This window comes from Dendrobium catenatum, unplaced genomic scaffold (genome assembly GCF_001605985.2).
Source record: "Dendrobium catenatum unplaced genomic scaffold, ASM160598v2 fragScaff_scaffold_1013, whole genome shotgun sequence".
Lineage (NCBI taxonomy): Eukaryota > Viridiplantae > Streptophyta > Magnoliopsida > Asparagales > Orchidaceae > Dendrobium > Dendrobium catenatum.
This window is the reverse complement of record NW_021319475.1, coordinates 426375-553441: the sequence shown is the minus strand read 5'-3', so window position 1 is coordinate 553441 and position 127067 is coordinate 426375. Positions and strand designations below refer to the sequence as shown.

At 35.2% G+C, this 127067-nt stretch overlaps 3 protein-coding genes and 1 non-coding gene across 5 annotated transcripts; 2 read left to right on the top strand and 2 right to left on the bottom strand.

Annotated features, from left to right (window-relative positions):
* Positions 1-12858: 12858 nt before the first annotated feature.
* On the bottom strand, positions 12859-64649 carry LOC110114751 (regulator of nonsense transcripts 1 homolog). Of its 2 annotated transcripts, none has more exons than XM_020847731.2 (29): positions 63907-64649; positions 56522-56773; positions 56274-56444; positions 56141-56191; positions 55917-56009; positions 55697-55792; positions 55527-55577; positions 55327-55445; positions 54770-54878; positions 51013-51135; positions 50868-50939; positions 50423-50494; positions 50252-50318; positions 47087-47229; positions 46915-46986; positions 46586-46714; positions 36047-36202; positions 35828-35941; positions 35644-35742; positions 35441-35518; positions 17098-17232; positions 15756-15830; positions 15506-15623; positions 14929-15305; positions 14770-14832; positions 14610-14678; positions 13920-14048; positions 13719-13829; positions 12859-13644 (listed from the first exon to the last, which is right to left on the bottom strand). In XM_020847731.2, the coding sequence occupies exons 1-29, from the start codon at positions 64423-64425 to the stop codon at positions 13549-13551; spliced, it is 3759 nt and encodes a 1252-aa protein (XP_020703390.1). In that variant the 5' UTR covers positions 64426-64649; the 3' UTR covers positions 12859-13548. The 2 variants fall into 2 exon arrangements, with proteins under 2 accessions (XP_020703390.1, XP_020703391.1); XM_020847732.2 differs by having other exon boundaries at positions 55700-55792.
* A 7794-nt stretch (positions 64650-72443) lies between these two features.
* On the top strand, positions 72444-80905 carry LOC110114755 (probable purine permease 11). The gene is made up of 2 exons (XM_020847738.2): positions 72444-72711; positions 79536-80905. The coding sequence occupies exons 1-2, from the start codon at positions 72675-72677 to the stop codon at positions 80597-80599; spliced, it is 1101 nt and encodes a 366-aa protein (XP_020703397.1). The 5' UTR covers positions 72444-72674; the 3' UTR covers positions 80600-80905.
* A 7562-nt stretch (positions 80906-88467) lies between these two features.
* Positions 88468-88541, bottom strand: TRNAE-UUC. Its single transcript has one exon. It is a non-coding gene; the product is annotated as a tRNA-Glu (tRNA).
* A 12908-nt stretch (positions 88542-101449) lies between these two features.
* LOC110114747 (BTB/POZ domain-containing protein At3g22104) lies at positions 101450-104771 on the top strand. The gene is made up of 3 exons (XM_028697830.1): positions 101450-102034; positions 102938-104041; positions 104139-104771. The coding sequence occupies exons 1-3, from the start codon at positions 101972-101974 to the stop codon at positions 104568-104570; spliced, it is 1599 nt and encodes a 532-aa protein (XP_028553663.1). The 5' UTR covers positions 101450-101971; the 3' UTR covers positions 104571-104771.
* Positions 104772-127067: the final 22296 nt, after the last annotated feature.

Sequence of the window (127067 nt, the reverse complement as noted above, 5' to 3'; positions counted from 1 at the left end):
AATATAATATATAAATAATTCATTACTGCATAAGTTGTCCTTATATTAACGCAAATCAAAATTTTAAAACTCATTTTTCTCACTCAAATGTTTTTTTTTTAATTATATTATAAATATAGAGGAGAGGGGCACCAAACCTGGAGCAATTATTAGGTCCTTTCACTGGATGTAGAGGAATGTTCGGTTTTAGACAAAAATAGGTCAAAAACTGCAAATACCGAGTTTTTCAAAAAACTCGGTATTTTTTCAAAAAACTCGGTATTTGCACTTTTTTAGGCAAAACCGAACCTTCCTCTAGGTCCTTGCACCGGACCAAATAAAAATCCCCGAACCTGACAGGCTGACAGTAAAGCAAAAAACGTCCGAATATGTTTCCATTTTGTCCCCAACCTGGCTTCAGCAACGATAATTTGCGTGATTTTATAAGTCATTGGCCTTCAGTTATGTATATCCTAATTACGATATTTTAAATTTATTTATTTTTTTTTAATAAAAAGCTTGGCATAGTGTGAACGAGCCTATGGCTTAATAATTAAAAAAAAAATTATTTTTACTTATAAACTTTGAAATCATCCCACCTAAATTAAAATTTGTAATATTACTTATACTTTTATTTGATTTAGAGATTTATATGATATATAAACAGGCATAATGTTTTAGATATTAAATATATAAATGTATTAAAAAAATTTGTATTATGCCCAATAAAAAAATTTGCATTATGCCCAAAAGGGAAATCTAAGCGAATGAAGATAGAAGTACTTTCTACCCCAATATAGGAGTAAAAGGAAAGGAATTGACAGTAAACCTCCCCTCTATATTGCAGCAACAATCAAAAACATTATCATTTGCAATGGAGTTAGAATTGAGAATATAGCATGCAGAAGCTGCAACTTCTGGCAAGCTATTCGTAAATCATAATAATTGATATGTCATCAAAAAAAATTATCTTGATCGGGAACGAATCTTGAGGCAAAATTAATCTGGAAACTTCAAAAATTAAATTTGGAATCGTCTGAACTCCGATTTCAGCAAACTTACAGTCAAACTGAGAGTCTCGGAAATACGAAACCAACGACAACAAATTCAACTCAATCTGAGCCCAAATGAGTCCGAATTGAAGACCCGAAGCGTTTGGCAGGTTCAAACCACAATTTGGATTACCAAACGGTTTCCAAACATGACATGCTTATAGTCGAATCGAGCGGCTCGACGAGACGAATCCAAAGAGCCCAAGATCGCCGAATTCCGATATCATTAAGACTTTCAAATGTCTGATAAATGATCCACAATCAAAGGATAAAATATCGACCGTCCATCTGAACCACTCCACATTCGCCCTTGATCCTCCTGCTATTTACTAGTCATGTCATCCTCAAAAAACTATAAATAACCCCTCATTTCTCTTGAGAGGGGACCCAAGCAAAAAGAGAAGAAGAGAAGATTATGAGGGAAGAAACTCCTCCTTGACCACAACCGTCAGAATTCTGCCCGACTTCCGAACGACAAAGGAATTATGCCTGACTTCCAAGTAACGCCGGAATTTCGCCCGACTTCCAGTGATGTCGGAATTTGACTTTCTTGTGATGTCAGAACTCTGCCCGATCTCCAAGTGACGTCGAAGTTTTGCCCGAATACCATCTAATGCCGGAGTTCTCCCGAGCCACCGACTGAATTTAGATTTCTACCCAACGACAGACCTCCGCTCGTCGCCATATTTCTACCTGACATCTAACTTATGCCCGTTATTGGATTTTCGTCGGATAACTATCCAATGTGGGATTTATATCCATAGATGTACTTCTACCTGACACCCTCCTTCTGATCTCCGTCGTCAGACAACTGTCCTTCAGACCTCCATCGCCCGCCGATTACAATCCTTCCAACTTACGTCACCCACCGACTAACGTCCAAAAAATTTTATGTTCTAGGGTACTAGTTTATCTTAATTCGCCTGAATGTTTTATTGTTTTATAAAAAATAAAAAAGTGACCTGAAATTATATTTAAACCCTTCTCAAAGATTCAAATTGCAATTTGTTCTGCAGTACTCGAGAAGCTTCCTTCTTCCTTTTTTAGTGCCAACGCTTCAAGCTACGGGCTACGGATGATATTATGATTAATAAAGCAGCTCGAGCAGAAGGAGGAGGGAGAAGTCTCCACGCCGACTAGCTACTAAGATAGGTTGCCAAAATGCTGCTATTTTATTATCATTACTCGCATCACTTCGGGTCCACAACGCTCAACCTCGTCCCCTTTATTCTTAAAGCAACGAAATTGGATCCGTCGAAAGAGAATATAGAAAAAAAATTGCGAGTCTTAAATGTTTATAAATTAAATAATTGAAACGTCTATATTCATAATAGTACAATAATTTTAAGGAAAATTTACATACATACCACTTTATTCCATGCTATTTACATAACATTAATATATATTACATGCCTATCACTCATAGAACAAATTTGAGTGCATGGAATGAAATATTAAAGTTTATAGGATGATATGAATGGTAGAAATGAATTATAGGAGTGATATATTTAATACCCAAATTTGTTCTATGAGTGGTAGTTATGTAATATTAATGTTTTGAGAGTTAGATATGTAAATAACATGAAATAAAGTGGTACGTATGTAAAACCCCCTTTTTAAATTATAGAATTAAAGAAGATGGTACTACCCACCGTTGTTTAGCTTGATTAGTGGGCGAGTACGATTGGAAACCCCTCAACCCATGCTTGATTCCTCTCAAGCTGCAACACCTCTTAAGTGAGACCCAATCAAGTGTGAGTCAGGAGGTTTCTGGGTGGTGCCTCTTCTAGGTCAACCGAGGATTAATCATGCCACCAAGCGCCATTTCAGAGGTGACACCGAGTGGATATCCCATTCCAAAAATTAAAGAAGATGAACATGATACTTTTAAAATAAAAAAAATTGTAAAATGGTCAGTTAAATTTTTTTAAATAAAATATTTACTAGCAAACTATATTTACATTATCAAATTTTAATTTAATGGAAAGCTTGGTCCGAATATTCCATACTTTTAAATTTTAATACATTTTTATGTATTAATTACCTATTAAAAACAATTCCACATATATTTATGAGGTCCATAGGGATTAGTTTATTTACGAATAGGTAATATATAAAAAATTTTATATATGCAAAAAAATTGGGCAACTGCCTCCATTTTATTTGTTGATGCAAGATTTGTTTGAGGCATTTTTTTACACTATTGTTTTCAAATGGATGGGCAAAAATATAATGATTTAAAATTAATTATATGGATCTTTTAAATATTAATTTTATTTTGAGATAAATATAATATATGATTAATATGCTCATTTCCAAATAAATTAAAACTTTTTTAAAATATATCCTGATTCTATTCAGATTAAATATTATGATGATTTTTTTTATGCACCCATTATTTATTTTAAAAAAAAATTCAACTATTATTTATTAATTACTACTGTCTTCTGTTGTTTCCTTCCATGCAAATTCTTCTCTATAATTCGATGGAGGCATGGCCGAGAATCTTCCGAACAATTGCTTGTTATTTGCTAAGCAAGCCGGGAAGGAAGGCAAATTCTACGGGTGTTTTTCATGTTTTCTGCTTTGTACAAATACGAGTGAGTCTTCATGTTTTGTACTAATGCAACAAGTTGTTCGATAAACAAAAATATTTTTACTAAATATTATAGTTTAAATCATTGTATCCTTTTCTTTTCTTCTTAATGGTTCCTCGGCTCAACTTGAATTTGTTATAGAATTCTTGAAATTAGGGGTATCAATATTTGACACGACACGAAAATCCTACCCGGACCCGACCCGGAAAATCCGGGTTGAACCCAACCCGATTTCAAAACGGGTCGGGTTCGGGTTGACCCGACAGGTTGCCGGGTCAACCCGCCAACCCGTTTAATTCGAAAAATTTTGAACGACCCGTTTGTCTACCCGGGTCGGGTTAGGATCGACCCGTTTGAACCCGGGTCAATTCCGGGTTCGACCCGAACCCGACCCGTGACCCGAAATTGACACCCCTACTTGAAATCATCTTTGGACAATGAGATTTGGTGAAGATATCTATGATTTGCTCCTGAAAGATAATAAGCTAAAGATGAATAATAAAACCAGATATTTCAGTAGGAATGAAGTGACAATCAATCTGAAAGTTTTTATATCACTTATAGAGTTAGTAGACATTATTTTGAGTAATGTCACTATAAACAATAGAGAGACTATCATGAATTAATTATGCCCATATTATTAATGAATTACTACTGAAGCTAGCCACCCTCACCATGTATAAAGACATGATATTTAGTTCTGATGAAATCATGAAAGAATGAGCAATCACTATTTTCAAATTCATTCATAAATTAAAGAGGTGTTCGATGTGAAAGTTCCTCCCTTTCTGCTGCTCCGCTCTGTGCCTGCTAGGGTTTCGCCCTAGCCGTTTTCTTCCAGGCTTCCTCTGGTTTGTTCGTATCTTGTTTGCATTTTTTATTTGGTGTTCTCCTTTTCTTCCCGTGATTTAAATTCATTCTAGTTTCCTTTTCTTCCCGTGATTTAAACCATGATAGAGGAGCTCATTTAAAGTCTTGAAGAGTTCATCAGGATGGATAATTCGTTTATGGATGCATATAGAATTGTTTTTTAAAATTACAAAAAAATTCTCACTACCACTAATGTGTAACTTAGGTTTCATTTGGGGCGGCTTTTTTATATTTTATAAAGTAGATTTTTAATATAAAAATTTTTAGTTCAAAATTTATTATAATAGAAAGCTGCTTTAAAATCAATAAAAAATCGTTTCAAATAAAATCTTAGAAGTTTATTATGCTCGTGGCTTAAGAATAATAAATATTTTTAATAGTAGTAGTGAGATTTTGATTAATGGTATATGTAGCTATATAAGAGTAGCTTCTCCTCAAACTCATTCATAAATTGAAGATAATATGATCATACTTGCATTAACAAACATGGCTATTTTGAGTAGAAATGTTCGGATAAATATATTGAGTGCGATGATATCATAGAAAAATATAAAATAAAGAGTCCAAAAATTTCACTGTATTGTCAGAATGAAAAAAAAAATTATACGATATAAAAATTATGTATGATTAATTCATGAACGTATATTTAAAGCATAATTAATAAATTTATTCTAATTATTTTTGAAGTGTTAAAACCAAGCAAAATTAAGAACTATAATTAATTTAAGATTTTTTTAAGTTAATCCTCTTACTTTAAGACATATATATATCAATTGTGATTAAGCTCGTCATCATGCCGACAAAGTTTTGTCATTTCCGATGAAGGAGGCCGATTTACTCTTTTTCAAAAGAAGAATGGAAGCACCATCACAGTTCTCCTAGACTTGCAAATCTATATATATAAAAGAAATTATTCATTAATAGAAACATATGAACAGTTTGGTAAAGGAACTTTTCTTTTCATGATATCATAATTCTGGGAGGAAGATTTATGAATACGAGGCTCTTAAAGATGTAAGAGAAGCATGATCAGGCTGCTTTAAAGTTCGTAATACATTAAGATTGATGCAAATTCAGCCAGCTCGCCACATATGAAAAGCATTTGAAGTCAAACCTGTAAATGTTTCCAGCATATATTCAACAGATGGCTAACAAGTTCTGTGCAACAGAGAGCGCCTTTCAGAATGAACCAATGGAATCTAAACACAACTGGAGTACAGAAGGCTTAGAAATGGAGGGCTCTCTTTCTTTCCTGCTACTTTTGTAGACCATTACCTATAAACAAAACTGTGAAAGAAAACTCACACGATTTCTCCCGGGCCGGGGAGAATTCGTGTTCTTCCTGGTCCAGAAGAAATTATTTTGTAAAGAGATCGAATTCCATTCAGAGACTAATTAAAATGAGCCACATCACCTCCTGTTTAGTACCCAGCTTGATACCCTGGCCTGATGAGTGTTTGTGCGTCGCACTCTCCATGAGTAGCACGGCTCCTCTCCCTCACACAAGTTTATGGGTGTGAGTAGAGCTGGCTCGAGCTCAACTAGTTAACGAACTAATGAGTCAAGTTTATGGAACCACCAGTTTGAGCTCAAGTATATACTTAAGCTCTTACTAAACGAGCTTGAGCTCGAGCTCAACTTGGCTTACCTTGTAAGCTTGTTGAACTGATTAACTTAAAATATATTTAAAAATTAATGTAAATTAACATTTTATAATATATTTTAACATTCTAAAATTAATTGAATATTAAAAATAAAAAAAATTATTAAAATTATGAAAATTTTAATAAAAAAACAAGAAATCTAACTCAACAATCGAGTCAAGCTCGATCCTATAAATTTCGAGCTCAGTAAGAACAAAACAAGTTTAGCTCAATTAGGCAAGTACTTGACTCATTTAAACCCGTACACAAATTACTTTCAACTTTGTTCAAATCAAGTTTGAACCTGAGTTGAAAACCAGATTCAAACTAGTGTGAATTAGCTCGAATTCAAATCGATTTTAGAGGACTTCAACAAGTTCAATATTAGTCTGAGAATAATAGATATTATATGTCATTGGGGATATTCTGTCACAAAAAGTAATATGGAGCAGAGTTATCTAAATAAAAAAATAGAAGGTATATTGTCAAAATAAGCTCTTTATAAGAGAGAAATTTAGTTCCTTGACAAATATTTGTAGTTTAAAACACTAATACACAATTATTATAACATAAAATGTTGATTATTTATTTTCTAAAACTTTTATTATTCTATTTTAATTTTTAAGACATAATATTTGTTCAATAGGAAAAAATTACATAATTTTTATGTAATTTTTTCAACAATATTATACTATTTTTCAATAATTTTTATAGGATATTTCTTTGTTATATCTCAACATTTCAGCTGCTATCAAAATTATTGTTAAGGCACATAGGAGAGTTGGATTTAGTCTAAAATTAAATAGTTGAAAAATATATTGATGTTTAAAACACAAGTGTTTGACTATCTCTCATAAACTTAAAATTTTTTAGCTAAAAAGGGATTAGTTTTGGTGTATATAGAAAACTTTAATTCATCTAAGGCTCGGCTATCTAACAAATGATTTTTTGGAATGTTTGGATTAATTAAGGGAAACTCACACACGTCATATAAGCAAGCTTCGAACTCATGACCTCTTAGTTGGTAGCAGGGGCGGAACCAACCATAATTTTCAGGAGAAGCAAACATATAATAACTGTTCGCATATATGTCGGGGGTCCAAGGGGGTAGCGCCCCCTGGCGGGGTTCGACCTACCCGGTCAGGTTGCGGGGTCAAGGGGCAGCGCCCCTGCGGGGGTTTCCGGGGGCAGCGCCCCTAGAACAAATTTTGATTTACTATTTCACTTTGTATTTGGTTCATCATTCCCTAGCAATAACACATCTACACAATATATTTAATTATATTGTGGGCAATTGCCTAAAGATCATAGTAATTTAACATTTTTATTTGGGGGGGGGGCTAGCCATAATGGGGTTCCGCCCCTGTTTGATAGACACTACAAGAAAATCATTTATTATCAGCTATTAATCTGCTAGTATCTCGTGATTTTTCTGTAGTGAGACCATACCCCTAACCAACAGATTAAGATGAGTTGTATACTACGTAACAAATTGTCTTAGAATTAAAATTTTCGTTGGAATTGAGTGGTTCGAATGACTTATACATGAAGTGTAAGGTCTATAAATGAGCTAAAAAATACTGGTCTTCCTTTTTTTTTTATTTAATTACTGGTTCTTCTTGTTGTTGTTGCGATATCCTGTAATCAGTGTTGTTGTGGAATGCGACTGAGGGTATTCCTAGCAAAAGCCAACTTGGAATACAAAATACTAAATAATAGGAAAAAAATACTCAAAATATTCTAAAATAAATTTCGCTCTATAAGAAAGGCAACGCTTTGTAAGTAGGGGTGTAAACGAGTCGAGTCGAGTCAAGTTTAGGTCCTTATCAAGCTCGCCTCGTCACTTGGAAGGCCTGTTCGAACTCGAGCTCGTCTCACTGTAAACGAGCTCTAGCCGGCTCGCGAGCCATTGACGGAAATTTTAAAATTTAGACAGGATTTTTTTAAATTAGGTGGGATTATTAAAACTTAAGCGGGATTTTTAAAACTTATTTAAAATTTAGAAAAAATAGATGAAATGTTTAACATTTAAATAAAACTTAAGTGGTTTTTTTTAATATTTAAATTTAATATATAAAATAAAATTATTTTAAAAATACTAATACTTATTCGAGCTGGCTCGCGATCTCACGAGCCGACTCGTGAGCTCCATAAGCATGGCTCGCGAGCCTATAAACGAGTCGAGCTCAAGCCGGCTCAGCTCACTTGCACCTCTATTCGTAAGCTATTATAATTTTTTTCATTATGAAAATAATATATTTTGTATTGTGTAAAATAATAGTCTTTGTCATTCACTAGCAAAATAAAGAAGAAATGTAGCTTGGAATCTAAAAAAAAAAATGCAACTTGGAATCTACCGAAGTTGACTTGTGGCTTGAGAAATAAATATAAATGAACTATGTTTATGGAGAATTTTTTTTTTTCCAAGAGTGCATTAATTTATAGATATGCTGCATGAAGACAGCCTGATAAAAGCAATTTAAGGGTTGTACTCAGCTCTCCTTGTTGTGTTAGTTGGTAGTTTTAATTATCAACCAAAAGATCTTCGTAGTATCAGATTCAGCTTTAATTTTTAGAGTGAGCATAAAAAATAAAATAAAAAAATAAAAAAATATATAAGCTAAAATTCCCTTATACTCATTGTGTGTATGAAATTGTTAGGATCTTGGAAGATGTTCTTGAGAGAGAGAGGGAATGAGAGGGAGACAACAATTTTGGAGGAAATACAAATTAGCTTTACTAGATTTTTCTCCAACTCTTACATCAACCCAAGGCCTATATTTATAGAGCATTACCAAGGTGTGATAACATGCATGAGCAACATAGCCTAAAACTAAAATAACTCATAACAATCTCCACCTTGATTTAGTTTTACAAAAAACAAAAAACCACTTGTCACAAGAACTCAAACTTATTGCAATCCAACCGATCGCCCTGGACACCCGTGCGCGCTCCTACCTGCGACTTCGCACGATCCACCCGTCCACCTAGCCCTGCGCATTCACCTGCGCTCCGCTCGTCACAATCCCAAGTTTGCGACCATCTTGCCTCCACGAGGTTCTTGATGCTTCAACATGCTCCTATAATTCTCCACCTTGATTGAATTCCACCTGAATATGAATCTCTATCTTCTCCCTCATTTGAGCCTGACCAAACAGCCCAAGGACAACAGGTTCACCTCCACCTATTTCTATTTGCAACCGGAATGATTCAAGTCCCATTGCCTTGCTTCCTCCTATCTTCACCTTCTGCATATTTGATAGCATCCATAGGATTTTGGATATCTGGAACTACATTCAGCTCAATAATTCAAGCTCAGGTCCGCCCACGTGGAAAACCCATGCTCTGCTTCTCAGCCACCTTTACTTGTTCAAGATTTGCTTCTCAGCAACCTTTGAATGTTCAAGATCCTGCACATCCGTGTCCTGCCGCGTGCCCATGTGCCTCGCGCACCCGCACCACCTGTGCCTACCCGTAGCGCCCGCCCTGCGCTGCCCCACGCACACCGCCGTACACCGCGAGGCTTCCCGTCTCGTGGCCAAACCAGCCCAACCGTCTCCGCTTGCCAAGAATGTCCACTGTTCCTCCCTATCAAGAATCCCACAACAGTACCTTGCGGAGCTTCCTTCTGGCGCAGCTTTACAATCAACTGAAGCTGCCTCTTCCGCTTGCTTGCCTCCGCCCAGTGACCAGCTCGCGCAATCTCCCTTGCCAACTTAAGATCGCGGCACCAGGCCGCTGCGCCTTTCCTGCACGAGTCCGCCCGCGTCTGCTCCTGCCTCCACCTCAGTAAGCCAACCCGACGCCCGTTCGACTGCGTCCTAGCTGCGGTCTGCGCCTCCTTCCTTTTTCTTGAATGCAAGAACTCCCTCCATCTCCCTAGCTCTGATACCATTTGTTGAGATATTGGAAGATGTTCTTGAGAGAAAGAGAGGGAAGGAGAGGGAGACAGAAATTTGGGAGGTAATACAAATTAGGTTTATAGATTTTTTCCCAAATCTTACATCAACCCAAGGCCTCTATTTATAGAGCATTACCAAGGTGTGATAACATGCACAGGCAACATAGCCTAAAACTAAAACAACTCATAACAGAAATATATAAGCTAAAGTTTTCAAAACACTCAATAGCTAAGTCAATAATGGGTTACAAAGATAATATTTTGAGGTCTACTACTCAGATGTTATGAGTCCTTGATTCAAATATGCTTAGAGTTGCACAATTTTGGATTATGAGTTCTTTGGCCATAAGGCCTTATTAATAGATGTTATTTAAATGAATGCTGCAAAAAATTATTAATCTTCATAATTAATGGCGACAATCACTAGGGACAACAACCGCCATTCAACAACTGATCACCAAACTATCATTACATAACTATGATCAATCGACCAATTACCCAACTATTGTTGCCCAACAATTATCACACAATTACTATTAATGGGGCTGCTATCACATAATCACTGTCACTTGATCTTAGTCATCTTACTATCTTTGCCCAATTGTCAAACAAGAATGATGCATGTCATCACTATCACTTATCATATCGCTGACACCAACAATGATATATGTGACTGGCAACAAGGTCAATTTATGTCATCAGCACTTATGTCGATGCATGTTAATTACCAACAACAAGTCTAATGCATGCCATCGGTACGAATGTTAACACACGTCTTTACTTATAAAATTGATGCACACTGTCAACATCAGCATCAATACATGACATTGCCATCAAGGCTAATGCACACAGTTAACATCGACCCTAATGCTCATTGACATCAACAAAGTTAAAAAAAAATGGAAAATCAAGGAGTCTGACCAAATTAAAATGATTTAACTAGTGTGTATCATATATTACAAATGATGTCCTTCCTCACATTAGAGAAGTTATCGATACTACAATTTACAGGAAACTTATGATTTTTAACGTTAAAATTCAAAAAAGGAAAATCACGGAGCCTGGCCTATTTGAAATAATTTAAGCAGTGTGTGTCATAGATTATAAATAATATTATTATTCACAGTTAGAGAATTCATTAATACAATGTAGTAGATATTAATGGTCATGATGCAAGTTGGAGGAGACTTGAGGCATTGGCTATCTTGAATAAATTAATGATGTTTTGTTTGATCATTCTCCCTATAGAAGGGGAGATCAAAATCCAACAAATCAAGTATAATGTTGATGTTGGGCATTGAGGATTTTAATGCCTATGAATTGCTTTCAACTCATCTTATTTACATTCAAGAAGACACTTCATATAATCCTAAAAGATTAAAAAAACTGTCTGATACTGTGAATTTCTAGAAGGCAACGCTTGCCATTTTATTTTCTTGCCCAATTAAATTTTCATATAATCGTTTGTAATCAAGATGATCAAAATCTCTCTCTACTCTTTCAACTTGGAAAATGAAAAATTTCTTATTCCCATTGAGCCAACTAGTTTTTAGATAGTGACTGAGAAAAGAATGGCAAAAAATTCTTGTTGACTGCAATATTATTAAACCTCTAATAAGTGAAAATTGAAAAAATTTAGAAAGAGAGAACAAAATATAATTACTGCATCAAATGTTACCGTCCACTTCATGAACAATTATTAGATCAGGTGAGCTGACGTAGCTCTACGTTCGGACGCCAATAACATGTCGCCACGTGGTCTTACTCAATACCACGCGGCCCAACAACTTGACCCGGGATTGCTATGTTCGCGTATTGCTTGACAATAATGAAAAATATCGCTCTGTGAAAACCAATACTAAGAAATACCGAGCAATACCGAGAAAAACTCAGTATTACTTAGTATTGCTCAATATTGATCTTCACATAATGGTATTTCTCATTATTGCCGAGCAAAATTGATCAATACCAAGCAATACCTAGCAACACGCGAACATAGCAATCTCGTCTCCGTTCCAGGTCGGGGTTATCGGGCCGCGCAATAAATAGTGAGAATACGTGGCACTATTTTACTGGCGTCCGAACGTAGAACTACGACAGGTGACCGGACCAAATAAAAGTTCCCACTTCACATACAAGAGGGAAAAAAGGACAAAGTCTTCCTACACGGAAGTGCTACAGTTGGCATAACTATTTGAAGGAAATAAATCATATTAAGTAAATAAATTATTGCTAGATCATATGCTTTTCAAAAGAATTAAACCATAGAAGGGAATCTTCAAAGGAATTGAAGAATTCCAAGTGACGACAAAAGAGGAGTTCACCAAACCTCAATGGATTAAGAGGAATTTAGATGTTTAAACAAAAAAAAAAGGAGAAAAAAAAAATGTAGTAACAGGAATTGATCGCAAACATGCACTCTCTATTTACAACGACCGACAAAATCATTATCAAACGGAATTAGATTTGAGAATAATCTTTTTTTCTGTATTGTTGAACCTATATCGAACTATTTTATATTGACATCCTGCGGATGGCTTCAATGAGCAAGACTTTTTTTGGAAAGTTTTTGGCCATTATTTATTATTATTATTATTTTTTAATTCTATTAAAAATTATTTTTTTAAAACAATAAAAAAATTATCGCAAAAAAAACTAGATTTCTCCCCCTCTACCATCCTCTTCAACTAAAAAAAGCAAAAGGAGGTTGTTCCCGGCAACTATGCCCCACAAATTAAACCCTAAATCTAAAGGGATATCCATATTGATGCTAAAAAAACTATATATTTGAAAGAGAAATTTAACCAAACAAATCATTCAACAAAAAAATGTCCATATATTATAAAAATTCTATCAAAATATAAGCAACAATGTACACCAAAACAGGCATCCCAAGCAAAGAATTAACCTTACTCAAAGAAAGCAAAAGGCATCTAAATATGACTTTACATAACGCACTGAGTCTGGAGCAAGGGGTCAAGTTTTAGACAATCACCAACTACAGAACAACCCAACTAACTTAAGGAAACATACCTACTGTAGCATCGTCCAAGTATTTAAACAAGGAGTAAGACTATTATGTACAAAAAATGTGAATTCATTGAGACTTTCAAGACCAAGGGGATGGAAACAAGGCCATCCTAAAATAAGGATCAAATTCAACTCCGAGACTGCTTGCTGGTATAGGCTGATAGAATCCGAAGATTGCCTCAAAGACATGCGACAGGCTAGTTGTTCCCTGACAAGTATCATAAACCAACAAGATGGAAGGGATGGACACCATTTTACCTCAGGCTGGTAGAAGATTGGGTCCGCAATCCGAGCTATATGGACACAAATCCAATCTCCATCTACTTGGGGGAAAAGCAAGCTACCCCAGCTTTCTATAACTTTCCATGAGCCACTAAAGGCAAATACTGGCAAAATCATATTTCTCATTGAGAGAATTTGGTCCCCATATGAACCATAAGATTAAGCAGCTCAGCCAATGTAAAGATGCTTTTGCTTCACTTAGTTCTGTTCAGCTGATGTGGAGGATGCAAATTTAAAGGCTGGGTATTGTATTGGGTGAATGGTTGGGAATATACAGGATTTATGAGGCCCTGCACGTGTTTAATGAGTAAGGCTCTGTGATGCTCTTTAGCTAAAAGGAGTTTGAGCTCAGTAAGGTAACTACCTGTGACTGAAGAGGACCTGGTCCACCAAAATGGCTCTGAGAAGACTCTTGTGAAGAATCATTGAATCCTGCCTGCGTGAATAACCCTGGTGATCCATGCGTCATATAATCCTGAATAAAAGGAGATTCTTTAGTCCAAATGAAGGGATACAATGTTAAGGCAACGGCCTAATAAATGAAGTAATATAGTTGCAAAGTTACCTGAGAGATGAAGTCGTTCCCAGTGCCCAGGTGGGTATATCCTGGTTGGGTATTCTGATTTAGGTAGCTTGGGAATCCACCCTGAGGTCCTTGGGCAACATAATCAACAGCATATCCACTTTGGGAAGCCTGCAAACACGAACAATACTTGATGCCATATGGAAAGAAAAAGATACACAGAAGATGAAGGATTTCTAACATATAAGGCAAAGTCAATTACTGAATCCTCACATTTTGAGGAATCATTCAAACAAACTCTGATTGGACAAAAAGAAATGAAGAGAAGAATCCATGAATATGTGAGGGGGAAAAAAAACAGCAGATACTCAGGCCGCCTCAAAAAAAAAAAAAAAAATGTTCACCAAAACATCAAAACTGCCCATCCGTGATTTCACAACCTTTTGTTACAACTCTCCATAAAACACATGCACAGAAAAACTTCCATGTTATGAAGTAGTAACTACGTTGCAACTATTTTTCACCGCATTACTATTATTTTATTTAAAAATGTTCAACTACACTAATCATATAAGACTGAAACAGTCTGCGAAATCACAATTAAGATCAGCTAACCAACTTTACAACTTCACAAGGAAAAGTTATTGCTTTAGCATATGTACAGGCACATGGCATAATAACCTAACACCTAGTCATAAAATGGCAAAAAAAAAAGTGAGAAAATAAGCATGCCTGCGAAGAAAAGTCTGCCACATTATAAGCAACATGTGATCCTTGGCTTTTGAAGTCGTCGCCATAATCCTAATATAATCAAAAACTTTGTAATAGGTAAAATGTTCAGGTGAAAAAAGTTAAGCACACAAATGGTTACCAAGTAAACAACATTAATTACCTGAGACATGCCACCAATGGAAAATCCATCATTAAAAGTCTGGCTGAGACCTTGAACAGGTGGCTGAGCAATTGAAAGAATGAAGGAAAATATGAAATGATCAGATCAGAGATTTTAGATGGACGTACAAAACTTTTGAAAACAAACAGAAAAACTAACCTGTGTCATTAGTCCACTTTGGGATAATGGACCACCAAGGGAGGGCTGGCTGTTTGGATTGTCCATTGAAGGAAAACTAAATCCAGGACCAAAGCTGCCCACAGCCTGCTGTGAGTTATGTTGATGACTTAGATGACCTCCAATAGGACCGCCAGCATTGCCTCGACCAGCACCGAAGGCCCTGTTCCCGGGCTGCGGAACCTGAGGCATAGCTCCAATTGGTCCATGGACAGCTCCACGAGTTGGAATAGCATATGGCTGAGAGTGGGGGCCAGCAGGAAAAGGTGGAAGGGGGATTCGGGACAATGGATAGCCTGCCGGGTGCACCACTGGTTTATGAGTACCATTTGGTGTTGAAAATGGCATGTAAGAGTGGCCTGGTTTGATCAATTGTAAATATTAGCATTACAACTATTCAAAGCCTACATGCAGGTAGAAATATGTGAAATTCTGGGTTTATAAATGGAGGAACATAAAATGCTAGAGCAATGATTGATTAAAACAAATCAAAATTGTTACGATCGCAAAAGTGATTAAGAAAAATCAGATATATATATAAAATGTTTAATAAAAAAACCTTTCATCCGTCCAACTCTCTTGTCAGCATTTGGGCTTGGCAAATTAACAGGACCAAAATTATCACCAGACACAATACCAGGGCCAGCACCAATGAAAAGCCTACGGTCATTATAAATCTGTTGGACATAAATCAATGGCACAAGATATTACTGCCAACTCAAGGAGGCACATTTTAATGAAGCCTATTGATTAAAAAGACCAAAAAAGAGGAGTAAAAATGGGAAAACTTAATTTATGCTGCAACTAACCTTCTTTGGCTTCTGAAATTGTACCATGCTCTGTTTGAGATTATTCAGAGGTCCTTCTACAAGACACTCACGTTCCTGATTTAAAGAAAAAAAAAAAACAGATATATTTAGCTACATTTAGTTTAGAGTAACGACAAGTTGCATGAACAGTTAACAGAACTATTCAGCAAATAATTTAGCATTGATAAGAAAAGATCATTGCTTGTTTGCACATAATAGCTTCTAGATAACCAAGCAAGCACTTATGCAAACTTAGCTCCAGAAATAAACAAGGGATGCAATTTAAAATTTATCAGTCGATTGGTTGGTAAAAAAATCACATTTTTTAAGAGCGTATACCACTTGGAGAAACTAAATCTCCCCCAAAAGTCCAAATAGGTAAACTTCCATAACATCCAAACCATGCTTTGCTAGGCCAGATAAGAAAAGGCTACTCATGATCTTTGTTACGGGAAATGCTAGATTTAAACACAATTATATGAACTCTGTGTTAGCTGTTAAGCTTTGTACTTTCTTGCCACGTGGCAAATCTGCCACATAAGCTCTTGTACTCTATATATTACTCTCCTATTTACCTTTATGAAATAATCTGAGAAATTAGTTTGCTTTAATTTCATCTTCTCTCTGTTCTTTCTTTCTCAAGAACTCAGCACTCTGCAGCAAACTGTATAACGGTTTTATATAAGATTGCCATATTAGAATCTTTCAGGGGCCAAAGGGCTACCACAAAAGCTCCTTATGAGAGTTATTTCCATGAAAATATAAATAACACGAAATAGGCCATTCTGTGACATTAAAGAGAGAATTTGCAGAAAGGTTAAGTACAGAAATGGCACCAGTAAACGTATGCTGTGCCATTAATCATTATCCATCTTACTGGTACATAGCAATACATGGAAATGTGTCTTCTGTTTATAAAAATTAAAAAAACAAAAACAAAACTAGAAAATCTTTATCCATTTAATAGTAACACAGATTAATAAAAATTAAAAGACAAACCATTTTAAAAGAAAACTACAGTTGGAAAATTAGCCATCGAACACAAAGGGTAAAAAACAATATATGTTGCGTCTAAAAGGAATTTCACATAAAACTCTGATTTTATGAAGACAAGAAAGCTCATCTTGAAACCAGTGAACCATAGAGTATAAGATAACACCAAACTTATAAAAATTAAAATAAACTTAGATTAAATTAAATAAAAAAACAAAAAAACTAAGGCACACTAGGCATTGCGAGAATGCAATAAAATAAAGGATAGCACCAAGCCAGGACCCCAACTTGCGCAATCATCAGAGAACAAATAAAAACCAACTACGCAAGTAATATGTTCAACAAGTACCTTGTAATGCGTCAGTAAACCATTCCATAGTGGCTGTTTGCTCAGAACCTTCGGATTCCCCAAAATAACAATGCCATAGCGAGCTCGTGTTAGAGCCACGTTCAACCTACGAGGGTCATTAAGAAATCCAATACCCTGACAAAGTAAAGTATTTGAGGAACAATACATCTCAAGTTGTATGAAGAAATATTAGCGAAACTGTTCATTTTGGTACTCTACAGACGAGAAGCTGGAAGAAATACATGAAACAAGGGGAAAAAATCCAATATAAAAAAGGGATCTGCTAGAACGGACAAATTACAAGATCCACGAAATTAGAAAAATAAGTTCAAGGAAAAACCATATCACACAGACCATCCAACGTATTGTATTACTGTCATTCACTTTCCATTTACATGTCTCAATATGCAAGATTCAACTAGAAAATAGAAGAGCAGCTGCCCAGGTGACTGTTAATGATGTCCCACTAGGGGAGTAAGTGAGTCAAGCCGGCTCGAGCTCGACTCGTTTATGGGCTCACGAGCCAAGCTTATCGAGCTCGGCTCGGTTCGTGAGCTCGCGAGCCGGCTCGAATAATTATTAAATATAAATATTAAAAAAAATAATACTAAATGTTACGTAAATCTTGGTGTAATTTTAAAGTTACCGCCCAAAATTTTTGTGATTTTTCAAATCCCTCGTGTGTATTTCAAAGTTCTCTCTCTCTTCTCTCTGGCAGACTACAGCATAACAATGGTGAGCAGTCCAATAAATGATGATGTAAAGTGTGTTCATTTATTACAGACAGATGAATAATAAATGCCTAATATTCATTCTGCTCTCTCTCTCTCTCTCTCTCTCTCTCTCTCTCTCTCTCTCTCTCTCACACACACACACACACATTTTAAAAGGCCGCACAAGGCTCGACGAGTTCGAAAGGTGAACCAGAAGGCGAACTAGAAGGCCAATCGGACTGCGCTGGAGGCTCGACGAGCGGCTCAAACTTTACAATGGAACGAGTCGAGCTCGACTTCGAGCTCGCTATTTGATAGTTGAGTTCAACTCGAACACCCCCTGACTCAAGTTTGACTCGACTCGTTGCACACCTATGTCCCAAACTGGTAAATTAACTAATTAAGCCGTAAGTTGGAATAGCATTCATATTCCAAAAAAAAAAATTCTGAGAGAGCATGTTGCACATCTAACAGCTTTTGAATACTTAACAGTAGTCAGATTCACACATAATTGCTTTTGAGAGGAAACCGGCAGGATTGTGATCAGCTTCAACCGAAAATTATAGGAACGTTTGAAGTTTTGCAATGTCGATAGAGACCTTAAATCTTAGTTCCCATCCACTTCTAAAGAATAGCCCTGCCGCATCATGGGTCTTAATTAGGAAGATCCATAGTGTCGTATGGTCTATTAGCAGGCAAGGTACGATCAACAAACATCATTTGATTAATGAGATCACCTCTACCTCAGAACAAATTTTGCAAAACATAATTTTGTAATGTAAGAAGCATCGTTAGTTTTAAAGCACGTTTGAAAACATTCGATGTTTAGAAAATATGCCATATTTTCAAAACCTATCTACCAAGAAAATATACCACGTCCTAGGAAAACCTAAAATAAAATCAATGGGAAAATAAAATCAATGGGAAAGGTCTTCCCAACGTCTGTAAAGTATATAGAAATGGCAGTATAGATTCCAAATCTTTTGATGATCATAGCTAACCTACAAGTAAAACATTATGAACATCAAAACGTCCCTTTTGATTGAGGGATGTTAAATTCAAAGAGTTGGAGGAGAAAAATGCTTAATTTTATTATACAAAATTATATTTACTTATAGATCTATACAAGATGTCTTAATAAAGAAACAAATAACTACATAATCATGCATAATTGCCTTAATATAATCCTTCCTAAATCAGCCACCCAAATATAGAAAGAAATCAACATGATCCAAGTGAGCCTCCCACGAATTCCTATCCTGGCCGTGGGATAGAGTGTTAAGAGACGGCTGGGATTTAACATTGATCGACATGATCCAAGTGACCCTCCCATTCCCATCCTAACCATGAGATCAAGTGTCAAGGGTCACTCAAGCTGGGGAATACAAATTTGTCACGCCCAACTTGGTAATTAGTCGTAGAAAAATAGAGTTATTAAGTCCCTTGGTACACCATAGCCCTTCATTTGGTCAAAACTTTGGGTCGAATTAGCTTCACACATTGCGACAACGCAAATGACAGCGATGACGGCTACATCAATCAAGCATGAAAGGTGCGGGGCAACAATGAAGGCTGTGTTGAACAGTAGCCCTCAAGACATCGAAAATGGCATTATAAACTGATGGTGGGACAGCAAGGAAAGTGGATTAATTATCCTTCGGGTCCATCTTCCCCCTAGTTCTTAAGGGAAATCCAACAATGAAGGCACAACAATAAAAAAATGAAAAGAAATTATATTTTACGATTGCAACAAGCTTCAAGGACAGAAGCAGAAACACACGTCTAAAGCGACTCAGCACTCAACACGCAGATATCCTCCTTCCCAGGTCATCCGACACCACCTGAAAAGACTCATGTTCGATAGCCAGTACAAGTGCACGCAAAAGCCCTGATCCCTTTGGTATGATCGTAAGAGAGAGTGCAAGTCTTGCACACTTGCTTGTCTCTGTCCCTGCATTAGAGAGAGCTCTCGACTCTTTCCAGACACACACAGAAGGTCATGTGCCCTCGGTTGTCTCTAGGTATCGCATGCAAGAGGAACCCTCCCGCTCAATCTCTCCTTGGTCTTGGATGCATGAAGGTCCTCAGAATTCCAATAATGAAGGCGGGTGGTGGGAATCATTATTCCTGAAAATTTGGGCAATTAAGGCTGGTAGTGGGAACATGTATTCTTCAAAATTCTGACAATGAAGGCTGATGGTTAGACCAATATTCCTCAAAATTCCGGTAATGAAGGCAGATAGCGGTAATCTAGATTCCTCAAAATTTCAGCAATGAAGGTCGGTCGCGGAAACCTGCATCCCTCAGAATTATGACCATGAAGGCCGATGGTGGGAACCTGGAGAACCAGCATGTGGTTCCTGCTCGCCCCCTCTCCTGATCCCCTTTTCACTCAGTTCGGCCCCCAGATAGGCAAGCACGAGAGGGGTCTCATGTGCCTTCTTTAGACGCATGCAAAAGACCAAAAGAGGAAGCCCTCTCACTTGCTCGGCTGCTCTAGATGTACACGAGTAGGAAGTGTAATGAAAGAACCAGCTCATCCTTGATCACACGAACATTAAGCGCAATCCAGCTCAATCAGGTCCAAGGCACACGCGCGGAATCCTCGAGACAAATGCCTCTCTTGTCCCGTTCAATTGCACGCATGCGAGAGAGGCTTACAAGACGTTTCTCTCTCTCGATCAAACACAAAAACCGCAGGGTTCTTGCTCGACTCCTCCAGACGAGATGCACTAGATGTTCGTCTCTCTTGATCAAATGAAGGACTGTGGGATGAGACACTCTTCCTCTCTCAGTTGAACATACACAGGAACGAACAAGCCGGAATACGCTCCCTTTCATTTATGAAGGTAATGCCCCTCAGAAAGTCCGGTAGTAAAAATTTTCAACATTCCAACCAAGACAATAAAGACTCTGATATCATGTTAAATTCAGAGAATTGGAGGGGGAAAAGGCTTAATTTTATTATGCAAAATTATCTCTATTTATATATCTATACAATATGTCTTAATAAAAAAACAAATAACTACAAAATCATGTATAATTGCCTTAATATAATCCTCATAAACCACCCATCCAAATATAGAAAGAGATCGACATAATCCAAGTGAGCCTCCCATGAATTATTATCCTGGCCATGGGATCAAATGTCAAGGGACGGCTGGGATTTAACATATAGATCAACATGATCCAGGTGAGCCTCCCACGGATTCCCATCCTAGCCGTGAGATCAAGCGCCAAGGGACGGCTAGAATTTTAACAAGGGATAATAAAACCAATTTTTCATCAGATAGTTTTTTTTTTCCTTAAAATATCTAGCAATGCCACGAAAATGCAATTTAGAAATAAAAAAAAAATTCTCACAATAAACATCTAGGAATACACTATTATTTTCCCCAAGAAAATTAATCATAAATCAACGTAAGTTCATAAAAATTCTCATCACTGAAAATGTTTTTTCTATATTCGCATAAAACATACTATGAAAATCAAGGCAAATGCAAACTGAATAATCCTCCTTAAAATCTTTCCTATTCTAAAGAAGATATCAATAAAGCAACCCCAAACAGTGCATCATCAACAAGCTAATTTTCAACTCCAACCCTATGTTTAAATTATAAAAGCAAAATTTTGCAATTCAACATATTTTGTTTCTAATTCACAACTTACTTATTTATGAATTTAATAATATGTTTGAAAGAATTAAAAATAATTTATTTGTGCATTTGATAGTCTCCAATGTTTCAATGATCAAATTATAGCATAAGAATCTAGCATAGTTAGAATAGCTTTTTGAAGGACTGCGGGACTCATAAGTCAAATCTTGATAGGCATTCTTAAACATACGGATTAAGGATTCTAGCCATTGGATAAATCCTATTATGGCCCTTAGATTGTAATATGTATCTCTCTCTTTGTATTTTAACCATCCACCCCTCCTAGGGACGCTTTTTTTTTTAAATAACTTTGATTTATTTTCATTGCATGCCTTTTGGAGAAGTCAATAAATACTTACACGATAAAGTAATTTTAAGTAATAAAATTCAAAGTAATTTTTTCTATTTTCTACTTTTCTTTTTTTTCTTTAAACCTTTTTGTCGAGATTCTTCATTCCATTAATTATGGCCTATTTCTTTAACTTCTCTTCCAATGAGCCAACCAATCATCATAAAGGATGAAAACCAGACTAGAGGAACTTCAGGGCAACAATCGCCACATCACCTAAATGACAAAAAGTATCTGAATGGTCCCAAATTGTGAAAACATTTATAAAAGAAAATGGAAAGATCCATCATTTTATGAATCGTCCTTTATAGTCGAAAGACGCAAATTTTATACTTTGGGATGAAGCAAATCCTATAACTAAGACATGATTATGAAATACTATGATGCCTGAAATCAATGGTACATATATGTTTTACTCTATCACAAAATAAGTTTGAGGAGCCGTCAAAAAAATATACTCAAAAGTGAAAATGTTGCTCTCATCTACAAGATGAAAACTAAGATCAACTAAGTAAGGGAGTCTTCTTGTTATCAAGTTTTTAGTGCAATAAGGTTTATTGGATTGAATTAGATTATTATAAAGATCTCAAGATAATATGATGTGATGATATGATAATTCTTAAGCAATTTATAGAAAGAGAAATGGTGTTTGAGTTCATTATAGGACACAATAATCACTTCAATCAAGTTCACATCCAAATCTTAAGTAGATAAACTATACCATCATTAAATAAGATTTTTCTTCTTTCATAAGAGCCAAAAAAGGAAGAAGGATGATAATGTTCAACGCTCCGATCTCCAAAACATATGTTATTATAACCACCGAACCTCGAGATAATTATTACCATATACTATTTCCTTAAGACGAGCAAAAGCCTTATTTCAAAAGCAATATATTGTGCAACTATTACAAGAAAACAAAACTAATAAAAATTTTGAAAACTCTGAAAAAAGCCCATTGGCTAAGATGAAAATAAAGAATGTCACCAAAAAGGGCAAACCTACTTTGTAAATAAAACAACTTAATTCAAAAGAAATTGACATCAAAAACTTCCTCAAGTATTTGAAAAAATCATCCGAATCAAGCTCTCTAGCTTAAAATAGTACGACTTCATAATCTTAAGTTTTTAGCATACATGTCAGCAGCGAATAATGCAACCCAGTGCAAAGTCCCCAATGCAACCATAAGGCATAGCGCACGACACAACGCCAGCCATTTTAAACATGGAGCAAAATGGAAAATAATTAAAATATATATTTTTATTAATGTTAAATACCATTAAATAACAAACAATAGGTTGATTAGAGAAAAATTTAAGCGTAAATATCCGGTCAAACAAAAAAAAATGATAATTTTAAATCCTACAAAAACTTATATCAATAAATTTGAGCAGGATTTAAGTATAATCTAGCCTAAATCCAACCAAATAGCAAAAATGATAGCTTTAAATCCTACAAAAAAAGTTAAATCCTTTAATTTTTTGATATTTTATTAATTTGATGTTTAATTAATTAATAATTAATTGTGACATTAAAATAGAAACATTAAAAAATTTAATTATAATTTATAATTTGAAATTTATAACATGTTAAAAAATAGTGATCGCCATTGCCCATGCATTGTGCAAATAGCACACGTTATTTTGATGTGTGGCGCCGTCCCAAGCAAATAGCATTAGCATTATAGGTGTGCCATGGCGCGTGCCATTTGCACCATTGACATGTATGATTTTGTGATAATGCTTCTTAGTTCTTACACATAGATCATAGATTCATGAGCCACTAAACATGAGACCAACCTTGCCAACTTTTTTCAAACTTACAATTCCTCCCACAACAACAACAAAAATAAAAGTGATTGATGGTTCTCAAATAACTTTTGCAAGTCATTGACTCAATTTTCTTCACACTTTACTAGGGGTGTCAATTTTTGACACGACACGAAACACGACCCGAACCCGACCAGGAAAAATCCGGGTTCGGGTCAACCCAAACCCGAAACGGGTCGGGTTCGGGTTCATGAAATCAACCCGTTTTAAAAATCGGGTCGGGTTCGGGTTGACCCGCCAACCCGAAATTGACCCGAAAGTGACACGAAAAATCATTTTTGACCCGAAAACCCGAGATTGACCCGTTTTTTACCCGATTTTGACCCGAAAACCCGAGATTGACCCGATTTTTGACCCGAAAATTAGCATTTTTGGGTCAATCCCGGGTCATTCGTGTCGGGTCGGGTTGACCCGGACCCGAATCGGGTCGGGTTCGGGTCCAGAAACCTGACCCGTTTTTAAAAACGGGTCGGGTTCGGGTTGACCCGAACAGTGCCGGGTCAGTTCCGGGTTCGACCCGAACCCGACCCGTTGACCCGAATTGACACCCCTAACATTTACTCTCACTACTATATTGCATGTTTCTCACCTTGCAACAATTCTCATATCAATCCATAAAATTATTAAATCATTGTGTATTCCATGGCCTCACTATGGATAAGAGACAACTTAGAGAAAATGATGGGCTATATCTTCTTAAAAATATAAACCAGTTGTCATGTTCATTCATTTCCACCCTCAATATAGAAACTTTAAAATGTATATTTATCTCTTTTTTTTAAATTAAAGCCATACAATTTAATAAACTTGCCAAATATCATCATTGATTTTTCTTAAAGTGATTATAGATCTTCTACCTATTTTCTAATTATTCCTCTTAAATTTAGGGACCTTTAAACCTGCTCATTTTCTAATTTCACTTTAGAATTTAAGGATCTTCCTAAAGCTACAACATATGTTATCTTCATTGATGATTGCACTCAAAAGATATTAGGAATATCTTATCAAACAAAAAAATTGATATCAATATTATTTTCACATTTTTACTGTTATAAAACAAAAATAATTTAATGCTAATATCAAATATATAAACTGATAATACTCGTGATTACTTTTAATCACACATTATCATATATCTTCAAGAAAAATGCATCATCCACCAACAATTTTGTTCTGAAACTTCCTAATAAAATATAGTGGCAGAAAAAAAAAATTCCTCGTCTTTTGAAAGTCGTCAGAACTCTTCTCTTTCTTGAAAGTCGTCAGAACTCTTCTCTTTCAAAATCAAGTGCCAAAATAGTAGTGAAAAGCAATTATAACTGCCACTTACCTAATAAATAAAAACACCTTGAGGATGGTTGGCTTCAAAAGTCCTATAAACGTAGCTAATTTCTTCAACACAAATAACTTTCTTTCAAACAATTGAGATCAATATTATTCTTCACATATTTACTGTTATAAAACAAAAATAATTCAATGTTAATATCAAAATATTTTAAACTGATAATACTCATGATTACTTGTGATCACACATTATCATATTTCTTCAAGAAAAATGCATCATCCACAAACCTTTTATTCTGAAACTCCCTAATAAAATGAAGTGGCAGAAAAAAAAATCATATTTTGAAAGTCATCAAAGCTCTTCTCTTTCAAAATCAAGTGCCAAAATAATAGCGAGGAGAAGCAATTATGATTGCCACTTACCTAATCAATAAAAACACCACAAGGATGGTTGGCTTCAAAAGTCCTATAAACGTAGCTAATTTCATCCCCACAATAACTTTCCTTTGAAAATTCAACCAAAAATCATTGGTTGCATTGCCAATGTCCACACCTACAAACAATCCATGCGTAAAGTTGATCCTAAAGCTCCCAAATATGTCTTTATTAAGTATTCTTCCACTCATAAAGGGTATAAGCATTATGATCCTACCACCAAATAAAATCTTATTTCAAAAGATGTCACCTTTGATAGGAAGCGTAGTTTTTTCAATCAAATTCATCTATCGTGGGAGACTTACTAGAAGATAAGTATGATGAAACATTTATATTTCATCTGGACATTCCTATGTCATAAACTCTATTTAAGGCTTGTAAACAATAATTGGAAGGATGCTATAAGAGAAGAAATGAATGCTCTAAAAAAAAACCACTAGGGAGATCGTTGGACTGCCAAAAGAGAATAAAACGATAGGATGCAAATTGATTTTTTCGATAAATATAAAACACATGGAAGCCTAGAACAATAGAAAGCAAGATTGGTAGCCAAAGGTGTGGGCTCTGAAAAATTCCATTTTTAGGATGTGTGATCCCGGCCTCTCCACGTCATCAGTAAATTTTTCTTTTAAGTATTTGTATGACGACGACGATAGAGATTTTTAACTAGATTAGGTTCCGAGGGAATTTTCAGAAGGCAGATTGGGTTTTAGATAAGACACTACCCAGAGATTTCGCCCTCATTTTGTGAGGACTTTTTGATCTGAGTTCTGGTTTCCTATAGGTGCAAGCCCCTATAGTTAATTACCCCTCCCAATAATAGGAGAGAACTTTCGATTAAGGTTAGTCATAAAAGAGGTCAAATAGGTTATAAGCGGTTGTATTGTTTGGGGCTTAAGTCGGTGGGTTTTGGTCGGTGGTTTTGCCGTTACAGTCAACAAAAGGATATACTCAATCCTATGGAATTGAATAAAAAGAAACTTTTCCTCCTGTTACGAAAATGAATACAATACTCATATTGATTTCTTTTGCAGTCAATTGTGGATGGCCCATGCAAAAGTATGATGAGGATGTAAAAGAAGAAGTATAGACCAACTTGAAATTTATCATTCTTTTACAAAGAATAAAATATGCAGATTAAAAAAAGGCTTTGTATGACTTTACACAATCTCCAAGAGCCTAGTTTGTCAGATTCACAAAAGTTTTGAATGAATCTGGATATAAATAAAGCCAATAAGATCATACTCACATCATAGAATACTTCACTAACGATAAAATCACAATTCTCATTTCATATGTTGATGATATAATTACCATAAATTATAGCAAAACAGAGAATGAATCTCTCAAGAAAAAAGCTTGTTACATAATTTAATATCAAAAAGTTGGGCAACCCAAAAGCTTCTTGAAGATAGAAGTTGTCAATAAAGACAAGGAATATTTCTCTCTCAATAAAATCTGCATAAATCTACTGAAAGAAACAAAAATAATTTATTGAAAATCTTGTTAACCCCAACTAAACCAAAAAAAAAAAATGGACACAAATAAAGAAGAAAAAGAAGTAAATATGGAACAATATCAAAAAATAAGTTTCTCGACCAGACATCGCATTTGCAATGAATCTCATCAATCAATTCATACGCAAACACAAATAATCTAACCGTCAAGCTACTTAAAGAATCCTCATATATCTTATATCAAGTATTTGTAAATGAATCCTCCATAAAAGTAGAATATTTTATAAACTGAATAATATACTAATACAAACTATGCACAATCACCAATGGATAAAAGATCGACAAATGGATATTGTATATTCTTATAACATTGAGGGCCAAGAAACAACCTAATATTTCAAGATCTAAAGTTGAATTTGAATTTAGAGTCATTGCCCAAAAAATTTGTGATCTTCTATAAATCAAAATTATCTGGAAAATTTTAAAAATCAAATAGGAATGGCTAATGAAGATACAATGTCACAATAAATCTGCAATTAGCATTTCTCGTAATTCAATCAAACATGATTGTTCCAAGCATATAAAGGGTGAAGGACATTTCAAAAAAGATATATTAGACAATGGCTTGATATCTATGATGCACCGACACTTCTCCTAAAAGAGACATATAGTGTCCGACACGTATCCGACACGACACGCGTCCGACACTCCTCCGACACATGTTGGACACGCCGAAAATGTGTCTGATTAAAAAAATATTAAATACAAATTAGACACGCATGTCACGCGTATCTTAAATATTTTATGAATTTTTTTTAAAATATAATTTCTTGTATTTAAAATTTCTACTTATTTAAAATATAAAAACTAAATTTCTTATTTCCTATCAACTTAATATCCATTTCATCGAATATTCTTATTTTCATTTCTCTTTGGCAGTGAAGGTATTTTCATATTTACTCTCGATAATTGATAAACAACATCGACGCCCGACTCTCGGCATCCTAATATTAATCATTTTAAGTACAAATTCTAGTTAAATGACTTATTTTTTCTAAATTATTTTTAAAGTAATACTTATTTAATTTTTATACACTTTTTTTAAAATATTAAAATTATAATACCATGTCCAACCCGTGTCTGTGTCCTATATTTTTAATAATTGATGTGTCGCATGTCCGTGTTTGTGTCGTATCCATGTTTGTGCATCATAGCATGATATAAACCCTATATGTCAACAATAAATCACTTACAGATATTCTCACTAAAAAACTCTACAATCCCTTATTTAAAAACATTGTAAGTCAACTTAAAATGCAAGATTTATACCATTCAATCTGAAGGGGATTGATAAAGGAATGTGGGACCCACAAGTCAAACAATCTTGATATAGATCCTTAATTATATAGATAAGGGTTCAAAATTGATTCTATTATAATTCTTATATTGCAATCTGTTTGCCGCCTGTTATTATTCCAGCTGCCAACCTCTTTAGTTGAGTTTATCCTTTTTTTTTTTTTTTTTAAATAGCTTTGATTTATTTTCATTGTAAGTTTTTTGTAGAAGTTTATAAATACTTTCACATGTTGCTTAATGAAATTCAAAGAAATTGCATATGTATTGCATCATTGAGTCTTCACGGAAAAAATACCATAGATAATTTTCTCAGCCAAACGCACCACTAATCTCAATCTCAGATGCATCACAAATCACTTAAAAAACTTTAGTATTTCAAGCTATCTCAAAGTATATGAATAAGATACTAGAATGTTAATTTATGAAAAGGTTTTATCAATTTTAATGGTCCATCAAAATTTATCCTTCTTTAAAATATCTATTGATCGCCATTATATTGCTAAAGTTTTTTATGAATCTCCTATAAACTGTAGCAAGTTCTTGCAAAATCCTGACATACAAAAAACTTATAGGAGATGGAGGCCATGAGATAAAAAAAATCCCCAAAAAATCACTTCTTTGTACTAGAAAAAACACTTTTGTAAGGTTGACATTTAATTTCCTTGCTTAACTTTATCAAGATACCTTTAAATATTTCAACTATTTTTTCTTAACAGAATTGAAAATCAAAATGTCAACAAAATATATCACAAAAAATTTCCCAAAAATCTAAGTATTATATTTATGAATTTCATAGATGTGTTGGTGTATTAGATAAATCAAAGGGTACTGCCAATGATTCATACTATCCATTTGGAGTTTTATATTTGGTCTTTCATTCATCTTCAAGTATAATTCTAATTTGATGATAATAATTTTTCAAATCAATCTTGGAGAAATAATTTGAGCTAGAAAATAGGTCAAGCATTTCATTTATTTTATCTATTTTGTTAATGGTTTTGTTGTCCACATGTATTCTCTCAAATGCAATTTTCTGAAGGGTCAGTGCGACAGGGACAACATATGGGTTTAAGAACTAAAGGTCCATTTGAGGCATTTTTTTCAAAGCTTTGCTTTCCAAAAAATGTAATTTATTTTTCTCTGGCTACTGCTTTTCAAAAATTTTGTGGTTAAAAGTAGTTTTATAACTAGATCTGCTTGAGTGGGTGGCTATAAGAAAGTTGTCTCACTTTTTCATAAAGAAAAAAATCTATAATACTCACAACTTACAAGAATTTTATTTCTCACTAATTCTTTCAAAGGTAGTTGTAAACGCACCAAATGGATCCTAAAGTCATTCTTGAATAAATCATTTCCCAAGTGAGTCATCTACTTATTTTTTTAACTCAACACTGATGCAAGCAAAAATAAGAAAAACTCTAATTTTTGCAAGCATATTACAAGATTTCCTAGAAAGTAAGAAAATACTCAAAAATACACCGTTTATAGTATAAAAGGATGCTTACAACTTTAAATCGAAAGACACATCATAACTTCGACAACTTGAAATGACACTTACAAACTTATATAATAAAAACCTAAACTTGCACTTCATTCGTCGAGAAGAAAAATAAAAGTGGCGTTGAACTTGCAGAGAGAAGGAGATAAGAAGCCAAGACGAAAGGGAGGAAAAGCTTGCAAGCTTTCCTAGAGGAAGAGAAGGGGATACATAGCTCGCAAGCTATTAAAGAAAACCCTCAGGTTTCTTTCCAAATATTTTCTCACCAAAATCACCTTATAAAACAACCCAAACAATCCTATATATAGGAGGGAAAAAAAAGCCCAAAAACCCACAAAACAACCCTCATAAATTGGAAAAGAGGAATCCCAAAAGTCACCATAAATTAGGAATTCCAAAAGTCACCATTAATAAAAAATCCCAAAAGTCACCATAAATTAGGAATCCCAAAAGTCACCATTAATAAAAAATCCCAAAAGTCACCATAAATTAAGAATCCCAAAAGTCACCATAAATTAGGAATCCCAAAAGTCATCATAAATTAGGAATTTCAAAAGCCAAATCAGCCGTCCACTCAAACCAATCAGAAAAGAGGAGACAAAAAGTGATGCAATCAAAAAATATAGGGTCCCCTATATTTTTTTTATCACAAAAAGAAAAATGACTTCTACCGACAAAAATGACTAAAGACGAGAAAAGAAACGAACAAACTCTTACATTTCAAATAAAACTAAAAAGAAGAAATTAAAAGACTACAAACGACGATCTAACAAACTCGAATCGAAAATCAAAGACACCCTAAAGTTGCTTCACTTAGAGAAGAAGGATACAGGTGGAGTGGCACTTGCGAAGAGACGAAAGAGGTTAGAAGCCCGAGAAGAAAGGTTGGAAAGAGCCGCAGGATTTCCGGAGGGGATGAGAAAGAAGGGTGGAAAGAGCCCGCAGGATTTCCGAAGCAAACCCGCAGGTTATAGCTTCTCCAAAATTAACATTTCATTCACTTTTTTTAAACATTGCAAATCCTCCCATATTTATAGGTATGAAAGAGGAATACCAAGAGACACCTAATAAATTCCCATAAGAATTCTAAATATCACATAGCATTAAAATACCTAAAAAACATCCCAAGCCAAGGAACCGAAGAGGCATCCACGGGAACCAAGGAGACCGCCCGGAACCAAGGGGCCCGGTCACGGGAAAGAGCCCAGGCACATGAAAACTAGCAGCCGGCCGGAATTCAAGAGGGCAAATGCACAAAATACTAAAGGCCATGGAGGAAGCCAAGGAGCCACCTCATGGGAAAAGTAAATCTTGGAATTTCAAAGGCCGGTTTGGAATTTCAAGAGACATCATAACTTAAAACATAAAAATACATTTAATAAAAAGATAACTATGAGCTAAAATCATAGCTAATAATGAGCTAACCCTTAGTTCAATAAGTGAACTAAAGACCAGCACATAAATGAGCTAAAATTTCAGCTCAATTTTGATTGAGCTAGTAGACTCAAGGAAAGCCAAAAATCTAATTATTTTTTACATGAGTTGACCCCCCCTTTGTCTACATCAGACTCCCCTTCTTGCGAACTCAGTTCTTGATGAGTTGGTTGTTGATTCCCTTGAGAAGGTGCATACGGTTCATCCAGCTCTTTGAGTTTCTCACCAAATCTCTTCAAAATTTCTTCATATTCCTTTTCGAACTGTTGTTGTAGATACCTTTTGTACTTCTCGAATTTTTTATCACATAGGAACATGTGATACTGAAGTTTGTATAGACGATCTTGAAGTGGATCCGTTGAGTCACCTTCTGTAGGAATCCATCTGCCTAATGGAAGTGGGACATCAGGATTATTTTGATCGTTTTCTTTCTTGAATGTAGCCATATTTTTGGTATTTTTCATTTTTTGACATACTCAAAAAAGACTAAAGAAAATCAACCTAAGCTTAGACTCACAATAAAACACTTTCACAAACTCGATCAAATCTGACTTGAAAACAAAACTTTGCAACCAAAATAAATATTGACAAACTACAACTTGACAAATTACAAACCTAGGATTTTCTAACTTGCTCTGATACCAAATGATGCAATCAAAAAAATAGGGGACCCTATATTTTTTTATCACAAAAGAGAGGTGGACTTCTACCAACGAAAATGAGAAAATGAACGAATAAAAAACGAACCGAAGAGGCAGCCACAGGAGACGAGGAAGCCGCACGGAACCAAGGAGCACGTTCACGGGAAAGAGCCCAGGCACGGAAAACCAGCAGCCGGCCGGAATCCAAGGGGGCAAGGTTGGGAAAACGGCAGCCCAAGGGAGGAAGCCAAGAAGCCACCGCATGGGAAAAGACATTTCTTGGAATTCCAAAGGCCGATTTGGAATTCCAAGAGACAACAATAATTAAAACATAAAAAGCATAAAAATACATTTAATAAAAAGATAACTATGAGCTAAAATCATAGCTAATAATGAGCTAACCCTTAGTTCAATAAGTGAACTAAAGACCAGCTCATAAATGAGCTAAAATTTCAGCTCAATTTTGATTGAGCTAGTAGACTCAAGGGAAGCCAAAAATCTAATTATTTTTAACATGAGTTGACCCCCCTTTGTCTACATCAGACTCCCCTTCTTGCGAACTTAGCTCCTAATGAGTTGGTTGTTGATTCCCTTGAGGAGATGCATACTATTCATCCAGCTCTTTGAGTTTCTCACCAAATCCCTTCAAAATTTCTTCCTGTCCCTTTTCGAACTGTTATTGTAGATACCTTTTGTACTTCTCAAATTTTTGATCACATAAGGAACATGTGATACTGAAGTTTGTATAGACGATCTTGAAGTGGATCCGTTGAGTCACCTTCTGTAGGAATCCATCTGTCCAATGGAAGTGGGACATCAAGATTATTTTGCTCGCTTTCTTCCTTGAATGTAGCCATATTTTTTGTATTTTTCATTTTTTTGACTGACTCAAAAAAGACTCAAAATTTATAAGACTCACAATAAAACGCTTTGACAAACTCGACAAACTCTGACTTGACAACAAAACTTGATAACCAAAATAAATTTTGACAAACTACAACTTGACAAACCACAAACCGAGGAAATGATGCAATAAAAAAAATATGGGACCCTATATTTTTTATCACAGAAAGAAAGATGGACTTCTACCGACGAAAATGACTAAGGACGAGAAAAAGAAGAACAAACTCTTACATTTCAAATAAAACTAAAAAGAAGAAATAAAAAGACTACAAACGACGATCTAACAAACTCGAATCGAAAATCAAAGACACCCTAAAGTTACTTCACTTAGAGAAGTAGGATACAGGTGGAGTGACACTTGCGGAGAGACGAAAGAGGTTAGAAGCCCGAGAAGAAAGGTTGGAAAGAGCCCGCAGGATTTCCGGAGGGGATGAGAAAGAAGGGTGGAAAGAGCCCGCAGGATTTCCGAAGCAAACCCGCAGGTTATAGCTTTTCCAAAAATAATATTTCATTCACTTTTAAAACATTACAATACCCCCATATATATAGGTATGAAAGGGGAAGACCAAAAGACACATAACATAAATTATCACAATAACCTAAGCATTAAACCTAAATGCTTTTCACGAAAAAACAGCCCAAACCAAGGAACCGAAGTAGCCACCGCGGGAGATAAGGAGGCCGCAAGGAAACGAGGAGCCACAGCCACGGGAAAGAGCCCAGGCGCGGAAAACCAGCAGCCGGTCGGAGATCCAAGAGGCACGGCACGGAAAACGGCAGCCCAAGGGAGGAAGCCAAGGAGCCACCGCATGGGAAAAGACATTTCTTGGAATTCCAAAGGCCGGTTTGGAATTCCAAGAGACAACAATAATTAAAACATAAAAAGCATAAAAATACATTTAATAAAAAGATAACTATGAGCTAAAATCATAGCTAATAATGAGCTAACCCTTAGTTCAATAAGTGAACTAAAGACCAGCTCATAAATGAGCTAAAATTTCAGCTCAATTTTGATTGAGCTAGTAGACTCAAGGGAAGCCAAAAATCTAATTATTTTTTACATGAGTTGACCCCCCCTTTGTCTACATCAAAAAGCCAACAGGCAGCCATCCGAACAGCCAAACAGGCAGGGAACCGAACAACCAACCCAAGCAATCAAAAACCAGCCGGCTCTTCCCATTTTGATTGCATCAATTCTCCCCTGGTGGAAGAACCTCATCTCCTGATGAGTTCGATTCAGAATTTCTTTGTTTGACCGCTCCAATTCTTCAATCTTTGTCTCTTGTACATTTCATTTTGAATCTGATCTGTTGAATCTCCAATGGGAGAGAGACTGATGTCTGTTGGAATGCCAACTTCATGAGTACTGGGCAATGGTGTTTGACTTTCAACATTGGCAGGATCGTATTCATCTTGAAATTCTGTCGGCTCTTGACTTGAGATTCCCATAGAACGATGGTTTGGACTGCTCATTATTATAAATATTTTTTTTTTTCTAAAGACTTGCACACAACCTAAATTTTTGCAACCAAAGAAAAGACTTCCTAAATACATAAGAAAATACGCATAAACTAGGACACCTTCCAAAATGCCACAAAATACAACAATTAAATCAAAGCAACTTCACTTTTATAATAAAAGACACTTACAACATAATATGACATTACAAATTTATGACATAAAAACGACGCCTGTAGAAGCTCGCCATTTATCGAGAAGAAAGATACAGGTGGGGTGGTCACTTGCGGAGAGAAGAAAGAGACAAGAAGTCGAGACGAAGAGAGGACAAGCTCGCAAGCTTTCCTAGAAGAAGAGAAAGACAAAAGGCATAGCTCGCAAGCTATCCTAAAAAAAACCTTCAGGTTTCTTCCAAAAATTGGCACATAACACACCTTTTAAATTAGGGTCTCCCTATATTTTTACTTGCATCAAACATGTTCTAAGAGGTTCAACATTTAGTGTGATAGATTTTGGAGTGATGAACATTGCATCATTTCGATTGCAAGTTGTATGTCCCTCATTGCAAGTAACTCATCAATTGATATATCAGAAGTAATATCAATAAACTAAGCCAAAAAATCTAAAACCACAATAGGTACAAGAATTGTCAAAATTTTTTCAATAAGTTATAATAACAACAAAAGCCTTCAAAAAATTTATTTTTTCTACAATAGTTCTGCAACCTATTTTTACAAATAGTTGTGCCAACCCCAAACGAATCCAAAATCTAATCATCTATCGAACTCTAGATGGACAATATAGTCTATTGAAGCCTAAGGTTTAGAACAAGGAATTGAAGCTATGATGGATGGAGCGGCAATTGCAATCAATTGTCAAGTTGAAATTTTCTTATTACTGGTATGTATTTAGTTTCAGAACTATGTTTTTGGGTTTGTGTGGCAGTAGTTGGGAACATTTTTCAAGTGGCTTAAAAAGAAATAATTTATAATATTTTCTTTGTATTTGAAAACAGTAAAACACAAGTACTATCATGGTCATAACTTCTGCATTCCTGTCATAAAGCTGAGGTCACCTTAACATAATGTGAGCTATGTCCATGGGTAATAGTTCACATCATATTTGATCTCATAACTACTCATTACAATTGAACAAGATCACTCATGAGTTGCATTAAGATATATGGCATCATATGTACAAGATTGTTAATAAAACAAATCCTTTTTTATAGATATTTTCAATTAAAAACACTTATAAAAAAGATGAAAGTTATTGTTCAGGCCAGATGAACAATTAATTGAATTCAACTAAATAAATAGTTCCACCATACCTGATGTTCATTGCTCCTAACACAAGATAAAATGATATAATCCTTTTCTCTACCTTGGAAAGAGTCAACACTTGCAACCTGTATAGATAGACAACAGCATTATGGTTAAGAAATCTATTAAAAGCATAGCAGTAAGGAAATGCTACAAATCATACAGTGGCATGCAGTTTAACAGATAAGACATCAGCAAAAATTTAACCAACCTCAATTTCCTTATAAAGTTGTTGCCTGAGAGAACCATTTCTTGACATATAGTTTACAATATATGCTCTCTGACCTTCGTATGGTGTTATAACTCCAATCTTCAGTGTTTCATAGAAGATAATCACATGTTTAAGTGAACTTAAAATATACGCAACTCACTCAAGAAATCAGGACAAAATTTACCTGACTAGGCACCACACCACTTCTTAAAAATGTAGTTACAATTTTTTCCACATTTGCAGCTTCAGTTCTGTTTAGATATGATGTTCCACTTGCACTTATCTCCTCTTGCCCCATCTAGCAATGCAAGAAATTATGCTCCAAGACACCAAATTAATAGATACAACAGGACTCGAAATAATAACAGTTGCAATACAATAACTGAGAGGTAGAAAATGATACCTGGACGTAAAAGAACATAGGACGGTTAGGAGCAGGCCATGGAAAATCAATGCCTGATGATTGCCTTTCATTTATTGTTACTCCATTTTGAAGGGTACCCTCATAAAAGCTATTAGAGGGAAATTCTGAAAGAGAAGGATGCATTCGGTACTGGACCTAAAATTTCAAACATTACATGAACATGTGACAAGATGAAATGCTTTCCAGCACGAATGATAGCATTTGCAACATTTTTATCATGCACCTAATCTGAGAAAGATGATCAAACCCACAAATGTCACAAACATGATCATTGGCATACTTCGACATGTCAAAACAAAATTAAATAGATGATTGAATAGGAGAATATGAAACAATCTTTTTCTCAATAATTATTAAAACATCCTAAGTTATAAAATTCTTTGGTAACGCATACAATTGTTCTTAAAGCACGTTGTAAATTAGAGAAGCTTCCAGAATTCAGATAAAACACATTTCAACCACAATCTAGAATATAGTTGATGAGGACATCGCCCAGAGATTCAGACACGTGTGCCGGCGACGGAATCGTAAATCGACGGCTACGATTCAGCGTCTTTACTTTTGACGCATTATGTTTTATCTGTTGTTGTTTGCATGATGTTTTATTTAGTTTTTGTTGTTTTCCATTTTTACCCTTATGGGAAGTATTTTGTCATTGTAGCCCGGAGGGCATGTTTGTACTTTTCTTTTCATGTGAAGTGACCTATATAGTGGCCCATTGTGTTGTAAAAGGATTTGATGAATGTTTAATGAAAATTTCTTGTGTGATCACTAGAGGGAAGGGAGAGAGCTCGAGGTGAGCAAGTGCAAGGCCCACCAGTCGTCGGAAGAGTCCCCGGCTCGTGGTATTTTCTTCTTTCTATTCTCGCCGGATTTCTCCTCTTATCTTCCTCCACCTACCTGCCGGCCTCCTTCCCACCCCACCCCCCTTCTATTTCCCAAAACTGAACCCCCCATGCCAGCACTCCTTGGACGCCCACCCGCCGGCCAGCAACCACGCCACCAGCCTCCCCTCCACCCCGCCTCCCCTCCGGTCCCCACACCAACCCGCCAGCCAACCTGCTCCAATAATTTCAAATTCACTTTCAATTGCATTAAGTTCCTTTTCTAATTCACATCCTAAGCAATTAAGAAAGTTTCTTTTTTTTTAAATCCATTAACTGATTGGATTCCAACGTTCCTCAAGTTTTTCAATCATTTAGGGAGAGTGCTTCATCTCACAGTCTCTTCGTTTGATTAAGAGAGACAAACGTCTAGTGCTTCTCATTCAGAGGAGTCAAATAAGAACCCCATGGTTTTTGCATTCGATCAAGAGAGACGAACGTCTTGTAAACCCCTCTCACATGCGTGCGACTAAACAGAACGGGGCGTGCGGCCAGAAGATTCTGCACGTGCCTAGGATCTGATTGAGCGGGATTGCGCTCAATGTTGTGTGCGATCAAGGCCGAGCCTGTTCTTGCATTCTGCTTCATACTCGTGTATGTCCAAAGCAAGTGAGAAGGCTTCCCCTTTCGATCTTCTGCATGCAGCTAAATAAGGCACACAAGACCCCTCTCGCGTGCCTACCTAGGGTCGAACTTAGTGAAAAAGATGATCAAGAGAGGGAGCGAGCAGGAAGTGCATATATGTGTGCCTAAGAAGGAACGATCAACCCTCGTGTGTGTGCTGGAGTCGAACCGAGCAAGAAACAAGCAGTTGAAGAGATGTTGTACATTCCATCAAATCATCCACTCAAAGAACCCTCCTTGCCCCAAATACCGACCGCTTATGCATGTTCTTGATCCGCTACTCTCAGATCTGGGATATTACAAGAAGGTCGAAGCCTCTTTCTGAATAGCAAAAGAAGTCAACCTCTTTCAAGATCTACACCACTGGGATCAAACCCTCAAATCGAACGAACGCCACTTCATAACCCACGTTCTCGCCTTCTTCATTGTCATTGACGGAATCGTCATTGAGAAACATGCCAGTCGGATTTGGACAGAAGTCAATTTGAAGGATTCGAAGCTTTTTGATGGAACGGTCCTGATAAATGGCATTACCTAAACGATGCACGTAGTGGGGAAGAAAATGGCTTTCTTGGTGGTAAAGCAGTTCACTGTTATGGTCAAGTGCATGCTTACAGTGACTGAGGAGTTGATCTGCACGTAGATAGTGAAGTACACTACTTCCCTAATTAGGGAGTCGAACATGGATATCGAGGGTGAGGCTACAGAGAGATTAAGGCTTCGTTTGGGACGGCTGCAGTTGTCGTTAAAGCAGGTTGTGAAGTTGTTGTCCAGAAAGCTACTTCATAAAGTTGTTGTACAAAAATCAATAAAATTTGTTTGGGTAGTATAACTGTCAAGCCGCTATGTTGCTGCTGTGTAACAATAAATTACCTTGATACCCTTTTTTGCAATTTATTATAGAAATTCATTACTTTCTGGTTTTGTTAGTGTTTGCTGAATAAGTGGTACGTGATTTTTCTTTATCGGCCAAAAGCAAAGCAAATTGTTAATGGCTCTGGTTTCTGGTAATTGAAAAGGTACAACTGCTTGAAAGAAGCTTTGAAACAGAGAACAAGCTGGAGCCGGAGAGGAAGAGTGACATGGCGAAGAAGCTGGGCCTGCAGCCCCGGCAGGTGGCGGTATGGTTCCAGAACCGCCGGGCACGATGGAAGACAAAGCAGCTCGAGCGCGACTTTGATCGGCTCAAATCCTCCTACGACGCTCTGCTCGCTGACCACGATTCCATTCTCAAAGACAACGACCGCCTCTGCTCGCAGGTACGGTCCCTTTCCCTAACCGGTGACTTCACTGCTGCACCTCCGTTTTTCGAAGCAGTAGGTGTGAAGGGGAAGGTGGTTGGAGATGGGAATGTCGGGTAGTCTTGACCGGAAAAATTCTGCCCTTCGTTCACCGTTCTCTCCAGCGCCGAACTTCACGAGGAAGAAGAAGAAGTTACGGTGCATTTGCGTCTTTCTCTTACCCTCAAACAGCGGAAAGCAGCGAAAAGCAGGAGTATACTTCAAGACCGAAAAAGTAGCAGCAGGACGCAAAAAGTTTGAGAACGGAGCACGACCGCGTGTCTCCAAACCCCATCTCGGTTGTGTTTCCTACCGTACAGCAGCAAAAACGGCGTCCCAAACGCACCCTAAGCATTTTATCCTACCCTAAAGGGGCAGGCGCTTGCTGGTTCTCCAGGTTCCCACCAGCAGCCTTCATTGCCGAAACTTTGAGGAATACATGTTCCCACCACCAGCCTTCATTACCGGAATTATTAGGAATCCATATTCCCACTACTGACCTTCATTGCTGGAATTTTGAGGAATATTGATCTTTCCACCGGCCTTCATTACCATAATTTTGAGGAATACAATGTTCTCACTACCGGCCTTCTTTGTAAAAATTTAGAGGAATACTGGTTCCGACGAATGGCCTTCAGTGTTCGAATTCTAAGGACCTTCATGCATCCAAGACCAAGGAAAGATCGAGCGGAAGGGCTCCTCTTGCGTGTGATGTCTAGATTCGACCAAACAGAAGTGAGTACAGGATCTCCTCCTGTGTGCATTTGGAAAGAGCCGAGAATTCCCTCTCATGCGGGGGCGAGGACAAGCAAGAGTACAAGACCTGTATGATCAAACAAGAGGGATCAGAGGCTTTGCCTGCACCTGTAAGGGTTTATCAAACAGGAGTCTGTCCAGGTGGAGTCGAATGACCTGGGAAGGAGGAGATCGATGTGTTGAGTCGCTTGAGACGTATGTTTCTTCTCCTATCCTTGAAGCTTGTCGCAACCCTAAAATTATATTTTTTCCTTTTTTAGTTGTTCCTTCCCTGTCGGCCTTCTCTTGAGAACCAAGACAGATGAATTTGAATGATAATTAATCCACTTTTCCAGTTGTCCCACCACTAGCCTTTGTTTCCATTTCCAGTATCTTGAGGGCTACTGTTCAACACAGCCTTCGTCTCTATTATTTGCCGCTGTTATAATGTTTGAAGCTAATTTCTCCCAAAGTTTTAACCAAATGGAGGACTCTATGGTGCACCAAGGGACTTGATAATAACTCTACTTTTCTGCGACTAATTACCAAGCTGGGAATGACAGATTTGTATTCCCCAGCTTCAAGGGATGTGTTAAAATCTCATCCGTCCCTTAACACTTGATCCCACGGCCAGGATGGGAATCTATGGGAGGCTCACCTAGATCATGTCGATCTCTGTTAAATCCCAAGTCGTCCCTTAACACTTGCTCCCACGGCCAAGATGGGAATCCATGGGAGGCTCACTCGGATCACGTCGATGTCCTATATTTGGGTGGTTGATTTAGGAATTATTATATTAAGGCAATTATGCATGATTATGTAGTTATTTGTTTCTTTAATAAGACATTTTGTATATATCTAAAAATAGGCATAATTTTGTATAATAAAATGAAGCCTTTTTCCTCTATAATTCTCTGAATTTAACCTATATCATAAACCATCAACAAATAATTAAAATTAAAATTGAAAATCTAAACACCAAAAGCAAACTAATTAAAACAAGTAAAAGAAAAGTCGGTTAAAAAGACTTAAAAAATAGTTAAAATGAAAAAAAAACATTAAAGAAAACTCATAAAACAAATTAAGAAAAATAAAAACAAAATCTATTAAAAAATTTTAAAAAACATTTAAAAGAAAAGTAAAATAAAAGGAAAAGAAAAATCAATTTAAAATGAAAAAAAAAACAGCAATCTACAACTCTTGGCGTCAAAGTTGAAGCCAACTTGCAAACGCTCACTCCTAGCAACATTCAATCACCATCTAGCATGCAACGCCCTCAACTCCCACTCATAGACACTCGCTAGCCCTTGGCTCATGCTAACATATAACTACCAGCTAGCATGCGACTACTGCCACTCGCTCTTATCTTGAATCATAGCCCTTTATCTACAAATTAATCTAAACTCTAAACCTAAAATTTTAGCTCTCTTATATGTAACTTAAATGTGTATTATTTTTTAAGAAACTATTAATTTTAGGCATTTTTCATACATCTTCAATCACATAATCTTGTGGAACAAGCCTCACTCAAGATAAAATTATAAACTTTGAGATGTCCATTGAACCTCATGATAAGGTGTGCTTTTACACCTTTTTAAACAATGCTAGCAATAATGATACAAGTTGGTGTCCAAGATGGAGCCACTAACTTCAAATAAAGCATCAAATCTACACAGTTCATAATGTAGAATAGTGATACAAAGTAGCTGTCCAAGATGAAGCCACTATCTTCAAATAGAGCATCAAATCTACACGGTTCATAATGGAAAATGGTAGTGCCCATGGTGCATGCCATTTTTTCGTTAATTATTTAAAGTTGTTTGGTTGCAACTATTATGAGTGTAAAATAAATGAAACACAAGTGTTTTGATTTTTTGTGTGTTTGATTTGAAGTAAAAATATCAAGCACTTGTGTAGGGGATTTGGAACACCTCAAAGTGTTTATGTTGAAAAAAGTTAAATTAGTTCAAAACAGGCAAATTCTAAATGCAAGGAAATCCAAAATTTGCGATCACCTACCACTGTGATCAGTTGCCCATTATGATCCATCAGATGTCCATGCATTCGAAATGTATCATAAGAAACAAAAAATTCAATGCATTTGAATTGCATCGAACAAAACAATTCATGCATTTCCAAAAATGTATCATAAGAAACAAAAAATTCAATGCATTTGAATTGCATCGAACAAAACAATTGATGCATTTCCAAAATACAAATATTTCCAAAATAAATGCATTTCCAAAAATGTATCATAAGAAACAAAAAATTCAATGCATTTGAATTGCATCTTTATTGTTGCCTATTGGAACTAATGGCACGTAAATGTAAGGCATTTTAAATTTAGGGTCTAGAACCTGATATGGAGGGGAAAAATAACATGCAATACTAATAGCACAAAATGTAATGACTGCATTAATGAAATATGAAAAAAACGCAATGTAAATCAATAAGAAAGACTGAAAGTGACTTTTTACTAGAAATTAATGGGTTTTATGAGGATGAGAAATTGATAGGAAAAACAGAACAGTTGGCTGAAATTGAATTTCAGCAAAAAGACAAACAGAGATTGGGGAGAATGACGTGGAAAACATAGGAAACCTTTATAATTGATGAACTGGGGAAGAAAAGAACAAGATACAATGGATCTTCAATTCGAGAGGAAGATCCATGATGGGGACATTGGAGCATGGAAAGTTTATGAGAGGCGTGGTCGCGGATCTACGGCCACGATCGCGCCGATATATTTTTAAGTCTTCATATGTATTTATTTTATTTATTTGTGTTTGTATTTGCTTTAGTTATTTTTCCTTTTTTACCCATTACTTAAAGGTGGTCGGTCATGTGTAAGCCCAAAGGGCGAAGTCGTCTTTTATTTTTCGTCCATTGTATGAGGCTATATATAGCCCTTATATTCTTTTTTGAAGGTTAATGATTGAATGATAAAAAAATTTCTGCATTGTGGGTTCTTGTGAGAGCTTGAGAGGAGTTAGAGAGAGATCCCTGGAGAGGAAAGCGGATCACCCACCAAACTTGGAAGAGTCCGGGTTCGTGGCTAGTTTTATGTTTTCTTTTCTTTTTAATATCCCCCCCTCCTTTTTCCTCCAACCCACGGCCCACCCCCCACCTCAACCCGCCGGCCACCTCCACCAAGTTCCACCACCAGCCAACCACAAGCCCTCCTCCCCGTAGACTTTGGGCTAGCACCCCTAGCTCTCCACCCCACCCGACCCCCACCTCCCTTCACCCAAGACCGACGGTCAAGCCACCCAAGCCGCCGCCCCCACTTAAAACAAAAAAATAGAAAATATAACTAATATTGTTCATAACAAAAAATTAATGCAAAAATCTAAATGCATCACTTTCCCTCTTTAAGTCTTTCCAAAGTTAAGAATTAATTAGAAAAAATAAATCCCCAAAATTCCCTCCATCCAACCTCCCAAAATCTGAACCTATTTTCTTCCCCAAGCCTCCTTCATTGAGCCAGCCACCTCCCTCCCTCTTCTCCACTTAAACCCTTCTTTCTCTCAAGAGGAGTTCTTAAGAAAAGCAAATACCTTCGTCGCCAACACTTTACCCCTGCAGAATCGATGAATGACCGATCCCAATTTTGACTCCGACTTCGTCTACAACGAGCAAGGACACGTCGATATTCTCTGATCAACATTCTTCAACGTCAACCCAGAAATAGACACCACTGCCAAAGAATACCTGGATCTCATCATTTTCACTTTGTCCGAAGCAATCTAAGAGTAACTTGCAAACGTTCAGTGGCAAATTACTTCCGGTCCTCGACAAGGGTGAACTTTCTTCCATGTTCAAATTATTTTCTAATCCTCTGCTCTTGTAGGTGGTGATTCAAGCACGAGGACTCGTGCCAAGCTCTCTGCCTTCACTTAGTAAACATGCGATTTGCGTTTTACTTTCTATGTTTCTAATATCAATGTTAACTTAGAGATTTTATTGGATAACTACATAATTTGCATTCTATTCAAATTCTAAATTACATTGGCAATTCTAGTTCCTATCATGTGATTTGGCCTAAGCGTAGCCACCCCTCTTTAGTTTTTCTATTTTCGTTTAATGGCTAACGTTCAAAATAATTAACTGCTCTTATTCAAAACGTGCAAATTCTTATCGCATTTATCTAAACATACTTGGTCCTACATCAATCCAGCTCTCTTGGTCTATAGTCGCAAGCTAAAGCCCAAACAAACTTTAGAATAAACTAATTTCAGCCAAAAATCAGAGATAACCTAACCGAAATATATCACACTTAAAGCATACAAAAAATAAAGGAAATCCCTAAACAGACCCTCATTTGAATTTTCCCTCCTAAATAACATTAATTCCTTCTAAATTGATAGCTGCTACACCTCACGCAGAAGGGAACGAAACCTATGGGGCGGAACTTTTGTTCTGCTTCCGATAAAACAGAGCCAATCCAGTGACTGATCTAACAGAAAGCCAAGCAAGCGGTTGACATTTGCACACATGATAGAATCCTATTTTGCAACAATCTTGACAAAACATAATTTAACTTCCAAACCGATAACCAAAAAAAGCATAAAATAAATAAATAAATAAAATTATATCTGATTCGAGTACTCGAGCATTATGAATTTAATGAAAATTTTATCTCACTGAATTTAATGAAAAATTTATCTCACTATCTAAAACATCTGTTAGGATATTACTTCTGTATCCTTGATGCATGATAAATGATCTTCAACTTTTCAGTGACAGTGAATGGCTAAAATTTTCCAATTGCATAATTTACTATTTAAAAATAAGCCAAAAGAAAATTGTGTGAAACAAATATCTCTTTTATGTATGTCTGCGTGTTTATAAGCACATGTCTTCTAATTACTCTTAATCTGCTCCTACAAAATCTCATAGAACCTTATTTACTGTCAAATTTCTTTACAAGCTTCTTCATTGATGCGGGCAAAAAATATAGGGGTGACTATACCCTTCGCCCACAATCTCGAAGACTTAAAAAAGAAAGACTACTCCTCGAACTGGAAAATGACTAAAGAGAGAAAAGGAAGAACAAACTCTTACATTTCAAATAAACTAAAAAAACTAGAAATCAAAAGACTTACAACAATGACTCTTGCAAAATTTAACCAACTTACAAACTTGACTCAATCACTTGACGACACCCTAAAGTTGCTTTACTTTGAGAAGAATGATACAGGTGGAGTGGCACTTGCGGAGAGACGAAAGAGGTTAGAAGCCAAGAAGAAGGGTGGAAAGAGCCCGCAGGATTTCTGGAGGGGATGAGAAAGAAGGGTGGAAAGAGCCCGCAGAATTTCCGAAGCAAACCTGCAGGTTATAGCTTTTCCAAAAATAACATATCATTCACTTTTTTTTAAACATTACAAATCCTCCCATATTTATAGGTATGAAAGAGGAATACCAAGAGACACCTAATAAATTCCCATAGAAATTCTAAACAACACATAGCATTAAAATACCTAAAAAACATTCCAAGCCAAGGAACCGAAGAGACATCCACGGGAACCAAGGAGACCGCCCGAAACCAAGGGGCACGGTAACGGGAAAGAGCCCATGCACGGGAAAACCAGCAGCCGGCCGGAATTCCAAGGGGCAAAAGGCACAAAAAGCCATGGTGAAATTCAAGGAGCCACACATGGGAAAATAAAACATCAATCTTGGGATTCCAAAAGCCTTTTTGGAACCCAAGAGACGCCATAACTTAAAACATTAAAAATTATAATAAAAGTGCATTAAATAGAAGATAAATATGAGCTAAAACTTAGCTAATAATGAGCTAACCTCTAGTCCAATAAATGAACTAAAAATCAGCTCATAAATGAGCTAAATTCCAGCTCAAAATTCTGTGAGCTTGAAGACTCGGGAGAGGCCAAAATTGATTTAATTTGGGCCTAAGTTGACCCCCCCCCCCCCTTGCCTACATCATTCATGCAGTTAGCCATTTGATCCTATAGTAATACTTAACTCATTATTTGTATTCCAACACTGTCGTTGCCAGGTCCCAAGTCCTGGATGAGAAAAGTGGAGAGTTGCGTTAGGTAGTCGACAGCCAGCATAAAACTTGTCGAATAATCATGACATGAATCATTTAGACTAGAGAGGGAGTTGAAGGTAAACTTGAATTATGGAGGTCAACTTCAGAGTCTAAAGGTTTTCACTTGAGGAGATCTAAAATTGAATATATTGAGTGTAATTTTAGTAGCAATAGACCTAGTGAGGGGATTGTGACTTTAGGCAATCAAGTCATTAATAAGAGTACACATTTTAGATATCTTGCATCTATTGTTCAGAGTGATGGTGAAATTGATGGGGATATTATCAGCGGAATTCAAGTTGGATGTTTGAAGTGGAGGAATGCATCGAGCTTATTGTGCGATAGAAAAGTCCCCCTCAAACTTAAGGGAAAATTCTATAAGATGGTGGTGAGACCTGCAATGCTTTATGGTGTCGAATATTGGCCAAAGGATTCATGTAGCCGACCCCACGTAGTGGGACAAAGGCTTGATGTTGTTGTTGTCATTATGTGTATTCCAATTTTCCTCTTCATTTAAGTTTAATGATGTTTGAACGCAAATGATTATTTTCTTATTCAATTTTAAGATATCTACCCAACAGTATCCCCATATGTTTGTTTGGCTATGCTTTTTGCATTCTTCAAGTAAATTTTAATTCTTTCTTTAAAAGTGCAAATATATTTGTGATCAAGTAGAACTACTTTCAAGAATAATCAAATGTTGAACTATTTTATCTAAGTAGGTAACATGATACACCAAAAACAAATAAAAAGGTATCCAATAAGCCTTGAAACAAATGGTAATACAAAGTCATATCAAAATAGCAGTGTTATAGTGCACAATGGAACAAAACTAAATAACTTAGTAACCATGAAAACAAACTGCAACGTCCAAATCATGAGATAAGTTAAGCCTCAAGGAAAAAAATTATGGGAAAAAAAAAAAGATAAAAGCCAGTACCTGTAATCTGAAAGGCTTATGCCCAAGAAGCACAAGACGCTCAAAGAGAGATTGTGCTAATCCAGCGCGAGCTGCTTTCTTACACATAATGACAGGGCCTAGTTGGCAATGGTCTCCAACAAGAACAACCTAATTTAATAAAATTTCATTTATATATCAAGAAAACTTAAAGGGAATCCCCACCACCATAAAAAAAAAAAAAATAAAAAAAAAAAAAAAAAAAAAAAAAAAAAAAAAAACATAAGACACAAACATAAAAAATAAAAAAATAACAATAATCATATTAAATTGCAAGTCTAATAACAACAATGATTTCTTCCGTAGTCCACCTGCTTTACTCCGAGAACTAAAGGAATGAGACATTCTGGTTCTGTTGCCTGGGTGGATTCATCAATAAGAACCTAAAATAGCAAAATGAAACAACAAAAGATAATGCAAAAGAATAACTAAATGATGCATAAAGGTCTTGCATACGAGTAAAAGAGCCTTTATTCAACCTACCTGGCGAAACCGGAAGTTTCCCAACCGAGGATCACCTGCACCAACACAAGTGCAACAAATGACATCTGCACTCTGAAGTATCTCCCGCTCTGTGGCTCGTTTCAATGCCTTAAACTTCTTTTCATCGCTACTCGATAACTCACCTAAATCAAAATTTAATCAGTCAAACATAAGGCATGTGTGGTAGATCTTAAATGGGAGGAATTGACACCTCTCAACTTTCTTGCGATATGAAAGCTGGGAAAGATATATATATATATATATATATATACATATATATATATATATATAATATATATATATACATTACAATAGACCATATAATAATTTATGCAACGAATTTATGTAGGTAGCTATGAGTGAGCATGTAAATAAATAAGTTACTCAGGTAGATAGAGAGTACCACATTTATTCATTTTCATATGATTTAGCAGCATACAAAAAAAAGTTGTGAATGAAAATCGAAAGTCATGAAGGAAGATGCTTAAAAAAGTAATTGACTAAGTGGAAAACTAAAGCTCAAAATCATTAAACCAGCTAATCTTAAGCAGCACGTTTCCCCTGATAAATTTGAAAATTCAAATATAACAAGATCCCGTTGCTGCATGATTAAAAAAGAAAAGCAAGCCATATATGGCATCAAGTTGTCATTGTTGTGTTTCTTTTCCTTTTTTTTTCATTTTCAAATAAAATAGAAACATGTTTATATTTTAAGTAAAAACAAAAATATGGACCACTACTTTGCTAGGTTGCACATTAAAATTAGTAAGCTAATGATCAGAGTTATAATATCTAAGCTAGTTGAAAAATGGTTTATCGAAAGTTTTAGATCAAGGAAAAAAAATAACTCCAAGGTTGAATTTTTTTGAAAACAAGATCATTTATTCATTAAAGTAGGAAACAGTTGAGGTTGCTCAACATGCTTCATGAACTTTTTAAAAGAAGAAAACAAAAATATCACCAAACTCTTTGAGTAATATTGTGCTAAGTTGTATGAATATGGACACTATCATACTAGCGAAGGAAAAATATACAGGTATGTTCTCAATGGTTCTGAAGCCAATAAGGGGTGTGTTGACGGTCTCCATCCTTTCTTTATGAATGTATGAATATTAGAAGGATAAATGTATAATGAGCAATGGTGATGGAAAGGATCAAGGCTGCAAACGAACCAATCCAAGCCGAGCTTCACCCTGTTCGAGTTCAAGCTCGTTTGTCAAAACAGTGTTCAAGCTTGGTTCAAAGCTCGTCGAGCTTCTTGAACAGCCATTCGAGCTCGAGCTCGAGCTCATTTAAAACTTCCCTGTTCGAGTTCAGCTCATGTTCGGTTTGAGCTCGTTTAGCTTCAAGCTTATCGAGCGGCTCGTTAAGGAGCCGAGCCTACTTCAAACACAAAATAATTTTTTTTTATTAAAAACAAGTCGAGCAGCTCATTACCGACCCGACCAGGAAAACTCGCCCGCCAGCTCGTTCGTCCGATGTCCAGCAAATGGTCTCCACATGAATATGTTTTTATATAGCAAAAACACTTTACACAAGGCGGTGTGGGACTAAACCTCACATCTTTTTTTTTTAGTTTTTTTAGTGTTGATGCCACGGAGGAGAGAGAGAGGGGGCAGGCGGGAGAATGAAAAAAATGTGAAACTTTAGATATAGAGAGAGAGGGCGGGCGGGAATATAGAGAGGGAGAGAGAGAGGTTATTTAAAAAAAATTGTTAAAAAAGTTACTTAAGTTTCATTTTAAAACAAACAATAAATTTATATATATTTAAAATTTGTTAAATAACATAAGATTTAATCATCTTATTAGTTAAATAAGATATAATATTTATTTTTAATTAAATTTGAAATAATGAGCTTCTTTATGGAGCTTCTTAACGAGCATGTTCACGAGCTCTAAACGATATTGTTCGTGAACATAAACGAGCCGAACGCAAGGTTGTTCAAGCTTGTTTATTTACCTATCGAGTATCTATCAAAGGTGTTCAAACTTGTTTGTTTAACTTATCAAACGAACATAAATGAACTCTTATCGAACTGAGCCACGAGTAGCTCATCGAACGCTCAGTTCATTTGCAGCCCTAGAAAGGATGGTGTTTTAGCAGTAAGAACTTTAAGCTATAAAAACTGAGTGGACTCTCTAGTTGGCAGACAGGTCTGAACAAATATCATATTTGTTGTTGTAAATAATTGAAGGGAAAAAGCCTTTTAACACGGAAATCAACACAACATGTCAAGGGTCGTTAAACTTTGACATACCTCATAGAATGCAACTTGAAGAAATAAAACATGTTATGGTATGAATGTCATGTATATACATGAAAGCATATCCATGGTTTCCTTAAAAATTGTCACCTATGTTTACAGCAACTTCTCACCATAGTGATCCATTCGAGACAAATAAAGCCTTTCATAAGAGCACATTAAGCTATTATTGTTAATACAATTTTTAATGCACAAAGAATTCTTCCACTAAGTTTATCTCACAGTTTTTACTCTCGATCATGTGTTGTCACAAGAGGAGAACATGTCTGAGGGAGGCTCCCGTCAAGTTTAGCTCAGCAGATGCTCATAAGTCAAACACTTAAATGAATATAGTATTCAAGGGCTCTAATGAAACTTATACCCATTCACGTGTCTTCAGAATGGCCGAGCTGCCTCATCATTTTTAGGAAATGAATTTATTCAGCTTTGTACCCTATATAAAGACAATATTTTAATGTTTATTTAGCTTCCTTGCATTTGTTTCCAATTTTTGTTGGTTTTGTACCCAATATAAAAGACAATTTTTTAATGTTTATCTAGTTTCCTTGCATTTCTTTCCATTTATTGTAGATTTGGATGTGTCAATCAAATCCTTTTTTGCGTTGATGGTGAAGTACTCTTGACCATTGCCAACCAGTATTCACTTCAGGCATATCATACAACTGAAAGTTCCTAAAAAACCTGAACCAATCAAATGGTCTCGAACAAATAAAACCGAATAGCTTTTCCAGACGTTAAAAGGATTCTCTTCTCCCCTCCACGGACTAAGGCCTACTCATTGGCCGGCTAGATTTGTGAAGCAATGTATGCACTAGGCACTAGGTTTTCCAGTTTACCACAAAAATAAATTTTATAGTTGAGTATTAGACTGCCTATAAACTCAGAATTGTCAAAGAATACCTTGTTCATCTTTCAGTTGTTGAAGCTTATGAAGTTCACTCTTTTCAGATGTATCCAGATGACGCACCTGAAAAAACACACTTATGACCAGATCAGCACAATGTGCCAATGAAATTAGTATGGCATATCCAGAAGAAATGAATGTACCAGAACAAATCAAATTAATGTTACCTGATAATGAAGGGTAAGGTGCTCAACGGGAGAACTTACAGCCTCTCTTGATTTAGCACAGAGCCTAACAACCTAATTAACATGCAATGAACTAAAATTTTAGTATTTCAATAACATTCTATCAATTGAATAACATGCTATCAACATAAGATCTTGCATATTCTCATCTGCAACATTTTTACCTAAAATTTTGAATAAAACTTTGGCTACTTTGAACAGTTCCAATTTATTTGAAAAAAGAATCAAAACGTGATCTACTTATGTTATGGCATGTCATAATAGAGGAAAATAAACTTTACATCAACCTATCTATGTATTAAATGCATCAGAACTATGAAATATACCAAGGTCAACTATCCCTGATACTTTACATTATACATCATCCACTGCTAGAAAGTTTTCTACATCAAAGTAGAATTACTACTCATAAAAATAATCATAATACCTTTAATCCGGTTGAACTAATCTTCTCAGCCAGTTGGTCAACGGCCACATTACTTGGGGCACACACGAGGACCTGCATAAAAATAAAAAGACAGCATGCCAATAAATGATGGATATGCCACTGTAAACCACGTGCCCATACGTACTTGTCCTTGGCCTTGTTTAGCCATATGGTACACAAGTGCTGCAGACGTGACTGTTTTTCCAGTTCCAGGAGGACCTTGTATTAAACTAATTGGCTTCTGAAGAACACTCTTAACAGCAAAAACCTGTTTTGAAAATAAAAATGTGAGCACAACAATTACACGGCCATAACAAATAACAAAATCTTGTGTACGATTTTAATTATTAGCAAACAACACGACAGGACAATACTCTCAAATACAGCCTCCAAATGTGATTTAAATTCAGAAAATTGTAATATTTAACTTAAAAAAACACCAGATGATACAAATTAAATGATAGAGATGATAATCAATGACAATGTCCATGACGAAATTTGAAGTTTGACATTAGACCAGCAACAATGGATAGGTCAATATACACGTTACTCTTGACACTATAGTTTTTCAGTAAGCCATAGAAAAACATAATAGCTAAAACAGTCCCAATCTTTATGAGACACGTTTATAATGGAAAGTTTGCAACGTTCCATTTTATAATATTAAGCTAAGAGCAGTCAAAATATATATTTGCATATTGATTTCCAGTCGCTTGAAACATTTAGAGTACAATTGATATCGGATGCTAGGATGTTTTAGGTTCTAATTCATTAATGCATAACTAGAATGGAATGCAAAAATAATTACAATTTATAGATTCTCCACTATTTTTGATAGAAAATTAATCTCAATTGATGCAAAATGAAAGAACACGTCTAATTTGCTCCAAACAATAATTTAAAAGACACCAAAATCTAAAATTTTGTAAGAAATTTGAGAATTAATTAAAACAACACAATGATCTAGACTTGCACCGAAAGGGAAAATAATTTGTTTGCAAATTTGATAAATCCTCAATCACAAGTGTAAACCAACAAGAGATTATGCGGATAGCAAAAGAAATGATAGTAATTGTTCGCCTCCATTTGGGAGTCACTCAATATTAGTCTACTTTGTTCAAGGCCATTCGAGTGATTCAAGTCTGTCTGACATCATTAAATAAAAGCTTTCTAATATAAGCACCTACTTTTAACAATCAACTTCTTGTGAGAAACTTCCTTGTATGCGGCTCCATGGTTGACAACCTTTGCCTCTCTGCACATTGCACTTGCTAACGCTCATCTCATTACTTCGCCCTCTATCTTGTCAACATATTTCCAATGACTATCTCATCACCCTATCGACTACACCTCGCCCCTTGGCCAACTTCCATTCTAGGATGAATAGAACAGACACGGCAATACAAACACGTCATGATATTGACATGGGATATATCAATAATTGAAAATATATAACATGATTATGGCATGGACAATGGACATGGCATTATAATTTTTATATCTTAATAATAGTGCGTAGGACTAAATTTTCAATAAAAATATCATATTGGTAGAAATGCCCCCAACACTATTTTAAATATGAAAACAAAAACAAGAAGTTCCTCATATGAGTAGAAATGTCTCTTGCCATTGATGCACTGCAGATTTTGAGAGCAAGGTGTCCTTAATTCGAAATCATAATTGCAAACTTTAGCGTCAAGAGGGAAAACAACAGCGATGTCGATAGGGTGTCGTCCATCTAAGTTGAGACAGCGATGGAACGACGACGATGGTGAAGCGGGGAGTGATTGTTCAAGCCATGTCGAACAAAGTCTTCGAGCAGCCTTCAAACATCATCAGATATATATGAGACGCCATCATATGTTGTCGTCAAGCATTCAAAGTAAAACTCTAGACACACTTAATTTATGACGTCAAGCATTCAAAGTAAAACTCTAGACACACTTAATAAAATGTTAAAGGAATGCGGCATGCGAGCCGACTGCAACATAAGAAATTTTTTAAGAAAATATTATTATATTTTTAAATATTTTTAACGAAATATTCATACATGCATGTTGGACATGCGTGTTCAGTGTCTTTAAATTAACACGTCATTGTTGTGTCCAAAATATGCCCAAGCCCAGTATAATATATGTTGGACACTACATACGTCCTTCGGAAGGAGTGTTGATGCATCATGGCTTCCTTTTGAAATCTCCCATTTGTTGATTCACACTCCCCAAGTCCTCTCCATGAATTCAAATTATCAGCATCTCAGCAAGTTGTCCCAATTTCGAGATGCCCTCTCCAAGTAGTCAACTTCAAGTTTCCATTCCAAAATTCAACATCACTCAAAGTCGCCTCCTACTCTGGCCATCTTCATTCTTAAGTCGCCTTTCTTATAGGTTGATTACTTCATCAACTCCTCAACGATCTGGATTTCATCAATGGCTATATAAGTAATCCTAGGTCATCCTCTCGACAGCTCTCAGCATCCTTTGAGCGCCCTAGGCTTACTTCTTGGAGCCTATCCATTTATCCAATCAATGGTGTGGTAATCAAGGTTCACCTACCTCCACTCTCTCTCCTCCAGCTCACCATCTCATGCAACCTTTACCTATACAGATTGCCCAAATGGACCTCCAGAAAATCTAAATTTTCAAATCCTCATGGTCACATTTTCAAGATCGCTCTCCTAATGTTTGAAGTTTATAAATTCTCCATAGAGGTTTGAATCTTGAATTTTCTCTCCCGAAGGTCGGGTTTTGTCATTGGGCACCCTCAAAGTTGGAATTTTTGGAACTCTACTCAACAATCCTTAGCGCAAAGCCACCGTACCCTCTACTCGAACCACTTATTAGTAGCCCACAACAACCAATTCAAACAAGTTTCCATCGCTAGACATTGTTGGTTCTTCTCCCTCTTAGTTTACTTAGTTTTGTGCTTCTAACAAGGCCATCAGAGTTCTCGGTTCCCTACAATTGTAGCCCCATTGGAGGTAAAATTTTTTTCACCCTCCCACCATCTTTTCATGTAAGGATTTTTTATTGTCTCATAGTCGTCGCCAGATCCTCCACCTAGCAATCATTCCTTGATCATCATCAGCAAGGAAGGACCGGTAACCCCATATAAAGACCATAGGATTTCTAGCAGGGACCCATAAAACCTTGGAGATGGGCCCTAATGCCAAGCTTAGGAGATTACAAAGGGCTTATTAATAGATCCTAGTCGTCACTTAACTCACTGAACACAACAATATATGCACACAAGGCAACATCTGCACCAATAAGCAGGGATATAGCACTTGAACCACAAGACAGTAGCAACAAACTTCAGAAAAAATGGCAAACAACTACATTTAAGGCCAAAACAACAACAAATGTCTACAATATACCAAAACAATCACCGGTAGGAACAAAAAACAATAATAAAAGGATTAGAATAACTAATTAAGAAAATCAATTATAATTGAATCAAACAATTGGTGGACATGAAAAAACCCACCAAACTAACCAAAACACTAGAGAGCACCTCTACGCAAGAGATCACCTCTAGGCAACAATTCGAGAATGTTTTTCTTTGGGGGGGAATCAGAAAAATATATGGGCGTGACCTTACATCCAAAAACATTAGAAACTAAAAAATAAGATAATTGGAATACCACCAATACTTAAAAGAATAGCAAACTCATCTCAATGCCCATTTCTTGCACTTTCAATGAGTATAAATACTCAAATTTTCATCAGCAGTCAATGGCACATTAAAAAAGATTTGTTTAACATTTCATTTTTATAATACATATAGATATATATATATGCTCTCTCTACTTGTGTAAATATCTTTAGACTAATCGCTCTCAATCCACCAACATGAATCTTTTTTTTTTACCCCAACAAAAAAAAATCCAAGTAAAACAATACCTGAGATGCATTCAACTCCGGGAGCCCTGGAGCACCAAAACGTCGAGGAAGTGAATTTCGAACTACTTGAAGTTCAACTTCATGGCCAAGAAGATGATGGTACAGGTATCTGCATACAAGAAATCAATGGACGTGATCAAGGAGCTACAAATGCACATTAGCCCCTACTCCATATGCTATCTTCACAATAAACAGCATTCACAAGCTAAAAGAGAAAACAGTGCCAATGAAAGAATAAAATAAAATGGCTGCCATGCCCATGCATGTTACCTGCTATGGCAGGCATCAACATAATACTTGTCAAATAAAGATCAAGTGGACAAAAGCCACTATTTATCAAAAAAAGAATTATGGAATATGTTGTTTACATGTCCAATCTGCATCATTGGGGAATGTTTTTTTGGAAGAATTTGGCATTAGGACACTTACAATTTGCATGGAAACAATATCATAATAGCTTAATTCATTAAAACTTTGTGCTCATAGTACACTCCCTGAAGAATATTACAAAGCTCGTACACTAACTGAACAACAGGATCAAGAAGCCACTTGCTTACCCACTAACACTCGTTTCATCCACAGCAAATGTTTTCATTGCTCCCTGCATTCTATCGAAGCTAGTACTCTTCCAAACAAAATCTACACTGAATCCATGGTTCAAATCTGTAGGAACTCCCTGGTTTGAAAGCAGAAAATTGTCATTTACTTGTTATGCCAATTAAGGCATGATGATAATTTACTAAAATCATGTTCCTACCTGACTAGCACGGAGCTCAAGTGCAACCTCCTCTTGAGCAGTAAGCTTAATCTATTTTTTTAAAAAAATGTATTAAAATCCAAAAGATATATAAAATGAAATTATGCAAAATTTGGAGATCAATGTAAGTTTATAGTTTCAAAACATCATCTTAATCAAGAGTTGAATACCACATGTCCAACAGACTGCCATGCAGGATGAGCTGCATCACCAGAATATCGCAGCCTTAACTCATCTCCCGGAACAAGCCTTAGTTCATTATCTTCCTACAGAATTCTTTAAATTTTGAATTTATTGAAAAGAAAAAGCATGATAAACAAAATGAAGTATGAACAAAAACGGAAAATTATGCACTAATTGTTTAACAAAACAAAAAAGACACCAAACAACCTTGGGAAAGACAAAATAGGCTATTCGCTTCTTGTTGAGGCCAATATCCCATCTGATAGTTACATTATCTTTACTCTGAGATTCCTTCATCATCTAATAGCATAAGCCAAGCAGAAGGATCAACCAGTTATTAACAAATATAAACACTACAAAATGATCATAAAATGTCATATCAAATAAAGCACGCCACAATTTAACAACACTAGAGTGTCATTCCTTGGTACCTTATCATAATCTGCTTCAAGCTTAATTAGTGGGGCGAATACATTTTGATACTGCCCACAAGTGCAGAAAAATATCAGATTTCTACAGAAAGAAAAAACTGCAACAGAAAGCAATCTAAGTGAGATTCAGAACCTGATATGCATCTTCATACTTCAAAGCCACAGGCTGAGGCTCATCATCAACCCCAGGCTTCTCAAGATCTTCCAATGAAGCTTCGGGATTTGTCTTCCAGAGCTCTTCCACTTTGTTAATTTGCTGAGCAGTAATCTGTCGTGCCCTCAGCTGCTCCGGTTCAGAAGGAACCTGGAAATATGAAATAATTAAGCTAGTTACCTCAAGCAACCAGGGAATGAAAAGAATGTCATACAAAAATAACAAACCTTGACAAGCCATGGAAGGAAACACCTATCATCAATCAGAGGACACCACTGGCTGAGATCCCAATTCATGTCTTTCAGTGCATTGACACTCAAACAAGGTTCTCTGCACAGCAGAACAACAACACTCTCTGTTTTTGCAGAAATAAATCCAAGTAGGAAAACATTACGGCATCCACAATTATAGCACTCAAGTATCGTTTCCCCCAGTGGGCTGTCCTTGTGGAGGCAAACTTCCTTGTGCTTTGCTCGAACCTGTGGAGGATAATTACAAATAGATAAGCCAATTCTCAAAAGAAACTGAAGAAGACAAGCAAATGAACCACTCAATTGCTGGATAAGATCTCCACCTTCTAGACATAATTACCAGGAATTTTCTCTCAAAAAACCCAAAAAAAGTGTTGTTGTCTTTATAATAAGTATCACTTCTTATTTCTTTGAATATTTGTATATTTTAAACAAAATTTTCATTCTAAGATTTTGTAAGAAATGGCTAGATTTAAGGAGAAATCTACATGTCACAAAAAATACCTAGCATGGAGGCATAGCATGCAACTTGACATTAGAGGAAATGACAAACTTGTAATTATTTAAAGTGCAAGTATTGTGAGAATTTCGTGAAAGGAGATGTTACCAAAATGAAAGAGCAACTTTCTGGCTCTCACAAGAATGTTGCATCGTGCGCCAATATGTAGGTGGCGATGAAAAAGGAGATTCATATATAAAGGCAACAATGTCAAAGTATTAAGCACAAAAATAATTTGATGATAGAATAAATGTTCTTTCGTATTATGGAAATGGGACTTATTGGTAAATATTCCTCATCTTCTTGACCACCCATATCATGTAGAGGTGCAAGGGGGCCAATGGATTGATACATGATTAATGTTGGGGCCTGTCAAAGATGAGGAAAGGGTGCCTCAGAAGATGTCTCTTGAAAATGCTAGAGATGCGTAAGCATGTATGTATGAACACTGTAAGGTTTTTTTATAAGAATTAATGTGGCAACATCCACTTAATTTCAATATAATTCGTTCCAAAGGTGCTTATGGTTGAGGCCTAAAACAGTCACTAGTGAGTGATTTGAGAAATTGGGTGTTAAGGTGATGAGGACATCGTCAGCATTTTCGACGCCGGAGATCGACGGCCACGAGCATGACTTGTACTTTGTCATTTTATGTAGTAGCGTATTTTATTTTGATGTTTTTCCGCTTTTGCCCTTATGGGCATTTAGTCGCTTATGTAGCCCGAAAGGGCATTTGTGTCATTTCTTCTTTTTTTTTTTCATTGTGGCCTATTTATATGAGGCCTCATGTATTGTAATTTCAATTTGTGATGAATGAAGAATTTTTTCCACTTATGATCTCTTTGTGAGTTCACCCTCCTCTCTCTCAAATCTTTTAGTGAGTTTTGAGAAGAGCTAGATCTCTTTGTGAGTTCTAGATCTTCTTATTCTACCATTTTCTTCCTTTATTTCTTGTGATCGATTTGTCGTCGTGGAGATCCGGTTGAAGCATTTTGTGAAGAGTGGAATCCACGCTTGAATCCCAAGATTTCTCCCCTACTGATTCCCCTCTCTTGCTCACGGCCACCGCCCCTCCCTGGCTTGCCCAGGCCGCCGGCCTGCAGTCCTTCCGCCGACCAACAGCCAGCCGCCGGACCACCCTGCCGCCGGCCAGATTTTGGCCGGCCTCCCCTTCCCTTTTTTTTGGCATCTTGTTTGAAATATTTCCTAATTGGGAGACTCATCATTAAGGGTAAATTTGAAATTCAAATTAGCCATTAATTTGAATACTAACTGCCCCCTTAATTCCCTCTCTCAATTAAATCTATTGATTAATTGAAAACCTGAGAATTAAATTCAGGATTTTGAATTAAGCTGTTACTAATCTTGTGGGGCCCACAAACTTTTATTCAAATCCCCTTTTTCCTCTCTCCTTGGGCCGGCTACCTCCCTCCCCTCTCTCTCCATTTAATTGCACTACTAATTGCAATTAATTCCCTAATTCAAATTGTGGGTTTGGATTAATTCCTGCTGGGTTAAAGTCTGAAATTAATTCAGATTGTAACCGAGAGATTAATTGGATTTTCACGTTTATTCCCCCCACAGCTGTCCACTCAATCTCCCACCATTTTCCCCTAAGCCTTGTGCCTCCGATAGAGCCTAAAAGCTGCTGTCCAGAAACATCAGGTTGCTGTCCAAGGAGTCCAGATCAAGTGGATGGCTGCCCCCCACCCCAAAGTTAAGTTGTTTGGTTTCCGGATTTTGCTCATCCTTGCCTAAGCAAGTTAAAACCACGAATTCTAATGATCACTCTTTTATTATAAACGATAATTTTATTTTGGGTTATTAAGTTTCAATTGCTCTCTATAATTTTCTAAAGTAACTCCATCGCATGTACGTTTCACATCATAAGGTGTTGAACAATACTGAAAAAGTCATCGCCTTTGAAGGACTTGAAGTCAAACTATGGTGAAAATCATGTCTGACATGAAGAATAAAAATATGATTAATGTTTTGATTAATAATTTTTATGCAACTTTTTTTAAATAAGTTAAAGCATTTGATCAGGTCAATGATGCAGAATTTATTTTTGGACCATATGATGGAGTTATGTATGAGATTTGAGAGCATTTGATGGTGCAAGCCGTGCAGATAATGGTAGTGCTCATAGGGAAACCGAGAATAAATTGATGGAGAAACATATGTTTTGAAAACCTTGCGTTGCACATTGCATAGATTTAATTTTATTAAAGCTTGGTGACTTGCCTTAGCATAAAAATGCATTGACCAAAACAAAGAAGATAAGAAGTTTCATCTACAGCCATTCATAGCTTTTTGGCTTTGATGAGAAAATATCCTAAAAAGGAATTTCTAGGCCTTACTATAGATAGCTAGATTTGCTACAACCTATTTAGCTCTATAGAGTATGTTGGAAGCTAGGCAACTATTAGAGGATATGTTCACTTCCACACGATGGCCAAGATGTGCTTGAGCAAATAAACATGAGAGAAAGAAGTTAGGAAGATTATTATGAATGAAAGATTTTGGTTGAGTATTACACATGCAAAAATAACAAAACCATTTATTCAAGTTTTGAGGATGGTGGATGTAGATAAAAAGCTAGCTATATGTTTTAATTACAATGCAATGGATGATACAAAGAAGTTAATAACACATAAATTAGGAGGGAGAGTCCAATTATAAGGAGATTTGAGATATCATTCATGAAAAGTAAGAGCATTAACTCCATTATCATTTGCAAGCTACTAGATATTACCTTAATGGCTTAATCCTCAATTCCAAGATGCCAAGAATGAGTCAACCATTATTAAGATCAAGTTAGGATTATACAATTGCATGGATAGATTAATTGCCAACTCAACTGAGATGGAGACTACAAATATGCAACTTGTACCATTCAGAAATGAAAAAAAAAATCTTTGGACCACAAAAAACAAAAGATGCATTTGCAAAACAATATCTATATAATTTTTAATATTTATTGATTGAAGGAAAGACTTTCACAATTCTAACTATACTTTTTTCTTTCCAATTTAGTTGAATGGTAGATCCGGTTTGGTGATGGCGATCCAAAGCTATAATGATTAGTTGTTAAGGTATTGGTACTAACATGTTCTTCATATCAATGATATCAATGTGTGCAAAATTAGAGTGTACACAATCAAATTCACACAAAAAGGAGAAATCATCCGATTACCTTAAGAATTAACTCCTTAATGTACATCCAAGTACTATAACAGATTCAAGAATGAAAATTTGAAGAAAAAAGGATTTGAAGGATGGTGAATATCCCTTTGTATGATGTGTCATCATATGATGAATGATTTGTAGATATTGATAATAATGTCACATCATCTGATTTGCAAAAAGAATATATAAATGTTGATTTCTTTGATAGGAATGGAAATAATATCACATATGTCTAACACAAGACAAAAATAATTTGAAAAAAAAAAGATATCTATCAAAATTTACATATTTGAAGTTATTTTAAAATTTAATTAATATTCTTATTTTCTTATTGATTATTGTTGATTAAAGAAGAGGATAATTACTGAGATTGAAGAATAGAATGAAGAATGGGAGAACTTGGATGCAACTAAAGATGGGCAAGGGAGAAAGGTTTTCATAATGATGATGACTCTAATAAAGAGTCCCTAAGTGATGAAAGTGTTGAGGGCTTCTGATTAGTTATTTGTTATATTCTTAGTTGGATGTTAGACAATAAGAGTGGGAGAGGGAGAGATAAACTTATTATGTTAAACCTATGTGATATTTTGCTTCAATTTGATATCTTGTCACTTTGAAGTTTGGATTAAATTCTATTTTGTATAATTTATTACTTGATACTTTGTAACTTACGTAATTAGTTAATTGATATATGCACCATTTCAACTTTTTTTCTATGTTAAAAGTGATAAAGTTCAAAATGTTCCCCTGACTCTTTATGAAGGACAAAAATAACCACCGATAATTTAAAAATCTCATTTTATATTTAAAAAATAGTGTATAAAAATTAAATAAGTATAATTTTTAAAATAATTTGAAAATAATAAGTCATTTAACTAGAATTTGTGCTTAAAATGATTAATATTAGTATGTCAAGAGTCAGGTGTCGATGTCGTTTATCAGTCACCGAGAGAGGAGATGAAAATACCTTCACTGCCAAAAAGATATGAAAATGAGAATATTCGATGATCGGGTATTAAGTGCGGACGTTGATTTGGTTTTGTAGATAGGAAATAAAAAAATTATTTTAAATCCCGCCAAATACAAGAAATTATATTTAAAAAAATTCATAAAATATTTAAGAAACGCATGTCCAATTAGTATTTAATATTTTTTAATCGGACACGTTTTCGGTATGTCTGACACGTGTCGAAGGAGTGTCGGGATAGTGTCGTGTCGGACACTACACGCCTCTTTGAGGAGAAGTGTCGGTGCTTCATAGCTTGCGAGCTTTATCCACTTCTTCTTCTCCTCTCTTTGACTTTGTCTCGGGCTTTTTATCTACTTCTTCTCTCCCCAAGATTCCAGTCCATTTGTATCTTTCTTCTCTTTAAAAATTTGTAAGTTGCAAGGTGTCTTGAGTCGTATTTTTAGGTGTCATTGCATCGTGTTATGTTTTTTTTTTATTTCAAATTTAAAAGTCGTATTGTGTTTTTATGTTCTAATATAAAAGTTGTAAAGTGTCATTTTGTTTCATTTTAGTTGAGTTTGTGTTTGTTAAAATTGTTTATGAAATGAAGACCATAGGTGTTTGCAATCTTAGTTTTTTCCAAATTTTTATTGCATCAATTTGGTATCAGAGCTTAGGTTTTTTGTTGAGTCTTCCTTTTATTTAAAGTCTTGAAGAAAAAATGAAAAATCATGATGTAATTGAGTCTGAAGTTGGAGAAAGTAAACCCGGTAATCTTGAAGAAACTATTCCTATGAGCCAATGGATTCTGACGCAAGGAAATTCTACCAATCTCATACATAACGAGTTGTATAAAATTCAATATCAAATGTACCTGTGTACGAAAAAATACAAGAAGAAAAAGAAACTTTTGCAAGCCCAGTTTAAGTAAAAAAAATGATCCAGAGAAAATATGCAGCCTTGATTCAAGAATTGGATGTGGCCCCTTCAACTCGTCAGCAAAGTTCTAAAGTCATCTCATCTCCTGATGAGATCTTTCAACCGAAGGAGAATTGATGTAAGCAAGTCATACCCATATTTGGGCATTTAATTGTGGGCTGAAATTAGTTAAATGGGCTTGGCCCATGTTCCTTTGGATGCTTGGTGTTTTGAATGTTGAAGTTGATTTCTGGGATTTAATTTCCTTTATGTTGGCAGCTGAATTTCTGTTGCATTTATTACTGCTGTCCGGGTTTATTTCCCCTATTTTTTGTCCTTCGTTTCCTCTACCTGCCCGATTCCTTCCCTTTGATGATGTCTGTTCGTTGGCTATGTCCCGCAGCCCCTTCGTGTGCTGCTCCATCCGGCTGCCTGTTGGCCTTTTGCCTCCCCTTTTTTGATTGGTTTGAGTAGGCGGTTGTTGGCTGTTGAGATCCCTTTCTTCTCCTATTAATAAGGGTTGTTTTGTGGCATTTAAAAAGAGAGATAATGGATGATTCTTGGAACTAAAACCTGAGAGTTTTTTCTTCTAGGATAGCTTGCGACTTGCGAGCTTTATCCACTTCTTCTTCTCATCTCTTTGACTTCGCCTTGGGCTTCTTATCTACTTCTTGTCTCCGCAAGTTTCCACCCCATTTGTATCTTTCTTCTCTTTAAAAATTTGTAAGTTGCAAGGTGTCTTGAGTTGTATTTTTAGGGTGTCATTGCATTGTGTTATGTCTTTTATTTAAGTTTGAAAGTCGAATTGTGTTTTTATGTTCTAATATAAAAGTTGTAAGGTGTCGTTTTGTTTCATTTTAGTTGAGTTTGTGTTTGTTAAAATTGTTTATGAAAGGAAGACCATAGGTGTTTGCAATCTTAGTTTTTTTCCAAATTTTGATTGCATCAAATACCCATCTATACATAACTGGCCATTATTCAACCATCCTAATTTGATTTTGCATCTAAAGGCCATAGGTAACAGGGTAATCAAATTGCAAAATATGTTTCTAAGAATTCTAAAGCAATTTTTGGTACAGAACTAAGGAAGTCAGCTCCAAAAGTGTAACAAAACTATACTTTAAGTTATTTTTTATTCTTCCGCACTGTCTTGTTTGTTTTGATTTAATCCCATGAGCCAAGGAAAAAAAAAAGCCAAAACCACCAAACCAATCCCAAACAAACAAGCCAAAAAGTCACAACTATAGCTGAGGGAACTGCTAAACAATCTAGTTATGCCCAATGAACAACATAGTCCAAGACTTACCACAATGCTAAATTTCATCAAGTACATCTGAATTTACTTTGTATAACGTAATACAAGATAGCAAGAACAAGGAAGCCAACTTCACTAGTTGAAGCTTCTTTTTCTGCTTTTCACTTTAACTTAAGAGTAACAAAAACATAGCATTATCGTAATAAAGCTTTATTCCAAAAGAAAAACTTGATAAAAAACATTATATAAACTAAACATAGAAGTGCAATTATTTCATCCATAAAAAAACTGCTGAATACATACAAGCAGCAAGGGTGAAAAAGAAAGCAAAATAAGTTTATATTCATAAAGCACGCACGCATTTAAGTTTAATCACACCGTCAAAATCTTCAAACAATAAAAATAATGCCACTTTCTTTCCAAGGAAGGTTTAGGTTATACAAAGATTCAGCGATTTTGACCTAAGTTGCTATTCCAGAGTGAGGTTTGGGTCACATAACGACTGTGATTTTGATCTAAGCTGATTAAATGCAATTAATTCAATCACTCACCAAATGGTTGACGATGTGAGATCCCGAGGTGTTCCCTCTCGAGTTGCAGAACCATTTCCGACATGATGGAACGTTACACCTAATGACGCACGCCGGATTCTGCACCCCACAATATCTACATGCGTGTTCGGTAAAATTCCCTTTCCCATACTCGTAATTCTCATCGTCACCGGTCTCCTCAAAGTTGAGTCCGCTCATTCCCGACGCAAGCCCGTCCACAGTGACAGAAGCAACTGCAGTCTTAGTCTTACCGACCAATTGCGATCCCGTAGCCGCCGACAAGGAGGAAGAAGAAGGGACGGAATTGCTAGGACCGGGGGACTGGAGATCGTCACCTTGAGTATCCGCCAACGGTGCCCGCCACGTCGGCGACCTGTTCGGCTGGGAGAGTTCTTGGAACTCCGGGTAGTCGTAGTCGTCTCCCTGGGTGTTGAACTCCAGGAAGGTATATGCGTCGCCGCTAGTGTCCGGCTGCGAAGCCGTCTCGTATAGATTGTTGACGACCGTCTGCGAGGCCATGGCGGCGGTTAGGGTTTCCAAATGCCGGTCTCTCCCTCCTTGAGAGTAAGGGTTAGGGTTTTGTCTGGAAGAGGAACGGCACAACCAGCGAGCGTAGGGTAAGAGGAGGGAAATTATTGTCAGTATTGAGAATGTTGAGGTACGCGCCTATGAAGGTTAAATGTTTCTCCCAAAAAAAGTACGTAAATGTCACGGCCACAGCGGAAAGGATACAGGAAGATGGAAAGGCAAACGTATTTATAGTTGGACCTCGCCATCCCGGCGGTGATCGCCGTTATATTTTATTTGACAAGGTATATTTTATCAAATTTAAAAATTTTATAATAAAAAGTTATTTTTAATAATTAAATTTATTATAATGTAATAATTATAAAAGAAAATATTTATATTTTAATAATTATAATATTCATAATAATTTTTTAAAAATATAATTTTCTTTCAATAACCTTTATAATAATTTTAAAAAATATCTCAATTGTCTCTAATAAACTCTAAGATTATGTTTGTTATCCAATTAACTTTTCATCCTTCTTTGAACCACACAAATATATATATATATATATATATTAAATCAGGTAAACTATTTAAGATCCATACAATCATAACATATTATCCTGCATTGAATACAAAATAATAACTAAAATAGCAAGAACCTAAACCTGAAAGATCATAATCAATTCACACTCGTGCTCTTTTTCATTTATCTAAAATCATTTAAACCACATACAATAAGCTCAAGAGTTCATCAAGCAACCAAATTCTACAACTGAATTCAAAGCAAGACAAAGAAATAGTATGCAAGTCAAGTCAAATCATAACAATAACAACATATGATCATGAATATGTGCATAAATAGTAAAGCTCACATGCAGTAGCAATAGAATCTATAAATTATAAAAAAGTAAGATATGAAAGCCAATAAAATAGAAGAATGATGATATCAATAAACCAGTGCTGGTGTCAAATCAATAAATAGTCGTATTAATACTATCAATCAATAAATCAATCATATAAAACAGTAAAATCATATCATCAATAAAGAATTGTCAAACTCAGATAAATATAGAAAAGTCTAATATATCGCATGCTTGTTATATTCAATATAGTACAATGAATCACTAGTATCAAATAATATTAGTGTTTGTATCAGTAATAATAAAATTAGTTGTAGCAAGAGCAGTAAAATAATACTAATAGTAAATCCATGCAGAAATAATAGAACAACATAGTGCGTACTAGGAATAATACTCAATAGCATGCATTTCAATAGTCACACTAAATAAGTAAGAAGTTTAAGCGGTATTTTTTCAACATCGCATTAGTATAAAACTATTGGCTCAGTAAACATAGTCATCATTTTTTACCCGTCGGCATAGTAATAATCTTTTATAGCTCACAAATCAATGAGTCATATGAATTAGTAGAGGATGCCACCAAATCACATATTTAAAGGAAAATAAATCAACCCATCATCCAATACAGATTAATCAGTCTTAAGCCAAAGTTAGTGATCGAATAACCAGTCCTTACTGATTCTTCACCTTACATATTATTATCATAGTATTATAATAGTAATAGCGACCAGCAATTACTCAACCACATATTCACATTCATTTTTAATGAATTATAGTAAATAATTATGCTTAATTTAGAAAGTATCAAAACGTTCTAACGGCAAACAACATAAAGTCCTATCAAGAAAAAATTCACATTTTTAAAAATTATTAAATTACTAGCCTTATATAATAATATTTTGAAGCTTTAATTGAACTGAAATACTATTTTTAGATGTCAAAATAAAATTTTTAATTGACAAAATTAATTTTTTTTTTCAAAATTAACATGTGAAAAATCTCAATTAAAGTGATCAAAATGATCAAAATCTCAATCTTTATAACATGAAAAAGTTACGTAGTAACATTTTACCAATATAAAACTATAGTTGTTTTCGGTAATAAAAATGTAAATTTGACCGAAAAAATCTCAAAAACATCAAATTATTCAAATCAGGAATAGGATAATCGTTCATTACAATGAGATGAATAAATCTCCTAACATGCTCGCTGACTAAAATTACTCCATGACCTATAAATCCTATGTTTTTTTTCTCTCTCCTATTTCATAATAGACCTCAAAAACTAATTTCTCCACAACAAATTTTTTAAAAAGTCAACTTATGCTCAATTAAGTGAAGTTTTTCCATAAGATTATTTTTTATTCAAAAATCTTGGTCTTGTTTTGCTATAGCTTTGTTGATATTTTTTTATTATTTATTATGAGAACTAATTTTTTTATAATCAAATTTAATAAAATATAACAATTGTAAAAAAGTTGATTCAATTTTTCAAAAGCAAAAATTTATAGTATTATAATAATTTTAAAAAATAACACTATTATTGCTAGGTCTCAAGTCCTAGAAAACAAAAGTGGAATGTTACGTTAGGTAGTCGATAGCTAGTGTAAAATCTATCGAATAATCATGACATGAATCTTTTAATATATTGTGTTAATGCAACCATAAATTTTGAAAATGATGCATTGTAAGGCCTGAATATAATGACAAGTGTGCAAGGGCCGCTGCATCGGCGTCCAGTGCAATGTTAAATAAACAAGAGTTCCCACATCATGGATATAATATATATACTATATATATATATATATATATATATATATATTATATATATATATATATATATTCATGCTAATTGGTGTATGGTCTCTTGCGATCGATCATTCTCTAGTCTGATAACAATAGAGGGGAGTTTAAGTCACATTAGAATTATGGGCAGGTAAACTTAGAGTCTTAAAAACTTTGTTCAAGAGATTTTAAAAACTTCAATAATGGAGTCTAATTTTAGTATACATATATCTAGTGGATGGATCGTAGAACTTTGGGTGATTAAGTTCATTATAAGAGTAATGTTTTCGATATCCTTGATTGCTTGTTGTGTGAAGAACCCCCCCCCCCCTTTAATAAGGGAAAATTTATAAGATGTGTGAAACCACAATGCTTTATGGTACAAAATGTTGCCGTTAAAATAGGAAGTGTAATATTAAGTTAGGTGTTGGTAGAGACGAGGATGATCAGATTGGTAGCTTTACTTTTAAAAATAGGATACAAAAAGAGCATTATGTAGATGTGCTTGTTAGGGAATGATGAACAATACAATGAGAAATAGTAAATCAAAAATGTCGAACCCCACCGGAGGCGCTGCCCCCTTGGACTCCATACATATATGCGAACAGATACTTATAAGTTGCCACTCCCCCCCCCCCCCCCTAAAAATATGACTGGTTCCGCCCTGGATGAGAGCAAACTGAATCAAAGTTCTTTAAGTTTATTTTGAAGGTGATCCTCTAAGATGGGCTAGTAAATTGGGGAGGGTAAAATTTGGTTTACAAAAAATGTTACATGAGAAAGATAGGGAGGGAGAGAGCGACAACACAAATTTGTATTATGTGTAGTTCATTAAATTGGTCTACATCCACTAGAAGATTGGGAGAATGATGTATTATTATGCTGAAATAAGATGAATTTAATATCAAACTCTTTATTCTTAATATTGTCTCATCGCAACATAATAATCTTAGTCTCAATAAATTTAACATGAAATCCAAAAAATATAATCCCTCCTATATGATTGATGTATTAAAATAAATGTAAAGTTTTGAGGCGTGTGAGTCATGCATGTGCATTCAATTTAGGGTGGAGGCATAGGATATGGTCTACATTAAGAGATAGGAGATGATCATGTGCCATAACCCTAAACCAATAGACTAGTCATAACTAGCAGATACCATAAGAGCAATGGATAGCATGTTTTAGTATAAAAACTCTTACTTCATCATCGATGGCACAACATTTTATATTATTGGAGCATGGGCACTATAAAATCAATTATTACCGGAGCATTTTCGACGGAAAAGTCATTTTCCGGCGGTTTTGTAATTTCGGCGGCGTTTTGATGGCAAATTTTCCACGGTAAAACACGGCGTGGAAAATATTTTCGGTGGTATTTTCCGGCGGCAAAGAATTCCGACGGTTTCTCTGGAAAAAGCGTCGAAAAAAATATCAAAATTTAATAAAAAAAAAAACTGACCAGCTGCCCAACCACCCCGTCCTGCCCGGCTGCCCACCAGGCGGCTTGCCCGCGCTACCCGCCCAGCCCGAGCTAAGTTGCCCGCTGCCCGCTAGATCTCTCGCCCTGCCTGCTGCCTGCCAGGCAGCCTGCTTGTGCTGCCCGCCCGAGCTCCCACACTGCTAGCTGCCAGCCTGGAGGCCTGCTCGCGCTGCGCACCTGCTGCCCACCTTTTCACCTTGCCTGGGATTTGAACTGAGTCCACTCCTGCATGCCAAGTCCCAACCATTTTGCTGATAGGAAAAATGTATCATGAATATTATTATCAATTATTTAAATTATATCATACGAAAATTATAATTTAAAATTAATAAAAATAAAATATTAAAGTTAATAATTAATCAAATATGTTATTATATTAATAATGGATTAGAATAAGTTATTAAATTAATAATTAATTAAAATAAACTAAATCTATTAATTAAGAAAAAATAACGTCGGAAACAAATCGCCGGAAAGCCGCCGGAAATTTTCCTGAAAAATTAGGCCACCGGAAAAATTTCCAAAAAATTCAGCCGTCGGTAATTTATGATTTTTCCGTAGTGGGGACAATTATTCATGTGCAAAAGAGGTGTAGTGTAGCCATTTATACATACATGGGTAGTCATGTGGCATTAATAGATTAGATGGGTTGAGAGTGATAGTTAGGAATCATGTTAAAGCTAAAAGATTGAGTCTTACAATATTCGAAGAATGAAAATGATCAAGTAGAGGGAAAATTTGAATGAATTAGTCATGAGATAGTTATGTCAATATCCCTTTTATGATCTAATCAAGCTTAAGATAAGTAAAATATGTGGCAAGTCTTATGACATTCAATCAATTGAGGGGATCACATATTGATTTAGATTCCATATATGTGGCTAGATAGTAATGACTTAGCATAATATGGGCCTGACTAATATGCAATAAACTCAAGGAAAACTAGCTTAATTGAATCAAAAAATAAAATTTGCAAGGGTGATAGCAATAGGCGCATCTACAATGGAGAAATATGTGGCAAAAGCAATAGCATAGGCTTTAATTTGCAACAATGAATATGTCAATTCAAAAGTAAATATGGAGGTAGTCATAACAAAGTAAGAGACAATTGAGGAGGTTATTTATCATGCGAGGAAGAAGAGAGAGACTGAGAAGAAGGTAACAAAGATGGTAAGAGCGGTTCAATGGACGCAACAATGAAGGCTGTGACAATAATTAAGTGGAGCAAATTATTACGTCCGCTGTCCGGATTCATCCGAACACCAATCCAGACGCACCACATCACCAAGATACACCGGGTCCCAGTGTATTTGGGTGACGTGGCGCGTCTGGATTGTATGTCCGGCATCCGGTGACCGGGCGTAATAATACGCCATTAAGTGGAGGCAACGTTTACGAAAGTGAAAGTAATGAAGGAGTCCTCAAAACCTTATGAAGCTAAATTTACTCAAACCTTTAATGGAGTCTTTTGACATCCACTAGCATTAATATAATTCATAAATTAAACAATGTGGATGACACAAAGAAAAGCAGCTGGTGATGGCTCAAGGGGAGGAAATTTAGATGGCAACCCATCAGCTTCAGCTTTATCATCATCGTGACCTTTTACCCTAAAATATGCACAAGAAAGAGAGAAGCATTTCATTTGCGATTCGCATTCGTATCTTTAATTTAAATGGGGGCAGTTTATATAGCTATAAATATAAAAGATCAGAAAGAAGAACCACACCAGCTCAGAATAAACATTTTAAAAAAATCTTATGATTTGTAAGATCAATTATTGATCAAACCATTAAGTTTGCAAGATCTCAGTCTCGATCTCTTTCAATCCGCTATTATTTGGTCAGGCCTTATGATAGTTTAACGACTCTAGTGATTATAATGACAAAAAAAAAAAAAAAAAAAACATAAAAAAAAAAAAAAAAAAAAAAACATTCAAACAATTTGAATAATTATGCAAATCAGCCAAACAAATATATCTCTCTTAACACAATAAATAGGTGTACATAATTTACGAACTGCTGCACTTTTACACAGAAATGAATGAGCACATGCATGATATATATAGAATAAATTTTAGTTCAGCATATACTCCACAAAACCTAGCCAAAAATGTTCGGCAATATGATTTCTTTTGTGATAGCTTTTTTTATTTTTATTTTTATATTTTGTTTGGGATGACTTTCTTACTGCTTCTTAAAGCAAATTTCTAGTAAAATAATATTTTTTTTACTAAAAAGCCGCTTTAATAAGCAGTAAGAAAGTCATCCCAAACAAAATATAAAAAAAAAAATCAAAAAAGCTATCACAAAAGAAATTATATTGGCAATATGATTTATGAGAAAGTCTTTTAACACTTAGAGGGAAAAAAAATATTGGCAATATGATTTCTTTTGTGATAGCTTTTTTGATTTTTTTTTTATGTTTTGTTTGGGATGACTTTTTTACTGCTTCTTAAAGCAAATTTCTAGTAAAATAATAATTTTTGTACTAAAAAGCCGCTTTAATAAGCAGTAAGAAAGCCGTCACAAAGAAAACCTAAGTTAGTTTTTTTAATACAAAAATTTTTAGTTCAAAAAATTTTTGTATTAAAAAGTTGCTGCTAAAAATCATAAAAAAGATGTTCCAAATGAAGCCTATATCTTCTGAAAGTATAAATGACATCTTAATAATTTGTAAGAAACTTGTCTTTATTTAAATTGTAAGATATTTACAAATATTAAAAAAAAATATTTACAAATATTTAACTTTTATGAGACAAAAAAATTGTATATACTGTTTTATTTAAGTAAAATATGAAAATAATCATGTTAGAATATTCTAATATATTTGGCAGTAGGTTGATGCTAATTTTATGGTATTTGTCTTGATTTCAAATGCCATGTATTAGAAAAAAAAAAGTCGATATATTCTGATTGATTTTTCGTCAGAATTGATCATATTAATGATATATCTGATCTAATATCCAAGAATTATACTAAGCTTACAAACAATTTCAAAGCAACTATGCCTATCATGATGAAAATTTAATCAGAATATTTTAATGAAATTTAAATTCATATATTATATCTCAATATATTTAATATTTTAAACTATTAGATAATATAGTTAGATTTTAAAGACAAATATGACTAAACTTTCCCCCAAAGACATCATTTGAAATCAACAACAAATACTAGTTAAATTATTTCAATTTGGCCACCCTTGATTTTTACTCTTTTTTTTTAATTTTTCATGTAAAAATTCCGATACCTTTTATGAATTTTACGCCCCTCTCTTTTATCTGTATAATATGTGTACTAGATATTCGTTCAAAGCTAAGAGGTTAAACAATTTATCTCTCTATTGTCGTGAATATTCACACACAGAGCAATTAATATTATTTAATTAAATTTTTACACATACTGAAAAATGAAATTGGTTCGCCCCTTGTTTATAATTATTGTATAAGTATTATTTATTTAAAAAAATCATTTCGTCATGTTATTCACACAGAAAAAAAAAAAACAAAACTCTTTTTTTTTTTTTTTTTAATCTTTTAGAAAGGCATATCAGATATGTACAAATTAAAAGAACAACACGGACTGGTATCCGTCCCGAGTATTAATATAGGCATTAAAAGAGGCTATGAACCTGTACACGTCAGGCTCAACAAAACCTTTGACATCACAGCCTTAAAAAAGAAAAAAAAAACCCACTCTGGTCCCAGAAATACACAGCGTAGACGACAGAAAGTCCAATTTGCTGGCTGTGGAGATCTTGAAAGGAGTGTATAGCTAAAAGGATTTGTTACGTGTTTGATTAATATTTTTCCCATACCAACTGATAACATAGATAATATAAAACAAATATACTGATTTAAATCCACCTTCATTTTTTTTTTCTTTTCTGATTTTCTCTATATTTTGTTCAAAGTCGACGTTGTAGAGCCTGTATCTCTACTTCCTTTAAAAAAAGTTGTTTTCTTTAGTCGCTCTGGACATAACTGGTTTAAAGAAGTCACTCAATCATGGCTTACTTGAGTTTATAAAACTCGCTCGCATCTTCTTGACAGCAATACAGATCTGAAATACTGAAGCAGGTAGCATATAGATTGCTTTCTTCCATCTTGGAGAGGCTAATTTCATCATGGGAGAAGCTCAAGAGGTGCAACTCCATGTAAGAGGTTGGTGCTTTCTCAGTTGCTTCGCTTTCTTCCCTGTGTACCAGTTCGAAGCTTTGTTCATGGTTTTTGAGAGAATTAATGCATTTTACTCGTTTTGAGATTTTTCCTTCACGATCTGCACAATTTGCATTCAAACAAAGCATACAAATTTTATAATTTTAGTCTTCTACTCAACTGTTGATTGGAGAGAGGGAGAGAGAGAGAGATACCAGTGCTAAAAATATGATGCATTAATTTTTCATAATTCAGTCTACTGGAAAGAATGGTAAAGTTTGGAATTTGATCAGAAATATGTTTTTTTTTTTAACTTAAGAACAAATTGCAACAAAATTAGAAATTAATGTCTTAAATCGGATATATTATTATGTGCGGAGACTGGACGCAGAATGTCATCATGAGATCAACCAGAATTTACTATTTCAGCAGTATTGAGCAGTGATACTGAGCTGTGGTATCGATCAAGGGGTGATGTGGCACATTCTTGTTGGTTTCCAGATGACATTCAACCTTCGAAGTCCACACAGAATAATTAATCCCGAATTCGAGCCATGGAGGAGGAGAGGAAGAACTCTTCTCACCCGTGTTCACCTTAGAATTTTTATTTTGAATAAGTAATTTAGAAGAAACTGAAGTATGGGGATATGAATACTTGCAAAAATGATTGTGATGCATTCATTTTTTTTAATGATAAGTATTTAATGTAAAAAAGTATAATTAATTAAATAGTTTTTTAGGAGAAAAAAAAGGCTTATGGAAGGAAAGATCCAAAAAAAAAAATAATTGTTCTGCTCAGTGTGAATGAAGCACGCGGGACGGTAGAAGCCACTAATGAATGAATATAATATAAAAAACAGTGCAATGGATACTGCGCTGGCTTTCGTTTTTTAGGGTTTCCTCCTCTCGCTCCGCCGGCGTTCTTTCCTTTTCTTCTCCCCCTCCGGCCTGGCCGGAGGTTCCCCCCCTCATGGAGTCTGCTTTGCATGGCTCTAATTTTCCCCCTCTGTCCTCTTCATCCCCTGTTTCCAAGGTTCCTTCCTCTTTGAAGGACTGGTGCAATATTTTTTCTCCCGCTCAAACCTCTCCTTCTTCCAAAAGCTTCTGTTTTTCTCATCATCCGCTTGAGCCGGAAGTTATTCCTTTCTCTCCCGAGAAACTTGCCTCAGGTAGTGAGGATTGGAGCCTCTGCCTTGTTGGTTACTCCATAGGTCGAAGACCTTTCTATGAGGCCCTTTTGGGTGCTATCAACAAAACTTGGTCTTTAAAAGGGTCACTCAAGCTTCATTCCTTGAGTGATGGCTTTTTTCTGCTCCGGTTCTCATGTGCAGAAGACTTTGATATGGCTTGGTCTAAGGGAGTGTGGTTTCTGCTTGGCAAGCCTTTTGTCCTCCAAAAATGGCACCCCAAATTCAAGCCGAAAAGAGAAGATTTTGCTGAAGTTCCTATCTGGATCAAGATTCACGATTTGCCTTTGGCTTGTTGGAACTCGGAGGGGATCTCAAGGATTGCTAGCAAGGTTGGTATTCCTGTTGCTGCGGATCAACTCACGACGCAAAAAACCCGACTTACATACGCCCGCATATGCGTTTTGGTGGATAGTAAGGCCTCTTATCCTGATGTCATTAAAGTTTCTCTAGATGGTGATATTACTGAACTTAGGGTTCAGTATGAATGGAGGCCATCTCCTTGTGAACATTGCCAGTCTTTGGTCCATGATTCCTCTTCATGCCCCAAAAATCCAAACCCAGTCACCACGGAGCAACCCGCTTCCAGGCCTTTTGCCAGAGGTAGAAGCTTCAGTAAGAAACCATACAGCAGGAACACTTCTCGTTCCAGACCCCCAAAGCCGGATTCTGCAACGAATATTCCTAAAGAAAAAGAGGTGGTTAATGCAGGTATTACTATTCCTTTACACTCGAATAGTATTGGTCAACCGCTTCACTATCAACGCCATTCTCCACCGCCATCCGATAAACCTCCCACCTCACTGCCATCCTCTTCTAATCAGGGAGAACCTCATACCATCATACCATCTGTGGCCCCAATTGAGAATTTGCCTGGTGATGTCAATGCTTCCATCCCTAATTTAAATGTTGTTGCGGAAGAGTTCTCTTCTTCCTCTTCTTCTCTTATGGATTCCTCTGTTAAGCCCGCTACTAGTATTAATTCCCCTAACAAATTCGATATTCTTACGGATTTGGACTCTCTCAGTAAGGAGGATTATAATCCTGATTTGCAGGAGAAGGATTTCAAATTGGTAGGAAAAGGGAAGAAACAGGCTGGGTCCGATTATGCCAAGAAATCTGCAAAGGGAAAGCAGAGTAAAAAATCCCAAACTCATCAAAATTCTTGATGTCTCTTCCACATTTTGGTGTGTGGAACGTTAGGGGTTTTAATCGCCCTGACAAAGTTTTTTGCTGTAAGCGTTTAATTCAGTCTTTTAAGCTTGATATGCTTTGTATTTTGGAAAACCGTATCCACCTTTCCTCCCTTTCGGATCAGTTTTTTGAGTCTTCTCATCGGCTTTTTCCTAATGAGGACAGTGTTCATAATTTTGACTTATCTCCTTCTGGGAGAATTTGGATTAAGTGGAATCCTAGCAAGCTCTGTTTTACTCCCAATTCCGTCACTCCTCAACTCATTAATGGCTTGGTTAAGATTGGGAATCTGTTTTCTTTTCAGTTATCTATTGTTTATGCTGCCAATTCTGCTAGTGATAGACAGGAACTTTGGGCCTCTATCTCTGATGTGGCTCCCTCTACTGATATCCCGTGGGCAGTTATTGGTGATTTTAACTGCTGTCGCTATGCTTCAGATAAAATGGGAGGCTTGCCGCTTCATCACTCTCAATTAGTTGATATTAACAATATGATTTTTTCTAATCATTTGGTTGATCTAAATGCGGTGGGGAGTCATTATTCTTGGTATAATCAGCAAATTGAGAATCCTATTTTTATTAAACTTGACAGAGCTCTTGTCAATGAGAACTGGATTAAGTGTTTTCCTGCTTCCTACAGCTCATTCCAATCTCCTGCTTGTTCTGATCACTCTCCGATAATTCTTCATCCTGGGATTAATTTTAAATCCAAACAACGATTTCAGTTTAAGAACTTCTGGACAAAAAATGACTCTTACTGGAGCCTACTGTTGAATACCTGTGATCAGCCGATATCTGGCAATCCTCTTTCTCATTTTTGCTTGTTTCTTAAAAATTTCAAAGGTGAACTTAAGCATCAAATTTGGGCTAATTCCAATTCTCTTTCTGTGGAGTTGGATAGTTTATACAGGCAACAAGAACTTTTATTTAGCTCTATGCATCACCAGCCCTTACATACTGACGTATTGGATAACCTCAAGCAGGTTAATCTTAGAATTGTTGAAACCTCTGCCTCTCTTGCTAGCTGGGCAATTCAAAGAGCTAAGGTTAAATGGCTCCAACATGGTGAAGAGGACTTGAAATTTTTATACGCCAAGATCAGATGTAAACAAGGGAAGTCTAAATCCTTAACTAATCTTTTCACTTGTAATCCTACTCTGTCTAGAGAAGATGTTATTAACTCTATTGTGCAGTATTTTCAAAATCTTTTTAATCCTCCGCCTATTGCCCCTGGGAAGTTTTTTCTTCCTGTTGGTGATGCTCTTCCTGGTAATCTTGCAAATTTGCTTATTTCTCCTTTTCAGGAGGGGGAAATTAAGATGGCTGTGATGAAAGGTTCTTCCAAATCAGCTTCTGGTCCTGATGGCTTTAATTATCACTTCTATAAGACTGGTTGGCACATTATTGGCCCCTTTTATGCAAAGCGATCAATGCTTTCTTTACCAAAGGTTATCTTCCTAGTGGTATCAAAGCCACTGCTCTTGTTATTATTCCTAAATCTAGCAATGCCACCACCATCTCTGACTACAGGCCTATCTCCCTTTGCAATACGCTTTATAAAATTATTGCCAAAGTGATTTCCGCTAGACTCAAACCTTTGATGCCTATCATAGTCAAAGACTCTCAAGCTGGGTTTGTGAAGTCTAGGATTTCCACTGATAGCATTCTGCTTGCTAAGGAAATTCTCTCTTTGGTTTCCAAGAAAGGTTCTCACAACATATTCTGTGCAAAAATTGATATCAAAAAAGCTTTTGATTCTGTCTCCAGAGAATTCTTACTTGCTAGATTGCACCACAAAGGGTTTCCTAAGGATTTTATTAACTGGATTAAAGCCTGTATCACAAATGTCAATTTCTCAGTGGTCATTGAGGGTGCTTTAGAAGGCTATTTTGCCTCCTCGGCTGGGCTTAGGCAGGGGTGTCCTTTGAGCCCCTATCTTTTTTGTATTGTTATGGACGCTCTTTCTAATTTGCTGGAAGAAAGAGGTTTTAAAGGTTTCAAGTGTGAAAATTTTCACCTCTCTCACCTGCTTTATGCGGATGATGTTCTTATCTTTGGAGAAGCTACTGTGGACAACTGCACTATGCTTACTAGTATCCTTAATGAGTTTGGTGAAGCTTCCGGCCTCAAGGTCAATCATGAAAAATGTTCTGTTATGTTTACTAAAAAGCAGAAAAATCAAGATTTGCTGTGTCAAGCCCTATCCATATATCATATCACCTCCAAAATATCCTACCTGGGCATACCTATTGCTTTCTATACTTTGAAAGTAGCTGATTTTCTGCCTTTAATGGATAGTTTACACAAAAAATTTAATGGTTGGAAGGCTAACCTTCTTTCTCTTGCGGGCAGATTGCAATATCTCAAATTTACTATTCAAAACACCATTGCCTACTGGATTAGAGGATCGATTTTGCCTAAATCTGTTTTTAAGATTTTTAAGAAATCCTGCTCCAGATTCTTGTTTTTTGGTGATATTAGCTGCTCCAACAAGATTCATATGGTCTCATGGGACAATGTGTGCAAGCCTAGAGTAAAGGGTGGGCTCGGTCTGCCTTCTCTTCATGCTATCCAGTATGCCTTTAATTGCACTATTATTCTCAGGATGTACAATAGTTCCTCTTTACTGGCTTCTTGGCTTAGATCAACCTATATTTCCCCTTGGAAACCTCCTCCTCCCCTTGCAAGTAAATTCTGGGTGACTATCTGTAATACTGCTTTGTTGGTTAAGCATAATTGCAGATTCAACATTTCCCCCTCTCATCCCATTGCCTTGGTTTGGGACCCCTGGTGTGATAATTTTTCTCTGTTTGAGTTATTTGGCAGAGAAGTTCTGGTGTGGCTGCCCGATCATTGGATTAAGAACTACCTGGGGGAAAATGGCTGGAATTTGCCTGGTGAGTTGCCTTCTTCTATTAGGAACACTATTACTAATGTGCCCATTGCTATTGAGCCTATCTCCTGTATTAGCTGGAAAGGCCATTCTAAGGTTTACTTCAAGGATTTTCTGGAGGAATTTTACTGTGGCCACACGGATAGCCTTTGGGATAAACTTATCTGGCACAAAAACTTTAGTCTTAAGCATACTGTTTATGTTTGGCTTGCTCTTATGGGTGGATTGAAGACCCAAGATGCTTTGAGAATTCGTAATATTTTTGTCCCAGAGTTATGTTCTCTGTGCTACAATTATCCTGAATCTGTTAATCACCTCTTTTTTGAATGTGATTACTCCTTTGCTGTGCTCCAAGGCCTTATTCCTGATTTGGCTGGGTTCTTGTTTAGACCCACTGTGCTTCAGCTTTTGCAATGGCTTGATTCTGATTATTTGGGTCCTTCTCTGTTCCGGGATTGCTTTAAAATGGTGGTTTGCTGCACTCTGTATTATGTTTGGCGTGAACGCAATAGTAGGAGGTTTGGGAATGATTTCCATAGCATTAATACCCTTTCTGTTGCTATTAAAAGGGTTATTAACATCAAGCTGGGTAAGTGGAAAAATGGTGAACTGCTCATGGGGCATTTCTGATTCTGTCACCTTCTTTGCGAAATGTTCTGGGGTCGGTCTTTTTCCTTGGTGGTTCGGGATCTGCTGGTTTTTTGGAGGTGCTTATTTGTAGCCAGGACAATGATGAAGTCCCTCCTTTTTTCTGGGTCATTCCCTTTGGATGGCCTCCTGGCAACCAAGGGAATGCTGCTTTCTCTACTGATTTATTTTCTGAGTCCTGCGCTACTCGGTTTGGGGGACTTATTGATTCACTGGTTATTTTGGCTGCTGTCTCACCATCTTGCCAGTCCTCTCTATTTCAGGTTTGTTGCCTCTGGTCTCTGGAGCTTGCTGGGGCGACTTCTTTTTGGCTGAGAAGCTTCAACTTTTTTGGCGTTGCTGGGATGCTTTTTTGGTTACCACTTCTACTACTGTTCTTATTTCTTGTAATTAGGGTGGTATAGTTGGGGTTTCCGTCTTTCTGACCATCATAAGCTTTTGTTTGTGCTTATGTTTGGTATAGTTTTTTTTTTCTTGCTTTTTGCTTATGTAATTGCTTTTTTGCTTCATTTATAGAAGGGCCATGGCCCAAAATTTCCCCAAAAAAAAAAAAAATGAATATAATATTCGATTTTTTTTTGGGGTGGAAAATATTCGAAATCTTTCAACTTTATGTTCTCCCTTCGACAATTATGATTTTGTTTTTTTATAGTTCTCTTTGGCCCAATAATGTAATTTTAGAGCAATAATTCTCTGCAAAAAATATTGCTTACATCCACTTTAGCTTACGCACATACGAGGATTTTTTTTCCGTAACTAGTAAAAATACATGCCACTTTTACAAATTAATTGGTGCAAGAAAGATGAATCCATTGTTTATCTAAGAAATTCTATGTTTTTAAATGCCAAAAGTTGCCCTTTTGCCTGTTTTCGTATGTGAATTTCTTAAAATGATAATCTTTGCTCCAGAGGCAACATCACCAAAGCCGGCAACTTCCAGTCAAGAACTGCCCTCCTCTTCAAACCTCAAAAGCTGGCGATGGTGGCTTATGATCTCCCTCTTCACACTCTTCATCCTCGCCGGCCAAGCAGCCGGAACCCTCCTAGGCCGTTTCTACTACAACAACGGCGGCAAAAGCATTTGGATGGCCACCATCGTTCAATCTGCTGGTGCTCCTCTCCTTTTCCCCTTTGTCCTCCTTTACCCTCTCGCCTCTTCCTCCTCCTCCTCACCGGCGACAGCATCGGCTGTTAAGATCGCCGCCGTATACATCGGCATCGGCCTCCTTATCGCCGGAGACAACCTCATGTACTCCTACGGTCTCCTATACCTCCCCGTATCCACTTACTCCCTTGTCTGCGCCACACAACTCGCCTTCAACGCTCTCTTCGCCTACTTCCTCAACTCTCAAAAGTTCACTGCTTTCATTTTCAACTCCATCATTCTCCTCACTCTGGCTGCCACTCTCCTCGGAGTGCGATCCGAAGGCGGCGGCTCCGTTTCAAGTGACAAGTACCCGCTAGGGTTTACCCTAACCATAGCCGCATCAGCGACATTCTCGCTTATGATGTCCCTAACGCAGCTTTCTTTCCAGAAGGTTTTGAAATCTGAGACCTTTTTGGTTGTGATTCAGATGACTCTATGGACTAATTTTTTGGCTGCGGTGGCGTCCGTGGTGGGGCTTTTCGTCAGCGGAGAGTGGAGGGGAATTCATTTGGAGTTTGGGGAGTTTGAGAAGGGTAAGGTTTCCTATGTTATGACTTTGGTTTGGATTGCAATAAGCTGGCTCCTGTATTCTGTGGGGGCAGTGGGATTGATCTTTGTTGTTTCTTCACTCTTCTCCAATGTGATTGCTACCTTGGCATTGCCTGTGGTGCCTATATTTGCTGTGGTGTTCTTCCATGATAGCATGGACGGGGTAAAAGTGATAGCTTTGCTGATTGCTACTTTGGGGTTTGCTAACTATATGTATCAACATTATCTTGATGATTCAAAGCAGAAGAAGAGTAGGAGGAGGCGAGATGATCTGTAAACGTGGTAATGGTTTACAATTTGGGAGATGAGTTCTATTTGTTTATTTTGCATTTATGTTCTCTGATTTGGGAATGTTTTAGTGTATATTGTTTCTCATTGAGTACTGAAAGAATGGAAGTTTAGGATGCCCTTATGTGGGCGATCATTGCCAATTTGAATTCTGGGTTTCTTCACTCTGTTTTCCTGATATATGACCCTTCTTGCTGTGGTTGTGATTTGTGTATATTGAACTAAATGGAAGCAGCAGGTGCGGTTTATGGCATTCATTTATCCTGCAATAAAATCCTATCCTAATTTGCAGAAACTTTTACTTTGAATGAGTACAAAGTTATTTGGTGCCGCAATATCTCTTTGAATCTCTGGTGCATCATGCGAGAGATCTGAATCCACAAAGTTCATTTGGTTGTTGGTTAGGAACTTAGGCTATCAATTAAGAGGTTTTGTATTTGGATATTGTGTATGTGATGTATGTATGAATCTGTTTTAATTGGGCTAACTGTTCCAAATAAAAAAAAAAAGAGATGTGAATCCACGGATCTTTCTTAGTTGTAAATCGGAAAATGACTTATGTTGATGTAGTTTATTTTTGTCAAAATTGGAGAGAAGAAATATGATGGAAGAATTTATTCATTTGTTTCAAATTATAGAAGTTATACATATTTATAGGTGCTACATAATCTTAATTACTAGTTTTAAAATTAAGAAAAAAATTAGGAAAAATTGATGAAGAATTACCGCTTCATTTGGGACGGTTTTTTTATTATTTCTTAAAGCAGCTTTTTAATATCAAAATTAAAATTTTTGTACTAAAAAGATGATTTAAGAAGCAATAAAAATGTCGTCCTAAACGAAACTTAGGTATTAACGGATTGCTGGGTGAATGACCATTCTGCCGTTAATTTAGGTTTCGTTTCAGACGGCTTTCTTCTTGCTTTCTAAAACAGCTTTCTAGTGTAAAAATTTCTTAAATTTGAAATTTTTTTACTAGAAAGCCGTTTTAGAAAGTAGTATGAAAGTTGTCCCAAACGAAACCCAAAGCCCAAAGGTTTGTATCATATTTAAAAGCTTAAAAACATTAATTTCATAATCAAATAATCTTCAAATATAAAATGCTTATAGTCAAATTGAGGGGCTCGATGAGACGAATCTAAGAATCATAAGATCACTTAATTATGGCATCATTAAGATACTTAAATGCTTGACAAAAACTCTATGATCGAAGGAATCAATAATGATCGTCAGCTGGAGCACTCCAAATTTGCACGCAATAAGGGAAAAACGAAGACTGGCTGCACGCTTCCGACATCAAGATCCGGCGACCATTTAGTAAGTTTCAAATAGCAGTTATTCACCAAATAAGATCTATGGCTGAAAACTCTACTATAATCCAAATCATTAGAAAGCTTAATGAGAATATGAGATTGATCCAGAACAGTTACAGAGATTTCAGCGTTAAGTTTCAAGCTGAAAAAAAATTTCCGGATAGCATCAAGTGAAGGCCGCCGCGTAGGAAAGAAACCAACCAGAGCAAATTGAAAAGGAATAGATAGAGCTAAAATTTCTTCCTCCGATATCCATAACGAGGGTAAACCACGACAAAAACCCTTTCTTAACTCAGGAAAATCAACTGTACTCGAAGAACCAGATAAAGCTTCCACAAAAGAACGCGATTTAAAGGATCCATCCAAAAAACCGGGGTCACGAACACGACTAGCCACCATAATGGAAGGAAAATGCAAAAAAAATGAGACTTCCCTGTAGAAGACGAGCCCCAACAGAGCTAGGGCAAAGCCCTAGCGGCGGATCCCCAGCGGTGGCAAGCCGTCGCGAGCGGAGTCCAGGCCGTCGCGCGAACAAGGCCGGAGACGCACGGTGGCGAGCCGTCGCGCCCGAAGTCCAGGCCGTCGCGCGTCGTCCCGACCCCCGAAGCCCTAGCCGTCGCGCGATGTCCAGGCCGTCTGCCACTATGCTTAATTATATTGAAGAACAATTTCGATTACCAATTATATTCATTTGGTCCGACTCCAAATTGATGTGAAACAATGAAATAAATCTCATAAATTTTACACAATGAAATAAATTGATGTGAAACAATTTAGTCAAAAATTGGACACATGATGTACCAATTTCATAAAATATAGTGTATAATTTCAATTACCAAAACTAAAATAGTAAAATATTATGATTTTTCTATTTATTAAATGTGACATACATATCCGTTCAACATTAGTCTCTAATATGTTTATATATTACTTCCAAACAAAAAAAAATTCAACAATAGATTATTTGCCTTTGATGATGATGCGTGATCATCAATTAGTTCATAATTTTCTAATCAGTAGTATATGCCTTTAATTGGGAGGGAGCGAACGCCACGTGTATCACGAATCAAAGATAAATAAAGGTCTATCTTTAGACTGTTACTGCCCCACAGCTTTTGAACATGCTACATGTGAATTTAGATGATGATACTTTGACCATACATGATACATATGATAATGATAGCTCCACCTTTTATTATAATAATATCATGAGGTAAATGAACAAAGAGTCGTGTGGTATTTTGCAAACATAAATATATTTATTATAAAATATATCTCCTTCCAATAGACGGCACAACTGCCACTATCATGACGGTTGCATTCCGATTATATGGCGGGCCTAACTCTGAAACAAAATGCCAATAAAATTATTTTTAAATTAATTAAAATTTATATTACATTAATATTAATGTAAATTTAATTATTTAAATTTCATCCGATTGGATGTCGGAGGTGTTGGCGCTGTGTGGGTGGGTGCGGAGTTAGTGCAAGTAAGTCTCACACGAGTGAGGTCAAAATTGGTAGGACCCGCACGTGCATGGCTAGCCTAATCATGTGGTGGGATATTGGGGACTGGCTCACTGGCAAATCCAATCCAGTGCTAACAGGAAACTGAAGGGTTGCTGTCACCTACTTTTTGAAGAAAGGGACTTGTTATATATATATCATGTATGTATGTATATGTAGGTCATGTATGTATGTATGTAACATTGGAAGCTTGAATATTTATAAATTTACTATTTATAGTAAAAATGGATTATAGAAATTATAAATATGTTTATGTTTAGAAGGATTAGTAGTAAGTAATTATTTTGGAAATATTATTATGTTCTTGCTAGGTTGATGAATTTGATATTTATCCCATAAGTAACATTAATAGTTGTATGTGACTATGTATGCCGGTATGCGAGTATGTTGGTATGTGCGATGATGGTTGCACATGGGCACATGTAAGAGTCAGAACAGTGCATGTGAAGACATTCAAAGAATTGTCGGGAGATGATTCATGAGACCCTATTGCTAAAAGAGAAGCCCCTTTACTAAAGATATTAAAAAGAAATGCAGACTAATAAACAACCGAGAGGCTAATTGGAGATAGAGTCAAATAAATATTATTTTTTTAATGCCAAAAATGTTCATAATATGTTGAAGCAAAGCCTTTTATAGATTTTTAAAGGAGTGTTGTCACAATCTATGACAATAAAATTTACCATGTCACATTATTTTGATCACATTCATGAACTATACAGTCTCAATTAAAAATTACCTTGAACATTAAGGCTGGTTCCACCCCTATTGGTACCAACATAGAGGTCTTGGGTTCGAAGTTTGTGTATGTGATATATGTGTGAGTTCGCCTTAATTGACCTAAATCTCCAAAAAATAACTAAAAATAAAAAATGGTAATTATAATCATTACTTAAGGTTTGTGTTCAAAATTTTTAAAAAAGATTAAGATTAGGATAATTACTTGAAACTTTATGTTTCATTGGGGATGACTTTCTTACTATTTTGCAAAATTACCATAGATAAAAATAAAATTAATTTTAAAGCACCTATAGAATGAAATTTTTTTAGTATAATTTTTTTAATATAACAAAAAATAGTCACCAAATAAAAATTATAATTACAATCTAAAAATAAAATAGTAAAAAAGTTATACTAGCTTTAATTAGCCAAAAATATCAAGATAACATTCGTCTGTGCAGTTTTGAAAGAAGCTTTCTCATGCAGGCAAATTGAACCACATAAGACAGTTTTTGTGTACCCCTGTTCTATCTTTTCTTGTCTTTGCTCCCATTGAATATAAGGGAAGGGGAACATTGTCTTTTTAGCTACTTGTGGTCCACGTCTATGCCATTTCTATTTTTGTGTTCAATATTAAAAATTAGGTAAGATCTAGTTAAATTGACGAAAGAAACAAAAAATATTAACACATTAATATATAAAATAAATATTATTCATATTCATTCTAGTGATGATTATGTTCTATCATTATTGTTGTAGATTTTATCATGTTTTTACTTTTTAAATTCTTATTTTTTTTAATATCTCCGTGTAAACATGTACATAAAAACACAAGGTTTTAAAAATTGGATCAAGCGGTTGAATCGTGGTCAATTCCCATTCTATAATGAAACTTGGATTGTAGTCGAATAACCCAAAAACTGGTTGAATCCACATTGACCTGACTAACCATCAGACCAGTCGTTTGGTAAAGAACCGCGTAGTTCAGAAAACTCAAAATTTGAGCCGCTGATCGCACATCCAATGACTGAAACCGCATTACCTAAATAAATTTACTAACATGGAGTTGGCTAACCTAAAGAAAAACTAGATTTCCATCATAGCTGCATATCTCTTCTTTTTTTCCTCTCCTAGGCCATCTCTCTAGACTCCTTCGTTTGTGAGTTGCACATAATGGTCGCTCGTAGCTCACTTGGTGAGTCCTTGCTGACTGGTGGAAAGGGATGCATGGTGTGTCACGTCGCAGAATCTAATTGGGAAGAATTCTTTCTTTTTTTTTTCCTAATAATAACACTATAGCAATATAATATTATCTATCAGTAATAAATAACGGAAATAATTTCTATAACTCAAAATATCAATATACATCTATATTAATTATTCCAAAAAATCATATACAAAACGTAGGAACCATTAATCATATAATGTCTATCCAAATGTTTATTATAAAAAAATATCTAACAAAAGAAATTGAACAAGAAGGATCCTAATCAATCTCCCACTCATACTCTATTGTCATGACCTAAAATCATTTAACCACATATAATGAGCTAACTGACTCAGCAGCTCATATTAAAATCTATAACTGAATTCAAAGCACGACAAATGAGCAATACGTACGTAAGGAGTCAAATCATAGCAATGATAGTCATATAATCATTGAATCAATACTGAAATAGTAAAAACCATATGCAATTGCTTTAGAATATGTAAAATATTATACAAAAGCTAATAAATCAGTACAATTATCAAATTTATAACGTAATCATCATATCAAAGCGATAAAATCAAATCATTAGTAAAAACTATCAAAATTATATTAATGAGATAAATCATATAAAAGTGTACACATAATATATAGTGATTTTATTAGTTTTATACTAATATTTTAATCATATGCTCAGTCAATATCAACAATCAATACAATACAGTGAATCAGTACAAGTATCCATAACAATTTTAGTGTCGGTACTAGCAAATTCAGTAGTAGTAATAATACCTCAATGCTATAATAGTAATTTTTATAGTAACAATGAATATGAATATGCATTTCAGTAGTCACATTAAATAAGTAAGAAGTTTTGAATATCATGATGTTTCAATGTCATTTTAATACCAGTAAATTGTTGGCTTAGTAAACAAAGTTGACACTCTTTGCCCGTATGTATAATAATCATCTCCTTGTAACTCTCAATCATCACTATGAAATCATTGTATCAGATAATGTCAAACCATAGTATTTAAAGAAAAGCCAGTCGGCCTACCATCCTATATAGATCAATCAATCTCTAATCAACAAGTCAACCAGTCTTTACTTGTCTTTCAAACATTCTAATAAAAGCAATAACAACCAGTTATTACTTAATCACATTTTCATTTATATTCTTGATCATTATCAAAAAATTATCTTGATCGAGCACAAATCTCGAGGAAAAATCAAGTTGAAAACTTCCCAAATTAAAATTGGAACCATTCAAACTTCGATTTCAACAAACTTATAGTCAAACTGAGCGTCTCGGAAATATGAAAACAACGACACCAAAATTGACTCAATCTGAGTCCATTTTCTTACTTCTAGAGCTTATGATGTACTAGAAATTATGATCTTGAATATAGAAAGATTTTTTTCTTATTCCCCGCATCTTTTTCTTTACATGTCTTTTTAGTCATAATAGTAAAGTTTAAGGTGTCTATCACAAATAAATTTGAATTCAACATGCATAATGCAATTCTTCCTAAGATAAAAAAAATTAGGCTCCATTAATTAGCAATTAAACTTATTTCCACATGCATGCATAGTTTGTTAATTAAGAGCATGTTATCCCTTCTTAATCAATTGACAAGGTTTTTTAAAAGGATATTTCCATTACTATAGAATCAAAATTTGATTCATATATAGTGATCATAATTTGGTTTACAGGTTGGCTTAATCAAGAAGAAGCATAATTGATAGGTACCTAAACTTTTAGTTATTAGTCATTAATATATTGCCCATATTGAATCTGAAATCTTCAATGATAGAAATGATTCTCTCTTTTTTTTTTTTTTTGAATTTCTTAACAATATTGCTCACATGCGAAAGGTATATTCTTACCATTTAATAATATAAAATCAATGACTTTAAGGATGGAGTTTTGCTACAATCTTTAAATAAATCTATAAGAAAATAATTTAAGATTTATTTTTTAAATGAGCCAATCAAAATCACTTCTATTTGCAGAAAAAAATTATAAATCTATTCAATAAAGTAAAGATGTCACATAATTTTTTTATTTTTGAATGCCTTATTTCCTCCTAACATACCTCTAACTCAAATAAACTTCATATTCCATGAATGTGAAAGTAAGAGTTTGAAAGGAAATGATGGAAGATTGACATAGGCTTCGTTTGGGGCGGCTTTCTTACTGCTTCTTAAAACAGCTTTATAGTATAAATTTTTTAATTTTTGCACTAAAAAGTTGCTTTATGAAGCAGTAAGAAAGCCGTCCCAAACGAAACCTTAGACTTGTTTAGGACATTTTTCTTATTGCTTAGCTTTTCAAACCAAATTTTTGTTTGGGCATTATTTTTTTACTATTTTCAATAAATTTTTGTGCTATGAAGTTATTTTCTATTGCAGCTTTCAAAAAAGTTGCTTTATCCGTAACAGTTTTATAATAACCTTTATAAAAAGTTGCAACAATCTCAAATAAATCCTTAATCAAGATTTGGATAAAAGTAGAGACCAAGCTATCAAGAATTCGAGCATCCGACATCAATTGTTAATGAGCGGAAAACTTTGGTAATGATAAATTCTCTATAAATAAAAAAAATGTTATCTATAGTATACACTTATTAATGGTTATGTAAACATAAAGGTTATTTATAAATTGAAAAAAAAAATCCTAATCAAAAAATAAATTCAATATACGCCAAATCTAATCATTGATATTTTGTTTATAAACACACAATTTGAAAAATACTTAATTTTTTTAAATGACCTCAATAAATTTTGGGCAACTACCTCTATTGAGTGTTGATAATGAGTTCTAAAATTTTAATTATAAAAAATAGAATACTTCTTAATTGACATCCAATAGAAAATTTCAATTTAAGCCTTTCTTTTAAGGTATATAAAATTTAGATATTATTTTGAATAAATTTATTATCTAAATAGTGTTTTTGGTAGAAAATTTCAATTTAAGCCCTTTTGAAGGTATATCAAAGTTAGACATTATTTTTGAATAAATCTATTACTTCAATAGTAATTTCGTTTATATTTTTAAAATTAATTAGAAAAGAAGCAAAACAGAAGAATTTCCATTGCCGGGATTTGAACCCGGGTCGCCTGGGTGAAAGCCAGATATCCTAACCGGACTAGACGACAATGGATATTTGCTCTAATTATATTATAATTTTTAATAACGTTAGCATCTATTAAATATCCACTGCCCATGTTCGTTATCTTCTGGCTAGTGAAGGATATTATTTAATGTCCCAAAAAAAAAAAGAGGATATTATTTCTTAGTTTTATATTTTATGATTTAATATTCATTATTTTTTTAAATAATATTATTAGTTTAAAATAAAATTTTGTTTTTCTTTTTATGTTTGTTTGAAATATAAAAAATTTAGGAAGGGGATTTAAAATATATCAAAATATTTATTTTTTATGAATTTAAATTTTACATAAATTAAGTGATAATTCTTACCCAATTATTTCTTTACAAAATTGTTGTTCATTGTTGCTACAATTGTTTTTTAAAGTATTAGAAAATTAAAATTCAACCTCAAGAAAATATACATAAAAATATGATGTTATTGTATATTGTCATATACATTCATAGGAACATTACAAGAGCCAAGAGGTTGGTATATCACGATGAAGGGACTCATCTTATATGGAGGCCACAAGATAACTCATTTGACGTTGAAAGGCAGCTACTCATCTAGAACACACAAGGGAACTTGCCCAAATTATTGACATGCGCTACTCACTCGGACACACTAAGGGAGGTTGTCCCTCATAGTGGGGCAGTTGAAGTTCTTCACACAACAAGCAATTCATCACTTGTCGCATAAGAAGATAGCGGTCATAATCACCAAGCCATAATCACTCACTCTCTTCCATAGTGGGAATTATCACTCATAAACACCTAATCAGGATGCCCTCGGATCGTCTTGCCATGACCACCTGCCATAGAGCTAGATCATTGAAGGTCATTTAGCACTACCCCTCCGATCAATCATTGGTGACATGCGTTAAAAAACTCGGTACACCTCAGTATAGGCGCGATTTTGCCTACGACCGAATGTTCCTCTGCATCCTTACACCAAACCAAATAAAAGTTCGTCTAGAACAGTATGTATTGAGAGTCACCGAAGTTAACATATTTTTTATTCTTTTTTATGTAGCGTTTCTTGTCTTGGATCTCTATAAATAAGACTTGAAAAATAGCATTTTGAATGGATATTTTTTACTCAGTTTCAGGATTCCTACAAATTTGGATATAATAAATTTCTTTGTTTTTGGTTCTAATTATTTAGTTAAAACTGATATATTTCTTAGCATTAATTTAGTTTGATTCATTTTAAAAGTAGTTAAAACTAGTTGGAGAGATTTGATTAAAATTAGAAAAAAAATCTCAAACAAAGGATTAATTAAATATAAACCATATGGAATATTTAAATAACTGTTATTGATAAAATTATGTGTATAACTCTTACTAAGGCCTTTTATCTACTTCTTCAACGGACGAATCCCTTCTACTATTCTCTAAATCAAGTTATTTTTATGAGGGATAAATTTTGCAAAGAGACATTTCAAAATGATTTAAAATAAAGGTAATATTTATTTGTTTTAAATATATTACATATATGAAAATGCCTTCATTTTCATCTTTGATCTAATTTATATTTGATAATGTGATAGGGGGAGAAGAACCTAACTCTTCAAAAAAACAATCGGATTGAAACCCAAATTGGGTCTAAACAAATCACTTAAAAATATAATTGGAAAGTATATTGAGGTATTACCAGATGTCAATCATCAACCAATATCAATGCATTCAGTCGACATTTTTTTATACGGATCATCTATAACTCTTAAAGCATGTTGTCATTGCTGCCTAACATTCATGATTTCAAAGTCAATGTGGAAAGCTGGACAAATTGTGTGGGATGACTGTACCTTTTTATAAAGTTAATTATAAAGTTATTGTGAAGAAAATTATTTTCTAAAAGCTCCTATAAAAGACAGCTTCATAGCATAAAAATTTCTTAAAAACAATGAGAAAATAACAACCAAATAGAAACTGTAATTATGATCTGAAAAACAAAACAGTAAAAAAGTTGCCCTAATAAACTCTAAATTGTCACATGGTATACCACTCAAGCAACACGCAATTTTAGTTAGAGTTGCCCAAAAATATAAAATATATAAATAAAATTTTAATTTATACATTAAAAATATTTTCAATTTGATTTTAAGCTTGTTCATAAAAAATCTAAGATCGCACACTTGATGATAACTAAAATCCTTCTATATTAACAAACTAAGGCTTTACCGTTAGGATCAAAAATAAAGGCCCATAATAGCCCATCACCAAATGGACCACAGAAGGGCATGATAGCACATAAAGATATCTTAATTTAAAATTTCCAACAGGGCCCATCATTGCATGTATACCCCAAAAGTGAGCAAAAAAAAAGAAAAAAAAAAAATCTTTATTAAAAAATTATCAAGAGTTTAATTATTGCATTGCCCAATTGGACATGACCATTTTTAAAAAATTTTCTTCAAAATTCTGTAAGGGGGCCTAAAAGTATATGAACTTCGAGAGGAATTCATGATATATAGATTCTTCAAAATTACGTCACACGTAATGCAACGTTCTAATTTATCAAAAAAAATTCCCTCAGAACATATAAATTCAGAAGCCTCCAAAGAAGGCTCGTTTAAAAAAATATATATCGCTAAATATTCTTTCAAAAACTTTTTGCTATACAAGTCGTAAAAAATCGATATAATATGAAATAAATAAAAACAAAGATTATCATCTCCATTAATCTTAGAATACTAAAGCTCTATCTCATGCATGTAGTACTTTTATCACTTCAATTAAGCCCAAATATTTTTATATTATTTTAAAAGATATTCAAAGGGATTAATCACCCCAAAAAGGCAAATTTCCGACAACCTTAGGATCGCTCTCTCAACCTAGCCTATATAAAGGCTAGGTTGACAGAGCGATGGTTGTGACCCAATAACTGATACCAATAATGATGTTTTGAAATGACGACGAGATTGAACCAATTTGAAGCTCTCAATTATTGAGTGTAATGAAGTTGACATTCAAACTTTATTGTTGCACTTAATCTAAATACTTAAGGCCGTCAGAAAAAGGGAATGATGAATTGTTTGCACTATTTATATCCTTAATATATAGATAATTTATTTTTTAATGAAATTAGTTGTTAGTTATTTCCTTCCTAATAACTATTATTAAACACCAAAAAGTCTTAATGACTTTAGTTATAAATAGCTAATATAATTACCCTAATTTGCTTTAATTTTTATGAATAAGTAAGGTTTTGTTTGGGATGACTTTTTTTACTGCTTTTTAAAGTAGTTTTTTAATAAAAAAATTAAAATTCTTATACTACAAAGTTGCTTTAAGAAGCAGTTAAAAAGCTGTCCTAGAAGCCTAAATTAAGTAAAATTGCCATCCATAAATATTTGCAAATTATGTGAAAATGCGATGATAGAAATTTTCATAATCTTATGAAATAAGCCATTTAATTTCTAAAATAAGATGAAAACATGCACTGAAACCAATTTTTCTCTGCTTGCCCAAACAAAAAATAAAAAAAATTGAAAATAAAGAACAATTCAAATTTACATTTACAAATTTTTATCCTGTTTTCTTTGAAAATGAAAAAAAAAAAAAAAGTTTGTTTTCACCTCTTAAAACTGCGTTCTTTTCTGCAAGATGGCCTTTACATCTATCACACATATGAGAAAAACAGCCCATTAAAAAAAAAAGTACATATGCTCAATGTGGGCTTCAAACATAGGCCATTAAACTTTGCAAAGCAAATAAAGTCCATGGGCTTCTAAAATGTGAAAGCTGGCCATCGGAGATCAATTTTGTATATACGTTAACATAAAATTATTAATGCATATTTAGAATTTTAAAAATTTAATATTTGTTAATTTTGTTAAATATAAAATGAGTTGTGGTGGTGTATTAGCACTGGCAGAGAAAATAATGACATGAATGATGGTCATAGATATAATGGACTAATGGTACAGCTAATGAGGATAGAAAATAATATGATTTATTAAAAAATAGAACTAATAATTAAAAATATTTAATGAAGATATTTTCTTTAAAAAGCAAAGAAATATAAAAATCAAATGAACCCTTTGCATTAAATTTTTTTTTAATATATAAATTTGGCCCATTGAAAAAGAGCTGGCAAGCTTGCTGAGGATAGCATGGGATAGCATGGGTTGCTCCTAATTTTCATCTTGATATCCTGAATAGTTTTTATAATTAACAGTTTTAGTGCCAATTAGGCTTTAAATAAATCACTAATAATGTGATTAATTTGGAAAAAAAATTATGTTAGTATATTGTAATGCAAAATATATCAAGATGTTTATCTAAAATTTTGGACTTATATTAATATTAGGGTAATTTAAGATATTATATATAATACTGAAATCAAAATAGCTCATTTTAATATTTCTTTGTGCGAGAATACCTTGTCATCATTTTGATGTAATTGATCGGTGGAAAAAATGGATCTACTTGAAGGCATAAAAAATCAAGGAACCAATACAAAATGAAAAGCTCAAAATATCATATATTCTTCATCCATTCTTCTTACAACATTGTATATATAAGCTAATAAGAATATTCTTGAAAGCATGTGACAAACATGTAACAAACTATTCCCAAGGAAAAAAAAAAAATAAGATGTTCCACATCATACTCTCCTTTTGTTTAAAGAGCTCGACTATGTCGAGACGCGTCATGGGGAGGGAGGTAGATGTAAAAATTCTATGTCTAATAAAAAATTCTATGTCTTTGATACGTATCCACAAGCATATTCTAATGAGTAAAGTTTCCTCTTGGGAGTTCACCAGTGATTGCATTAGTAGATGGAATGAGTATATGTAATGTTGCCGACATTATCAACCCAATATGTCATGTGGGAGCGCAGGAGGTTGGGTGAATGTTGTAAGCGGGCTGACACACTCTGATGATGCTCGCGGGAGTGGGAGCGGAGTGGGGTTGGGAATGCAATCTCGCTGGACCAGGTTAGGTCATGTGCGGGCCATATGTGCACGGGATGGGTTGCTTGAGAATGAGGCACGGGAGCTGCGAGTTAGCTACATGAGTGGGGTGATGCCGCACGAGTTAAGAAGGCGAGAGATGGGTCAGATCGCCGGAGACATCGGTCACAAGCGTGGAGATGGACACGGGCGGGCTTGGTCAGATCATGTGGAGTGCGGGCGGGCTTGGTCTGGTCACATGGAGCGCCATGCACCGATCAGTCACGAGATCAAGTGGAGGCTAAATCGAAGTCATATCGTGAGAGATCAGGCTCAACTATAGGCACCGGATTGACAGAGCGGTCACGCGTGGACACTGGTTGCGAGAGGAAGTAGATGGAAGTTGCAGATTTGAAGTCGGAAGAAGGGTCGAGCATGCCGGAGGCACACATGTCTGGGATCAGGATCGTTTCGTGCGTGGGAGAGGCAGAGGAGGTCCACACGAGTTGTTCTCCTTCGATAAAGTTAATATCAATGACAAAAGGATCATGTTGGAGTAGGGTTGGTTGTGCTGGCGTATTGGAGGAGCAAAGGGGCAACGATGCAACATGGTTGCCGACCTGCCTATTTTCTCCACCAAACAAATGAAATTAGCACATAAATCATCCATTCAATCAAGCGATGCAATCACTTGAGATGCTTGAAAGGATTGATGGCTTCGATCGTCGTTGTTGACAGCTCACCTTCTTTAACATCGATTGTCGTCAACAACCTATCTTCTTTGACTTTGATCGTCGTTTCGTTGATAACCCATCTGATACCAACTGATGAAGTTGATCAGTGAAAGAAATATATCTACTTGAAGGGATATAAAACCAGAGAATCAACACAAGCTTAAAAGCTCAAAATATTATATATTCTTCCTCTCATCTTCATCTTACATAATTGCATATCTAAGCTAGTAAGAACATTCTATAAAGCATGTCACAAACATAGTAACAAACTATTCCTAAGAAAAATTTTAGCTAAGATGTTCCACGTAAATTTTTTTTCTAAACGAGTGCCACTACTAAATCTTTAATTGAAGGCTTCATAAATATTCATCTTCTCTCCTTCTCTTATCATAGGATTATGATTCTTCTCCAAGAAGAGAGAGAGAGAGAGAGAGAGAGAGAGAGAGAGAGAGAGAGAGAGAGAAGCATGATTCAAAGCCCATGACATTTTGTGTAAAGTTTTCCGTGGGAGAATCCAAAGGGGAAGAGCAAGACAAAAGTGTTTGACAGAATTCCCGGCTGTCTTGAGGTAACATGTTTTAAGATCCCACCAACTCTTTTTCCATTTTCTTGTCTTAAATGACTTCACCCTTTATTTCTGAAAGACAAATTATTTTTGCCTCGCAATTTTCTAACGATAAAAAATATATATTATCTTATATAAGGCAGTAGAGTGCGTTGCAATGTCAGCTATCTATAACTGCGAGCGTACTAAGAAAAAAAATAAATAAATAACAGCGATTATTCTGAGTCCTTATTGATTTGAATATCTTCATATGCATACTCGATCACATGCAGCATATCTTCCTCAGTTGGTTGAATATATTGATATCTATTAGTATTAGTTCTACAGATTAAGACAAGCTAATTGCCTATCATTCATAGAGAAGGAGACCAAATAAGAAGAATAAAAGCTGTTGTGATGTATTTAAAAGTTTGCAATTGTGCCATAGAGTAGTTAATTAATTTGCAAAGAGAAGATGAATGGTCCCTATGAGGATTGAAATGTCACTTCATTGATGTGGATGATGTGACATTTCTAATGTTTGCAACTTTGGTTATTGATGAAATTAGCTTTTATTTTCTCAAGCTTTATTTGGAAAGAAGATAAGGTGAGATGTCACTCTGATTGAGGCCATGTGCTTCTAAATTTATCAAAAATTTTTTTTTTTTTTGGGGAATTAAATTTATCAAATTCAGTAGCTTGGTAAAATGATAAAATGACAAAATAATGAGGAAAATTCTTGTTCTTAGTCTTTTCATGTAAAAAGGAAAGGTATTTAATTATTTTTTTGTTGTATATATAGATATTGTATATAATTAGGGGTGTCAATTTCGGGTCAAGGGTCGGGTTCGGGTCGAACCCGAAACTAACCTGGGTTCAAACGGGTCAGAAATTTGAACCCGGACCCGACCCGGGTAGGTAAACGGGTCGGAAATTCGAACTCGGACCCGACCCGGCAAGTTGCCGGGTTGACCATACCCGACCTGCGCGGTAGCGAGCGTGACACGGCGGCAGCGCGACAGTGCGGGTTCGGCAGCGGGCGACGGCGCGGGCACGGCAGCGGGCGCAGGGCAGTGGGCAGAGCGGGCGAGGGCAGCAGGAAATTCAAAAAAAAATTATGTTGTGTCAAATATTGACACTCTTATATATAATAAGAAAATATCAAATGCTTTTAATTTTAATCTTTTTCCTTATGTTTTTAATTTAAAATTGTTGATGGATTTGCTTGAAATATTATAAGATTGACAGTGGCATATATGAATAGTTTAATGGATTTTTTTTGTTCAATTTGCTTGTAAGAATGATTATTTGTTAACATATTAAGAATGAACTATAAAATAATTGATTTAAAATATAGTAAAATAATTCAATTTTATTTTGAATCCTAAAATAAAAGTTATATGATATTCTTATTGGGAGATGTTGCTTTAGCAATTAGGGCTGCAAACGAACCAAACGTTTGACAAATTATTCATAGTTTTGCTCGAATATTATCACTCATAAATTATTTGTTTAATCAATCAAACAAGATTGAAAATTTTTTAAAATATTTGATTGCTAAATAAACAACCTAGAAATTCCATTTGTCCGACTTGTTTATATTTATGAGCAATATCATCTAACACTTATAAAAAAAGCTCAATAAGGAGCTCTTTAAGAAGCTTAATTAATATTTGATATGGAGCTTATGAAAGAGTTCGTTAAAAGCTCGATTAATATTTGATGTAGAGCTCTTAAACAAAATAGTTAAGAAATTGATAAGTTTTGTTGTAAAAAATAATGAATAAATTAATTTAAATGTTTTCTATTTATTATAAATAATATAATAATTAATAATTAATTAATAGATTTTAAAACTTTTTAAACATGATAACATCTACTAATTAGATTAAATTATAAATATTTATTAAATTAATGTTATTTATAAAAAACTCTCTTATGCTGCTCTTTTTTAAGCTCGAAAATACTTGATAGCCTAGTTATGGGCTCAGTACTAAGGCTTGGTAGTTATGTTCGTTAATGGACTCGATAAGACTCGATATAATTGTTCATGAATATGCTCATTAAGGCTTGCTTATTATTTTATGCAAGCACTCGTTTAAAATTTGATAAGCATAATACGAACCGTACATAAGCTAAGCTTGAATATCTCCCATTTTAACTGAATCAGACTTGAACACAAATAGAAAAACTTAAATCAAGGCCAATCAAACTGCTAATAAATGAGCTCAACTATAAACAAGTACCTATTTGATTCATTTGTTGCCCTACTAGTGTTGGGGAAGTAAATTACACAACTAATAAAAAAAGAACTTGAAAATTGCAGCGTAAAGAAAGAACACTAGTATTTAATGTGAAAAAAATTCTAAATTGAGAAAAAATCGTGTAGGCACACTACACCAAATAAAATTCACTATGAAATTTCAGGAGAAAGTATAAATTTGTCTTCTCTCTCACTCTCTCATTGTCTCTTTTTCACTATTGAATCATTCTCTTACTAGAACTAACAAGGAGATACACAATAAAATCATTAAATAACGCAACCCTTAATGAAAACTAGAAAGAAAATTGCCGCAACACTGAGGTTTGGAGAGTTTCAACGCTTCGGCCTCTATCTATCTCCAGCCAGACAATACAACGTCGCAACGCTCGATACACAACGTTGTATGATTATACAAGCAAAAATATTTCGGGGGGAGGACCTCCTTCAATCTCCGAGTGCGTTCGACCGATGAAATTGAGGTTCAAGGTAGTAGTACAACCCAATTGGTTTACATAATAAGATTTCACACAAAACTAACACCAACAACCTAAATAATTAATGAAACATGCATTTAAATATAAGGGCTTAGGACCAAAATAAGACCAATGGAATGGAAATTTTTTTAAAAGTAGTTGTAGGTTGATCATTATTCTCTCAAAATACTCAGATTTTTTTTTTTTCAATTTCGTTCCTTAAATAAAGGCTTACTAGTTCAAACCTCAAGAGCTCATAAGGATTTTGCACTAATTTGCCATCTGAATCTTGCAATAAATTATTAATATAATATTTTAAAAATATATGCCTTTAATCTATTTATATTAAATTTGAATAATACTTGAATATTTAAAACTAAAATTTTAATTATTTTTGATAAACTATTATAAATAAAAAAATTAAAATAACTATATTTTAATGATTTCATTTGTTTCCAATTGGCTATTAGTTATTATAAGGAATTCATTTATAAAATGTGAATCTATGAAAAAATAAAAGCAGTTGTAAATTAAGACTGTACAGCTAAACTTCTTTCTTTTACTTAACTAATTTTTTTTTTTTAATTCATTAAATTTCTCACATATTTTAGCCTAATATGTTTGGCCTATATCTTTGCCTAAAATTTTCTCTTATTTTTTTAATTCATTAAATTTCTCACATATCAAGTCTCTTTTTAACGTAGGTGATCACAAAGCAATGATATTTATGTAAGAATAGTCAAAAGGGCTTAGGGTTTGGTGGCGGCGAGAGTTTGGTGGCGGCGGGCGTTTTTCCCCGTCCCGGAGAGAGCTTGTCTCTCTAACTTTCGCTCGTTTGGGGGAAGTTTTCGCTTTCCCTGCTTCTGTATTGCATTTTGGTCGAATTTTTTTGTTGGTTTTGCCTTTTCCTTACCGGCTGCGCCGGCATGGTTGCTGTTAAGTTAAAAGACCCCAGTTTTTTAGGGGGTTTTTCTTATTCTCGGTCTTTCCTTCAAGCTTTGGCTGGTCCGAAGTCATCTTTTCCGGATTTGCAAGCCTCCACGTTCCGTGGACTCCCGTCACTTTGGGTTTCTGAATTGGAAATTCATGATCTTGCAGCCCCTTTTCAGTTCTCTCTTGTTGGTTTTTTCCTTCTAAAAGACCTTCTTTGGAAGCTATTCGTAAGTTTTTTTTTTTTTTTTTTTTTTTTTTTAAAAAACTTTTTTTTAGGTTTTTTTTAATTTTTTTTTTTTTTTTTTTTTTTTTTTTTTAATTTGAAGTTGAAGAATGAAGCCTTTATCACGATTTTAGATCATTCTCATATTCTGATCAAGTTAGCCAATGATCTTGATTACTGTAGAATTTTCTGTCACCGTTCTTACCTTGTTTTTAATTGTTTTATGAAACTAACGAAGTGGTCGCCGACATTGGACATTGGTGTTGAATCGCCGGTGATTCCTATCTAGATCTCTTTTCCTCGTCTTCGTTCCCATTTATTTTCGCCTCGTATTCTCTCTGTCATTGGCGGTTTGTTTGGGAAACCGCTGAAAATTGATGAATCTACGGCTATAGGTTCCCGTTCGTCGATTGCCCATGTGCTTGTTGAGTTAGATATTACGAAATCCTATCCTAAGCAAGTTTGGTTAGGCTCGGAAACTCTAGGTTATATGCAAGAAGTAGTTTTTGACGAATTCCCCAACTTTTGTGCCGGTTGTAAATCTATAGGTCACTCGATCGGAAACTGTCGACCTTCTGCTCCTATCACCCAGAACTCTAACCCTCCCGCTATTGCTTGCGGTGGGGTGGGTATTGGTGTTAATGTGATTACTGAGAAGTCTGGGGAGTGTGAAAATGTGAATATTTGCTTAAATCCTGTTATTTGCCATGATGTTCAGACTCCGGTTATTTCCCCGGTTCTTGAGGGGAGTTCTGTTTCACAAAAGGACGTGAATGGTGAGGTTGTGCTTGGAGGGGTTGGTGTGGTTGATTGCCTTACTGTTAATGATGGCCTGTATCTTTCTCCTCTTCTTATAACTGTAGAAAATCCTAATACAATTTTAGATGTTGTTTCTGTTTCTTTAGCGCAGGGAAGTTTAAATGAGACTGTTCCTTCTCTGGTAACTAATGCGGTGTTTGGTGTTGGCGGTACAACGTCTGATTTTTGCTCGGTTGATTTATCTCAGAATGCTACACCTTTTCTTCCTCATGCTGTAGCTTCTGTTAGCAATATAATTTTGGCGCCGGTCTCTACAGAAAATTTTGTTAATTTTGAAGGTGGTGATGTTTTGATTGAGTCTGGTGTTGTGGGTTCCGTCTTGGCTGAGGCTGCACCTCATTCGTCTGATGTCCGGGAGGAATGTTGCCCGTTTCTCAACAGATTAATTTAGGTTCCAGTTAATTTGATCAATACGCAATCTATGGCTAACTGTTTGGGGGATTCGTCTGGTTTGGATATTAGGAATCATTTGTTGCATGGTTCGTCGGATGTTGAAGTGGATTCTGAATCTTCTGAAGGTTATTGGGATTCTCCGGATCTCAGTAGAGGCTCTGACCCAGGCAATGATTTTTCTTTGCTAAGTGCTAAACAAACTGTCAATGTTGCAACTCGGGGGAAATTTTGGGGAAGAGGCCCTCGCAGACGTTGATTTTAAGTGTTTTGTTGTTTATTTTGCCGTGGTGCTCTCTTTGGGGTTGGTTTGTTATTTTGTTTGTCTGATTTGTTGTTGCGCTAGGCTAAGGACAATGATGTGGTTGGGGCTCGTGCCCCTGTTGCTTAGCTGGTGGCAACCTTTTATTGGACGGTCCGTGTTTGGCTTAAGGGTCGCTTGTAGCCTCGGCCGCTTACTGAGCCTGCTTTTGGCCTGTAATTCTCTTTTGTTTTTCTTGACCTCTATGGTTCTCTCTATTGTAACCACTTTGTTCTGATTAATAATATTTTGTTATAAAAAAAAAGTTGTAGGTGATCATCCATATATATATATATATATATATATAGCCCAAACATATCATCTGAGATTCACTAAAATTACAGCAGCTAAATGGTTATAATATTTTTGTTAGGAAAAGATGAATCAAATACAAAGAGAAATAAAAAATTATAATTTATAAAATACAAATAAATATAGAGGATTTACGTGGAAAACCAAAATTTAGTTTGTTTCTACTTTTTGCGTGTAGTTTTCCTGCTTGCTATGGATGTCTTTGGATTTTCTGGATGCAGGTTGCTACCCTTTTGGTTGGTTCGGTCCTTGGGCTGACTTTGGTCTTTTGTTTATTTTTTTTTGTTTAATTGTATTTGGTAGATCTAATATCTCTTAGGTTTTACTTTAAAGGATGCATTTTTAACAAAGCTTATGGATCTTTAAGGGCTTGTACCCCTTCTATTCAACGTGTAGGTCACTCGACAGGTTTTTACAAAATAAAAAGGAGGAAGAACGACTGCACTATAAGAAATTGAGGCGGAGTACAAAAAGATTTAAAAAATCTTAAATACTTTACATCATATTTATAGTGCAAAATTAGGACAGCGAAAAATTCAAATGGAATTTTAAAATTAGGGTAGTCAAACCCATCAGGAGGCGCCATCTCCTTGGACCCCCGACATATCTATCAGTCATAAGTCGGTCAAGCACATGAAAAAAAAATGAGAGTCTAGCTAAATTAGAGGCAACTCCAACAATTGTCTAAAGTAAGTTATTTAGACCTAAGTACATATAAAAGGGAATTCACTTTACTACATTCAGAAAGAAGAAAAATTTCTTTTAGGAAACAGAAGATAAAATTTTAGGCAAATTGTTTTGAGGAAAATAATGAGGACTAAAGAAATATTGAGTTGAATCTTTAAAGTAAAAAATTATATCAAAATATCTGAGAAAAATAGTTATAACTAATTCCACGAGTAATTTCTGTAGAATTCCTATTAGATTTGCGTTCGGGTACAGGTACAGATGATGACACTATAAAGGACGCATGGAACGCAGGAAGCTTTAGTGTTCTGGCCTTGTGGTCATCATCTCCTAGTCTATTCCATACGCAGTGTGGACTCCACTGAGAAGAAGCAGCAAGAGCTGAAGAGCAAATAAAGAAGAAGAGAAAGCGGGCCGAAGTAGTATCTCCTTCCGGCCGGAATTTCTGGCTTCTCTTTGATTACCGGAGCAGAGGAGGAGGAGCAATTGCATAATTATGGTAACAGTATGAAGTGTGATGCAGAAATGTCAGTACCCTAATCGACAGACAGCTGGTTTGGTCCCTTTCCAATTTCCTTCTGGCGGGCCAAGTTCACAAATCTGAACCTTTTTTCACTTTTTGCCTTTTTTTTACCTCCAGTCTCCTCCACTTCCATTGAGCAGAGCAGTAAGAGAGGCTCCTGTCTTCCATTTGTCTTTTCCCCTCCAAGAATATAGCTTTATGATTTCGCTTTTATTCTTCCACTTTCTTTTCATTCTCCATCATTGTATCCCCTTTTTCTCCAAGTTTATTGTCTGAGAGTGTTTTTATTCTTCTATCTGCAAGTGATTTTTTGCCCAATCTCTCAACTTTTGGAGCAATGAAACTGAGTTTTGACCTGGAAGTTGATGTCAATGGTGAGGAGATCTTTTTTGTTAACAAGGTAATTGATTTTGTTTTTTTATGATTTTGAATTTATGGTTGATTTGTAATGCTTTCTGCTTTTCATTTTTACTAAAATTTTTTTTATTAAATTGAGGCCTTGCGAGTTCTTTTACTTTGGATTTTATTTCTGGTTTTGATGGAAAATGTCCCTTTATTCTTGCTCGCAGTAAGGTTTTGCCTTCTATCATGTATCATGCATTTGTTATTGGTTGTTTCTGCTTTTCTCCAATATGTAGATCTCTCTCTATTTCTCTCATCATATTTCATTTTCTATGGTTGTAAATAACTCGAAGCTTTTGCTTTAAAGATGGCTTTGCAGTCTCCATCTCTTCCTATCAGAAAAAAAAAAAACCTTCAACATGTGAGACTTTAATGTTCTATGGCTTTTTCTGTACCGATTCTTCTGTGTGCGGTGCATGAACTTAATTTTGTTATTTAGAGTTCTCTTGTTTATTATGCTCCAAGTAAATGTCTGTATGCATCTATTTACATTCACCACTGTTCTAATTTGGCTATGTTGTGGTTGGAATATCTTCCCTTTTTTATGAGTTCTACAGTTCTGAGAATTTAATGCAAGTTTCTGGATATATCTACTTACAGTCACTTACAGACTGTAAAATTCTGAAAATAAATGAGCACAACATCGTTTTAATGCCCTGTTCCATTTCGTTTTCTTTACTACTCATTAAATGCAAACCTTCGAACCAAATTTCTTTTATATCTATCATGTCGTTTTCCCCTATTTTTTTTTATGTTCAGGGTTGTCATTGTTTTACCTCAAGAATAGTCATTTTCTGTTCCAATTTATTGAAATTTTCCGATTTTTTCTCTCATAAAGTATGTAAGGTTTATATTGCTATGATCATTATTACAATCAGTTAATTTTATCACATTTTTGCAGGAAAAACTTTGTTCATTCTCTGGCAAGTTAAACAAATTATTAAGCAAAGCTCCAGTGACATCGGTTACAAAGCCTCTGAAAGTGATTTTCAATGATTTACCAGGAGGGGCAGAGGCCTTTGAACTCTTGATAAGGTTCTGCTATAACAATGGCAGAATCCAAATTACTCCAAACAACACTTGCCTCCTCTACTTCATAGCTCAATCCATGGAAGTGACTGAAGAAGAAGTTCATTCATCTGACAGTTTAATCAAACAAACTGAGAAAGCTGTTGAGAGTATCTCATATTGGTCTTTGCCTGAAGTCTTGATATCTCTAAAACAATGCCAAAATTATTTTCAATTATCGGAATCTTCAGGCATCCTTGACAAAGTAATTGATTCTCTTGTAGCTAGAATTACCACAGCAAGTGATACCAGCCCTTCAGCTTCTTCACCTGATAGCTCTTTCTTCCGTATCTCGTTCGATACAAAGAGTAACATTAGCACGAAGAACAGTCATCGTCGAGCTTGGTGGTTTGATGATCTTGTCATATTAAACATTGAAATGATTGATAGGGTTATTGGAAGGATGATTTCTCTGAAACTAGAGCATAATAAAATCAGCAAATTCCTCTTTTACTATCTGAAGTGCAAGCTCTCCTCAGCTTCTGATGAGAAGAGGATGGTGACCGAGACTGTCATCGACCTACTCTACTCGCTCGATAAAAACTCGGTATCTTGCAAAGGCTTGTTCGATATTCTTCGCATCTCCTCATCTCAAAATCTCAGTGGTAGTTGCAGAGAAAGATTGGAGAATATGATTGGTAGCCAGATCGATCAAGCTACTTTGGATAGTCTATTGATTTCCTCTCCTACTAGGACCGAAAGCCTTTATGATGTGAATATACTCCTAAGGTTCTTGAGACACTTCCTTGCTTGTGGAGGTCGAACATCATTAGATCGATTGAAGAAGGTTGCAAGCCTTCTAGATTTGTATATGGCTGAAGTTGCCCCTGATGTATACTTAAAACATTCAAAATTTGTAGCACTAATTACAGCCCTTCCTGACACAGCAAGAGATTCTCATGACTCTTTGTATAGAGCCATTGACATGTATCTTGTGGTAATGTTTATATTGGTTAAGTTCAACTTCACACCGTTAAGAAAATTTTCAAATATTTGTCTAATTATTAACTACTGTTCTTTGATAAAAATCGCAGGTTCACAATAGATTGACCGAGGCAGAGAAGATGAAGATCTGTTGCTCCATTAATTACGCGAAGCTTTCATTACAATCCTGCAAGCACTTGGCACAGAATCCCAAGTTTCCACCTAGAACTGCAGTTCAAGCGCTATTGTCTCAGCAATCCAAACTTAAGGGCCTACTCCAAGATTCCAACAACTTCAAATCCTTTGATAGTGAGCAAAAACAATCGAAAGATGGAGATCAGACCCTTCTTTATGGGAAGAAGCTCGATCCAGATCCATTGATGGAAAATGAAAAGCTCAAAGCTCACCTCAAAGGTATGCAGTGGAGGGTGATAGAGTTAGAAAAGGCCTGTAGGAAGATGCAGAACCAGATGGCAAAAATGGTGAAATCAAAGACATCGAGCCCAACATGCTCTAGACCACTTCCCAGGCTATGCTCATGATTAAAGCTTCCTGTTTCCCTTTAATTTTGCTTTGATTCAAAGCTTCATATCTGTACAGCGTACATTGGCATTTTGGTTTCCCAAGCCTTTTGTATGGAAAGCTAAAGCTGATTGATGGAGAGCAGTGTGAAAATGATAGGTTGCTGGGTTGTTCCTGCCTGCTTTGCTTATTGACAAATCGATTTGTACAGCTTTTGAGAAGCTTGTTTCTTCTTTTATCAGCTTTTTTGTGGCAGATTTATCTTTTTTACTATCATATAGACTAAATTTTCATGAATTTAATGGCTTATGCTTTATAGAGAAACACTTCTACCATACTAATACAATCTTGCAGGACATTCTTCCTATAAGTTTTGTGATTTATAGCTTTTCTTGTTTTCTAATAACTTAAGTTTTTGGCTTAGATTTGTGAGGAAGACAAATTATATCTAATGAAATACCAGGTAGCAGCAAAAGGCGTTCCTCACGCACAAGAGCAAGGCATTTACTCCTGCATTTGATAGTGAAGAAGTTGGCAAAGAAATTCCAGTGATTAAACTTAGAGTCATAGTCTTGAAATTTTGATTAAAATGAAATTATTCATTGATTTACTAGATCCAAGATTCAATACTCATTTGCCGCTGTTTCCCAAAGGGTGATTTTACAGCTTTCTTATTATTTTCTAAATCATTTTTTAATACTAAATTTTTTAGCTTTGTTGTATGCTGAAATATTCGTGGAGGTAGAGAAATATAAAGTTTAGCATCTTAGCTTTATGCGAAGATTCAACACACATATAGATAAAGGAGTAGAGGTATAACATTTATAAAAGATACTAAGATGTTTACATGAAAACCCTTCAAAAAAAAATAAAAAAATAAAAAAATATTAGGCCTGATCCGGTTTGAATGGATCCACTAATGTTTGCAGTTTATTACAAATAAGGCCCTTCCTTAGGGGGAAGGTCGTGGCTCGATGTAGCCAATATACATTATATATAGTGTATTACATTGTGGGAATTGGAAGAATCAATGTTGACATGCTCGTTTGGTCGACAATACCATAGTCGGTGAGCGACGTAGGCCGGAAAGACTGTAGTAAGGTGATGGTGATAGGGACCATCCAAACTCCGATTTTAGAAAACTTATAGTCGAACTGAACGTCTCAAGAATACGAACCCAACGACATGAAATTTGACTCAATCCGAGCCCAAATGGGTCCGAATTGAGGACCTGAAGCGCTGCTGTATGGTTCAAACCACAATTTGGATTACCAAACGGTTTTCAAACATGACATGCTTATAGCCAAATTCAACGGCTCGATAATACGAATCCAACGAGCCTAAGATCATGGAATTCCGACATCATTAAGACCTTCAAATGTCTGACAAACGATCAACGATCAAGGGATTCAACATCAGGCGTCCATTCAAACCACTCTCCTATTTACCCTTGCTCCTTATCATATTTACAGGTCATGCCACTCTAAAAAATCTATAAATAGACCCCTCCTCTCAATTGAAAGGGGCTCCAAGCAAGAGAGCAAGAGAGAGGCCAGAGATCGCTCTTGCCTCCTTGATCCTCTACCATCGCCTGGAGTTCTGCCAGACCACCACTGGAGGCCCTGAGCTTCACCGGACCACCACTTAAGGCCCTGAGCTCCATCAGACCACCACTTGAGGCCCGAACTTCCGTCGGACCACCTCCTAAGGCTCAAAGTTCTGCCGGACTACCACCTGAGGCCTGTACATCCGTCGTACCACCACTTGAGGCTTGAACTTCTGCCAGACTATCACCTAAGGCCTGGAGTTCTTCCGGACCACCACATTAGCCCCGAACTTCTACCAGACCACCACCCGAGGCCCGGAGTTCTACCGATCCACAACCTAAGGACCAAACTTCTTCCGAACCACCACCTGAGGCCCAAACTTCTACTGGACAAACACTTGACACCCGAAGTTCTGCTAGACCACCACCTGAGACCTGGAGTTCTGTCAGACCATCACCTGAGGCCCGGAGTTCTACATGACCATCATCTGAGGCCCAGATTTCTATCGGACCACCACCTGAGCCCTGAACTTCTGACAGGCCATCACCTGATGCCTTGAGTCCTACCGGAGTACCGCCCTACTACTATAATCTTTCTGACCTCGGACTCATACCAGCTACAATGTTTCAGACCCTTGTCTCCTTCCGACCTCTGTCGCCTACTACGATCCTTTCGACCTCCATCGCTAGACAACAATCTTTCTAACCCTGGTCTCTTACCGACTATGGTCATTCCGACCACCATTACCAAACAATGATTTTTTTGACCTCGATCTACTGTCAACTATGGTCTTTTTGACCCCGATCTATTGCCAACTAAGGTCTTTCTAACCTTGATTTCCTGCCTAATATAATATTTCTAACCTCTATCCTATCGACTATGGTCCTGCCAATCAAACAAACATGTCTATATTGATTATTGCAACTCACATCATATAATGCGATCTATATGATGCACATTTGTGACATCAAGCCAAGGCCTTCTTCCAAGGAAGGGCCTCATTTGTTATTGACTGCAAATTCTAGTGGATTCATTCAAACTGGGTCTGGCCCTGTGGTTTTTTCCCCCATTTCAGAGGTTTTGCACGTAAAAACTCTGCTGTTTCTTATGAATGCTACACCCCTCACTTATTTGTGTGAGTGCTAGGATGTTAAACTTTATATTTATCTACAGTCGCGAATACTCCAGGATGTAATGGAGGTCAAAAGAACTGTTGTATGACGATGAAGGTCAGACGAAGGACCAAAGTCAGTGGGAAACGAGGGTTAGAAAGATTGTTGTATGGTAAATGATGTTAGAAGGATAGTTGTATGTAGACAGAGGTCAAAAGGGCTATAGTCGTTTGATGACGATGGTTATAAAGACTCTTGTTTGGCGACAGAGGTCAAAAGAACTGTAGTCGGCGGGCGACGGTGGTCAGAATGAGCGATGATGGTTAGTGTCCGAGTGTACATACGGAATCAATTGGTGGCCAGGCGTAAGTTTGGTGATAGTTTGTGGCCGGGTAGAAGCCTGGCGAAAGTCCAACGACAGTCGGTGGCAGGGCTATGGTCGAGGTGGAGCTGGGTGGTAAGAGAGATCTCAGATTTCTCTTCCTCTCCTCTCCTCTCCTCTTTCCTTTTCTTCCCCCTTTGCTCTCCCCTCTCCCCCAATAAAGAATGAGAGATCTATTTATATTTTTTTGGGAGTTGCATGAATATTAAATAAGGAGAAGATCAATGGAAAGGTGGGAGTGTTTTGAATTGACGGTCGATATCGACTCTCTTAATCATGGACCATTTATCGAGTATTTGAGTGTCTTAGTGATGTCAGAATTTGACAATCTTTGGCTTCTTGGATTCGTCTCGTTGAGCCACTCGATTTGACTATAGGCATGTCACATTTGAGAATCATTTTGTCATTCAATTTATGGTTTGAACCTTCTAAATATGCTTTGAATATTTGATTTGGATCCATTTGGGCTCATATTAGGTCAAATTTTGTGTCGTTGGGTTCACCTTTTCGAGACGTTCAGTTCGACTATAAATTTGTTGAAATTTGAGTTTAGATGATCCCGGATTTAATTTTGAAAGTTTTTAATATGAATTTGCATCAAGATTCATGCTCGATCAACATATTTTTTTGAAGATATATCAATCTTAATTTTTTTTTTTACTAAAAAAAATTTGTTTTAAGAAGTAGTAAGAAACTAAGGCTTCGTTTGGGACGGCTTTTTTATTGTTTTCTAAAATGGAGTTTTAGTACAAAATTAAAAAATTTTGTACTAAAACTATGTTTTAGAAAGCAATAAAAAAGCCGTCCCAAACGAAGCCTAAGTCCCAAACTAATCATAAGTTGTGGTAAAGTGGCTTTTGGTGTATGGCAGGTTACAAGGTTCAGACTTCAGAGGCTGTTTGGTTCGAAGTTATTGAGAAATCAGTATTATTAAGATGTACTCATTATTGTTTATTTAACTATAATTCAACGTATCTTTATTGAAAGATCAATGCTATTTATATTTAATATAATAATATGAATCTTGAATGTCATGAAATTAGATGTTCTTTGCTTTAATTATCATGATTGTTATATATTTTTTATTTTTATATAGTTTTTATTTTTGAACAGATCAAATTGTTGAGTGCATAAATTTGATTTTACATTGTCAATTACTATAGAACAGTTGACTTTTTCAGTGGTATTTTTTTATTTTTATATATTTTTTATTTTTGAAAAAAAAAAAGCTTAGTGGGATTCTCTGAGGTGCCAGTAAGCAGAACATGCATGGGCGAGGCTGCCAATTAGGCGGTCAGTGCTGATGCCTTGTGACATACGGGTGATTGATAAATAAATAAGAATATATATATATTTTGGGTTGTTAGTATGAAGTGGAGATCTGATCACATTCTGTTGAACTTAAAAAGTTATAATTATTATGCAATTAGGAAAAGTTAAGTGCGTTAATCTTTATCATAATTAAGTAATATAGAAATTCCGTTTCTTTGGAATCTTTTGGGGATGATGATTCTGGGAATACTGTTGCTTTGCTGCATGACGAACCGGTTGTTTATGTTGCCTCACGTGGAAGGGCTCCTGGGAGGGGCAGACGTGGTAGGTCATTACTACTCATTTCTATGGGAGGTGCTGGTGGTTGCCTCCATGGTTTACTTGTTGGATGCCTCTCTGGTTGGCAGTCCTTGGTATTGTTAATTTGGCTGTTTGGATGGACCTTTTGTTTGCCTTCCTATGTTGTTTCTTGCTGGCAGATACATTGTGCTTTTTTTTTTGGGCCCTCCAATTTATTTTTTATGTTGGCCGGGCAATGATGTGGCTGGGGCTTGCTTCTACGTCGGCACGACTCGTGGCAACCTTCGGTGTAGATCTTTTGCTCGGTTGGGTTAGCGCTTCACGTTTCTATTCACCATAGGGCAATTTTTTAAACTAAGCATTATATTAATTATAATTAAGCGATTAACCAACGGAAAAAAAAAAATTTAAAACTCGCCAAAGTCGCCCGTTTAACGGGCGACTTATATTTTAAGTAAGTCGCCCGTTAAACGGGCGACTTACTCTTCACTTATATTAGCCGCGCAGACTCCTTTTCTTACCCTAAAAAGCTCGTTTCTGCGACCAGGATCGGCGTCTCTCGGCAAATCCGGGCGAATCCGCGAGGTAAGTTCGTTTTTGGAGTTTTTTTTTGCTTTTAAGTAACCTCAAATGGCTTACTTATTTCCGACTTGAGAAGGAATAAAATAAGAAGAAAATTACGTATATAAGTGAAGAAAAAATTGAATTATAATACTCTGATGGAAATTTTATTTAGAATGAACTTAAACTTGTTATAAATTTGTAATAAATTATTTATATATTTCATTCATGTGAACAAATTATATCCGGCCCTAATTTATTCACATATAAATATGTTAGAGTGAGAATTAAATGGATATGATGATCAATTTCATAATAAAGTGTTTTTTTTTTGGATAATTTTTTAGTATAATTTTTTTTAAATTAAAAATTTTTATAATAAAAAACTATTTAAAAAAACAGGTAGAAAGTTGTCCCAAATGAACCCTAAATTTGAAAGATAAATGTTTCGTTTGAGATGGCTTTCTTAATTCTTCTTAAAATAAATTTTTAGTTAAAAAATTCTTTAAAGTACAAATTTTGTACTAAAAAATTACTTTAGAAAGTAATAAGAAAATTATTTCAAATGAAATCAAAATTTACCGATAATAATTAACTATTTGAGGTTCTTATATCAATGTTTTTTTGTTAATTAATTAATGTGAGATTAAAATTAAATTTTTTTTGAATATTGATAATCTCCCATCTACACTAGAGCCTATCAAAGCTATAATATAGTTCCCTTTCAAATGGAATCATCATAAAATATATTGTACTAAGAATTCACTCCATCATGTGAATGACATCTCTTGTGAGAGTCCCCCCTTCTTTAAGTCATATTTAAATATGGTGAAAGAGTAATTAAGAATCTTAGAAGCCAAAACAATATGAATCATTTGTCAAAGCAAATATCACTTATTAGTGAATGAAAACCAAAGAGAATCAAAATTAAGCCTAACACAACAATGTTAAGCCTATAAATAAGAGAGAACAAATTTGCTATTTACACATCAATATAATTTTTAATTATCCGATTAGAAATTAAACTCAAATCTTTATGCATGGACCCTTCCTATATTGCAAAAAAAAAAAAAAAATTCTTACATAATTTTTTTAAAGTCTCAAATGATGCTCTTGTTTGCAAAATCAATATTCTTTCTTAAATTTGAAGTGAGATCATACAACTTGTGAACAGTTGAGTACTGTAAGGGCCAATGAACATGCATAGATATATCTATAATGCTTCAAACGAGGCTGCTCATTCTGACAGAGTGAAGACAAAGAAATAGAAGAGCCTTGTGCAGATGCTGATCCTGTAAAGGCCATTTTAGCACCGACGATAACTTAAATGCAGGAAATGGAAGGCCATCAAGTCGATGAAGACAATAAGCCGATGAAAGCGGCGAAGGGCACGCGGGTGTAATAAGACCAGAGAGATAGCGGCCGGTCGACGATTACTCTGCGTATTTATTGGCAAACGACAGCAAAACAACATCTTTGGGACAGACACCGAGAGAGAGGGAGAGAGAGAGTGGTTGTGCATTAAAGGGCTTTGGATTTTCTATCACAGGCATCAAAGAAGCTTCTTTGTATTGTATAGTTTTCGTGTAAACTAAAAAAGAATCATCGAAGTCAATGTCTTGCATTTTGGGAAGTGTTATATAATGATATTATTTTTATTAAAATGTTTCATATATGTGATTCATGTAATTAATTAACTGTTGTTAAATGATGTATTAGTATAGAATAGAGTGGTTTTTGTTAATTAATTAATAGTTTTAAGTTTTAGGATTAGAAGTATTTTGTCTATTAATATAGAATTAAATTAGCTGCTAACAAAAAATTTATAATTGGTTACGTACCCTCGAACGCAAGACTTTTACAGTAAGCACTCATCAGCCATTAATTTGAAATCTTTGTTAGAAAGCAAGAGAAATGATGGGGCTGGGCGGGGCTAACTTCGAGTTTGGCATCACGAATCAGTGCATGCATGGATGGGGCCTAATATATTACATTATTGATGATTTCTTTATGCAGCAGGGAAGAATCATGGAGAGAAGCTTTATCTCATGGTGATTTCATATAATGACAAGCAGGGAATAAGATTGATTTCGAAGCAACATTGCTGCATTAATGTCCTAGCTTCTGGTTCGCCATTGTTTAAGCTGCCACTACCATTGTTTAAGATGATGAAGACCCATGCACCTTCCACTTTCTTCAACAAGTTTTTAAGTCTTTCTCGGCTCCACGCACGGGGCTATTTGAATTCATGTTTTGAATATATTATAAGATGATTGATTTTTCAAATACTGTTAATTATATGTCTGAATCGATTTTCAAAGAGGATTAATTCTTTAACTATTGCAAGAACTCGAATCATAAAGATAAGTTCTTTAACTTTTACAGGAACTCACAACATAAATTATGTAAAAGAAATCGAAACGAAAATATAAATTTGCATAAATCTTAAATCCATAAGATCTTAAACAAGATGATTTTCATATGATTTTAATCGGAAGAAAACATATCATGATTCATATTTAATTTATTGAATTCTAAACTATGGTTTCTCACTTTTTTCTCTTTTACTTTTTTTTCTTTATTAGTTAATTCTATATGAAACAAATTAACCCTCATAATGAAAGAGATAGAAAACCAATAGTTATTTCCTACGAATAATTATAATAACAGCTCATAAAAGTTATTTGATCAAACGGTCCATAAAAGATTGAACAAATTATCTCTTCTTTACCATTATTATTTCATATAAATAATTAAATTATTAATGAACTATTAAATAGAATTTCAATAATTAAAATATATGACTCACTTAATAGTTTATATAATTAAATACATATACTTAAATAATTATTGTGCCGTCTCACATAATTATTATATTTAATTATTCTAACTCCATCTTTTTATTTCAATATATTTGAACCTGGACATGAATGAAGGCTGCAAATTAAGGCTTCGTTTGGGACGGTTTTTTTATTGTTTTCTAAAACTGAGTTTTAATACAAAATTAAAACATTTTGTACTAAAAAGCAATAAAAAAGCCGTCCCAAACGAAGCCTAAATGTACAAATGCATTGCGTTCATTTAAATGGTGGAACAAAGTGGCACACAAATCATACAGTAAACGAACTAAGTGTAACATAGCTTAATGGCCATACTCTATTTAATACTTCATGTAATGGAATCAAATGAATACGACGCAACAAATCACCTTTTAATGAAATCACATAGGCTTAATATACCAACTTTGCCATAATATTCTCTTTAATTATATGGCACAATTATTATTTAAAAGTTATCTTCTGGAGATCGATTGCATGAATCAAGAGAGAGATATCTATACAAAAGCTTGAGCCTTACTAATTAAGGTTCAAAAAGTAATTAAGCGGGAGAATCATAATGAAGTCCTTAATCATTATAATTAAGTGGCCCATCATGCCACATCGACGACCTACAAGCTCACATCAAAGCCATTTTCAATGCCTTTCTGTCGACTTTGCGTGGTTTTTTTATTGAGTAAATTGAACATTTTTTAACCTTAAATGTGATAGCAGTGTGGTTATTTCACATAAATATATATATATATGCAGATCAAAAGTGGTTTTTGAATTATCATAAATAAAATAACTTTATTATTATTGTTGCAAAAAATAACTTTTCATCACAAAAAATTTGTAAAAGTCATGAAATAATAGCAAGAAAATAATAATCAGCTGCAAATAATTTGTAACAGTCATGAGTTCTGCCGGACCACCACCCGACGCCAGAGTTTCGCCGGACCACAGCCTGGCACCGGAGTTTTGTCGGACCACCACTTGATGTGGGAGTTCTCCGAAGCATCGCCCGACGCCGTAGTTCGGCTGGACCACCACCTGACGCTGGAGTTTCACCGGACCAACACCGGACACCGAACTTCTGCCAAACCACCACCCGACACCGAAGTTCTGTTGGACCACCGCCTATCTAGCTATGGAGTTCAATATTAATTCTTCCAATTCCCACCATCTAATATGATTTATATTTGCTACATCAATCTAAGGCCTTCCCCAAGGAAATGCCTCATTTGTAATCAACTGCAAATAATATTGGATTCATTCAAACTAGGCCAGACCCTATAATTTCTTTCCCTTTTTAGGGGTTCCACATAAAAACTCGGGTGTCTCTTATGAACGCTACATCATCTTTTTTATCTGTTTGTGTGTTAAATCTTCGTACAAAACTAAGAAGTTAAATTTTATATTTCTTTACCACCGCGAATATTGCAAGACGCAACAAGATGCTTATTACATACATGAAAGAATAATATAATATTTATGATGAGTAACACTACATTAAATTATAAATAATAAAATTTCAATTTTTATTTAGTATCTAATAAATCAAGTCAAATTATATTCCCAATCATATTATTGAGTCTGATTCATGACCTTTTATAAACATTGATTTGGACTTTATTTATGACAGTTTTATTACTATTTTATTCTTTCAACTATAATGATAATTTTTATTTTGTCATTATTTTTCTACTACTGTTAATTTTTTTTTTCATTAATAAATTATTTTTTACAGTAACTTTCAACAAAATTATTTTCTCTAGTATAATTTTATAATCACATTCATAAAAATGATGCAACTCTCAAACGGAACCTTAATAAAATAATACATATAAATAATTCAATAAATCTTGAACAATTTTATTTACAAATTCAAGTATTCAGCCCATTAAATTACACTGCCTCTGTAATGATATAAATCATGGACAAATCTTACATTTTAAATAATGATAATAGATTTGTGAGTCTCAAAAGTTTTATTCAAAAGAATTTTAAAATTATTTGAATGATAATTATAAATAATTACCCCGCACTTTTTCAGTTAGAATAATTCTAAATTTTTTTTAATCATAATATATAAATAACTAAACTTAAGCCTTTTTTTTTAAATGAATCTAAAAAAAATTGGGAATTTTTTTATCTGAGATATTTTTTTTTCTTCCAGCCAATCAAATTTTCTTGAAAAAATAAATTAAATTAAAATTATTCAAACTGCAGGTCAGCCCAAAGATTCCAACATGATTGGGAGTCGGGTCACCGATATTCACTCACCTCGGGTCTCTGACCACTCCATTACCCACTTATTACGCGAAGTTTAGCAATGCTGCGGAGAACAATAGCGTGCGGGTTAAGCAAATATCTTCCTTGTGCTTTTATTTCCTAAAAAAAAAAAACGATTATGCCTTTCTACTTGATACATCATCAAAAAATTAACTTGATCAGGCACGAATCTTGAGGAAAAATCAAGTTGGATGTTTCAAAAATTAAAATTGGGACCATCCAAACTCTGATTTCTGCAAACTTACAGTTGAACTGAGCGTCTTGGAAACATGAACCCAAAGACATCAAAATCGGCCCAATCCAAGCTCAAAAGAGTCCAAATCAAAGACTCGAAACACTTTTGGAAGGATCAACCCACAATTTGTGTTACCAAACAATCTCCAATCATGGCATGCTTATAGTTGAATCGAGCGGCTCAACGAGCCCAAGATCACCAAATTCTGATATCATTACGACAATCAAAGATCCATTGAACGGTACAAGATTATAGGAATCAAGATCGACCATTCATTCGAACCACTCCCAATTTACTCTTGATCTTCCAGTTATTTACAAGCCATGCCACTTAAGAATTCTATAAATATGGGGGGGGGGGGGGGGGGGGGGGGGGAAGGGCCAAGAGAGAAGAAGGAAGATGAGGAAGAAAGCTCCAGCCACCTAGCTCCTCCTACACCACCGCCGGAGTTTTGCTACAACATTGCCGGAGCTTTGAAACAACTCCGCCATGTTCTATAGAACAACCACCAGACCATCCAAGAACGTCGAAGTGTCACTCAAAGCCGGAGTGCCCCCAGACGCTGAAGTGCCACTAAAGGACCACTACCTGAGGCCCGGAGTGTTGCCTGACCACCACCTGAGGTCCGTACTTCTCTCGGACCACCACCTTACGCCCAGAGTTATGCCGGAGTACCATCGCCTACTATGGTCTTTCCGACATCTATTCTATCAACTATGGCCCTGCCAGCCAAACAAATATGTCTATGTTGATGTGCTCTATATGATGTACATTTGTGACATCAAGCCAATACCTTCTCCTAAGAAAATGCCTCATTTGTAATCAACTGTAAATACTAGTGGATTAATTCAAACTAGGTCAGGTCCCGTGGTTTTTTCCCTTTTTCAGGAGTTTCCATGTAAAAACTATGGTGTCTCTTATAAATACTGCTCCCTCTCTATCTAATCTGCTTGTGTGCTGGATTTTCATACAATGTTAAGACGTTAAACTAAATATTTCTCTATCATCATGAATATTCTAGGACAAAACACTACTCAGTATAAATTGTGTAGTAGAGACGAGTAAAATATTCATTTTAATTAAATAGTTATATTAGAAAATAAATTTAAATATTATTAAGGGGAAAATTTTAAAGTAAGCATGATTAAAAATTTAATTATGTGATTAAGTATTGTTTAAAAAAAATTTAAAACTAGGCAAAGTCGCCAATTTAACGGGCGACTTAGTGCTGACTCAACACATGGTTGCCAGGTCATCTAATTGATACTGTAGCAAGTCGCCGGTTAAACGGGCGACTTGCTACAGTAACAAACAATATAATATAATTTTTTTTTTTATTTTTTTAAATTAGATTATTTCAAAAAATGGCTCAACAAATGATTATTAGAGCTCTATCTTCCCTCCCCACAGCTTTCCGAACAATCCAAATCCTTGAAACGTGATCGGGCGTTGAGATTCTTTACAGAAGCAAACACTTCGAAAACTTATTAAAAAAAAAAGAAAAGAAAATCTATTTTCTCCCGTCTTCTTCTTCCTTCCCTACATGAATTTCCTAGGTTCCTACAAAACCTAGCTCAAATCCCTAAAATTAAAGCTAACACCTCCATAACCCAAAAAAAAAAGCAAAAAACATAATTAGTTGAGACATTTTCTCAATCCACTATCAAAATACTCCTAAAATCAAAAAAATATGTACTGCTTCGCCTCCAGGTTCCATTTATGCATTCTATTAGGCTATTAGAGGTAGAGACTTTCAACGCTAATCAACATCAAAGAAACAGAAGAGGAAGGCAGCTCAATTTTAAAAATATATTTTACTATTTGTTACTGTAGCAAGTCGTCCATTTAAGGGGCGACTTGTTACAACATTAATTTGTTGAGCTGGCAACTAATGTGCTGAGTCAGCACTAAGTCGCCCGTTTAAAGGGCGATTTTGCCTAGTTTTAAATTTTTTTTAACGATACTTAATCACATAATTAAATTTTTAATCATGCTTACTTTAAAAATTTCCCCTATTATTAATTCATTTGGCTTCAAAATCACATGAGGACATTTTCATCTATATCCCACTTTTTCTTTGTTATTAGAAATTCTCGAGTTGTGGTCACCGCTTTCGGCGCCGTCGCAGGGAACCGTGAGGCATTTATATGATTTTGATGCAGCCAATGGAATGTTTGGGTTTATAAGTATAATGAGATTGTTACGTTTTATTATGACAGCGGTGGGTTATGTTACGCCCCGCGTCAGTGCGGACTTTTATTTGGTCCGATCAACATACGTAGAGATACGTTCGGCCGGCATTAAGATCGCAGATACAAAACAAAAAAATATCGAGCAATATCAACAATAACGAGAAATATCATTATGTGAAGACAAAATACCGAGCAATACCGAGTAATATAAAAAAATTCCGAGTTTTTTTTGGTATAACTCGATATTGCTTGGTATTACTAGGTATTGGTCTTCACGGAGCGGTATTCCTCGTTATTACCAAACAATACCTAGCAATACCGACCAAATACCGAGCAAAACCGAGTAACAATACTTTGACCGAACATAGATCTACGTCCGGTCAAATGACGTAATAAAAGTTTGTCAGTGGCAGGATCATATGGGTATATATATATATATATATATATCAATTAAGATAAATTCATACTCATATTATATTTACAAATTTTAAATTCAAGACCTCTTGATTAACAATCAAAACTCTCAATTAATAAATTAATGCTTTATAATGCTTCATAAAGTAAATTTTTAATACAAAATTTTAAATTTTTATACTAAAATACTACTTTAAAAAATAGTAAAAAAGTCATCTCAAATGAATTCTAAAATGTATACATAAGTTAAAATAGTATATCAATACCGTATGGTGGAGACCGCTTAGAAAATTCCTTGTGAATTTATTAATCACCTACTTGATGATAATAAGCTTGGCTTATGGAGTAATTAATTTATTAAATTAATTATTGGGGACTTAGTCGCTTAGTATCCCGTGACTCCTTCAGAATATCAATTTACAATAATAATATTAAGCATTTATTCCATTATGTGAGTAGGTTATATGAATCTTTTTTTTTTTCTATTGTGTCGTATTGACAATATTCTCATTTAAATATAATAAAATTATTATTTTTAATACTTTCTTATCCAATTTTTAGGGTTATATCTATTTTTATTAACATAGATCAAATCTAATATATATGCTCTCCTAATCAGATCATTAGAATGTCGATGTTTTATGTGATTAAACCATCTAAGATTACTCTCTCTTATCTTCTCTGTCACTATAGTTAATCTAGCCTTTCCACATTTGTACTCATTTCACATTCTTTTGGGGACAATTTTCTGCAACAGTTAGGCTTCCTTTGAGACAATTTTATTACTGTTTTATGAAACAATTTCTTACTACAACTTTTTTTAGAATTTGAAATTTTCGTTCTAGAAAGTTGCTTCATAATAGACCCAAATGAAGCCTTAATTTTATTTTATATTTCTCTTTTAGTGACAAAAACTTTGAGCCAAAAAATATTGCGGGTCTCACAACCAACTTATAAAATTTGCCCTTAAGCTTGAGGGGTTCTTTCTATCACACAACAAGCATGATGTAGGGAGAAAGCAAGAAAACAGCTCCTAAGAGCAAGAACACCAAAGAATAGTAAAACTACAATATTTTTTCAAAATCTATATGATATCATATATCATCACCATTTCCTATAGCCTGTATATAACTGTACAATAGAAGTTTCTAGAAGAAGAAATAATAAATGTACGTGTAATAATCATAGGGTATGCCATAATTAAAAATGTTATACATCATTCTCCCCCACTGTAAGAGGAATTTGGGGCCGGCCAGAGAGTGGAGCTAGTTGCGAAATGCAAGCCTTGTTGAGGAACCAGATTCGCATGAGATGAGTGGGGCCGAATGAAATGCTAGTCGCATGGACGAGCCGGATTCTCGTGAGACAGGGCAGGGTTAGTCTAGTGGAGAGGTGCGATTCGGCTGAAGGCCCGGAATCTGTCTTGTCGCGTGAGCTATGCAATTTGGATGAGGATGTGTGTGATTGGAACACGGGCGACACAGTCGATGGCGGGTTGCGCTGGTGGTGTTGTGCGTGGAGACGGACCACGAGTTGGCTGTGGACGGAATTTTTATTGCGTCCTCCCACCTGACGTAGAGATACATCCTCCCACCGCCAAAAAATTCGGTTTTTGCTCGGTATTGCTAGGTATTATTTGATGATAACGAGGAATATCATCATGTGAAGACCAATACTGAGTTATACCGAGCTATACAAAAAATACCGAGTTTTTTCTAGGAAAAACTAGGTATTTTTTTGTATTGCTCGGTATAACTCGGTATTGGTCTTCACATGATGATATTCCTCGTTATTGTTTGGTATTGCTCGGTATTTCTCATTTTTTAGCGCGAATTTAGCTCTGGGAGGACGTATCAGGTGGGAGGACACAATAAAAATTCCTGTCGACGAGAGAAGATGTTTGATAGTTTGGTTGTCATACCGAGATAGTGGAATAACTAGTTTTTTTTTTTTGGGAAATTTTCAAAAATTTTTTGGGAAATTGGAATAACTAGTTCGGTTGACTTATTTATTTTGTTATTCTGCTAATATTCAAATTCATGAAATCCTTTTTTCCCCCTTACTTTACTGAAATTTCGTTATAAACTTGAGATACTGAATAAGATAAATTATAAAGGAAAAGAAATGGGATCACACATTTAGGAAAAAAGAAAAGCATTTCAACTAATTATATTATATTTATAAGACTTCTTAGTATAAAACCGAAATTCAAATGTGACATGACCGAACCATGCCTCCAAAAATTCAATTAAATTTAGGGTTAAGATTGGGCCTAATTATATCCCATTTTGATCAACTGTGCTAAAATTTTACTAAATTTTTTATTTAAAATAATTGATTTAATGTAATAAATATGGTTTTAATGTGATATGACTAAAAACTTATAAATAAAATATTTTGAATCACTAATTCTACTAAAAATTAGTTTTTTCGCAGTGAATGTTAGAAGCGGTTTTAGAACTGCTGCCAAAACTCTAATGTAGTATAAAGACAGACAGAAAACTTCCATATGCACCCTCTAAATGTAATAAAAAAATATAAATCAAATTTTATACAAACTATTTTAGGTTGTCTTAAAAATTATTAGATTTTTTTTTTTAGATTAGTAATGCATATAAAGAATTTATATTATACTGATCTAAAAATAAATCCAATAATTTTTAAGCCTACCATCATATAATTTATATTATGATACCCATTTAATTTATATACATATTTATGAATATAAAGATAATTAATTATCTTTGCATTAAATGAAAATTTTGCACATATACAAACAAGCTAAGAAAAGTGTATATGGGATATGAAGTTGCGCGTGAAATACTTAAGAATGAGGAAAATTATAGGGTCTAGTCTAGTTGAAATAATTTCACCAGTATGAGTTTATATTACAAAGAATGTCTTTTCCCATCTTAAGAAAAGAGATTGCAACAATATATTAGATATGAAACTTGAAAACTATTTCTTTTTATATAATTGAAGTAAGAGTATGCTTACTTTATTATCAAGACAAATTGAGTGGTCATCCTCGTCACTTTCTAGGAGTTAGAGATTAGAAAGATGTGTGTCAGACATTGATATTTGATATCCATTGAACATTTTTAGGTGTTAGAGCGAAAACAATGATTTGCTCACTCATTTTTTTGTAAATGGGTAGATTAATGTTTACTGGATGGGTGTTAAAAGTCGGTGACTAATAAATATTGGAAATTGGTAGGCATTGGATAATAATATCTTGAAAATTCCTAATATCGAATAATGATTGGTTGCTCAATCATTTTTTTTTTTAAATAAATGAGATGCTAAAGAAGGAGGCCTCATACGTAAATGACTAATTGGCATTGAACATTGGTAGTTATCAGATGATGATCGACTAAAAATATCGAATAATAGGCGATGGTTAGTAGCATGCTTACTCATTCTCCTTAAAGGGGAGGGGTTAGGAAACTAGAACGAATTACACATACTTTTGGTGGCTAACAAACACTAGAGTTTGGTAGGCATCCAATGAGGACTGACTAGGGACATTGGTTATTAAGAATAGTTAGTAGTTTTCTCGATTATTTACCTTATATAATAGGTGACTAACAATTATGAAGATAAGTATTGGATGTCAGACATTGATTAGCATTAGAAACAATCAACTAAAAAGTCATATGTCGGGAGACGATCGATGGTGTCCTCAGTCATTCTTGCTATAGAGGAGGAGGTAGTTAAATAACAAAAGCTGACATCAGATATCAATTACTAAGAAGCATCGAAGGTTGATTGGGAATATTAGGCATCGAGTGATTATTGGTGGGTTGATCTATCATTCTTCATGTATGGGGAGATTGGGAAACAAAGAATACATGATTTGTACTTAGATGATTGACAAATTTTGAAAATTGGTAGCAATCAGATGTTCATCAATTGAGAAAGTTGGATGTTGTGCGGCAATAAATAGTATATATTCTTATATATTCTCCTTAAATAAGGTGAGATAAGAAAAAAAAAAAAAGATGGATGTCAGATAGTGACCATAAGACATCACTCCCTGGTATGCATATGGTGATGATTGACGAGGAACATCATATGCTAGATGATTGTAGGCAATTTGACTTCATCCATCTTCTTATCGGAGGGGTGAACAAATGATTATGAAGGCTCATGTTAAATTTTGGTATATTACAGATACATGCGATGGAGATAACAACCATCAACATTAGTTGAAGGAATGCATTAGCATTAATTAGTTGATGGCAAATTTCGACATTGATATATATGATGTCTAGCAGTATTAATAATGTTTGTTGTGCTAGTTAATGAATGATGTCCGGTGCTGACATACAAAGTCTTAGAGCTTTCTAGTTAGATTTTTTGGCTCTGCCACTTCATTAAACAATGAGTAAATAAGAATTATAGGATGCTTGACTCTCCAAATAATATTGAGAAATTTTCAATTATATTTTCTTGTACTTAATTTAGATAAATTTGAACTATACAATATTGATTATAAGTTTGTTGACAATGTAATTTAAATAATCACAAAATAATTTTTAATTTATATATATATAATATATATATGCATTTTGATATCTAAAATTCTTCATTAAATTCCTTTTAGATGACATAATTTTCTTATTGGCAAAACAATATTCGACAAGTACAAAATCAGAATCGAAGAATCTATAAAAAACACCTAAATAGCATATGGTGAATTAATTTTCAACTTCACTGTCTATTGAGAATTGTCTGAATATTTCTCAGATTGGTGGAAAATTTTTCAGAATTTGTAAAATTATTTCCACCAGTTCTAGTTCAAATACTGAAAAGTAATCTGGCCCAGTTGATCTCGGGCGTCTTGGGCCTACTAAACATTTATGTTTTGTATCATCGTGTCAAATGGGCTGTTTAGTACTTAATAGAAGGCTAAGGCCATTACAGCCCATTTTCTAAACTACATATATGAGAAGATGATGTGAAGCACAACCAAAAACTATTAAGCTGCTCATCTATACATCTAATAACTGAATGATCAATGTGTTACAGGACACAAGAAGCTTAAATAAATGACCTATTTTTTTAGAAAATATTTTCTAATTAATATTAAATAAATGACCTCACTTATTACCATTTGGCTTTGCTATGATTTTCTTACATAGGCTCTACTTTGCTTAACCTTTTTTTGGCTTGACTTGACTTGCCATGATCGGGGTAAATTGAATTGTTAGGGATGTTTTAGGTAGAGTAGACTTAATTTAGATTAGATTATATTAGATAGTTTAGGAGTGGATTGGTTTCAGCTGGATTTTTTTGGCTTAGCTTTCATTGTCAAGGACTACTCCCTCTTGCTTACCTGCATGAAATGTTCCAACACTACTGTAAAATCGTTTATTACCGATGACAATTTTCGATGGAATTCATCAATTTTTACTATACAGTTTAATTAGTTTTTTACCAGTTGTCCAACCGCTGGTAAACAACGGTGGTCAGACTGTTGATTTCACTATCTATAATGCCAGTGGCCATTTGACCACCGAAATTACCATTAGTATTCATTGAATTTTATGCAGTGCAAGTAACTCATCATGCTCAAGGTCTAACCAATGCAAAACATGATGACTTAAACCTATGATTTCCACATCCCTACTAACATTGTATTGGTACATTATACACGAGATAAGAACTGCGTTATCTAAGGTCAAAAGTTGATTTTGAATTAGACTAGACCCAAGGATTTTCATCCTTATTGTTGCCCTAGCCCATGATACACAAGATATAGCCCATCTCCTAAATGCTACCCCTCATTGGCGATTGTTGGCCTCATTTAACAATCTCATTTGTAATTAGGTAAAGTTATATACAGTATTTTTTTTGTTATTTCCTCTAGATATTTTATTTCCCTGATTTTCTAACACATATGCATGTTGAATTACAAAGTGTTTAAGCTAGCTCTTGAAACAAATTTTTAATGATTTTAGTATTCATATAATTATACAAAAACAAAATTGCCTAATGATATGAGTACAATTTATGTATGCATTGTCATATTTTTAATCCAAGTGAACTATAAAACTAAAATTAGAATAAAAGAGAGATTATATTAGGAGCTAATCATTTTTTTTATAACGAAGGAATTAAAATACAAAAATTGAATCAATTTATTTGAGAATAAATGAATTCAATAATCAAATTCTAAAAACGTACAAAAGTATAATCTTTCTTATGGGACATATTATGAATTGTACTAGCAGTTCTTTTACTAATGCTCCATTGTCAAATAATAGCTATTTTAAAAAGTAGTAAGAAAGTTATTCCAGAAGAATCCTTAGTTAAGATTGGTTTATATAATCTTAGTCTCATTTGATCAATGATATTTGGTTAACCAGATTTAGTTAGCTTTATTGGGTTGACTTGCCTAGGCTAAGGTCGGTTTGTTCAAGCCTTTGGTTTGTTTTGATTGCGAGGGCTAGACTATTTTACATTTGGCTAAGTTAGATTTGTCTTAGCTTTATTTATGCAGGCACATCTAATTTTGCATGGCTTGACTTGACTTAATTTAAGCTTCGGTTGGGAGGGTTTTTTTACTGCTTCTTAAAACTCCTTTTTAGTATATCAAATAAAATTTTTAGTTTGAAAAAAATTTATACTAAAAAATTGATTTAAGAAGCATTAATTAGTTTAAGTTGACATGGATTGCATTGCGATATCATGGCTTAACTTGGGATGGTTTATCATGCCATTGCTAGTAGGGGTGTCAATTTCGGGTCACGGGTCGGGTTCGGGTCGAACCCGGAACTGACCCGGGTAGACAAACGGGTCGGAAAACCGAACACAGACCCGACCCGGCGGGTTGCCGGGTTGACACGACCCGACCCGGTTTGGGTGGCCGGCAACGGCGGGGGACGCGAGCGGGACAGCGCTGGCACGCGGGCTCGCTGGGCATGCGGGCAGTGGGCGGCGGGTCAGGCGCGGGCACGCAGCGGCGGGCGCGGGCACGGCGGAAGCGATGGCGGGCAGTCGCGGTCGCGGGCGCCGCTGCGGGCACATGGGCTAGGCGGCGGCGGGCAGCGGCAGAGGCGGATTCAAAACTTTGTTCGGAATTAAAGGTGTTGGCACGGTTGACCGGCAACCCGCCGGGTCAACCGAACACCCGACCCGTTTTAAATCGGGTGGGGTTAACCCGGATTTTCCGTGTCGGGTTTTCGTGTGTCGTGTGCAATATTTGACACCACCTTAATTGCGAGGCTTTGAATAACATCTTGAAATAAGAAGGAGGCTACATTATTGTTTGATGGAGTTATAGTAATGTGTTAATTCATGGCACTACCAAAAAAATTGGGTTCGCAGCACAAATTTTTACCTTTCCCAGCGTCAATTAGCCAGCCAACAAATATTTTGTGCAGCGGTTCCAGAACCGCCAGTTAGCCCGCTGTTTTGTAAGCGCATGCAACGGACATTCCGCGGGGTTCAAACGACGGCGGGGTACGTATATTTACGCCATGCAATTTTGCAGCAAACCCTCATTAAAAAGAATAAAGAAAGAAGAAAAGGATGGTGAGTAGAAATCATCACATCAACATGCTATCAATAAAAGAAAAAAAATCTAAGTGGAATCAATCAATAAAAATCACCAATTAAATTGAAAGAAGAAGACAATCAAGAAAAATAATTATTGTCCTCTCCAACCATTTAGAAATTTTACAATTATAGTTGATTTTGACTAGGTTCAAAAGCATGGTAAAGAAGAGCACAATTTTGTCTATTTTTGTTATAGTGATAAAATTATGATTTAAATAAGATAAAATAAAGAAATTTATCCTAAATTACATGTATATATTTAGGCTCTTTTTGTGGCTGGGTTCAAGTAATTGATATATTATTTCAAGGATAATATTGTAGATAAGGATATAAATTTTAGAGTTGGGGGATTGAATACAAAGTGCTTTAATAGTAATATGTAGTATAAGAACATCTTGGAGATTTTTAGGTTAAACTTATAAGACTACTATCTAATTATACTGTATGGATTTAAGTTTTGCGAGATAACTCACTAACTTATTTCACTAAGCAAATTTAAGAGCAGTGGAAATGAGATTGTTATGATGAATGTATGAAAAAATTGGTGGAAAAAGGATTGGGAAGTTAAGTGAATTGGCCTGTCAAAGGATTTTGAAAATGAGATGACTTCTATATTTAATAAATGAAAAATAGAATAACAGAGAGTTTTTGGAAGATCAAAGGCTTAGGATTGATAGATTGATTATTTGATATTAAGTGTAATATTAACTATTATCAATCAAGTGCTCCAAAGGAGAAAAAAAAAAACACCTATGCTTCAAATCATTTCCTTAGACATCACAATAAAAGCACATGATATTTCTTCAACCTAATGTACAAGCATTCAAAAAAAATTTAAAAACCCTAGGTTAGGGTACAAACCGATCGCGAGCAGCGGGATCTAACGGGAGTAGCTGGACACGAACGGACGACCGAACTTTGTTCTTCGATGCTGAAGAACGGACGGCCGGACTTCGACCTATGACGGCAACGACCGATCGAAACGTCGGAGAAGAGGGAGCCACGGAGGAGAAGGGGGCGGGATCGGAAAGGAGAAATGAAAAGTCGGATCGAATGCCGCCCAACCAGCTAGGTTAAGAAGTTAAAAACGCGATTTTTTGCATCGGTTATAACCGCCGCAATTTGCAGCGGTTATAAACGCTGCTAAAAACAACTTTTGCCGGCGGTTTTAAAACCGCTCTAAACAAGTGCTGCGAAAGACCCCGTTTTTTGGTAGTGTGGGTATCTATATAAAGGAAAAATAAGCAAAAGTAATTAAGAAAAACATAATAAATACAAATATTTTTAATAATGCATATATATTGTCACTTTAAATTTATAGTATAAATATTAGACTCATATTCTGATATTTATATGATCATAAATAGTTCCAATAACTCTAAAATAAATTCCTTTTCTATATATTAAACACATGATTTAATATTTCTGTGATAATGAATGTTTTTAATATCTTTAGCAATAATAAATTAATTTTATTTTTTTAAATATTAGTATAATAATACATGTTCAAATGTAAATGGTTATATTTTATTTATAAAATCAGCAGGTTGCACTTCCAAATTTGAATCTTAAGCAACTTTATAATATTTAGAAATGAAAATATAATTTATAATAGTTTTCAACTTGTTATGTAATTCTTGTATGCATTTTAATTGGAAAATAATTTCTCTCGATATAAGACCAGTAGTTATTGGATGTGCCTTTTCATATTTCCATTTAAAAAAATAAACACTTGGCAGTTATATTTTTAAGAAAAAAAATATAATAGAATTTATATATTTTTTAAGAATTGAAGTATTATTTAAAAATATAATTTAATAACACACAA

Bases quoted from the DNA above. Each gene is read 5' to 3' on its own strand.
- LOC110114747 (XM_028697830.1), top strand. From the start codon at position 101,972: ATGAAACTGAGTTTTGACCTGGAAGTTGATGTCAATGGTGAGGAGATC. The intron at 102,035-102,937 runs GTAATTGATTTT...ACATTTTTGCAG, and splicing joins AGATCTTTTTTGTTAACAAG to GAAAAACTTTGTTCATTCTC. The intron at 104,042-104,138 runs GTAATGTTTATA...TAAAAATCGCAG, and splicing joins CCATTGACATGTATCTTGTG to GTTCACAATAGATTGACCGA.
- LOC110114751 (XM_020847731.2), bottom strand. From the start codon at position 64,425: ATGGCCTCGCAGACGGTCGTCAACAATCTATACGAGACGGCTTCGCAG. The intron at 50,495-50,867 runs GTATTATGATTA...CATGTTAATTAG, and splicing joins TTAGTTCAACCGGATTAAAG to GTTGTTAGGCTCTGTGCTAA. The intron at 35,942-36,046 runs GTATCATTTTCT...TTGCATTGCTAG, and splicing joins CTATGTTCTTTTACGTCCAG to ATGGGGCAAGAGGAGATAAG.
- LOC110114755 (XM_020847738.2), top strand. From the start codon at position 72,675: ATGGGAGAAGCTCAAGAGGTGCAACTCCATGTAAGAG. The intron at 72,712-79,535 runs GTTGGTGCTTTC...TCTTTGCTCCAG, and splicing joins GGTGCAACTCCATGTAAGAG to AGGCAACATCACCAAAGCCG.